The sequence below is a fragment of the Daucus carota genome, chromosome 8 (assembly GCF_001625215.2).
Source record: "Daucus carota subsp. sativus chromosome 8, DH1 v3.0, whole genome shotgun sequence".
Classification (NCBI taxonomy): Eukaryota; Viridiplantae; Streptophyta; class Magnoliopsida; order Apiales; family Apiaceae; genus Daucus; species Daucus carota.
Window position 1 is genome coordinate 11140079 of NC_030388.2, and position 144179 is coordinate 11284257.

General features: G+C 34.7%; 11 protein-coding genes across 19 annotated transcripts in view; 3 read left to right on the forward strand and 8 right to left on the reverse strand.

Annotated features, from left to right (window-relative positions):
- Positions 1 to 2853, reverse strand: part of LOC108197608 (lysine-specific demethylase JMJ32) — a 4904-nt gene extending 2051 nt beyond the window's left edge. Inside the window, exons 1-2 of the mRNA XM_017365270.2 lie at positions 2090 to 2853; positions 1509 to 1684 (exon numbers count right to left, since the gene is read on the reverse strand). Coding sequence (XP_017220759.1) covers positions 1509 to 1684; positions 2090 to 2764 — 851 coding nt within the window. The 5' untranslated portion in view covers positions 2765 to 2853. The remainder of the gene's footprint in view (positions 1 to 1508; positions 1685 to 2089) is intronic.
- Positions 2854 to 29993: 27140 nt separating this feature from the next.
- Positions 29994 to 32746, forward strand: LOC108197630 (pentatricopeptide repeat-containing protein At1g31790). Of its 2 annotated transcripts, none has more exons than XM_017365300.2 (2): positions 29994 to 31345; positions 32042 to 32746. In XM_017365300.2, the coding sequence occupies exons 1-2, from the start codon at positions 30174 to 30176 to the stop codon at positions 32112 to 32114; spliced, it is 1245 nt and encodes a 414-aa protein (XP_017220789.1). In that variant the 5' UTR covers positions 29994 to 30173; the 3' UTR covers positions 32115 to 32746. The 2 variants fall into 2 exon arrangements, 1 of the variants encoding a protein (XP_017220789.1); XR_010286406.1 differs by having other exon boundaries at positions 29995 to 31847.
- Positions 32747 to 33218: 472 nt separating this feature from the next.
- LOC108197195 (ubiquinol oxidase 2, mitochondrial) lies at positions 33219 to 36120 on the reverse strand. 3 transcript variants are annotated; one of them, XR_001801963.2, is made up of 4 exons: positions 35562 to 36107; positions 34366 to 34854; positions 34067 to 34193; positions 33219 to 33774 (listed from the first exon to the last, which is right to left on the reverse strand). XR_001801963.2 is itself a non-coding variant. In XM_017364741.2 (3 exons), the coding sequence occupies exons 1-3, from the start codon at positions 35952 to 35954 to the stop codon at positions 34134 to 34136; spliced, it is 942 nt and encodes a 313-aa protein (XP_017220230.1). In that variant the 5' UTR covers positions 35955 to 36120; the 3' UTR covers positions 33956 to 34133. The 3 variants fall into 3 exon arrangements, 1 of the variants encoding a protein (XP_017220230.1); XR_001801962.2 differs by having other exon boundaries at positions 33219 to 33780; XM_017364741.2 differs by lacking the exon at positions 33219 to 33774 and having other exon boundaries at positions 33956 to 34193; positions 35562 to 36120.
- A 13282-nt stretch (positions 36121 to 49402) lies between these two features.
- Positions 49403 to 50328, forward strand: LOC108198165 (uncharacterized). The gene is made up of 3 exons (XM_017365934.2): positions 49403 to 49652; positions 49732 to 49755; positions 49839 to 50328. Exons 1-3 carry the CDS (start codon positions 49445 to 49447, stop codon positions 50207 to 50209), a joined length of 603 nt encoding a protein of 200 aa, XP_017221423.1. The 5' UTR covers positions 49403 to 49444; the 3' UTR covers positions 50210 to 50328.
- A 197-nt stretch (positions 50329 to 50525) lies between these two features.
- LOC108197303 (glycosyltransferase BC10) lies at positions 50526 to 57265 on the reverse strand. The gene is made up of 10 exons (XM_017364885.2): positions 56874 to 57265; positions 55656 to 55772; positions 55067 to 55167; positions 54747 to 54818; positions 54524 to 54605; positions 53263 to 53343; positions 52808 to 52849; positions 52102 to 52161; positions 51532 to 51678; positions 50526 to 51050 (listed from the first exon to the last, which is right to left on the reverse strand). The coding sequence occupies exons 1-10, from the start codon at positions 57126 to 57128 to the stop codon at positions 50868 to 50870; spliced, it is 1140 nt and encodes a 379-aa protein (XP_017220374.1). The 5' UTR covers positions 57129 to 57265; the 3' UTR covers positions 50526 to 50867.
- Positions 57266 to 57853: 588 nt separating this feature from the next.
- LOC108197325 (serine/threonine-protein phosphatase 7 long form homolog) lies at positions 57854 to 62221 on the forward strand. Its single transcript, XM_017364907.2, has 6 exons — positions 57854 to 57994; positions 59588 to 59683; positions 59772 to 60449; positions 60549 to 60628; positions 60716 to 61232; positions 61348 to 62221. The coding sequence occupies exons 2-6, from the start codon at positions 59588 to 59590 to the stop codon at positions 62104 to 62106; spliced, it is 2130 nt and encodes a 709-aa protein (XP_017220396.2). The 5' UTR covers positions 57854 to 57994; the 3' UTR covers positions 62107 to 62221.
- Positions 62222 to 64420: 2199 nt separating this feature from the next.
- On the reverse strand, positions 64421 to 68177 carry LOC108198166 (uncharacterized). The gene is made up of 2 exons (XM_064083698.1): positions 66914 to 68177; positions 64421 to 64506 (listed from the first exon to the last, which is right to left on the reverse strand). The coding sequence occupies exons 1-2, from the start codon at positions 68175 to 68177 to the stop codon at positions 64421 to 64423; spliced, it is 1350 nt and encodes a 449-aa protein (XP_063939768.1).
- A 190-nt stretch (positions 68178 to 68367) lies between these two features.
- LOC108198167 (glutathione S-transferase T3-like) lies at positions 68368 to 69282 on the reverse strand. Its single transcript, XM_017365936.2, has one exon. The coding sequence runs from the start codon at positions 69280 to 69282 to the stop codon at positions 68368 to 68370; it is 915 nt and encodes a 304-aa protein (XP_017221425.1).
- A 12484-nt stretch (positions 69283 to 81766) lies between these two features.
- Positions 81767 to 97083, reverse strand: LOC108199641 (leucine--tRNA ligase, chloroplastic/mitochondrial). Of its 2 annotated transcripts, none has more exons than XM_064082852.1 (21): positions 96684 to 97083; positions 95605 to 95749; positions 95462 to 95518; positions 95178 to 95297; positions 94947 to 95051; positions 94626 to 94849; positions 94475 to 94541; positions 94237 to 94391; positions 93771 to 94035; positions 93416 to 93610; positions 93021 to 93100; positions 88613 to 88675; positions 88353 to 88434; positions 86847 to 86924; positions 86668 to 86769; positions 86381 to 86553; positions 86071 to 86248; positions 85688 to 85765; positions 85156 to 85287; positions 82244 to 82602; positions 81767 to 82143 (listed from the first exon to the last, which is right to left on the reverse strand). In XM_064082852.1, exons 1-20 carry the CDS (start codon positions 97007 to 97009, stop codon positions 82360 to 82362), a joined length of 2868 nt encoding a protein of 955 aa, XP_063938922.1. In that variant the 5' UTR covers positions 97010 to 97083; the 3' UTR covers positions 81767 to 82143; positions 82244 to 82359. The 2 variants fall into 2 exon arrangements, with proteins under 2 accessions (XP_063938922.1, XP_063938923.1); XM_064082853.1 differs by having other exon boundaries at positions 82022 to 82161.
- A 13067-nt stretch (positions 97084 to 110150) lies between these two features.
- On the reverse strand, positions 110151 to 131270 carry LOC108198168 (lysine-specific demethylase JMJ29). 5 transcript variants are annotated; one of them, XM_064082525.1, is made up of 13 exons: positions 131103 to 131270; positions 129187 to 129963; positions 129003 to 129100; positions 128733 to 128832; positions 128511 to 128643; positions 128374 to 128437; positions 127585 to 128287; positions 126164 to 126493; positions 124400 to 124861; positions 124234 to 124306; positions 124054 to 124139; positions 110699 to 110818; positions 110151 to 110257 (listed from the first exon to the last, which is right to left on the reverse strand). In XM_064082525.1, exons 2-13 carry the CDS (start codon positions 129961 to 129963, stop codon positions 110183 to 110185), a joined length of 3021 nt encoding a protein of 1006 aa, XP_063938595.1. In that variant the 5' UTR covers positions 131103 to 131270; the 3' UTR covers positions 110151 to 110182. The 5 variants fall into 5 exon arrangements, with proteins under 5 accessions (XP_063938595.1, XP_063938597.1, XP_063938596.1 ...); XM_064082527.1 differs by having other exon boundaries at positions 129187 to 129990; XM_064082526.1 differs by lacking the exon at positions 110151 to 110257 and adding an exon at positions 110443 to 110544.
- Positions 131271 to 134853: 3583 nt separating this feature from the next.
- The window catches only part of LOC108199638 (calcium permeable stress-gated cation channel 1), a 9731-nt gene continuing 405 nt past the window's right edge, over positions 134854 to 144179 (reverse strand). Inside the window, exons 2-12 of the mRNA XM_017367551.2 lie at positions 143539 to 143884; positions 142882 to 143031; positions 141152 to 141287; positions 140098 to 140199; positions 139368 to 139487; positions 139107 to 139187; positions 138008 to 138348; positions 137222 to 137467; positions 136658 to 136982; positions 136312 to 136545; positions 134854 to 135545 (exon numbers count right to left, since the gene is read on the reverse strand). Of these exons, the coding sequence (XP_017223040.1) occupies positions 135276 to 135545; positions 136312 to 136545; positions 136658 to 136982; positions 137222 to 137467; positions 138008 to 138348; positions 139107 to 139187; positions 139368 to 139487; positions 140098 to 140199; positions 141152 to 141287; positions 142882 to 143031; positions 143539 to 143852 (2319 nt within the window). The 5' untranslated portion in view covers positions 143853 to 143884 and the 3' untranslated portion in view covers positions 134854 to 135275. The remainder of the gene's footprint in view (positions 135546 to 136311; positions 136546 to 136657; positions 136983 to 137221; positions 137468 to 138007; positions 138349 to 139106; positions 139188 to 139367; positions 139488 to 140097; positions 140200 to 141151; positions 141288 to 142881; positions 143032 to 143538; positions 143885 to 144179) is intronic.

The window sequence follows — 144179 nt, forward strand, 5'->3', positions numbered from 1 at the left end:
TGATTTAGTTTTAACCAATCATCGTCTGTAACTAAAATTTAGACCAATCATATTTATTATTTGAGTTTCCTTTTTAAAAGAGTTTAACCAAGTTCTGTTAACCAATTACAGAATTTTAATATATTTTTAACCAATCAAAGGTAACACCTAAATTTTAAACCAATTATATTAATTCTTTCACAACTAAATTATTTCAAAATTTAATTTTAAACCAAACATATTTACTATTTGAATTAATTTTTTTAAAGGAGTTCAACCAAACCCCGGTTAATCAATAAATGACTTTTAATTTATTTTTAACCCATCAAATATAACACCTAAATTTTAAACCAATCATACTAATTCTTTTATAATTAAATTTGAGACCAATAGTCTATAAAAAAAAAATTTAGACCAATAGTATTAATTCTTTTACAACTAAATCTTGTATCAATCATATTTAAACCACTCAACTTTATTCTTTCAAAATTTAATTTTAAACCAATCATATTTATTCTTTCACTATCTTTTATAAAATATCTAACCAACTCCAAATCTTAACTATATGCAAATTAAATATTATAACAATATTAAATTAACTAATCAATGAAATTTTGATTTATTTATAGCCAATCAGAAATTGCAACTAAAGTTTAAATCAATCATATTTAAAAAGAATTGATTTAAAAGGGTAAATAATTTCACTATTTGAGATTACTTAAAATTTATACTTTTACGGTAACCCTATATTAAAATTTGATAATTTATATTGTTTCATAAATAAGTAAACTGCATAAAAATTTCCTAAACTATGCCTACAAAGACTAATCATAGAAATACACACAAAATTATGCGTACAAATAGTTTCCTCTGCGACTATATCACTTGGTTTCAACACAAATACACTGTTAATATGGGTTGGCCAAACCATTTAAGAAAGCTTCCAATGATAAGAGCAAAATATAGTGACAACATATTTTGTCCAACAGTTTTGCTGTACACTCCTTAGGGCAAATAACTATAACACGTTAAAAAGACCAGCTTCATGTCATAAATAATCACACATGGAAACATTCTCATTATCAGTCTCTCGTACTATATCATACCTAAGAACCTAAGTTGACTCTTTGCTAGTTTCTTTCCTTTTTTTAGAATTCTTCATTCAATACCCTAACGATATAGAAAATTTGTTGCGTCCTTCTGCTATTCATTCCTCATTAACAATGTTTAGAATGTTGACCCATAATATGCTTCATCACTCATTACAATTTCCTATATCACTTGGTTTCAACACTTAATACTTGTAATATAGGTAGGCCATACTATCCTGAACAAAGCCTCCAATGATAAAAGAAAAATGAAGCGACAACATATTTTGTCCTACAATTCTCCTGCACACTCCCCAAGTTCAATCAGAGCAAATAACTGTAACACGTTGAAAGACCAACTTTGTGTTGGACACAATCACACAAGTGAACACATAAAACAGCAATAAAATAGGGGGGCGGTGCTTAGTGACAGAAGCTTACAGATAAAGAATCTCGCCAGCCTTAACGGTACACTCGAATGGCTTTGGTCCCTCAAAATACAAAGGGAATCTAGCCATATCTCCTTTTTCAGTGTCCGGTGAAGGGTATGGGTTTACACTACACCATGGAACATATCTGATTGGATCCTCCAGTTCCAACTCAAACTTCCCTGTATCCTATATATCACACCAAAATACAAATTCAGACGCACAAAAACACACAACATCTATTAAGCCTTTTTAAAAAAAACAAATCTGGGAAAGCACAATCATTGCATAAAATAAAGACTATAATATATCTTTCAGTAGCCCATTTTCACCTTCAGAAATCATACTACCCCTCTGTGGTACCTGTTTCAGTCTACAACTACATATTGCAAATTTTCACTTTGCGGAAATGCAAATTATCTTATTCTCTATAAAAAGTACAAATATTTGTGAACAAGTCAGTGTTTATTGAAGCAGTGTATCTAGTCCTAAGAAATTAAAAGGGTACTTACTAAATAGACATTTTGGTTATGTTAGGTTCCCGAAACCGAATACAATGCACCCAACAAATGAAAAGGGATGAATGAAATTGACCTTAGAGTAGTGATACTGAGCAGCAGGATAGTCCCGAATATACATTCGATGAACATCAGTAGGAGGAAGAAGCAAGAAATGCTTCTCCCCAGTAACAACAGCATAGAGATTCTCATAATGATCCTTATGAAACCAAGTCTCTGAAAGCTCATTCCCAATCCACAAATTAACCGCCTCAGGCCTACACCCCAGCGCCTCAGAAGCCCATCCAATATGCTCCTCACAGTCCCCAGCAACAGCAGAATACTCAGCCCTCAAACAATCATTCTGCTGCTGAGCATAAGCCACCACACATTGATCATCTCCGACACGCGAAGCCTTTATCGCGTCAAGGGCGTCCTTAAAAGGGACTTTCTCGACATGGGGTGAGGCGAAACAGGGGGAATGAGGGGAATGGGGTAAAGGGGTGAGGGAATCGGCGTTTCCGGAGGGAGTGAGGTGGAGGGATACGGAGGAGGCTGAGAGGGTATTGAGGAGGTAATCAGGGGAAGACCAGAGAGTGGTGGCTGGCCAGTGAAGAGTGGCGGAGGAGATGATTAAGGGCTTGTTTGGGGAGACGTAATCACGGAGGAACTGGAGAGGGGTTGGTGGGGTTTCAAGACGGGGGATTTGGGTGGTAGTTCCCAAGCTTAGCTCTCGTGTTTCTTCCCATAGCTTTCTCATTTTCTCTTCCATTAGGATTACTCAAGCTCTCTCTGTGATTTTTAGGTTCGGTGGGGAAAGAGTCATGTGCAAAACTCCGACCAACAAGTCTCGTTTATTCAAAGGTTTTTATTTCAAATTGCCGACCGAACCCGGTAAAACATATCAAGTAACTACCCAATTTTCACGGCGGCTCATTTAAACCACTAAAATACTATTATATATCATTTCATTAATTTTTAGAAACAAAACTAACAATAAACGTTAAGTTCAACCGTTTATCGTTAATAATATCTACCCTTGCTGACAAGTCAAACATGCGGCAATGACTTGTAAATCTAATATGACAAAACAATAATAAAAACGTCTGCATATGTTTACTTACTCCCTCCGTTTCTTTTTTCTTTTCTTGTTTGTGATGTCGGTACTGTTCATAACATGAGACAAATTACTAATTTGCATATAATCTATAAAACTAAATATAGTCATGAGTGATCTTGTTAGATTCGTGTTAACAAGTACTCTAATACAGTGAAGTTTTTATATTTAATGATAGTACGAAATGAAAGATATTAACAATCAAAAGTGTGTATTGGCAAACGTGAAAAGTACAAACAGGAAAAGTATTTAGAGACGGAGGGAGTATCATATATCAGCTTCTTCATTCTTAATACTGACGCATGCGTGTGTTAATTGTATCCACTCTCTGCCCTGTCCCTTATTTACACTAAAATTTTAGATGTCAAGTTAATGTTTTGAAGTGATGAGGTCATTTCATGTTCATGATCACATTTTCTGTTCTTCAATAATCTGTTCTTTTTGTTTAATCCTTTAAGGACTTCGAACCCTGGTCTGGGCTGTTTGTTTAATGCTACGAGGAAATGGAAAAGCTTACCGTATTCCAAAACTCATGGAGCTTGGAACTGCTGATTATCTTATATTTGCAGAATTAATGCATGTTCCTTCTACTGTATTCCTTGGATAATGTTCTGCTCTTGGTTCTAATGCCCGATTTGTGAAAGTAGAGATCACTATTGGCACTTGATAAAATCTATTTGCACTTATATTAAGCCACTTCCTTAACAGTTGATTCTAAGATGAGTGACACTGATAGTCTTTTGTTAAGCCGATGTTATATATATTGGTGTGTATCTTTGATTATAAAGAGAATAATCAGTGTCTAATACTCACTAATCTGCCACATCATCAATCTGTTAACATATCAGCATTTCTGTTAGTTTTGTTTTTAAAAGTTAACGGAATGATATATAATAGTATTACAGTGGTTTAAATGAGTCGCCGTGGAGATCGGGTAGCTATTTGATATATTTTACCGAGTTCGGTCGGCAATTTGATATAAAACCCTTTATTCAAAGGCCTTTGGATACAAATTATATTTATGTTTCTATTCCAATCTTTTAAATAAAATTCCAAAACTCATGTTTATTTTTATGGATATACTAGCATTAGTGTCCGTCAGCTCGTGCAAGGCAAGGGCATGGCACGAATAACTTATTTTTATAAATAGACACAAACATGCTCGATAGAATAAGTGTTTTATGAAATGGGAGAATAGGAATAATAAAAAAGAAACTTTTGATATTGTTAGGCCATATAGTCCAATTCTTTTCAGACCACTTGAGCCTTCTGGCGTACCGAAGGATAGGATTCTTGACTTATCATTAAAAAAATGGAAAATTAATTTTATACAAAACAGTCGTTTAAGACTACTTTTGTTCCAGAAATCAGGTTGATCAACATACTGTAACAAAAAAACTAAGATTTGATTTTATTGTTACGTTCCCATGTTGCGCCGAAAGATTTTATCCTGAGGCCTAAGAGTAGATACATATAATTATCTGAGGGGATATACATGCATAAATTTGAAATCAGAAAATAATATTTTTTGTGTGTGTATACATAGAGTATTAATAATGTGACATTGGATCTCTTTAATGGCTGATGATAATTAACTAAACATAAAAACACAATCATGGATGGAAGCTTATAACACTTGGTTTTCTGGACTGCTTACTTTGAGATGATGACTTGTTACACATGATTGCATCATAGTCACTGCAATTGTCACAGTTTCCATACATTTTTACTCAGACGAGGAACTATACAGGACTACCAGGAATTGAGATTCCTGACAAGATATATGAAAAAACCACCAATGGATCTGCGATCATGTGGGCAACCAGTCCAGTCTTCATCAGTGCCTGCAGAAACAACTCAGCTACAGATTTAGTGAAGTGTATGCCATAATTAAATAACCAAGAGTTGTTTTAACTTTAAGATAGTGAAGATTGGTGATTGAATAAGAAATGTCAGGCAAGTGCACCAACATTTTGGTGATACATGGTAGCATCAAGAAAAACATTGCCAACAAAACAAGACAACTTGGACTGATTGATTTACTTTTCATCATTGGCACTTTTGTCAATATTCTTGAATATAACGTCTCTGAGACAATATAACGTCTCTGAGTAGGGATGGCAATGGGTCGGATCGGGCCGGGTTTGTTGAGATCAAGACCCGATCTGATCCGACGCTTTTGTGTTGATACGCATAAATCTTGATAAAGTGAGTGATGAGTTGTGCTCAATGAAAGTAACCACCGATAAGTGAATGCAATCTTTTCTCAAGCGGTCCATTTGTCTGAAGGATTGATGATTTTCCAAAAAAAATGATCTGCTGGCCAGTGAAGCTTTTTCACTGAAAAAAGGAAGCCCAACATTACACTTTGAAAATTACGCCAGTGCTCCCGCAGAGTAGCGTACATGTCGAACTATGAAAGTTAAGAAAAAGTGTATTTATTTAAATAAAATAAGAAAAATGCTAAGATCAACTAATATTTAGTGCATAAAATGAGAATAATACTATGAGTAAAATGATGAAATCGACTAATATTTAATATATAAATTGGGTGTACTAGAAGAAATTAATGAATGTAGTTAAATTTTTGTACTATAAAGTTTTACTAATTTTAAAATGTATACAAGTAAATAGAATATCCAAAAAAAACTGCATAGAATTGAATGAGACCAAAGAATTTTGCGTTATGCTAAATCAAGATGATGTTATGCTATTTTCTTAATGCGTTATGCTTTATTTTTTCCCGCTATTTACGACTGTTAATGATCGAAAGTATTCCCGGTCAGAATTATGTGTTGAAATTTATTAAAACCGATTATATATAAACGATCAAAAATAGTGCCAGTCACAAAAAAAGGTCAAATTTATTCCCCCGATTTTTCCCGCCAACTGATTTAGTCGAAAGTAATTAGTTAAGTATTTTATTAAAATAATTTGATTATTTAATAAAATAAAATATTATTGTAAAAGAATACGAGAAAAAAGTAAAAGTTGTACAAGAAACTTATCATCTTCGTTCGGAATTTGACCGCAAGTCCTTTAAAATATTTTTATTTTTTTTTCCAAAAGAAAACACAATTAAGTCCACATCTAATTTCTTTTAATTAATTCCTCTCCTGGGTATGCTATACATCTAGAGCTTACATTAAATTCTGTTGCCATGTTTGGCTGAACTGGACAACCCTAGACCTCCACTCTAAATTGAAGTGCTAAAGCCTGGCGTATAACGTATACGGAAACATGTCAATTTATTCTTTTAATCACAGCTTTACTTCGTTTTCTTGGACAGCTCGATGTATAATCGATTCACACTAGCTAGTTTCCCTTTGGTGTAAGCAACTTTGTGTATATATATTGTCATGCTCAGATGTTGGATGCATTGCTAGTTGTGTTTGCTCAAGAAGTACTTGAACAACTCCACTCTTCTTTCTCTCTCCATCTCTTTGTTCTCCAACTCTTTGTTCATCAGGTTTGAATGAATATGCATGCATATTTTAGTGTTCATCCCCTCCTGCCTTGAGATTATAATTTCAAGCTATTCTGTGTTCATGTCATTATAGCTCTTCCTACCTAGCTCCCTAGATCTCTCTCTATATATGGAGATACAGCTACAAACAATATTTATGTGTGTGTGTGGATGATCGATCGTGGATGATTTTTGATGTCATGCTGGATATATAAGCTGTGTGTGTAAACTCATAACATACATGTTTTTTTTGTTATGGAAAGTTTAAGCTTATATATATATATATATATATATATATATATATATATATATATATATATATATATATAGAGAGAGAGAGAGAGAGAGAGAGAGAGAGAGAGAGAGAGAGAGAGTTAAGTTCTATAGAGTACATAAAAACATTAGAGTATTGGAGTACAAATCATAATTTTTTAGTTTGATCCCATATAATATCTTTGATTATCCAAACTTTGATATAATTTATCATTTATAAGTTGTCTTGCACATAATTGTCAATTAATCATTAATATCTTTCAACTTTAACAAGTATTAAGATTATTCAGAACATTGAGTCCTATGATTTATAAAAGTAATTATTCTACCATTTGATCACGATGTTTATGTTGCAGAAGTGCAGGTTGTCAAATATTTACAAATATTATTGGACAAAAAAAATTGAAATTTAGATGACTAGATTACATTTTATCAAACTTTGTACTCCAATACTCCAATTTTTTTTGTACTCCATAGAACTTAACACTCTCTCTCTCTCTTTCTCTCTCTCTCTCTCTCTCTCTCTCTCTCTCTCTCTCTCTCTCTATATATATATGTATGTATGTATGTATGTATGTATGTATGTATGAGCCTTGAGTCCATAACCCTAATTTCTTTACTACTAGCTGATAGTTTTACTGGGTGTTTATTTCTTTACCTTTCTTTCTTTTGATGTTGTTATATATTAATCAAATTTTCACTTTTAACATTTTGTAGATGGCATTAAGCGATCTTTATCAATTTGTACAAGACGTATTTCTATATATTTTTCGGTAATAATATTATATTTGTACGTTTTTTGAATATATCATATCATTTGTCATTATTTTATATTTATATTTTTATTTGTGTGCTAGGTTTTTCGGTCCTCTTCCAATCGATATTGACAGAAATCCTCAGCCCGCACCAATTAACGAAATTGTTGAAATTGTTGATCCGGTCGAACCCATATTTGTCGATATTCATGTTGACGAGCAGCAACATCAACTCCCTCGGGATGTCAATATTCATGTTGACGAGCAACAACATCAACTCCCTCGGGATGTCAATATTCATGTTGACGAGCAACAACATCAACTCCCTCGGGATATCGATAATCATGTTGACGAGCAACAACATCAACTCCCTCGGGATATTAATAATAATACGACCGTCAACAATATTTTTGGTAACACACTAAACTGTTTTATAACCCCGATCTATACTTTATACAGTTTATTGGTGGGTCTTTACGTTTTTATTGCCAATAACCATAATTTATCGAGCTTAAGTTTTCTTATGTTCCTTGTTATTATTCCTGCGGGTTTCACTGTATATATAATAAATAATTCCAGCCATCAATCTCAAGTTGATGTCCCTAAATTTGAAGTAATTAATAAACTACTTATAAATTCGACATTCAACGGGACCAACTTTCTTACCATATTTTTTTTATCTCTCTGTCTCGAATCGAGATAATACGAGAGAAATGGAAATCCGTAATAATATAACCCTATTCGTTTCAGACATATCGTTAAGGTTTCTAAACAACACTCCTCTTTTTCTTAATACCAGTCTATTTGTGCCTTTCAACTTTCATATGTCCGACAAAAATATTAATTTTAAATCCAAAATTCGTGCTTTCACATATTATTATATGATCAATTCCGATGTCACCGTCCGTTCAATCGACTATCCGCAAAATATCAATAAATATCAACGGGTGACACATTGTACAATTATAGCCACCCAACCTCCCCAAGGAGGTATAATAGTCTCTTCTTGCGATATCATAAAATAAAATTCCACTAAAGTTTGAGCTTATTAATAACTTCTTTATATTAGTTTTACTTAATATTTGGCTAATTTAGTTTTTCTCTCTTTGATTTTACTGATAAATTACAGAGAAATTAAAGCTGACAAATGGAGATGACACGCATAGAACAAATTGAAGATTTTGTAAAATATTATTGATATATTATAAAGTAGTTAATCCGCGAAAATGTACTACTTTGAATATATTTATTGTATCAACATTCCCTTCCATAAAAATAAAATAAGAATTACATCAGCATTCTCTAGAAAAGAGTCAGAATGATGTGTAAATTATATTTGCTACACATCTTGAAGATCTTGATGATATTGTAATTTTAAGTAAAAATATATTATGAAGTACTACTTTATAATATTGGAACCGATAAATTAATAGTAATATTATCTAAAAACTGTAAAAAAAAACAATATCTTATAACAAAAAACCGATCTAAACCTTTAAATTAAGTTATCAATTATTTTGTATAAAATATATCATCTTTATGCTATAACAAAGATGAATAATCATTTTTTTTTTCGTTTCTACTTTTGAGGAAAAAAGATAGAAAAAGATGAATAAGTTTTCCAGTTGTTTATGGGTAATTATTTGTCAGGAATGGTCAGTGGACGCTAGTGTTGCACATCAATTGATAATTTCTACTTTAAGTAAGTTATCTTTCAATATAGGAAGAATCGTAAACTTAATTTTGATTAATATTTCTACAGAGTATATATCCAATTGTTAAAGTGAAAATAATTATCTAACCACTTGTAAATCTCTTAGTTAAGAAATTTTTTGTGAGGTAATCTATTGTTCTAGCTAATTTATGTGAAATTTGAGATATATAATCATCCAATGAAAATTTGTTGTCGTACTGGCTTAGTAATTTCAAGAAATCGAAAATAGAATGCCCAAATTAATTAATTTTATTTTCTTTCTTATAATATGTATTTCATTTTTAGTTTAAAAATTTAATTGCCAAGTATATATGATGGTGAGTGTGACTTGAATACGACGTACATGTTTCACTGGTAAGAAAGCAAATAAAAAAGACGGTATATTTCAATTCCGCACTGTGAGAGAAAGAACGACGAATAGGTAATGACATGTATAAAAAATTTGATGTGATTACTAAAGATATATTATGCAAGTTGAACTAGGTATGCAGTGCATGTTAAACATATCTAAAAAAGGACTTCTGATAAATTTGAACCCCGCACTAGAAGAGAACGGACCACGAATGGGCAATGACATGTATAAAAAAGTTTTAATGTGATTATTAAAAATATATTCTGCAAATTTTAACTGGGTATATAGATATGCATATTATATAAAATAAATAAATAAGATTTGATATAAAACAGAAGATTTGAAATTTTATAATGTTTTGTGATTGAATATTCACACAAAATAATATAGAAGCAAGTTTATTTAAAGAGAAGCTTTATCCTTCCATATAAAAAAGGAAAAAAAATAGCTTTCTGTACATATAAGGACTTAGGGCCTCTCAAAAAATGTTCTTGAAAACTGTTATGTTGTTTGAAAAAGTGTTAATAGTCAATGAAATGGTAGAAAATCAAAGAGTTAATCTTCCAAAAATGGCAAAATACAGTTCCACAAAAGGGTCGTATCTTATGACGAAATACTTGTTACACTTTCCGAAAAGCATTGAATCAAGCCACTTATGGCGTAGTGATGATATCACGTAATTTGGTTAAATTCGGGGCAATGAAGATTATGTGAAAAAAGACATGGTACAACAATTAGAAAAGTTATTTTTAAGACTGAAAATAGTACATTAGAACATTACATATTATTCTTCATGAAGTGTAATAGAAAGGGTGATAAAAAACATTATAAATAATAAATAATCCAGCAACAAGTGCACAAATCGACAGAAAGAAAATTCCAGTTGATCATACGGAAACATAAAGTTGCATAAGCCATGTCTGCTCAAATAATGAGGTGATCAGGCTGCAGCGGCCGCGGCACCCAAGCAAAGAGCAAAACAGCACTGGAAAGGACACAAGAGGCAGCTGAGCACAGCGGTGATGATTTCACAGGGCAAACACACAACACATAGCGCACATCCACCACAACATGCCAAACAAGCCTGGCTATCTGTTAGCTCGCCATCCGGCGTTTCCAGCAGCTGCTGCTGCGCGGCATTTGACTCCTCCGTCGACATTGTGTTAATTGGAAGCGCAAAATTGAACTTATATTAATTTCCTGTTGTTTGCCTTTTCTAGTTTTGCCTACTCTGTAAGCTCTCATTTTATAGAGATTCAGAAGAGGCTGAGCATGGAAGTGGACTATGTACAGGGGAAGTACTAAATATCGTTTTAAAAATTAATATAGATTTATTTCAAAAAAAAAAAAAAATTAATATAGATCATCCCCAATATTGTGTTGAATTTTCTTCCAACAAACTCTTCTGCCTACTCAAATTCATGTTACTTGATTCACATGCATGTGTAGTAATTCCGAGTATTGTGGTGGTCATGCCAATGAGTATTTCTTAGTTCCCTACTTGTGCTTAATTAACTTTTTTTGGATGGTTCCTTTGCATGCGAGTTTTTAAGGTTTCATACTCAACAACTTAATTTTACTTAATTCTAATTGCCTCCCTAATCTTTGGCATCGTCTCATTGTGCTCCTTATATTTACTATGTTTTATTAAAAAGATAAGTCAACGTCCATTATACTATATTAGAATTAATTGTAATATATATGTGTGTGAATCACTTTTCTAAAAATCGGTTATTGCCGGTTAATAACTCAATCAAGTACTCGAACTCGAACCTCTCCAAGCTAATTTTTATATTATTTTTATGATAATACGATTTTAAGTCTAGCTCGAGAAACTCACGATAACTCGGGTCAAACTCGATAAACTCATATCAGAATTGGGTTAAATATCAAAGTGCTCACTGAAGTGTAGGTCATATATCACTTCGCTCACTGATCTTAACGAAGTCTCATTTCAATCATTAAAGTCACTATATATATCAATCAAGTACTTGCAAATTTTAGTTAAAGGAGTAAAAGTATTATTTATAGAGTTTGACACGTTATTTTAAAATACGACCACAACCCAGTAAAAAGTTATGACTTCTAGTATTTATGACAATATATTTAGATTTTATAAAATTTATTTACTATTTATTTTGTATTATATAATTATTATTTTTGTTTTAAATAAAAATAAATAGTAAACAAAATTGATAATATAAAATAACATTACACCAACTACTTTCTTCCACTCTCTCCTCTATAATAATATAAACACTATCACACCCACTACTTTCTTCCACTATCTCAAATTTATTATTAAGTATAAATAGATCCCAGCACTATACTCACTTTTCACTTAACTTTACTCATTTTTTACACTTTTTCTTGGTTTTCGTGTCCCAGCCATTTGTATAAATATGACTGGGACGGAGGGAGTAATATTTTATCAATTGAAAAAATTAAAAAAATATATCACCAGAATTTTTTTATTCTACTTTAAGATGTGATTTTCGGTTTTTTAAAATAATGAAAGAGTAACTTATAATCTTTGGTCAAAAATTAGTCAATTTGACCAACAAAAATAGAAATGTGACAACTAAAATGGGACGGAAGGAGTAATAAAAACACTATTATCTCACATCTATTATTAAATATAAATGAGTCCCATCACTATACCCATTTTTCATCTAAGAGCAAGTCCAAGAGTGTCCTAGTTCATGCCCTAAATACAATATAAAATATCATGTCCTAGTGATTTAGGACATATCTTACTAACTTGAACTCCAACAATGTGCCTTATTTTTACAAAAGGTTTAATATTTTATTGCTAAACACTTTTTTTCATCATTAAAGCATAATATAAAAGTAGTGAGAGAAAGAGAATGTTCATGAGAATTTATAATAAAATATATGATAGGGCAAGGAGAGATGTGCCTCAAAAATAAGGCTTGAGGAGGTTGTCCTAGTGATATAAGGCATCATCAGGACATTGTTGGATCAACAATTTTCATGAAATGCCCTAAATTATAACTTAAGACATGGTACAGGGCATCTCTTGGACTTGCTCTAACTTTACTATTTTTTACATTTTTCCTTGATCGACGTGTCCCAACCACATCCCGGATAACAACCCTGCTTTTGTCGTTTACGTCACATTTTAAAAACATTTGTCGGTTGCGTCTTGAGTCTAAAGAACATGCGCTTATACTAACGCTCTTGTAAAGTATAACTTGATAAGTTATAGAATTATGTTTTATATGCGTCTTAAAATACGTGTCGAGTAATGTAAAAAAATTGTAAACAAATGAGGGGACAAGGGGAGTAGTTTTTACAAAAAAACCTTGTCCCTTTTTAATGTTAGATTATTTGGACAAACTGCACGACGCAGCAACGATACGTACAGAATGGAAATATGTGATGATAGGAAATTCTAATAGAAGACTCATACTCCCTCTGTTTTATTTTATAGTTCGTTTAAGGTTTTTTCACACGGATTAAAAAAATTCATTATTACATCAAAAAAGCATTTATTAGCTCTTTCTTTTCCATGTTTGTTCTTATCCTATCAATATACTTATATAAAGGAGAAGCGTGGGGCGTGTAGGTGGCGCCTCTCAGATCGCTCCGTTCTATTTTTCTAATTTTTTGGAATTTTCGGATGAAAAATATCAAAAATTAGAACTACCTTTTTTAGTTTCAGAATCTGATTTTGTTTTAGATTATTTATGGAATATAATAGCTTGAAAGTTTTAATCTGATTTTGTTTCAGATTATTTAATTATGGGAAAGACAAATTATTTATGGAATATAGTAGCTTGAAAATTTTAATCTGATTAATCTGATTTTGTTTTAGATTATTTATGGAATATAATAGCTTGAAAGTTTTAATCTGATTTTGTTTCAGATTATTTAATTATGGGAAAGACAAATTATTTATGGAATATAGTAGCTTGAAAATTTTAATCTGATTTTGTTCAGATTATTTAATTATGGAAAAGAGTAGCAAACAAATCTCTCCGCACCTATAAATACCCGTATAGAACGTAGGATTTTGGATCATCTAAACACAACCTCCTCTCACAATACCACAAGTTCTCTTACTCGAATTTTAAAAGAGAAGCGATAGGCGTGCAGGTGCAGGTGGCGCCTCTCACAACGCTCCGTTCTATTTTTCTAATTTTCTGAAATTTTTGGATGAAAAATATCAAAAATTAGAACTTTCCTTCTCTTGCTCGATTTCTAACTCGGAGGTACAGTTATTCTGCAACGATAAGTGAAGGTTGTTTATACAATATTAAAAAAACAAAGGTTGTTGCAAGCAAAGATAGTTATAGATCGTTATATTGGAGTCGACAAATCCAAACATAGGAAAAAAATATAGTCTTGACATGATATTGATGGTTGATATCAACAAGATAAACTATTAGTGATGTATGTTTGTTGGTTATTCTTTTATAATATTTGTTTTGTTAATTAGACATGTTTGTTGTTGTTAATTTTTATATGATTTACTTTGTATACAGGAAAAAATTATTCGTGCATTATCTGTTTGCTCCGTTCAAATAACTTTTAAGAGGGTAGTCATAGACGGCTATCTCAAAGATTTAAGTTAGATGTTTTTGTGCACAATCAATCCAAAAAAAATTGGAGGAAGGTGACAATGCAAGTACATGATTACTTTTTTAAAAAAATAAATAAATTAAGATTCGTCATGCTTTAAATTGTTAATTAATTGTATAAATTTATTTTCATTTTTTCACCTTGAATTATAATCCAATTTTGCAATTTTATATATTAGTATTGGTATTACAACTAGATTTTTATAATATAAATTTATTTCATCCTACAAATATTAACTTTGAAATATTAATATACTTTTTATAGACAACCACACAATTATTTTATTCTACAAATAATAATATTAAATTATTAATATAATTTTTATATACCGCCGCAACGCGCGGTTTCTCAACTAGTATTATAATACCTGAGTCTACCACACTATCCAGTTAACCAATCAGAAAAGAGGAATTATTTTAGGACCAATAAGAAGATCTTCCTAAATTTTAGACCAATAACATTCCATCTTCAACTTTCCTTCTACTAAATTTTAACCAATGTGCAGTTAACCAATCACAAAAGAGGAGCTATTTTAGGATCCAATCAGAAAATTATTCCTAAATTTTAGACCAATGATAATCCTTATTCAACTTTCCTTCTACTAAATTTTAACCAATATGTAGTTAACCAATCACAAAAGAGGAGCTATTTTAGGAACCAATCAGAAAAAAGAGTTATTTTAGAACCAATCAGAATTCTTTCTTAAATTTTAGACCAATAATATCTCTTATTCTACTTTCTTTCTACTATATTTTACACTTTCCTTCTCCTAAAATTTAACCAATATGTAGTTAACCAATCACAAAAGAGTAGCTATATTAGGAACCAATATGACGTTAGCCAATCACAAAAAAGGAACTATTTTACGACTTATAATAAGTCATTACTAAATTTTAGACTAATAATACTTATATTTTAACTTTTCTTTTATTAAATTTTAACTAAAATATTAACTACATACGAATTAATCAATACAAATTTTTAATATATAATATAATTAATTAATTTATCTAATTTAAATAAAAAAAACACTGACATCATTGACTTAATCGGAAGTAAAATACTCACCACAATGTGTATAGAATGGAGTGAAGGACATTATGCAGGAATCTGAGATCATGCACCATGGATTGCCCTGTTGAGTCACCCCGAATCAAGCAATAAAAAAAAAGAATTTATTTTTGAAATATTACTATATAACATGGTGTCAAATAATTATATTTGTGTATGTTTTTATTATATTATTATAAAAATTCAAATCAACACCGTAAATCTTAACTATATGCAAAACAAATATTTTAACAATACTTATTAAACTAATTAGTGGATATTGATATATTTTTAATCAATTTTTATTTAGATTTCGTCAACTAAAATATAAAATTAAATTTTAAATCAATCATATATAAAGTGCTTAAAAAGTTGGAAATTTCCAAGTCCATTAAGTTGAGGTTAATGCCACGTATAAAGATGCAATATAAAAACGCCAGGATTAAATATTTCAATGAGCAAAATTTATGATATTATAATACACGAAAAACACATCATCATCGATCCATATTATTGTCAAATGAGAATTATCCGATAATTATAAATAAAAAAAGGATTTTAACTATATTGTAGTAGCGACACTGTGAATTTTAAGGAATTCTTAAATTCGGACAATAAGATGTTCAAAAGAACAGTCAAAAATGTGATTTTATATGAGTAGACCACTAAATTTTTAAATGACTAATCAATATTTATAATTTTAGATCAATTTGAAATTCTAAGGAATTCTTAAATTGAGACAATATTAAGATGTTCAAAAGAACAGTCAAAAATATGATTTTATATGAGTCGATCACTAAATTTTTAAATGACTAATCAATATTTATAATTTTAGATCGATTTGATAAATCTTCTTTTAAATTGTGCGAGTCTTCTTCACACCCTACGGATTAGAACGAATTTTTTATTTACTTGATTGAAAAAATACAATCTCCTGATTAACATGTATTACGTGTCGTACATGATTTATCGAGAACGAGATAAAATTAAATATGTCTTATTTTATAAAATTAAATTTATACTAATCTAAATAAATATCGTAATTATAAGTATAATATATAATTACTGATATGGGTCAGAAATAATATTTAATTAATATTAGATATTAAAAGCCCAAGAACACTAAAGCCCAGTTAAATAGGGCCTGAGGCTCTCAAATATTAATTAATTACGAAATTAATTAATAGAGGCCCAGTCTGAGGACCAGTTACGAGTCCAAATTCTATAATACATCTGATTCTAGCAGATAAATATTCAAGAAGTTAGGATAAACGTCAACAACAAGAGGATAAGAGTTCTATCTTATCTCTTGCTTCGAAACCTACTTCGATAGAAAGTCTGATACATGGAATCGTACTTCCATCCGACTTCTGACTCCGAAGCACCTATATAAAGGGCTCTACCCCTCATAACTGAGTTTGGTACTTCAAGCAATTCAAGAAAGGCTTATGCAAGGGAAGTAATGAATATAGTTGGAGAACCCCCGAAGCGGGCAAAAATTGATTACGCGATGGCATTCGATAACATTGACCTCGAGAAAGTAAAGTTCCCCCACGATGACCCCTTAGTAATTACGCCAGTGATTGGAAATTCGTCTGTAAAGAGAGTGCTTGTTGATAATGGAGCCTCGGTGGATATCCTATTCTATGATGCCTATGAAAAGATGGGATACTCCGATACTCAACTAACGCCCTCGGATATGCCTATATATGGCTTCAATAATGTGGAAACCAAGATTGAAGGCATGATCCAACTTCCCGTAACAATGGGTACCGAACCTAGGCAAGCCACATGTATGGTAAACTTCTTGGTCGTTAAAGCCTCATCAACCTATAATGCCATCCTTGGGAGGACCGGAATACACGCTTTTAAAGCAATCCCATCCACTTACCACATGAAAATTAAATTCCCAACTAGGAACGGAATCGGAGAAGAGCTGGGAGACCAGAAAATGGCCCGAAGCTGTTATATCGGAGCATTAAGGTCTGGAGGAACTGGGGGGCAGGTGTTACCCATAGAAGACCTTGATGTCCGAGAAGAAGAGGAAAGGAGAGGCAAGCCCGCCGAAGATTTGGTTCCAGTCCAATTATATACGGAAGAACCTGAAAAGGTTACTTATGTGGGAGCATTACTCCAGGAAGATTTGAAACAAGAGCTTGTCAAGTTCTTAAGGAACAACCGTGATGTTTTCGCTTGGACGGCGGCTGATATGCCAGGTATCGATCCCTCATTCATGACCCATAAGTTGAATGTGAATCCTGATAGGAAACCGGTTAAGCAAAAGAAGAGGAATTTCGCCCCTGAAAGGCAAGAAGCCATTAAGCAGGAGGTTGATAAGTTGTTGGAGGCAGGTTTTATCGAAGAGATTCAATTTCCGGAATGGCTAGCTAACCCTGTCATGGTCAAGAAGGCCAATGGAAAGTGGAGAATGTGCGTAGACTTCACTGATCTGAATGATGCTTGTCCCAAGGATTGTTTCCCTCTTCCAAGGATAGATACATTGATAGATGCCACTGCTGGCCACGAGATGTTGAGTTTCATGGATGGCTTCAGTGGGTATAATCAGATCCGGATGGACAAGGGCGATGTACCCAAGGTATCGTTCATCACTGACTTTGGTGTATTTTGTTATTTAGTTATGGCCTTTGGACTTAAGAATGCAGGAGCAACATACCAACGCCTTGCAAACAAGATGTTTAAACATCTGATTGGTAGGACTATGGAGGTATATGTAGACGATATGTTGGTGAAGAGCTTGAACAAAGCGGATCACCTTGAACACCTTAGTGAGGCCTTTGAAGTCCTGAGGACGCATAAGATGATGTTAAACCCAGCTAAGTGTGCCTTTGGGGTCGGTTTTGGGAAGTTCCTGGGTCTAATGGTCTCAAAGCGCGGTATTGAAGCTAACCCCGACAAGATAAAAGCTATCCTAGATATGGAACCCCCAAAGAGTGTAAGGGATGTTCAGAAACTAACAGGAAGAATTGCGGCCTTGGGAAGGTTCGTATCCAAGTCAGGAGACAAGTGCTTGCCTTTCTTCAAAGCATTAAAGAAGGTTAAGAACTTCGAATGGACGGATGAGAGCCAAGTGGCCTTCGAACATCTAAAGAAATATATGGCAGAGCCGCCACTCTTATCAAAACCCGTAGAGGGCGAAATCCTGTATGTATACTTAGCTGTCTCGGAACAAGCACTAAGCGCCGTCTTGGTTCGGGAGGAATCCAAAGTCCAGAAACCAGTATACTATGTGAGCAAGGTTCTGCATGGAGCGGAGCTCAATTACTTAGTGATCGAAAAGTTTGCTTTGGCCATGGTTACAGCCTCGAGGAAGTTGAGACCTTACTTTCAGTCTCATAAGATAGAAGTCTTGACAGACCAACCTCTCCGAAATGTTATACACAGCCCTAAGGCTAGTGGAAGATTGATCAAGTGGGCAATTGAGCTGGGAGAATTTGATATCCGATATAAGCCTCGAACGGCGATTAAAGCTCAAGCCTTAGCTGACTTCCTAGTTGAATGTACCATTAGCAACCAGGAAGTCGGGGGGCAAGGAGATAAGGTAGAAGAACCTACTAAGGAAGAAAAACCTAAAGAGTATTGGCTACTATTTTTTGACGGAGCTTCAAAAACAAAAGGTAGTGGTGCAGGACTTGTGCTCCAAAGCCCTGATGGCTTTACAGTGGAATATGCTATTAAGCTAGACTTTCCGACCACTAATAACGAAGCAGAGTATGAAGCATTAATAGCTGGACTTGGTCTAGCTAGAACCTTGAGGGCAAAGAATTTGAAAGTCTGTGGTGACTCAAAGCTTGTAGTCTTCCAAGTGAATGGTGAGTTTGAAGCCCGTGAGGAGACTATGCTGAAATATCTAAGGATTGTAAAGACCCAGATGGCACTATTCGAAGAATGCTTGGTAGAATATGTGCCAAGGGAGGAGAACACCAAGGCTGATGCCTTATCACAATTTGCATCTTCCGATGACGAGGTATGTTCAGGAAGCGTTTATTATCAGGTTTTGAGAACCCCAAGCATCGAAGCAAAGTTAGTTGCCCCCATTGACACAGGGGCCACTTGGATGGATGAGATTAAGTTGTACTTACAAAGCGGTCATCTACCGCCTAATGCCAATGAAGCACGAAAGTTACAGGTAAGGGCCCTTAAGTATGTACTCATCGAGGGGGTCTTATATAGAAAATCGTTTGTGATCCCTTACTTGAGATGTTTGAGGCCGGATGAGGCTCGAGAAGCCCTTAGAGAAGTTCATGAAGGGGTATGTGGCCAACACCTCGGTGGAAGAGCATTAGCTCATAAAATAACTCGCCTTGGATTCTATTGGCCAGATATGCTAAAGCACGCTCAAGACTATGTGAAAAGGTGTGATCGTTGTCAAAGGTTTGCCCCCGTTGTGCGACAGCCACCTGAGATGCTGACATCTATCAATACTCCTATCCCCTTTGCAATGTGGGGGATGGATATTCTTGGACCGTTTCCACTTGCTAGTGCGCAGAGAAAATTTCTATTGGTTGCGATTCATTATTTCACTAAGTGGATTGAAGCCAAGCCGTTGGCCAAGATAACCACTAAGCAAGTAGCTCAATTTGTGTGGGAGAACATTATCTGCAGGTACGGAATACCTCGAGTTATGGTTACAGACAATGGAACTCAGTTCAATAATGCTGAGTTTAGAAGTTATTGTGAGGATTACTCGATCGAGTTACGCTTCACTTCAGTTGCCCATCCTCAAGCTAATGGACAAGCTGAGGTGGCCAATAGGATAATCCTCGATGGACTGAAGAAAAGAGTTGAGAAAGCCCAGGGATCATGGGCCGATGAGATACTCCCTATACTATGGGCGTATCGAACAACTTGTAAGGTTTCAACTGGGGCAACCCCCTTTCAGCTGGCTTATGGGGCCGAGGCAGTGGTGCCACTTGAAATCACTCATACATCCTCCAGGGTCCAACAGTATGAGCCAGAAGCCAATGAAGAAGGTATGAAACTTGCACTTGATATGATTGATGAGATTCGTGACGAAGCTCATGCTAAGATTGGGGAAAACCAGAAACGAGCTTCCTATTACTATAACCTACGGGTTAAGGAGCGATACTTCCGGGAAGGAGATCTGGTACTTAGAAAAATTGAAGCTTCTGGGGCAGGTCCCAAAGGCAAGATGGCTCCGAATTGGGAAGGCCCCTACCAAGTTAAGACTGTCACAGGCCATGGCTCATACAAACTCCAAACCTTGGAAGGGGTTGAAGTTCCCAGAAGTTGGCATGCAACCAACTTAAAGATATATTATATTTGATGTCTATTCTGTGATAACAGAAGTTAGTAATTACCACAAAAATAAGGTCATGTTGACCACTGCCATGTAGTTGATTTCCAAAGATAGTTATTTCATTTACTATAATAATAAAGTCCTGAGGATTATCTAACTTGTTTGTCCAAGTTATTTTTACTTGTACTTGTGCTGTCTTTGATGAAAGGTTCACAAGTTCTAAATTGAACTTACATGTTTAAAGAAAGAAATCCTAGATATGAAACAATATGGATAGAAAACTCGAAGTTGAAAAGTGCTAAATGAGGCTCGAAGCTAAAAGCATGATATGCAAAAGAAGTTAACTTGATAAATATGGTTAACGAATAAACAAAAGAGTTAAACCCCGAAGGGTTGATATAAATATCCGGATAAATAAATAAACCAAAGCCACGCAGGGCTATCTAATCTAGGGTAACCCATCATCAAACTGGTCATCCCCTTCCTTGGCTTTCCCCTCCTCCTCAGGGACCTCCTCTTCCTTCTCCACATCCTCGGCCATGGGGGAATCAACCCCATCTTGCGCTTCCTCCTCCTGAGTCTCGAGTGGATGGGAGTCCCCGAACTCCGTTTCTTCGAGGTCCTCTGAGGATTCTGAGGTTTTCCCCGGGATCGAGGGAACGGGGAACTTCTCCAAAGTGACCCCCTCAATCTTAGAGCCGAGTTCCTCGATGATGGCCTCCCAGCAACTCTTAAAGGTCTCAGGGAACGCCGCGTCGTACTCGGCCGCCATCAAGTCCTCGTACTCTTTGGACTTCTTGAAGTCCTCAATTGCCTCCGTCCGGACCCGATCCAGCTCAGCTTCCAGGGTCCGAACCCTCTCCTTCTCGATCGCCAACTCCTTTTCCACCTCACGGAAGCGTTCGAAGTTGGCCGTGGAGGACTCGAGGTATCTATCGCGATCGCGCTCGGCGATCGTCTTCTCGGTCCTCACCTCCCTCAAGTTGTGGAGGGCCGCTTGGAGGTAAGTATTAACCTGCAAAAAGAGAGAAGTTAACACAAGAAAAAGTACTCTAAGTACTAAACATAAGAAAGAAAAAGGGAGCCAAAAACACTAAGTAAAGTTGAGATTTTTTACCGAAGCAACGGCCTGTGCTCCGAGAAGCTCGATCTGTAGATCGTCCGAGGACTCGACCACGTGGGCCCTGTCCCTCGGGGTCACCACATTCTTGGACCACTCAGCGGCGGCCCGAGAATCGCCCACTATAGTGTCCTTGTTTAAGAGGCCCCACTGAACCACGTAAGGATTTGGGTCCTCATCGATAGCAGTGGGCCTCTCGGCTATAAAAGCCGGAACTTTCTCCACAATGGGAGAACCACCCTCCTTCCTGGGCCGCTTGGTACGGGCCTTCTCTGCTGGGACGACCTTGGAGGCATGGGCCTCCCTTTTCTTGAATATGTTGCCCAAAGTCGCCAAAGCTGCACAATATATGGAAAAACGGGTTAAGGCCCATAACCAAAGACAAATAACTATAAAAAAATACTAAGATTAAGGGAGTACCCTTTGGGCCTAAATCGCTAAGCCCATGTGCTTGAAGCGAGGCCTCCGAAATCAGGAGAGAGCAATGGTGAAGGTTGTCTCCTGTAAGAATGCGAATAGCGGCCTCTTCCTCTAAGCCCAATTTAAGAGATCTAACGGGCCCGTCTTCGGCCCGACTAAAGTTGGAGTTAAAACAGTCTTCCCAACTGGCTCCCTCCATAAAAACATAAAACCATTGTTTTTTCCATAAAGGGAGGGAGTCAGGGGCCGAGTCTGAAACGAATATACTTCGGGCCAAATTCCTGTACTGGATTTTGACCCAACCCTCGTCGTGGGGGGCATTCACAAACTTGAACAAGTATCTAAATACGGCCACACTGGGCTCTAGATTGTGTTTTCTACATTGGACTAAGAAACAGTAAATAAACTTCCACCCGTTGGGCTGAAGTTGGGTAGGACAGACACGGGCCTCGGCCAAAAGCCTGCAAACAAACATGGGTGGGGGAAACCTAAACCCAGCGTAAAGTGTTTCTTTATAAATTTTAAGGGCTCCGGGTTTTGGATAGCAGGACCTATCATTTGGGCCCGGAGCCACAGCCCTATATGGCCCATTTATCCCAAAAGCTACTACTAAAGTATCTACAGCTTCTTGATCATACTTAGATGGGTATTTGTAAGCTTCTAAATGCAACAAGTTGGGGAAAGCTTCCCCAAACTCGGAAAGTAAATCTCTAAGAGAAAACACGCTAGCATGAACGAGGGATTTTTTACCTCGGTTCGCGCGTGGATGAGAGGCAGAAGGCTGGGAAAGCTGAGATTGTTGAGAAGAGCTGGAGTCCGCCATTGATATTCTTCGGATGAATGCTCTAAACCCAGAAAATGATGGAGGAAAGATGAAGATTGATCGGAAACTGGAAAATCGCTTGAATATCGACCGGAAACTGGGGTCTTCTTGAAGATTGCCGGAAATTCGCCTAAAAACTCGTCGAAAGCTGTAGAAAATTGAGAGAATTTGGGAGAGTGTTTAGGCTATGAGACTTGGAAAATTTAGTGAATGAGGGAAATGAACCCCAAGTCACTCAAATATATAAGGGATGATAACCGGTTCAACTGCCAATAAACCCTAGGGTTACTGCCTGTATTCGGTAAAATGGGCTTTCTAGCCGGTGGATGGGCCGAGTTTGGGCGGCAAGCCCATGTAATTCAAAATTTTTTGAAGGTTCTAGAAGAACATGAGAAATATCTATATATATATGTATGAAAACAAAAAAGAAAAAATATCCTAGGCCTGACAGATATAGATCTTGGCCCACAGGATCTGATTAGTTCAAGTTAGCACCAAAACAACGCTCAGGAAGCACATCTTCCTTGGCGTGCTTATGTGAATGCCCCCTTGGCGTGGTTGACCAACGCCAAGGAAGCATTTCACTGTTGAATCCTGGTGGACCAACAACGCCCAGGAAGCACACCTTCCTTGGCGTGCTTACGTGAATGCCTCCTTGGCGTGGTTGACCAACGCCAAGGAAGCATATCACTGTTGAATCCTGGTGGACCAACAACGCCCAGGAAGCACACCTTCCTTGGCGTGCTTACGTGAATGCCTCCTTGGTGTGGTTGACCAACGCCAAGGAAGCATATCATTGTTGAATCCTGGCGGACCAACAACGCCCAGGAAGCACATCTTCCTTGGCGTGCTTATATAAATGCCTCCTTGGCGTGGTTAACCAACGCCAAGGAAGCATTTTGCTGTTGAACCTTTAGGCACCAACGACGCCCAGGAAGCATGTCTTCCTTGGCGTGCCTAGACAAACGTCTCCTTGGCGTTGGACACCCACGCCAAGGAAGCATACACATAAAGAAGGGATATTTATGGAAAGTAAATTATGATTTATTCATAAAGTGCTGAATATTCCTCAAAAAATATGGGGAAAATCCTGAAAATTCATGGAAAATCATTAAATTGAAATTCTAATTTCAAATATATTTTGAAAATTATTTAAAGGCTCGAAAAATTCTAGAAAATTGGAATTTAATCATAAAAATTCCAGTTAATTTGAATTTAGCCCTGAAAAAATACGAAAGTACCATTACGAACGTAATTTTGAAGGATACTTATTGTACCAATAAAAAAAAAAAAAGACTCGTAGTGTCATGAAAACGACTCGAAAAGTCAAAGGAAAGACTCATGTCTTCCGATACTCCAATCAAAAATGAAGTACGATCCCGAAGGATACGAAACAGAGCTATCTTTACTATACAGTCAATTCAAATCATCTCTCGAATTGTTTCAAAGTAGTCAAGATCGGTGAGATCCTTGCGCTATTTATGGAACTTCGGACCTTGGACGATGGGAATTTGCAGAAGTTAGCTTTCTCGCATGATATATGAATCAGGAGCTCAGAAAGCCGATAAGGACTCAGCAACTTTTAAAAAGTTTTTATAAAACTTGTCGAAAGTTGGGGGGCAAATGATATGGGTCAGAAGTAATATTTAATTAATATTAGATATTAAAAGCCCAAGAACACTAAAGCCCAGTTAAATAGGGCCTGAGGCTCTCAAATATTAATTAATTACGAAATTAATTAATAGAGGCCCAGTCTGAGGACCAGTTACGAGTCCAAATTCTATAATACATCTGATTCTAGCAGATAAATATTCAAGAAGTTAGGATAAACGTCAACAACAAGAGGATAAGAGTTCTATCTTATCTCTTGCTTCGAAACCTACTTCGATAGAAAGTCTGATACATGGAATCGTACTTCCATTCGACTTCTGACTCCGAAGCACCTATATAAAGGGCTCTACCCCTCATAACTAGAACTACGTTTTGGACTTGATTCTTCTTCACGCAGAAGATACGTAGGCATCTCGCACCGAGACCAGTCCAAAGCACGAATCGCTCACCCCCTTCGTTTTCCATTCTATAACAATTACGATGAGAGAAATAATATAAAATTAACACAAATTATGACCAATTTTAGAAATTTCACAGTGACTTCATAATTTACTAGGACAAAATATTCATTATATCAGTGGTTGAAAATAGATATAAAAATCCAATATATTTGTCTTTATATATACATAACATTTTGTTTAAATGAGTGACTATTTACAGATATATATTTTTACGGCATGCTCTATTGAAGTTAATAATTTATATTATTTCATAAATAAGTTAAGTGCATACATATTTTCTAAAATATGACTACAAAGACTAATCATGCAAATAAAAATAACTTAATGCATAAAAGTTAATTTAATTATATAATTATAATATAATAATAATGACTGATATTAGAAGACGCATTCACCGATCTGATCGAACTTAATCAGACATTACTTTATTCAATACAAGAAATCGGAAAAATTTATGATCCTGAAATTACTTGCCCCACTCCCGTCCCCATTCTCTAAGTTGAAGTTAATGCCACATATAAAGATGTAACATAAAAACGTGAGTATTAAATATTTGAGTGAGCAAAATTTACGATATTATAATACACAAAAAACACATCATCATCAATCCATATTATTGTCACATGAGAATTATCCGATAATTATAAATAAATAAAAGAATTTTAACTATTTAGTAGTAGCGAGACTGAAAATTTTAAGGAATTCTTAAATTCAGACAATAAGATGTTCAAAAGGACAGTAAAAAATGTGATTATATATGCGTCTAACAATAAATTTTTACATGACTAATCAATATTTATAATTTTAGATCAATTTGATAAATCTTCTTTTAAATTATGCGAGCCTTCTTCACACCCTACCGATTAGAACGAGTTTTTTATTTACTTGATTGAAAAAATACAATCTCCTGATTAACATGTATTACGTGTCGTACATGATTTTTCGATTATTATACGAGATAAATATTTCTTATTTTATAAAATTAAATTTATACTCATCTAAATAAATATCGTAATTATAAGTATAAATATATAATTACAGTGAGAGAAATAATATAATTTTAACCCAAGTTAGCATTCAGAATGACCAATTTTTAGAAATTTCACGGTGACTTTATAATTTACTAGGACAAAATTTTCATTATATCAGTGTTTGAAAATAGATATAAAAATCAAATATATTTATCTTTTTAAATACAAAATATTTCTTTTAGATGAGTGAATATTTACAAATGTATATTTTTACGGCATGCTCTATCGAATTTAATAATTTATATTATTTCATAAATAAGTTAAGTGCATACAAATTTCCTAAAATATGGCTACAAAGACTAATCATGCAAATAAAAATAAATTAATACATAAAAATTAATTAAATTATATAATTATAATTATAATATAATAACAATGACTGATGTTAGAGGACACATTCACCGATCTGATCAAACTTAATCCGACATTACATTATTCAATACGAGAAATCGAAAAAATTTATGATCCTAAGGAGTCATTTGTTAAATCTAGATAGCGGATTCTGGATGACCGGAAATCTGGATGATCAGTTAATATGAATTTCTGAATGAATCACGTTATTTGTTAACAATGATTTAAATTTATCTAGATGATGATAATTTTCAAATATGTTTTCGTAAATGATTAATGTCATATTTCTAGAAGCCTTCCTTCGCTCTTAATTTATATTTATTAATATAGAAATTTATTTTCTCATGTTCATCCAACACTTTTTTTTCTATTTTATTTCATATATTAAGAAAATAAAAAATAAAAAGGAGAGTTTAAAGAATATTGGTAGAATTGACATCTTAAAAATATAACAATTTTTTAATAACTATATATATTATATTATATTTGATGGCTAATTAGAAGATGCAATTACCAAAAAAAAGAAATTAATAAAAATCAATGATTTGCTATCAAAATGATCCGTATGGAAAAACGTGACATTGCAAACTGAATCCAGAATAATTCAGATTTTGGGTCCGAAACCAGGAGTGGGATCGCATTCACTGATCTCTGAATAATGGTCGATCCTTATATAATATTTGATTAAAAAGAAAATATAATTTATTATATATTTAATATAATATAATATGTGGTACATAATTGATCAAATTCAGAGTATTTAAGAAATAATATTACTTTTTTAAAAAAATTATACATATATTATGTAATAAAATTGTATAAATGATATGAAATAATATATACTTGAATTCATATATACTTTTTATTTTATTTTATATAATTAACCGTTCGATGCGTAGCACGGGTAAAACGCTAGTTTAATATCTCTCCTCCCACTTTCTTCTCTTGACTCATGATATTAAATAAAGGTAACAAAAGTCATTAGACAACCTAACTACTCTTGAAAAGTGAGAACGACTTATATTTATGAACAAACAATGTTTTCTAAAATGACCTATAAAACAAAACAGAGGGAGTATATTTTGGTAAAGTATCTTATACACAGAATACAATCAGAAAATTCATGTATTTTATAACATATTCGGTATATAATATATATATTTCTCTATATTTTTTGTCTGTAAAATATCATAAAATACTCTCTTCATCCGACTCATTTTTATATAATATTTTTCACTGCTCGACACGCACTTTAATGCTCTTATAAGATATATATCTACAACTTATTTTTAATATATTATTTTTTTGAAGAAAATTTTAAATATCAACATTTATTTCATTTAAAAAACTCTTCAATAGTAGCAATATAACACAAAATATGTGAATAAAAGGATCATATGTTATAAAATACAAAACAGACTCTAATTATTTTCAACATTTTACAATTAACTTGTATTTTATGTTATATATATAATATTTATCATCAACGTGCTTTGTTCATAGTTCACAGTTATACTAAAATTTACCACCATCTTTTGACAAACAAAGGCAATTTGTACATGCTGAAAAAAGAACAGACAATTTGTGCATAGAACAAAGGAGAACAACCTGACCCTGTTATAGTCGTTCAAAGTTATATTTTAAAAACATTTACCGGTTCTTCTATATTTAAACTGAATTTTGTTCTTCTTTGACGTTGATTATTCGAACAAATTACATGATTAGACGACGATACGCACAGAAGGTACGTCACATATAAATGCACACATGCGAGAAATTTATGTTCGACCCAAATGGATTACAAGTCCCAACTCATAAGTTACAACAGAAAGAAGTCGATTGAATGAATTAATATAGTTCTAAATTTGCATTAACCTCGTTCTGAGACTCAACGATTAATACAATATCATCGACAAAAAACATACACCAAGACACAGGAGTTTAAATGTCATCGATAATCACATCCAAAACAATTATAAAAAATTAAAAGCTTAATAGTGACCTTTGATGAAGTCTTTCCTCAACTTAAAAATACGGAATATCTCAAATTGGTGTCTTAAGGGCAAACCCAGCAGTGATCCAAAAATCCAAATTTGGGGCACATTATTCCAAATTCTTCTCCAGCAGTGATCCAAAAAGTGATCCAAATTTGAATCAGTGAAAAGTGCTGATCCAAATTTGGATCACCACTGTTCACTGATCCATATTTGGATCACCTACTTTATTATAAAACAATGATTTTGTTATTTTGTTTATCGGACTAAAAATTATTTTGTGATTATTAATAATTAATAAAATTAATGTTTTAGTAAAACTTAGAATAATAGGAAAGTAAATTTCTTTGAAATTAAAAAAAAAAGAGAGTACATTACATACATAAAATAAAAGGTACATAAAATGCATAAAATACTATTACAATACCGGGAAATGACTAGAAAACAGTACAATAAATATAAATTTTGATTTAGTCGAACAGATTATTTTCGTTTCCTCCGAGATAATCAAAACATTATACGTCGCTATCATGTCATTTTGAGATCCTTGAGTTTCATTTAAATGTTCTTAATTTTGAGATACTTTGATCGATGTTAAAAAATAATTAAATTATTTAATTAAGTATAATATAAGTAGTTAATAATGATTAAAAATTAAATTTGAGATTATATAGTTTAAATTTTAATATAAAATTTATGTAATATAATATAAAAAAGTAATTTGGATCAGAATTTGGATCACGCTGCCGGAGTTGATCAGAAATTTGGATCAGAATTTGGATCAGTTGATGATCCAAATTTGGATTTTTGGATCACAACTGCTAGAGATGGCCTAACACATGTCCCCATCGCTGAAAACATAAATTATATGATCTGAATATACACCGCCGGAAGCGAAAACGGGTAAAAATTAATATAGCCGCAACTTGCTTAATAGGATCGAACAAAATGGGGTAACTTGTGCTATTTTGGATGAAAGAGGTAAGTTCCTTCGGGCCAGAAGTAATGTCATGCAAGAAAGTTTTCAACCAACAAAAGCAAAGACCATAGGTCTAAAGGAGGCAGTTAAGATGGACAAGGAACCGGAGGTAAAACAGATGTATTCTCGAGTGCGATGCAAAGCTGGTGGTAGATGCAGTGAATAGGGATGGAGAAAATTCATATTTTCACATTATTGTTGAAGATTGTATTGATATTATTAAAAATTTTTATGAAGTGTTAGTATTATTTGTGTATAGATCGAATATTACGATCATAACTTGACAAGGATGATGTATTCTATGTTATGCCTCGCAGAGTGGTTAAGTATTACTTGGAATTTTATTTTATGCAACCTTATTTCTGATGAAGTTTAATGCAAGCGTGAATTTTCAAATCCGAACCAATCCGAACCGAATTAATACAAATTAGTTTGGGTTATGAATTTATTTTTTATGGTTTGGGTTGAGAATTTGATAACCCAATTTAATTGGGTTGGATCGTTAAATTTCTTTAACCCGCCCAACCCGAACCGTGTACACCCCTAGTGAACAGGCAGGGCAGGGATTCAACCTTATTTCTGATGAAGTTCAATGCAAGCGCGAATTTTCAAAAATAAAAAATAAAAAATTGCGGGATCAATAGACTCGAGGTGGAGCAGTTATAAAAATAGATCCACGTAGATCTTCTAAAACCCTGGAAAAGTGCTATTACCCTGCACAAGACCTCAAGCTCTTTTACATAAAATCAACTAACATGAAGCAGCTTGAAATTTGAAGAAAATGAGTATTGTTACACCTTTACATCTAAACCCAACCTTCTATCGCTCTCATGTTTTTCTTTCTAATCCAATTCCATGTACAAAAACCAAACTTAAATTATCTAAGAAATTTCAATCACCAATTCATAAACCCAAATCCACACAACTCCGACAACCCAACCATACCATCTCAGATGTTCTCCGTATAATGGACTCGCTTTCTATACCTGTACCCATTGATATTTACGCTTCTCTTCTCAAAGAATGCACTTTTTCTCGAGACATTGATCAAGCCATGTTTTTGCATCAACATATGGCCAATAGTGGCATCAGTCTTGGGTTGTCGTGGCGTAATCGATTCCTTTTGTTGTTTTCTTATTGTGGGTGTATGAGTATTGCCCGGCAACTGTTTGATGAAATGCATGATAAAGATTCTAATTCATGGGCTGCTATGATGGCTGGTTATATGAGCAGGGGTGATCATAGTGATGTTATAGAGTTGTTTGTTGAAATGCAGAGGTACAAGGACGCTCACGAAAATGTGGTTTGGTTTCAGTATTCGTGGATTTTGGTGTGTGTTATTCAAGCTTGTGTGGAGACTGACAATTTTGAACTGGGGACACAAGTTCATGGGTTGTTATGGAAAGTGGATTTTGGAAAGAATTTGTTTGTTTGCAGCTCGCTCATAGACTTTTATGGGCGGAATGGATGTTTTGTAGGTGCGGATTTTGTGTTTGATCAAGTTCCTTGTAGCAATACTGTTGTTTGGACTGCTAGACTTGTGAACAAATGCAGGGAGGGACTTTTCGATGAAGCACTTAATGTTTTTAGGGAGATGACGAGGGAGGGAGTGAAGAGAAATAGTTTTACGTTCTCTAGTGTTCTTAAAGCATGTGGTAGATTAGGAGATGGAGGATTATGTGGTGAACAAGTTCATGCGCATGCGATAAAGTTTGGCGTAGTTTCTAAAAGCTATGTGCAATGCGGATTAGTTGACATGTATAGTAAAGTCGGGTTGGTTAAATATGCGAAGAGAGTTTTTGATATGAACGAAGACGGGAAAAATGGTGCTTGTTGGAATGCCATGCTTAGAGGATATATGAAAGATGGGGAGTACATTGAAGCCATTAAAATTCTTTATGAAATGAAGGCAGCTGATCTGCAGCCACAAGAATCACTGCTAAATGAATTGAGGTGTGCGTGTGGAAGTAGTAACATATAGGGGGTGTTTGGTTGTGATCTTATATCTTTCCCACTCCCGTACCCTTCATTCCGTTCCCATTCCCATGACGGTCCAAACGCCCCCATAGTGTATAACAAGACTTAAAAGTTGAAATATATGTACATATAACATATATACCATATTCTCTTGGATATTTAAGCTCCTCTTGAAGAGTTATTCTGTCTCGGGTGGTTATCTTTCGAGTAGTCTAACTGAAAATTTTCCTTTCAAATATATGTAGTTGCCTTGTTCTGTTTGTTGTTCGTATGGTATGATGTCATATTGTCTTGCTAGGGTACGGTCTATGTCACATGCTTGGCAATTGACATAGCAATATATAAACTGCATAGTAGTATGTTCTATTACTCTCACTCTTACAAACAGTACAAAAAAAGGGTCCCGAGATGGCTACCAACAGCTCGGCCTAAGAACACTTTCGCGTCCATGTGGTACAAGATGTACTGCATTAACCAGGTAGAGATGTAGATAGCTATGGCCTATTGGTTCTAGCTGCTTTATATAACTGCTGCCAATTGCTAAGTTCTCATACATCTTAGCAAACCCGCACTCCAAGATGGCTATCAATACAGCAATATTAGAGCTTGTGCTTCTCCCTCTGTTCGTAATAATATTTCTCTATCTTAATAATGTGTTTTCCTTGCTTTTAGGCATGACCTTGGAAGCCTCTATCTTAATCTACCTAGCTTTCCACTCCACGACGCTAGCTATTTCAGTCGTTGAAGAGGTGCTGCCTGGAAGCTGCAGAGGTGGAGTGGATTTGGTAAAGAAAAAGTCTAAGCAAAGCTTAGGAAGCTATTGATGAAATTATATATACATGTATATCCATGAAGCACCAACAAGTGAAAGTTCACAACTCTGAGCACATATCTGCGGAAAATAGGGATAAAAGATTAGATTTCTCGACGACATTCATGGAATTAGGACACAAGGAAAATCCGGGAAACCCTGATAAATTTTTCAGGGACACCGGGTAATCTACTGGTTGGTGGGACTTGGGAGAGATTCAACTACTGGAATCCAAAATTCTAGAAGAGATGAAATAGAATTTGGCTGTCAAAGAAGTTACAAGCTGGATGTTTTTGACAAAAGGGAAGAGTTGAATGCAGAAACTGGTTTATCTGTATGGAGCTTTGTTTGAAGCTTTAAAACGTTTCCCTCAAGTTCCTTTCAATCAAAAGGCTCCAGACCAACCAGACATTCTTCCAAGTGGCCATCGCGTGGATGAAGACCGTAAAATTGTGTTGTCTTTCTATGCCATGGGAAGAATTGAGGGCACATGACGAAAAGATTGTTTATGTTGTATTTAGTTGGAAAAATGTTTCGGGAAGGAATGACATGAAAATTAAATTGTATATTATGTGCAATTGTTAAGAAATTTCATTGTTTCCTCCAAAATAACATATGATACTATATTTTAATAATTTTAACAAGAAAATATATATTATTAAGGTGATGTAAGCAATGCAACAAAATCTTAGAACACCAACAAACTCTTCAAATTTTTCTCTAAAAATATAAATAATCAACTTTTTAAGAGGCAGTATTTACAACAATCGACCCCAAATACACTCTTATCTATTATCTGTTACTAAAATAGGAGTATACAATGAAAAAATAAAATAATATAAAAAAGAGTAAAGACTAATATTTAACAGAGTTAAGAGGAAGAGTGTTGTCCTCATTGTTAAGAAAGTTAATAGAGCTTCTAAGTTTTCGAAGAGGGTTCATTACATATCCTTCAAATTTTGGCTTAACTCTAAGAGCGTTAGGAACAAGCATATAAGGCCAGGGTGTTTCATACATGACCTAACTATCAACTAGAGATTATATTCAACACATCTTTTATATTTAAAAAATGGGAAAAATAACCTGATTAACCAAACTCAAGCATCGCAAGGGTTAGAAAACTTAAATTTCATAACAATACGAATCTAGGTAATGTATTAACACCTGCGGTTGTCTTGATAGTTTCCACGCCATCCAACCATGCTCTCTCCCAGCCTTATGAGGCCTACTGTACTTACAAATATTACATACCAAGGTTACACTTGATTTTCTCTTTGCAATTTCAGTTTCTCTCCAAATGTTCCAGGAAACCTTCCGGTTAGGGTTTAGGAAAACCTCTTAGCCGGTAGCATTGCCCATAAATTGCAGATTGGAACATCCCTGAATCTGTTTGTATCAAGACATATTGGTCCTTGAGGCAGGGTAACTGCTAGCAAAAGGAGTCTGAAGTTGATGTCTTTGGATAATTCTCAAGGCATCCTTCAAAACAACTCCGTGCTAGCCCAACTCTTAGTTTAACTCTTCCCCGTTACAAATTCCTCCAAGAACCAATACAGTCTTCTAATTATCTAATGGGATCAGGCAGGAAACTACCCTGCCACTTAAACATATAAAATCAACTGTTAATATTGAAGTTCTTTGGAAAAAAATGGTGTTACATTGCAGATAATATAATAGAAGTTAATTCATGGTTTGACGAGGGATTTCAACTTGCAAGCGAACTATTAGCAGTGCATTATAAATTTTTTAATGCAAGTTTCTAAGCCCGTAAGAAATCTGATCAAACATTGGCTTGACGCCGAATGAAGTCTTACACCACATAAAATGACTTAATGTTTTTACATTAAAATGTAACAGTAAACCATATATTTGTTTTCTCATCATACCCAATCTCGTGATAGAATTCAATCAAAAGAAACTTCATATAAGCAGAGCACCAGAGATTCCTTCACTTCAGTGATATCCAAGAGGGGCCGGGGAGTCCTTCAGCTCATGTCCTTGATAATGTATGTCCTGCAATCATCATAATATAGATGTATCAATTATTAGAAATAAAGATTCTAAAATTTCAACTAATGCTACTCTTTCCGCAGATTCATTTCCCAATTTCAGCCTTCCACAAATGAATGTAAAGGTAATTAATATCTGCTTTATATGCAGAGAGAAATTATAGTCAAGTCATTACCGAAGCAAAGTGGTTAACATCTCGGTGGTGAGCCTCATCTGCCCTAACAACCATGACTACATCTCGCAATGTAGAGTCAGCCGGGAGGCGCCAGTAATCAATGGCAATAGCCGGAGCAGGAACATTCTCAATAGTACCTTTGTCCAACTCCTTGAGGAACTCGGTATAGGAGTAAATTGCTTCCTCTTCCAAGTATCCAACAACTCGGTGAGCCAGTTTGGGAGATGCTAGATATGCAAGGAAGTAGGCGTTGAAGAAGACACCCTGTACAGTGAACACAAGGGCACGCTCGTACCATCTTGGCTGGGACACCTCCATGAATGTCATGAGGTGCATTCTTTCATTTTCAGCTTCATCTAACAAGGTCTTGATCCAACCTCCGCTGTGCTCAAAGCGCCTGAGTGACTTGCAATGAAGCAACATTCCCCCGACCATGCCAGGGACAGCAGCTACCGTTTCTAACATCATTGCACGGCATCCATATCGTCTCTATGATTTCAATTTTCACATACACATATAAGAAATTTATACCAAACAAAATTACAAAGTTAAGACTTCAGACTGGCTAATATCCTATGGTCACTTTGTACCACCTAATAGTAATATTCGCACGAGTTAAAATTCAAACGTAAGAACAAATGTCCTCTTTGTTCTTGCATATTCCACAACTCAAATGCGAGTAAAATATGGGTCAACATAGAAATCAATCCAAAACAAACATGCCATGCTTATCCAAATTCCACTATATATGCCCTGACTATCATAGATGCAATACTCTGTCTGATGCAAGCAAAAAGAAAGAAACAAAAACAAAAGAACAATCAAACACAAACGCATTTAGTATCCCGGCAAGGTACATGATTGTTAAATCAGCCTGTAATCATAAAAATTACAAAATCTTGTCCCTCAAATTAAGTTAACAAACCAAAACACTGAAACAATAAAAAAAGAAGGCTAAATGTCTTTTAACCATCAATGTTCAGATGTGTGTCCTGATATACCATCAAAATTTTAACCAATATTTTAACTCGGCTGATTCAACGCTCTGAATATCCGATATATCTTATAAGCCTTGGTATCAAAAAACAGAATATATATGATGGATAAACATGACATCATACATCGAGGGTTCAAAGGATTAAAATACACGTTTCATGTAAAGTACTTTACGGGTTAAAAGGAACGAGAAGAAGTACCTGAAAGAAGACATCGGTAGGGAACCTGAGAGACTTAACAGTCCAGTAAGCCAGTTTGTCTAAGAAAGTAGTGGGGACATGGTGCTTCTTCAGATCGATCGTCAAGTCCGCCTGGTACGTCTCCCATGGCCTGAAGCAGTTCCATTTCCAGGGGGTCCCATCTTCCTTCTTCACCTCTTGACCCTTTATTCCCCAGTAACTAGCCACCACTTGTTTATCTTCACCATTCTTATTATTCACCTGTTCTTTCTCACCCAGCGTCAGACTGCTCCTCCAACGCACACCCATCACCGGAAACTTCTCGCTCTCCGCCGCCGCACCCTTCACGGCGGAGAACAGACGGCCGGCCGTCGTGAACCGGGCGACCCGACTAGTGCCACGTGTCATCATCATTGTGATTCTCAACAACTAGCAGAAATTTGGAGGGTTTTGTATGGAGTAGATACAAAGTTGTGATGGAGTGGGGGGTTTTGGGTTTCTATTTATTCATGGAAAGGCGGTGAGATTTTTGGTGTATGCTTTTATTTTATGTGGAAACGGATTAAATCATTATGGAATTAAATTGAGGATATTGTATGGATGGTGGGTTTTTCTTGGGCGCCAAGAAACTACCGGATTTGGTTTTCTTTGAAAGCAGAATCGTGTCATAATTTTCTTCCGCATCGTTCGCACGCATACATGCAACCTTCCAGACCTTTTTGACCTCGGCTTCATTTGATTTTCGCATCCGAATAAGATATTCTCGTTCTGGTTTTCTATTATTCACTTTTTATTATATTCTTTGACCCAAAAATCTTGTATTAATTTGATATAGTAATTCTATATTGAATATATCAATATTTTAAATTATTAAGTCAAATTTTTTGTAACATCTTATTTATTATAATTAATAATTAAGTCATGTAAACTGCACAAAAAAATAGAGATCAACGACTAATCAAGACATCAATGAATGAGGAAAAAAGTCTATATCAACTATTATTCAACTCATCAACGAGTGAGCACAAAATGAATTATCAAATGATAATTCAAAAAACCATCAACGGTACATTAGTATATCAACTGCTAATTTTTTTTGTTAATCTTAATTACATCAGGATGGTTAAAGATGCTTACCCCAACTGAGCTACTGGACTCGGACTGGGTTCGCGAGTGATTCCGAATGGTGCCCCCAGCATCCATAATAGCAAAATCTTGTCGAAGTCGAGTGAGAGTCCCAGGAGGAGCATTCACATACATATCATCAGTGTTGACACTATCCCCATCAGAAAAATCCTCAAACACAGCTGGGAATTCAACCATGGCACCAGGACCAGGCGCAACAGGGGCATTCTCGAGAACAACGCCCACATCGGGCACTGCCAGAGCATTCTCGAGCACAGCGCCCACAACGGGCACATCCTGAGCATTCTCGGGCACAGCGCCCACAACGGGCACAGCACCCACAACGGGCACATCTAGAGCATTTCCAGGCGCAGCGGCGGCTACAAACCCAAGAGGCTGAAGAGGTGGAAAATCATCCATGAAAAGTAACAGATCTGAGAAAAGAGAAAGATGGAAATGTAGAGGAGGTCGAGAGGAGCTGTTTGGTTAGGGAGGTGGCACGCGTCCGGAGGGGCGCCGGAGGGGCGGTCAAAGGGCAGTCTAGGGTTTAAAGTGTTTAGGCGGGAAAAGAAAAGTCTAGAGAGAAGGGAGAGCGTCTCTCTCTAGAAACGAAGGCATGGTGCAACTAACTAACTAACTACGAGCTTTTTAACTGCTAATTTAGTAATTATCAATTGACAACAACAAGTCAAAAAAAAGGACATCAGTCACTTGGGTTGAACAGAAAATTGTTGGAACAGTTTTGGAAGATAAGTTATAAAAGGGTTTAATTTAATATTGAAGATCTCGAAACCTATCATTTCTAGCAACGCAATAAGGTAATATGCAATTATGCATTTTGTCACAGAGTACAAGTATTTCCCCAATATATGAATGCAAAGAATGGAGTGGGAGAATGTTGTTATTGACCAGTATATGAAATAGCTAGTCTGCTATAATATAAATTAACATTATAATTTTCATTGTAATGTATTAATTACATTAAAACTGAAAAGCAACTCATAATAGTTTTCAACAAGAAATTTGTAAGGTTAGCTTTTCAATTTTTGTAATCAGCCACATGTGTTTTTAAATGGGAGGTTATTCAATATAAAAATCCTTAGAATGATAAAACAACCCACCTGAAATTTTTAAAGCCTCTAGTTTCATTATTTCTCTTTTAGATAATCTTTATTGCTCTTGTTTTTAAATATTGTCTATGTTTAAAAAGAAGATAAAATTGCATAGATTGTATGCAACCCCCCTTCGATAATTTAACCTCATTATTTGAATTGTTGTAATAATAATTGGTATCAGAGCAGACTTCTAATATATAAGAAGTAAAGATCTCAAACAAATCAACAATGGGAATAAATGATGAATGAGTCAAAACTCCAATGATTGAGAAAGAACACTATTTCACTGAAGGTGAAGATGGGGATGCATCTTCTGTCTCTTGATAAGTTCTTAACATTATCAAACATGCTTGTTCAGGACCATTAAATAGAATGTTTATGGTCTTCTTATCTTTATGCACCTTTGATGTGTATTCTAGTGAATATTCATTCACAAGTTTAGGAATCATTTTTCTGACATTTAGATGATCTCCAAATTTGTGCAAGCTTTCATTGGGACATGAGGTCTTTTTTCAATGCAATTCACATATCCTTCATCCAGAGACAGCAAGTGCAGATGCATCTTTACCTTCTAGTGATATGAATATCTTTATCAAGAACTGGAATCTTTACTCTGGTATCCTTTCTTCCCATATTTGCTAACAGTTATAGACCTTTTTTCTAGTATGTTAGGAACCTGGCTCTTATGCCAGTTGTTATTTTTAACTGAATAGCAAAGTAAGATTGCAGAAGGGGGTTGAATACAATCTTTGAAATTCTTGAAGTTTTTATCTCTTGAAATAAAAAATGAACAAATAGTAATTAAAGTTTTACAATCAAGAAAATGCACAATAACTTTAAAATTTTGAGTGGATTGTTTTTCCAACTAAGATAATATATAAGAAGAATCTGTGAAATCTTGACAAATACACAGTTACAGATTTTCAGCACTTTGTGTTTACAAAAAATCTAAAAATGCTAGGGTTTTCTCACGCATTCAAAGTACTACTAGAACTTGGTTACATACTCCAAGTTTTACAAAGTCTAATTAGAAAATAAAATAATCCTATTTTCTAGATCTAGTGCTTTGTCTCTTCATTCTTTGTCTTATGCAAATCTTCAAGATTGTCTTTATCTTTGACTGAGTTCTTTGCTTTGGTCCAATCTGTTTGCATAAAACTGGAATGTATTTTCTTCTTCTTTAAGTTTCAAAATTGGTGTCCATGTCCACGAATGTGCAATCAACCCATGTGGTTTGTCGATTTTGTGTTAACTCACTTTTAGTGGATAATATGTTCATCCAATCAAAGCACATTTATCCGTTGATTGATTTTGAGGCTCATCCATCCGAAGTTCATTTGTCATCCATTGATTATTGTAATCTTCTTCATTCGATGAACATCCTTCATTTATGCAGAACTACAGACACATCATATTTATAATTAATTAACCAACCTATTCTGCATATCCGTTGATTAATAACAAGACTTATACACTAACGCAATCAACTTTATCCGTTGGTTGATTAACTATACTAGACATGTTACAAAAACACTTATCCGTTGATAAGCTTACTATCAACGGATACTGAATAACTTATGTTATCCGTTGATAGTTACAAAGACTTAGATATATTACAAAATACACTAAGTGTTATGTTATCATCAAAATCAAGTATTTCCTAACACAATTTTATCTATTTTTAATAATTTTTGTAGAATTTAATGAAATCGAGGATCAAATGAGCATTATGTAAAATATTGGAGGTGAGGCTTCATCATGAACACCTTGAGTTGTTCAACGTATAGAATCTATTTCATATCTTTTCAAAATATTTGAGGTAATTGTTATGGACAAAATCAGTTGCAGCCCTGATGAGAAGACCTCACATCTAGTAGGTGCAAAATAGGAGGAAAACAATTTATGGATATGTTTAGTTACCAGGGGCCTCACCGTGATATAGGAAGGGTCCCTTGAAACCTAATATGAATTTGCCCCTAATAAGGTTGGAAGAATAGGAGTGCTCCTGATCAAAGAACTGGAGTTGTGTATTCACTTGGATTGCCTCATCTTTATAAGCCCTCGCTCTCACCAATTGAGAGAATTTGTTACTCGAATGTTGGCATCGCTCTTGTTTATTATTGACCTTGTCCTTAATATAGCGTCTCTCCCTCTAAAGATCAAGGGTTTGGGCCCCAAATAACCAAATTTGGGGTTGAAATGCCCCAAATAACAAAATACCCGAAAAATGGCCCTCACTGACCATTAGAGACGCGGCTCGTGTAGCGTTTTGAATTAAAAACTAAAACGCTACATCGTGTAGCGTCTTACCTTATTTATTTTTTTAAAAGACCTTGAAACGCTACACCTAATAGCGTTTCAATTCTAAAATTTTAATAAATATTCAAACGCTACTGTTAGTAGCGTCTTCCATAAAGAAAATGTTTATTTACTCATTTTTGGCACTCTGGCGTTTCAATTAAAACTCTACTTCAAATTTAGTTAAAAAGCTAATGTATATAACGTTTTTGTCTTTTGAATTCATTTTAAAATCTAAAACGCTACTGCAAGAAGTGTTTTTGTTTATAATAGTAAAGTAAAACGCCTGTTCATGTGGCGTTTTAATTAAAACGCTACTTTAAGTAGCGTTTTCACCTTTGCCATGTGCCAAAGGCAGTAGCTTCTGCCTTCGCCACTTTAAAAACCAATTCACACATCCACACCAATTCCCACCACAAACAATTTATAAACCAAAACTTTTAAAGTACCAATTCAATATAAATTGCATAGACAATATAAACTAATTCATAACAAGATAAAATTTAATTTATATCATAAATCATTCATACAATTTTCGCCATATTCAAACAACCATATCAAATTGTACTTGAACAATAGTACCACAACAATAAAAACAAATACAGAATCAACTGTCTCTCGATGAAGTCCCTTCATGCTTTCCCCGGCTCTGGAAATCCATCTCGTTCCTGTATCTCATTGCTTTTCTTCGCCCCTTCTTCTTCTCCATATCGGGGTCATGCACAACTCTCGGGAAAGCAAGCTCTGAATGATATCGAGGATCACCCTTGTTTGGAATTGGCTCAAAGGTACCATTATAAATCTTCGACTAGTTCTCTAACTTATACCAATCTCCAACAAACGCATGGAAGTTCATCTTCACATGTGAACAACAAGCAATTACATGGGAGCAAGGGATTCTATAAGTTTGCAATTTTCCACACGTACAAGTAGACTCCATAAGACGAACCGTGTGTGTGTTTCCTCCTTTCAACCCATCCCTCCTTGTAACTACTTGGAATAACCAAGTCCCCCGATCAAATATCTTCACACTATGTCCCGTGGAATGTCTTACAACACGGTTCATGAAATGGGATGCATATTTGGTGAAAATCTGACCTTTCGATACTTGTGATGCAATCTCAAGACGACGTTGATCAAAGTACTCAACCGTCTTATAGAATAGTACTCGCACCAATGAAGTAAGCGGGAGCCTCCCAACATCGACAATTGCTTTGTTCCAACTCTCAGCGTGGTTGGTAGTCATGATACCAAAATGATGATGCTCGTGGTCATATGCCAGTGACCAGTTCCTTACTGGTTTGTCCTCAAACCATGTAATTGCTCGGGGCTCTAGTGCCAACAACTCCCCCCATAGTAGTTCAAATTTCTTAGGCTGGACCTAATATGCCAACTCAACCAATCTATCCTTCAATCCAGCTTTCTTGAATTTGGTGGCAAAGTTTGTGGCAAAATGTCTCACACAGTACCGATGATGATCAAGTGGCTCACACCATCCTGACTTCTGCATAGCTGCCATGATCCCTAAATGTTTATCAGAAATGACACATATCCCGTGCCTCCGACCAACCACCAAACTCCTCAACCTATCTATGAACCAATCCCAGCTAGAGTTGTTCTCCGACTCCACTATAGCAAACGCCAATGGTAGAATGTGACTAAACCCATCTACAGCTGTTGCACTCAGAAGAAAGCCCAGATACGGTGCCATCAATGCAGGGCTTAAAAGCCCAGAACAATCTCCTAAATGTCACTTCCTGTTCCAATGAATAACAAACATTACATTAGAAAATGAATAACGGCGTCCTGATCCTTACAGAAAATGATTTAAATTACACAGTGATAGAACATACCTCTAGTTGCTCTACATCATCCTCCTTAAAACACCAATCCACCTTCGTGCCCACATTGAAGGATTGAAGAGCTTCCATCAAATGTGGCAAGTCTTCGTATGATCCTTCCCACAAGCCATGAATATCCTCCATTGCAATCTTCTTTGCATTCCTAATCTTCTTTCGTCCCGGCTCATATCCAAACTTATCTTTAGCAGTGGCTAGCAGCACCTTCTCCTTGATTGTCGAATCAGCAACAACTTGAGATTTAATCACCCCAGCAATCTCCGAGGATGTCAAGTTGGGATGGTCTCGTGTGATGGTAGTGCTCAAGCAACTATGTGGTCCTACACTCTCCATGATCTGAAATTTCCCATGTGAACTCCTCTTCTTAGCTTTCAACTTCTAAATGCAACCATCATTTCTATAATTGCACGCAACATACCAACTACTCGGATCTGATCGTATCACTGCAATCTCTAAATGATTCTGAATGTGGTATTGCTTCACCACATGCATCAAATCCTCTTTCGTGCCAAATAATCTCCCCTCCTTCAACTCCAACGGGACCTCACAAGATGCAACCTCGACATCGTCGAATGAGGTCATCCTCTCTAAATGGGATGTATCGACCGACATGAAGCTATCAACTACCTCATGGACTTGTCTAAAACGACTACCACCCGAATCACGCCCACTACTCTTCTCCTCCACACTAGAACTACTCCTTAACAAATTCCCATCAACCAACAATTTTTCTACATAAATTTCAACAAAGAAGGGCATCTCTTTAGACACCACAACACCAAACATTAATTCAACCCATTTATCATCTTCAATTGGTACAATCCGGAATTTCAAATCATCGGGATTTTTACACCTATACAATAATCTCAACCCAAACCTACTACTATCAATCTTCAACTTCGAATACAATAAAGCACATAAATTATCGTAATTCATAGACAAATCTAGCCTAACAAGCTTCGAAACAGGTTTATCATAAACGAAACCTTCTAATTGAGATTGTATTATATTACCGTCAATGTATATCCATCCAAGAACCGTATTTCCAGCTTTCGAACCCGAACCCGAACCCGAAGCCATGATTGTATCAATTTGTTTAGAGCTAGGGCAGGAAAATGGTTAGGGCATTGTTTTAAGACAGAGTATTTGGGATGTGTGTATATCTAGTGTGTTTGGGAATTCTGCTGGGCAGTGTGTATGTATTCTGCTGGGAAGAAAACGCTAGACGCACTAGCGTTTTAACATAAAAACACAATTTTAACACAAAACGCCATTGCCAGAAGCGTTTTTCTACAAAACACTAATTTTGTTTTTTTAATTGGTTTGAATTAAAAATAAAAACACAAAACGTTATTTCCAGAAGCGTTTTTCTTTAAAACACTAATTTTGTTTTTGTTTTAATTTGTTTGAATGAAAAATGAAATTGTTTAAAATGCATTAAAACCTCACATTAATTTAATTTAAACTAAAGTATAAAATTAAAACACTAATTTTAAATGAATTAAAACACTAATGTATTTTGTTTTAATTTGTTTGAATGAAAAATGAAATGGTTTAAAATGAATTAAAACCTCACATTAATTTAATTTAAACTAAAGTATAAAATTAAAACACTAATTTTAAATGAATTAAAACACTAATGAATTTTGTTTTAATTTTGTTTTAATTTGTTTAAATGAAATGGTTGTACATTAATTTATTCCGCCGACGTCTCGGCTTCAGGGCCATCGGCCCTTCAGCCTCGCTTAATTAGGGTTTAGGCTCGAGGGAGTAGGGCCTACCGGCCCTACACCCTCAATTCTAAACCCTAACCGTCGTCCAATTTAATATACAGTACGAATTAATCATTCTGCAAGTCAAACCTAAATCCTAAATGTTAACGGTTGTAAATTAATTTATTCCGCCGACGTCTCGGCTTCAGGGCCTTCGGCCCTTCAGCCTCGCTTAATTAGGGTTTAGGCTCGAGGGAGTAGGGCCTACCGGCCCTACACCCTCAATCCTAAACCCTAACCGTAAGCCAATTTAATCATTAAAACAGTAACGCTGTACTAAAACAGAAACATAAGACATGAAATTAAAATATATACAAGATCCGTCCAATCATATATCACAAGTTCAACATCCTATCACTAGAAATGTCATCAAAACCCTACAAATATCATCATCCTCAATGTGAACCAGTACCACAATCAGGAGCCTTCCTATCCCTCTTTGATCGGCGAACATAAACAGCCTCAGGATCAGCCCTATCTACTCTAACTGAACTCCTCTGCATACCAGGCTGACTAGGCTGCGTAGACTGTGTAGACTGTGAAGAGCTGCCCAAGTCAAAAGGGGGTACCTCTGGTGTACCATGCCAAGGCCGAATCTTGTGCTGACGTTGTACAACAGGAGGATGCTGCTCTGTACTGGCATCTGGCATGTGAGAAGTCTGCTGCTCAGGTATTGGCTGTGAAGGCAAGCTTAGGCCTAGAGAAAAACTAGGCCACCAGTCACCAGCACCAGTAGCAGTAGTTGTGGCAGCAGCAGCAGAAGAAGACTCGCCAACAGTAGCAGCAGCAGCAACAGCAGCAGTCGAAGACTCAGGTCCACCATCCTCGCCTGTATCTACATGATCCTGCTCATCAGCATGATCAGCATCATCAACCGGCTCATCAACTAATCATCCACCGCCTCGGCCTCCTCTGCCACGAGCACGGCCTCCCCTGCCATCATCACGGCCTCTCCTGCCACCAGCTCGGCCATCACATGCATCCTCCACCTCCTCGCCATCTATATCATCTTGCTCCTCAACTGGAAGTGGCTCAAACACGTGTGCATGCCGATCTCGGAGAGCCTGCAGACTCTGAGTGGCTATCTGGAACATATTTGGGAGATGTCGAGTACCGTCTGCCAGAGCCTGAAGCGAGACTCCCTGAAATACAACGAATACAAAAACAATATCACCTACTAGAACTCATCAAATAATGCATGACAACTAATACAACTAATACTCCAACTACTTATAACGAAAAGACAGGTATGAGATCACAGAAAGTGCAGATATAATAGTGAAAAGATACTTACCAGGTGGACGTGCAATGCACCAATGTGACTAAGAAACCTCACAGTCCTAGGAAGGTACCAATCCATGTACTCTGGGATTGTAGCATCACCATCGATCAGGTCATCAATCCAAATATGCTCCATACGATGTTGCCAGTGTGTCACACTCGGCTGATGTGTCTGTCTATAATCCAAGACCTTCTGCCCCCTCAACGTCATAGCATGATGCTCCTGGGAGTAGTGCGGCTGATCCGGAATACGCTGGATCATGCCAAACTGTCTGGCGACTCTATCCGGCTGATGTGGCTCGACAATGTAAACACATATCAGGGGGCCGCGATAGCGCCATAGTGGACGGCCAGCCAGACAGTAGTCTGGCAATCTGTCAAGAATCCCGGCATAAGGCTCCCAAATGAACTGAGCTGGAGAAAGCTCATCCAATGTCATCCGAGCCGAAGATACAGTGCGTGCATCACTCTGCACGTAGGAATGTCCAACAAGCCACCTATAGACATCATAAGATTTCAAAAAAGAAACATTACTCAATTTGAAAAGACGGTTCACAACTTGAAATAACTAGTAAAACACAACTACTACGTACCTGACTCCATGTGGTCCCGGAATCTGATCCTCCCAGAAACCAACATCCACTAACGGAACAGTGGTCCGAACAGGGGCAAGAGAAGGCAACCTCTCCCATGCCCAGAGCTGCAACAAGAGAAGGCATCCAGCGACCTCCAATTTACCCCCTTTGCAACCACTGCAAAGCTCCCTGTAAAGTAGGGCTGGCAATTTCGGGTTTCGGGTCGGGTTCGGTTCGGGTTGACAGTCGCGGGTCAAAGTTTTTACCCAATCCGAACCCGACCCGAAATTTTAATGGGTCAGAATACCCAACCCGAACCCGACCCGCACTACCCGCGGGTAACCCGAACCCGACCCGAAATATAATATTATTAATAAATATATTTTTTAAATAATAAATAAATATTATTTTAATTCAAATTAATTAATTTATATTATTAAATTAAATACTTTTTTATAAAATTTAAGTAATAAATTTAAAAAAAATAATATAAATATATTTATTTTATATAAATATATATAATATTTATATTATATATTAATTTTCGGGTAATTTCAGGTCAATTTCGGGTAACCCGAATTCGACCCGAAATTGACCCGTTTTTTTTCGGGTTGATTTTGGGTCAACCCGAATTCGATCCGAACCCGAAAAACTCCAACCCGAATTCGTATTTTACGGGTCGAATTCGTGTCGGGTTGTTGGGTCGGGTCCAATATTGCCACCTCTCCTGTAAAGACGGGCCAAAACAGCTAGACCCCATGCATAACCTCCGAACTCAGCCAGCTCACGAATAAAATGAACCCAAAATGAGTGTATGAGTCCACCTAAATGGTCGGTGAACATCGACCCCCCAAGCAACTGGATAAAGTAACACTTGGCATGAAGCATGAGCTCATCATCCCCTGCATCAGCACGTAATACTGGTGGAGATAGCCTCTCGCACCATGTGAGCTGTATCCTCCCCTTGTTGAAAACGTTCTCTGGAGGAATCTGTCCAAATATCTGACCAATGGTGGTCCGCCAGGTATGTCCAGGTGGAGGGGCGACGGGACACATCACGGGCTCTCCATCAATGGGTAACACAATCAAGACAGCAACATCCTGGAGTGTAATAGTACACTCTCCCATCAGCAAGTGGAATGAATGTGTCTCTGGTCTCCATCTCTCTACCAGAGCAGCAATTAAACTCCAATCAAGCTGCAGACTGGATACCCGAGCTAGCCCATAAACGCCAGCTGCCTGCAGAAAGGGGATCAATCGAACATCCATGTTCATATCAGATTGGTTGGCGTCACGACGTCTGAACCTCTCCAAGGGCGCACCACCAGCTCTCTAGACAGATCGAGACCTATGAGTGGCCTGTAAGTGAAGAAGGCTAGGATCACGAGGTCCCTGGTCTCTAATAATAGCCTGTGAACAAGAAGAATGAATATACAAAGTCAGCATATCATACTAACTTTAGAGAGAAACTAATTAAAACAAAGCAACTAGTTAATCTTGAAATGGGAACTATAATTTGGTTGAGTGTGTGTGTGTGTGTGTGTGTGTGTGTGTGTGAATATTAGTGAAACAACTTGTTAATTAGCTATTTAATTAGACAAATGCACAAGTAAAGCAACTAAGCTGAAAGCTCATCTGCACACCACCAATAAATCAATAAAAACAAATAAAGTCTAGCCTAATCAACTCATCAGTAATTACACCATAAAAGGCAACAAGAATCAATTCAAAATCATTTGCATAGATGCATAAAAGCATCAGACCTATAATTGTGACAATTCTCTGCCAATCACAACCAGGGCTCAATCTATAATTTCAGATTATAAGTCATCGAAGAGCTAGCTCAGTGAACTAATATCTAAATTCAACAGGGCAGGTGGGTGTAGTGTCTAAATTCATCGAACTAATATCTAGACCAAAAATGGTATTTCTGGTCACACTGCTAGGCTCTCATGACTAGTCGCAAATACCATATCGCAAATTGTCTGTATATCTCTTTTGACATCAAATACTGCAGTATGAGTTCGAGACTGTCACTCTAAAATACACACAAGCTTCTCTTTACAATGTGTACTTAACTGACATTATCAGTTACTAGTATATTACTGTGTGAATGTGTGGACTTTATGCCTCTCTGAAGGTGTTAGCAACAAGACTATATGATTTGGTTGTTTGAGAAGCAGTCGTATTGCTTTGCTGCTGTTGTGCACTCTATTGTAGCAATTGATCATCTGTTTGTTCAATTAATGTCTCCTTTTTCTTTAAAACAGAAAAAAAACGATACTATATAGCTCAACTCAAAATAAACAGGTGACTGTGATGGTAACAATCATTACATAAACTTAATAAGGTAATTGAAGACTACACAAAGAAAGCATATCATATGCTGGTGAAGTCAAAGTAAAAAACACTGCAGTTTAACAAAGTCATTTCATCAAACATGTAGCAAGCATATCCAAACAGTGAAGATAAACACATGTATGACATTAAAATCGCCCAAATATAAGAGAACATACATTGAAATCCATGGGTATTTTCTTCAACTCGTTGAATAAGCTCGCTTCACTCGATCGTGTATATATCAGCTGCTCTCCTCTGTTTAGTCGATTGTATATAGTCCACTGGTTAGCCGTTGAGTTTAAAGTGAAGTTTATATATTAAAATGAGACGCTACTGCGTGTGGCGTTTTGCCCTGTATTAAAAAAACGTAAAACGCTACACGATGTAGCGTCTTATGTTTATATCGAAACGCTAATTCAGCTGCGTCTCTAATGGTTATTAGGGGCCATTTTATCAAATATTGTTATTATGGGCATTAATACTTTAAATGTGGTTATTCAAGGCCTTCTTTCAAAGATCAAGGATCGGCCTACTTTGTTTCATCAGTCATGCTCCTTAAAAAAGAAAAGAACGAGCCTTAATAGTCATATTTGTCTTATTGAAAAGATGATAACCCATTCTGTTGGAGTCTTGAAACAATGAACCAATTCTGAATAGGTTTACTTGTATCCTAAAAACATTGTTTGTTGATGAGTTGAAATAATTGCAAAAGATAGTATTTTTTCGAACTTGTAAATAGACCTTCATTTCCAAACAATCTCAGTCGAACCCAAAATCACGAAACCTTACTCAGGAGGAGGGCTTATCAGGATCATATTCTAACATTCTCCCTCACTCGAAAGCCCATTTATGGGTCGAGAGTGGATCACGGGCGCCCATCTTTTGGGTCATAACATTGCTTTCGTGTCCTTAACAAATTCTGAGAATATTGGGGGTCACTGGGGTCACATGTTTCAATAACCCTTCTCAAATATCATTATCATTAAGTTTTTTTATTAATATTAATGAGGGTCAGGAACGGAAAATCAATATGTCCCACCTGATCATATTTAATTTTTCGTTATATAGATTATAGAGTAAGATATATTATAAAATTTTAAATGACAGAAAAAGATGTATTATAAAATTTCGGGTGGTCGACAGAAAATCCAAGTGAATATCCAAATTTTTTCTATATCCAACATTTCACCAAAAATGATTAAATCGACATCATGTTCTGATAAATTATTTTTTTTATCTAGACTCTAATGAATTATTTAACCGGGTACAAATTACCACATTTTATTCATTGTTATTTTCAATTTCCTCAATTTGCTAATTTACATTACCACATTTATTATATGTTGGCAGAAATTTGTACGATATTTTAAGATCGAAAGCGACTTGCATGGGTCAAGATGTAAGAATGAAGATAACACCAAAATAAAAAAGGCTTTAATAAAAACAGATATGACACTAATGCATGATATATTCTAGTCCCGGGTAGGCAGAGGAAGGGAAGGTTTCTGAGTCAAGATCCTGAAAAGGGGAAACAGAGAGATGAGTGGATATCAGGTGAAACACGGAAGAAGTTTCAGGGCAAGAATTGTCAAGGTGATCATATGGATTCTGGCTTTCTGCTTAACAGCTTACATTCTTGGCCCTCCATTGTATTGGCATACTTCTGAAGCCTTGGTTTCTCGTTTCTCCTGCCCTCCTTGCCTCTGTGATGACTGCTCTTCTCATTCCCTTCCCTCCATTTCTCAAGGCATCATCACTCTTGCTTCATACATTGCCATTTCCATGCACTTGATTTTTCGTTGTCTGACATTGCTCGTGTTTTGCAGGACTAAACATCACTTCCTTCATAGGTTGGTTTCAAACATTTTATAATTTGGATTACTCCATCAACTTCTTGGCCTAAAACATGTTTGTCTTGTGTTTTCGTCAAAAGCATGTATGAAGAATGATCCTGACATGACCGAAGAAATGGAGAAGACGATCATAAATCAGTTATCAGAGGAATTGAAGCTAATGGAAAGTGAAGCCACAGAGACTCAGCACATTGCTGATAAAACATTGCTAGAGACTAAAAAGTTGGTGTCACAGTATCAGAAAGAGGCTGACAAGTGTACTTCTGGGATGGAAACTTGCGAGGAAGCCAGGGAGAAGGCGGAGATAGCGTTGAGAAAACAGCAGGAGAATACTGCGAGGTGGGAGCTGAGAGCCCGCCAGAAAGGATGGAAAGACGACGGCCCCTTAAAATCTACCCTCAGGATTTTGGATCATGGCAAATTAAAGGTAGGTGATATTGACCACATGTAGGGAAAGAGCTCCTAATATATTGCTTGATATTCACATTAACACTTTTGGTTTTAGCTTATTTTTTTTCACAAGTCTTTTCTCAACAGGGTACCTTATCCAATAAAAAGTCTTTTTTTCAACTGCATTGCAAAATATATTAGAAGTAACTTCTATCCAACTTGCAACGTAAAACAAATATCTCCCCAATCAAGCAAACATCCTGCTCTAGCATAACTACTGATAAGACAACAGATGAAATTCAATTCGCCAGCCATGGCTTGTTTCTTAAATTGCATCAGCAAACACCGAGTTATGATAAATAGGAAAATGCCTCACATTCTAAGCACACAATAAAATTATAAAACCTTGCATTAGAACTACACAACACAACATTAAAACTAGTAGATTATGGAATTTCATAATCTCAAGTCAACTCAGCAATGACTGAACATGTACATTTCGCAGGCTACAACACTTGTACAGAAAACCTAATCACTAAGGTAAGCTATAATTATATTTCTGTATGCCAGTATGAAATCTTTGACAATTGTCATATTCTACAAGTATAAATTGCCTTGGGCATGCACTAGCTGTCGCTTCCCTTGCATGCATATACAGGTTGGCAAGACACCTGGTCAGTAATGCTGTCAAAATATAGGTCACAAGAATTTTCTTAAGATTATGGTTCAGAATTTGACAATAGTACAGAGACATCAAAACGCCCAACAACCCCGTCACTCAAAAGTCGCATGGCAGCTCCTCTAGAAAACTTTCTTGCAAATAAGAAACAGGTAACCAAGGTAGAATTGTTACTGCACCATTCTGTCCGGTATTCAGTCTCATAATATACATGATTAATATCCTGTGATATTGAAGAGAGTTGTAATGAGAAGCAGGTATACAAAGTGAGTTAAGTAAAAGCATAAAAAAACATGTGCTGCTTTCCATCCCGGACTCGTTTCAAATTCAAACCAATTTATTTTGCTTCGATAATTTAAGGTAATAAATGTGAGTAGATCAGTAGATGCTAGTAAAATGAGGATAGTATACAGTTCCAATTTTGTATTCAAACTAGTGCCGGTTTTTACTTTAAAATTGAGGAAGTTGACCTGAAAGTATAATTAGATACATAGTACGACAAGGAGGAATAGGTTAATGTCTCCAAACAGTAAATAGTGAAATAGAAACACGGAAATACTGACTGACACCTCCTTGGATCATAATGACTGATCTGATGCAACAATTAGGTATTGTTATTTAAAAAGACAATTATGTCAATAAAAAAAATAAATAGATTCCAATAAACCATCAAGGACAATACTAGATCTGGCAAGTAATCACACCTTTATTTTTTGCATTTCATGTGGCCCTGCATTTGCATAGCTAAATGTAAATGGATGCCAGCCCTTCGTTTCCATCTTTGTCGCAGATTGGTTCCACGAAGTGTAGGTGACCGTTCTCCGCTCAAGTTCACCTTCAAGATCACTCATCTAGCCAAAAATTAAGAGAGACAGGCTAAAAAGGGGAACCAAAGATACTACCAGGACAAAAAAACAAAATAAGGAAGCCCTATTGATAGTGAACATACTTAAAAATAGAACATAGTAAAAATGACTTCCTTTTTAAAACACAAAGTAAAACATGCACTGCTTTTATTATTAAATAGTTTAGTTATCCAGAATCTAAAATGGGTTCCGAAGAGGTCATAAGCAGCAAAGTTTTTTGTTAATATAGACTAATTAATCAAAGCTGGTGTAGTTTCCCAAATTTAGAATCTTGCTCATGCTAGACATTATAGAAGCATTAAGTTGATGATCAGCCAAGAGGTAAACTAAATTTCCAAAAACCAACATGTCCGCGCCAAATTACAGAAATCTAAGGTACGGCAAGTAATCCAGTGATTTATTGCTTACCGCAAGTAATGTCTGTACATAGTGTTCATCCGGAATGCAATTATGTTGCTTTTGTATTTTCTGCAAATTTAATCAGATTATATATTTAAAAAATACTTAAACAAAATGGACTGTAGCAAAGCATATTCATAAGCAATAAAGAAGGCAGTTAAAATCTATACCAGGTCAAACTTTGTTTTTATCCATATATAATATCATACTGCCAACGAATTCTACCTTCGGTGGTTTGTCTTATTCATGATAGATTGACAGAAAAACGAGAAGTTTAAATCGATTTCTAATTCAAGAAACAATCGATGGATTCCTGGAGCAATTTCAGTTAAATGCTACTTTAGTTGTCCAATTTAATTAAATCTGTCTACAACTTTTTATAAACTTGGCGGGCCTCCAAATTTCACAGAGCACAATCCACCATTCACTTAAAATTCACATCAAGCGAATCTGAAAACCATAAAACAGAAGGATTAACTTTGTCAACATTTTCTTTCCTCTGATATTTGAAGCAGAAAGACCTTTCTCTGTCTTATATAGTCTCATCTCATTCAGCCAACTTTTAGTGAAAGGTGACAAGATAGTAATATGATGACAATAGCTGTCCATTGACGGCACATGCCATGGACACACACAAACACACATATAATATAGGCCTGCACTCACTGATGAATCATCTATTATTATTCTGAGCTATAAAACATAAAACACTCACAGAATTTAGTTTTCCTTTGCTAACGTCAACTGGTGGGCGTCTCTGAAAAACAGTGATAGCAAAAATATAGTTAGAACATGAATGAAACAGCACAACTACTGTTTTATGTTAAGCATAGAGAATCTTGACATCCACATGTAGAATTCTTGTTGACTCAAGAAAATTGCACTCTATTATGCCTTGGCTCCCGTAGCCTGTAAGGATGACAGAAGTAGTACAAAATAGATAGCTCTTTATGTAGCTGCAATAATATTCAGTTTCTCAACAGTCTAGAGATTTCTTAATATAGAGAGGTCTGAGGGGTTCAAACAAAACAACAAACATATAACTTCTCTAAGATTCAGAATGCAGAGATACAGAGATTCTAACCCACACAATTTTCATGTTTTCATCATGATCTTACATATTCAGATTGTCATTTAGGCTATGGACTTCACAAGTAAGGCAGGCTGTACCTTACAAAATCTCCTGAAGACTGGTAAGATTGTCTCATCATCTGCAACCACTTCAGCATGTTCCCGAACCAAAGCTATCCACTAAAAGTTCAAAATCAAAATTATTAGCACAAAGAGTGTGTGTGTGTGAATATTACTAAAATGGATTTTGTTTGCCTTACCTTGGTTTTAACTTAACCACATAAATTTAACAAACTAAATTCAAAAAAAATTTTGATTTTTAAAAATATATTACACATTACTTTAATTTTATAATAATTTCACACATGAATTATAAATTGAAATGAAAAAGAAAACAAATACCTAGAGGGGGGGGGGGGGGGGGGGGGGAATGGATTATATAGTAAACCTAAAACTAAAAAGGGTGTAAGGGAATGACAGTTTTAATGAAACAAACACCAACAACGGGACAGAGTCTAATTGTTTTTCATTCCTTTTCCTAGTTACCCTCAACCAAATGGTCCCTTAGTTATTATTAGTTTCAATAAATCCTTAATTTGTGCAACTCATGAGCTATTAAAAATAAAGCTTAAAAACTGTACATGTCAATAATGACATTAGTTTCTTCTTAAATAAATATTATACATGGATAAGTTATTGAGAAAAGGACCTCCTACTAAATTTGGACTTTAAGCTATTTTAATTAATACATGTAGCTATTTACTTGTTACACAAACACTCATTTTTTGACATAAAGTTAAAAGGCAAATGGGGTTTGCTTATAGCAATCCCAAACACCCTCATAGGACCTTGTAGTAGAAACACTAGCTGTGTGAAATCATGCCAAATTGGCACGCGATTTTTACTATTATTCAATCAGAAACAACATATTTTTTACAAGCCATTAATTAGCCTTCAGAAAAATAGTTCAGCAACAAGATATTCAGGTTGACATGAATTCGAGGCAAGGCTATAACACATACTTAATTCGAAATTTGACTGTAGGTGGACTCTGACAGGAATTTGTGAATACAAAAAAAGGGAAAGCTTTAACATAGCCAAGGGCAAACTAACTTTTAACTATATTTTGCTGCATTTAAGGAAAGCTCGCAGTATTGATACCTACTATTCAATAAGGTGGTAGTGCCTACGTGTTAGAATAGACAAGGTAGGGAATGAAAGATAAAAATATCAGATTATTTAAATGTCTGTGAGCAACCATTTTTCCACAGAGAGTATTTGAAAGAGATAGTAAACAAATGCATCAGAAGCCAGCATAAAACGGTGACAAATATATAAATCAAAGTCCGGGATGCATAACCTGTGACCCTTTCCTCCATTTGCCTTTCGGTATAACAGGTGACATCTTCGGATTGTAACGCCCTTCGTTTTTATCAAGAAAGCTTGAACATAGATATTGAACATCTATAATCATTATAAACTCGATATGCACTACACAAGACTTAAGAACCACAGATTGCTAACTAATGCATAGACATATGAGATATTCAATAGTGACATCAAAGCTAAATTCAATTTCTTACCTGTCAACAAAACTTTTTGGTGAAGCCATTAAATACTCATATATGTGGCTAAAGTTGTACAAAGGAACACAGCTGCATAATAAGAAAGAAAACAAATTTACAAACCTTAACCAGATATGGTATGGAAGGACATTGGGATTCTGAGGTAAAGCATGAAACAAGTAGTCAAGCACCAAAAATTATCGACAACATTTATGAGATATAAGTGAAGTGTGATATTAAAAGGCAAATGATAAATGTATTTATTTAATTGATTATTTTATTTTTTAAAAGTAACTAATATTAAATTCATGCTTCTAACAAGAACCAAAATAGAAAACCTGTCAGATAACAGGATAAATCTTCGATTAGCCGGATCTTCGAGTGCTGCTCCAAGTAACAACCGCTCAGCTTGAATCATACTAGATTCTCCCCAACCTACCTGCACCACCGTCACTTAATTATATCCTATAATAAAAACAAACTCATTTAGAGTTCAAAACATCTTTGATAGTCAATACATTGTGTGTTTACTGTCTATAAGTTGATAAATATAACGACCTGTGATGGATGAAACTAGCTAATATTGGATTCTTCTAATTGCTATAGTTGGTATAAAGGGAAAAAAGCACATCACTTGATTTTGGTAAAAAAACGCAGATCATTAAAGGAACATATCTTTGCTTTGTCAATCAAAGGAAACAGCATTTCCACAATTTGAGTATCCTTATCTATCCAGTTCTCCATCATATCAACAATTACAAACTGATTAAGTTGGGGCTAAAATCTAAATACAATTAAATATTAAAATATATAAATCCCCCCTAAATAATATGAATTTTGAGTATATACAAATAGAATATACACACACCTCTGCATGTGTGTGTGTGTGTGGAGAGAGAGAGAGAGAGAGAGAGAGAGAGAGAGCACCTTTATGCTATTACTCAATTGTCGATTATAAAAGAATGCAGATCTTGTAGTCGATTCATCAAACACAAAACCAGGTTCTGAATGAATATAGATCGAGAAATTGGCCGGCACAGCATTCTGCAATAGTCCCCAGTCCGTTCCGTAAGGAAAGAAAAAGATCAAAGAATATCCACTATAAGAATGCAGACATATGTATTTGTGCATCATGGAAAGTGGTCTTATAGGTATAGATAATCCAGAAGACAATTCATAGATGCAAACAAAAATTAAACAAAAGTTTATGAAACTAGAGTATAGAATTTAAAAAATTTCTGTAAATGATCATTTTACATAGATAGACAGGGGTTGCTTTCTATAAAAACATTACTACTAGCTTACGAACATTAACACCAGTAAAATTTTGTTAGTATTTCATTCGCCCCATGGTGGGGATTGTGTACAAAGATTCTGAACTCCCGCGATCAGTAGCAGGAACTGGATAATGTGCAACTTTGAGTTATATACGTTATGGAAATGGGAAACCAATTCGGGAATTTTGTACCAAAAATATTCGATTAGTCCTGAACTTTGGTCGTGGTGGAAACTCTGTAAATAAGTGAAAAACTCATCCTATGTGTAAAGTGTTGTACCTTGTGTCCCAACGGTAAATCCTTTGAGGGAAATTATAATTCAATAGAAACTGTAAATAATTCATTAGATATCTTTATACCCTGGGAGGAATCAATAACGCAGGGCATAAAGGGGAAGGTCAGAAGTGACTATACCGTAAAACCAGTTATTGACAGATGAGTAAGACGCAGAGACTGGAATTGTAGTTACAGAATACGAGCATAACTGAAATATTTTATATTATACATCTACAAGGGCTATAACTAGATATTCATTGTTTCTGGTACATAAGTTCAACTAAAATTAGGAATTCCATAGTTTTGAGTGTTGTTGGCCATAGAAATCAAAATATTAGTTAGATTGGGCAAGTAAACATGAAATTCATATAAAATGACATTTGTTATTCCAAATTATTAAATTTTTACTTATATCTGAATAGCATCAATTTAAACAAAATTTTAAATTGTTCTAATCATCCAGAATCCAGATAAAGTAGCAGCTAAGTCAACCGAGATTCCTAATTTTCTTCAATAGGCATCGACAACACCTAATAATACTCCACAATAAACGAAACAATTAACAAAAAAGTAGGCATAAACCAAAGAATACCTCGAAAAAGGCTTGCCAGAGGAAATCGAGGGGGAGATCGCGGCGAACGAGAAAGAGGAAAGCGAGTTTAGGGTTTCCAGTGTAGAATCGAGCGGAGATTCTAGTCGGAGATCTTGGAGGAGTGAGCTGAGAAGTTAAGTTGAGGATTCTGTGTAAACCGAATATACATAGAGCGAGTGTGAGTAAAATTAGTAGCTTCCATCCAAAGCGCAAGGCCCTGCGTGGGCTTCGAGATGATGGAGGCTTCTTTGTCATCGGTCTTGTGATTCCAGTGAATTTCTACCATAAATTCATGTGACATATGAGTGTAGTGTGGTGGAGTGAATGTGGGAGATGAGTTGGTTTTACGTTTTGAATAGGTGGAAATGGGAAATGAGTTGGTTTTGGTGTTTTGTACTCCCTCCGTCCCCTCACTTATATACATGGGCAACGGGGTGCGGCACGGAATTCAATGCTGCAGTAAAATATAGTTATATAATTTATTTTTAAAACTTGTTTTTAATAAAAGTTTGAATATTATATTTTTATTCAGAAAAATAAAATTTTAAAAATAAATCATAGAACTATATTTTATAAAAGTATTGAATTGCGGGTCGTATTCAGCCAAGCTGCAGGGCAAATGGTTTATGTTGCTTGTAGTCGGCTCCGTATCATTTCTAACCAACATGTTCGACCACTTTTCAAAAGTAACCAGTTTTTTTTCGAGCTTTCAAAACTAACCAGTCTAAATGAGGGGAGAAAGAGCGACCCGCATGGAAATATTTATCACAGCTTGGGGCGCGCTTTGAAAGAGCGACCCAAGCTTGAAAAAGCCAAGCTAGGGGCGCGCTTTGAAACCGCGACCCAAGCTTGAAAAAGCTACATACGGGGCGCGTTTTCAAACCGCGACCCAAGCTGTTAAACCAATCACCGAAGCCACCCATAAAAACCCTACCCACAGCCTAATCAAGCATAAAAACGGAGGAAAAAAACTGAGAAGCGGCGGAAGAAAGAAACAGGGCAGCTGAAGAAAGAGGAGAGGGGAGTCTGAGAGGGTCACCGGAGAACTGAAAAGGGAGGAAAGGGTCGCCCAAAGTCTGATTTTAAGCTTCAAATCAACCCCGATTAGCATTAATTTGAAGGTATTATCCTAATCTTCTCTAAAGATTTGTGTATATATGTATGTATAGTGCCTTGATTTTAATTAATTTGTTGTATGATATACTAGAATTTCCATGCTTCAGATTTTATATGAGATTTGATATGAAATAGTTTAACAATTTAGAGATTTTAGGATTTTAAGATTTTAGGATTTGTACTTGTTAAGCATTTCTAAATTGGATCTTTAGTCTAAGTTCATGATTTTAGGATTTTAAGATTTTTAAATTCGAATTAAAATATACGAATATAATATACGAATATAATATATTTGGAATAAATATATTAAATATAATAATCGAATTAAATATATATAAATGTTAATATTCGAAAAACATAATATTAATATTATAATATTTGAAAAACATAATATTAAGATAAAAATATTAATATTCGAAATTAAAATATAAAATGAAAAAGAAAAAATTCGAAATATTAATATTGTAACTAAAATATTAATATTTGAATTTAGATTTTAAATTAAAATATTAATATCTGAATTAAAATATAAATATTAATATGCTTTAATATACGAATATAATATATTCGGAATTAAAATATTAATATAATATTCATAAGAAAATATTAACATATATAAATATATTATTTGAATTAAAATTTCAAAAAATAAAAACATATAGAACTAAATCACTTTTAACACATTCGAATAAATATATAAATATAATTCGAAATTAAGGGTACTTGTTAAGAATTTTTAAATTGAATTTAGAAATTTGAGTTTAATATATGGGTACTTGTTAGAAACATAATATTCAAATTAAAATATTAATATTAAAATATTGATATTATAATATTAAAATATTAATATTATAATATTCAAAAAACATAATATTCAAATTAAAATATTAATATTAAAATATTAAAATTCGAATTAAAATATGAAATGAAAAACATGATATTCGAAATATTAATATTGTAACTAAAATATTAATATCTGAATTTAGATTTTAAATTATGCTTATTTTAGGCATTTTTAGGAGTTTTTAGGATTTTTTAGGGTAATTATGAGATTTTAACTAATTTTTAGGGTAATTTAACATAATTCGAATTAATATTAAAATTCAAATTAAAATATTAATATTATAATATTCGAAAACATAATATTCATATTTTAATTCAAAAAAGATAAAATTCGAAAAACATAATATTAAAATATCAATATTATAATATTAAAATATTAATATTATAATAATCGAAAAACATAATATTCAAATTAAAATATTAATATTAAAATTCGAAATTAAAATATCAAATGAAAAACATAATATTCGAAATATTAATATTGTAACTAAAATATTAATATTTGAATTTAGATTTTAAATTATGCTTATTTTGACTTAAAATATAAATATTTAGATTTTAAATTAAAATATTAATATCTGAATTAAAATATAAATATTAATATGCTATAATATACGAATATAATATATTCGGAATTAAAATATTAATATATATATGGGATTTGATATGAAATTTAGAAATTTGAGTTTAATATATGGGTACTTGTTAGGAATTTTTAAATTCGAATTAAAATTGAAATTTATTTGTTGGCGCAGATGGATCCCGTAGTTCACCATCCCGGCCCAATCGATGACAGCTTGTTGACATTGCAGACGGATCACAGGTCTGAGGCGGTGTGGAACATGAGAGAGGTAATGACCTGACTTATTGCTATTTATTAGAATAAAACGTCTGCTTTATGATAAACTACTGACACATTTTGCATTTTAATTGTGCCAGCCACCGGAGGATTTGGTAGTGAGGGTCAACTTCGGTGATTATTGGAACACAGTTAAAAATCACCGGCCGCATGTCTCGATAGTGGCTGCCATCACGGCCGCGGGTTTTGGATGGATTTTCAGGCTGGGGAAGGTCAGGCATGACAGGGGGGTGATCACAGCCTTCATTGAGAGGTGGCGTCCAGAGACGCACACTTTCCACTTTTCATTTGGCGAGGCCACCATCACACTGGAGGATGTTCATCACATTCTCGGCTTACAGACCACTGGCCGACCACTTATCCTGCACGGGCACACCTCCACTGCAGCTCAGAAGGTGGCTTTGGTACGAGATTTACTTGGACTGGCTCCTGACACCGCTGATTTGAAGAAGGACAATTTGAAGATCCGGTGGTTGATTACACACTTTGGCAGATGTCACCGGTTGGACGAGTCGGCTGAGGATTTTGGTGCGCAGTCTATCTTTCACATTAGGGCACACCTACTTTGTGTGATCGGATCGTTGTTTCCACATGCCAGCGGGAACTCTGTGCCGCTAAGCCTTCTTCGGTTACTAGATGACCTGGAGAGCCTGGGTGGTTATAGTTGGGGTAGTGCTGTTCTTTCCTACACATACAGGAAGATGTGTGATGCGAGCAGAGGAGTCAAAGACTTCACTGGGTATGCCACATTACTTCAGGTACGCATTACTTCCACTAAATCCCATTACTGTCATTTAGTTTTAACAAATTGTCTTCCCATACAACTTGATGTGCAAATATATGTACTTTGATACCAGGTGTGGATATACGAGCGGTTCCCTACGATAGCTCCACATCTCAGGTCTCAACCCCAGTACACTTACCCACTTGCGCTTAGGTATGTAATATGCTACTCTTCTCATAAACGTATTCAATTATTGCACATGCACTACTTCTCGTCCTTAATTTAAACATTTTGTTGTAGGTGGGTGGCTTCAGTGACCCGTACTCAGGTGCCGGACGCTCAGAGTCGTATGACTTGGTACGAGTTGGATAACATGGGTGTGGAACAGTTTTTGTGGTGGCCGTATGCATATTTAGATGATGAGTTTCATCCCGAGCAGACATTGTACTTGCAGTGGACAGCTCCCACCCCTTTGATGTACATGGCATATGTGGAGTGGTGTTATACTGACAGGGTCACGAGGCAGTTTGGGTTCGTACAGGACATACCTACATCCTCCCCACGTAGGAATCATCATGAGTTGCACGACGTCGTCAATGAGTCCATTGACTGGCAGGGCGCCAGGGAGATATACATTCATTACTGGGATACGTCTCTTGCCCGAGCTATGACATCTCCGCCATTCATTTTGGGCAATGGTTGCTCTCCCGCATACATGCCTTGGTACCTCCAGGTTACACGTAGATACATGGTTAACCCATTGTTCTGGCGTAAAGCGGATGCTTTTCAGGGGACACAGGGCGCCACACAGTCATTGGTAAACAACTACTTTTACTGTCTTCCACAATTACTTTTGTTCTACTGCATATGTTATGTCATCTAAAATGTATTCTCGGCCTGACTTCTCTTTGCATGTTTATGTTTGGTAACAGGAGGAGCAGATCCTAGAGGTGGACTCTGCCATTGACCCTGCTGCTCCCGATCTCAATCGGGCACAGAGTCTGCTACAAGGGATGATTGCTCGTGTCAGGGGTCACGGAGGCCCTCCGACACGCAGAGGTCGGCGTCCTGTCACACCAGTTGAGCCGGAACCTGGCACTTACTACACTCATGTGGGCAGTAGTAGCTGGTCGCACCATGTTGGCACCTCTACTGCGCCAGATAGGGATGCACGGGCTCCTTCAGGGGCGGGGGAATGGCCCCGTTGGACCGAGGTGGCAACTGAGACTGCAGGGGATGACTACGTAGGTGGTGATGGTGGTTTTGCGGTGAATTTAGGGGCTGACGAGGACACCTCTCCTAGTGGTGGGCACACACATGTTTCTCCTCCACTTCAAGAGTCATACCAGTTTGCTGATCGAGATGTTTATCGTCCTGACATGTCATTCCTGACCGATCAGTACACCACACCTCCGCTACAGGCCCCGGTCCCGTCATTTGGTAGCCCATCCTACGTGTTCGGGGCACCTGCGTTTCCAGTTACACCGGCAGGGGTGAGGTCCACTCCTACTCCTGTACATATGCATAGTTTTGGTGCGTACGCTGGTGAGAGTAGCCCGTGGGCAGTACAAGATCAGTCGGAACCCGAGGGGCCGTCCCAGCCTGAGCAGAGACAGCAACCACCTAGAGATGCAAAGGGGAAGGGCATGAGATGTCACACGGGCAGCCATATCTTCGGGCATAAGAAGTAGTTTATGTCTTTTGAGTTTATGTATTTTCAGTTTGTAGTTGCGTTGTTTGCTTATGTATGTTTATTTGATACTTGTTGCTTATGTATGAACACTTGGTAGTTGTTGCTGCTTTTCAGTTTAGGTGTCATTATGTATGTAAACATTATTGCATAACATCAGTTTTTTTCCGACAAACAATGACAAAGCCACATAAACATAGTAAGTATCAACGTAACACTTAAAATGCCACTCAAACATAGCATATTTAAAATGACCTTATATATCTCATATTTTAATTACGCCTAATTTTCTGGAAGTAAAATTACGCAAGAGAAGAAGGCATGAAACACTCAAAATATATTTTTTCGTATGAAAATCAAATATTTAATTGCTAAGTACTCCAGAGAGATACATAACCAAAAAGAAGAACCTAACGCTCCCTTAAAAGTTAAAACCGTTTCTGTACTCTACATAAATGTTCATTACACTCATAACTAAATGCTAATGCCATATTGTGACAAAAAAAAAATTACGCCTTGCCATAACATATGGAGAAATCTGATAAGAAGAATCTAGTGTTTACACAATTCCAACCAAAACAAAAATGAAGCTCACTTCAAGATCTGTTCATCCGGTAAAGAAGCGAGGTTTTTTCAAGATTATTGTCTTTGTGCACGTATTTTGTGGATGCAAGATGTTTCCGAAAGAATTTGTGAAAGAACAAGGTCATCTCTCCGATACATATTTGCTAATTAATCTGCTTGGTCAACATAAACATTCTTGCATAACATCAGTTTTATTCCAACAAACAATGACAAAGAAAAACACATAACATGAAAAACACGAGATAACAACATTTGGAACACTTATAAAATAGATAGAGATGTGCATAAGTTAAAAAACATTGAAAGACAAACACATAACATGAAAAACATCAAACATCCTCAGCATCCCATCGAGATCCATCACCCTTCATGGTCTTCTTCAATTTTTTTACTCTTTCAGCATGCTTCGTCTCCATTTCTGCAATTTCCACTGCCTGAGACCATTTGAGGTCACTTATTTCCTCAGAAAGTTTGTTGATGACCACAGTTGACCGGGTGTCTAGCCGCTCATCTAGCCATACTAAGTAACCACAACCACTAGCGCCGTTAGGACATTGCAACATCCGTCTACCAACGTCGGGACCGTTGTCATGACAAACTCTCTTAACAAGGACTTTGTCACAGTAGCACTTATCGACAGCAACGGAATCCATAAATGTTATAATGTGTTTGAGATAGTGATGAAGGTGAGATGATGAGGGAGGGACTTATTTATAGGTGAAAATGATAAGTCCATCAGTTTAAAATATAAAAAAATAAACAACTTAATACATAAGACTGGGTTCGTAAAGTGGGGAAGGACAATGTATTATTGTAAGTACATAATAAGAAACACAACAACACATGCATGTTACTAGGACATGAACTTAAATCAACGTTCGTTTTTATTTTTTTAACAACCCTCCCCTTTCTTTTTTCCCTTCACAGATTTAACTTCTTCATCATGCCTCTCCCTAATCCTCTCCTTTGCAAAGTGATGATCCCATATGAGGTCGCTCATCTCCTTAGTCATCTCAGTAAGCACTGTAGTAGCACGCGCCTCAAGTGGGTCATCGATCCAAAACATGTATCCGCACCCCTCTGGCCATAGTGCACACCAGGACATCATTCTTCCAGCATTAGGCCCAGTCCCTCGATAAGTACTATGAACGGCAAGCCTTTCACAGTAGCACGTATCCCCTTGAACAACCTCACCTACTGGATCCATGTAATTAAGATTTGTTTAAAAAGTGTGAACAAGTTTTCCACTATTTATAAGGCCAATTTCCCAAGTACGCTCCCTTCATACAAATGTTTACTCACCATATTACCATTATTGCGGAAGAAAATAATGGAATCTCTGTCATGGGTGCATTATAGGCTTCACATGGCTACAGTCTCCGAATTTCTGCAAAAAATAATTCACATGGGTGCACATGAGTACAGTCTCCGAATCTCTGCCAAAAAGACCATGTCATTTACTTTTATCATGGTTACAGTAAACGAATCTATGCAGTTTCACATGGGTGCATTATAGGGGTTCACATGGGTACACTTTCACATGGCTACAGTCTCCGAATTTCTGCAAAAAATAATTCACATGGGTGCATTATAGGGTTCACATGAGTACAGTCTCCGAATCTCTGCCAAAAAGACCATGTCATTTACTTTTATCATGGTTACAGTAAACGAATCTATGCAGTTTCACATGGGTGCATTATAGGGGTTCACATGGGTACACTTTCACATGGCTACAGTCTCCGAATTTCTGCAAAAAATAATTCACATGGGTGCATTATAGGGTTCACATGAGTACTGTCTCCGAATCTCTGCCAAAAAGACCATGTCATTTACTTTTATCATGGTTACAGTAAACGAATCTATGCAGTTTCACATGGACCGATTCAGACACCTTCACCACTATACTCAAGTAGCTTCACATGGCTACACTCCATGAAAGTTGTGCAACCCTAGCCTTCCAACTCAACTACTTCACATGCCTACAGTGGATTATTAGTCTATATGTACTCATGTTTATTGAAGGTGTCTACACTTACAACTTCAAACTTAAATCTTCTCATCACGATATGTTCTCATCCTCTAGAATTTGGTTGCTACCACAAATGGATGACGACTACTATAGTTTGAGATACACCGATCCCAAAGAGTATTTCGCTGGAGTGCGGCGCGAGTGGGCATTCCGTCTTGAAGAATCGAATCAGTTGCGAAATGATCTGATTGGTCTCGGTGCAAAGCTCCCCGTCCGCGATTCTTTAGGCGTGTATCCGGCTCGTAACTTCAACGGTAGTTGGGGTGATTATCGCCATTTGGTCATTGAAGCTGTGGGACTAATAAGGGAAGAGAACAACAGAATGTTGTTGCGTCGTTGTCGTTTCTACATGCTTAAGTTGGTAAAAGATTCGGCAGCTGCTAGCGGCAGGGAAATGACTTTTGAAGAAGAATGTCAACTTCTACAAAATCCAAATTACTTGTCCGATGAGCCGATGTCGGATGAAGAGGCAACTGATGATGATGATTCCGAATAATATATTTTGTTCTTGCTTTTATTTTCAATAAATCTAGTTGTTTGTACTTGCATTATATTTATTTCAATGAAATTGCACTTAGTAAGAGCATAAACACAACATTACAACTACTTCAAAATCACTCACGTCTAACATATGACAAAATTCATCACGGATGCTTTGCATACTCGTCAAAATTTGATTTCACAATATCTATCACTTTTGCATCGTATTCTGCCCAGCTCTCTTCCAACAATGCTACCCTTTGCTCCTCCGTGATCTGTCCTTTCAAAAAAGAAGTATTTGTATCTCTATCTTTTTTGAAGTGATATTCTCGCAACGCCCTGCCTACTCCATACATAACCTCAGTGTCGGTCTCATCCTTGGTCGGCACCCAATGTCTGCCCTTTCTTTCTTCTCGATATTGCAACAACCGCATCTCCGCAACAAACTTCATCTTCCTCGATGCCCTTTCCGCAGCAATTGAAAGCTCGCCTTTCGTTTGTTCATAAGCCCATTCTTCCATCCCCTCGTCTTCCTTTCTCGATCTTTTATGGTTCTCCATTCAGAGCTTTGTTTGTACGAGTCGATCTAGAATATGTGTGTATGTGTGAGAATGGCTAAAAACCAATGGTATTTTATAGAAACATATAGGTTACAAAAATTCACAATTTTATTATTAGCTATGTAATTACAACATTATTAATTAGATACTTACTAAAACTTGAATTAAATATATAAATATATATATATATATATATATATATATATATATATATATATATATATATAATTACCTTTTAAATTATACTTCAATATGAGCTTAAATATTTAAATATTACAATCTATAATATTATATTATATCATTACATCATATAATAATATAAAATATAATATCACAAATAATGTATCACTATATAATATAAAATATTTTTATATTATATCATTATATAAATAATATTATAAAATATTATAATATAAATAATATGGGTCGCCCTTTGAAATAATATTTTCCGATTTTTGAATTTTTTTTTTTAAAATAACCCATATGGGTCGCTCTTTGAAAGGGCGACCCATATGGCAATAACTTCAGCATGGGTCGCTCTTTCAAAGTGCGACCCTTACTGGAGTGATTTTTGGTGGGGGTCGCGCTTTCTCGTTGAATTAGACTGGTTAGTTTTGAAAGCTCGAAAAAAAACTGGTTACTTTTGAAAAGTGGTTGAATAGAGTGGTTAGAAATGAGAGGGAGCCGCTTGTAGTCTAAACTCTAAACCAAACCAACGTCACTTCTCTGCAGGTCAGCGGAGGCTTAGAGCAGCTCCAGTGCATATGGTTAACTTTTTTATTTACTGACCCCACAGAAGTGCCACCTAATAGAAGTTGGCCAGGAGTATTTAGTTGGGCAATATCACTCATTCACCTCCAACCGTATCATGGCCAGCTTTTATTTTTTTAATGTTATCTGTTGAAAGTTAAGAGTTTCACAAAAGTTTTTTAACGTCTTCCTTGTACGTTAATATTTGTTATAATTAAATCAAGTTAAACGCAATAAAATGTAATTGTTTTAATTTACATAAATTTGAAACTAAAATAAAATAAAATATTTTTCATAAATTCAAGTACATGACATATAATTAAAAAACACGCTACAAGAACAACATATTTATTATTCAAAACATAAAATTCAAATCATTTAACGGGAATTGTGGAATTGTGCGATGTGCTCCACCAAGTCGGTCTGTAATTGACGATATTTTTGTCGGTCACGAATCTGTATAGTTCTTTCGATATAGTTTTCATATGGAATAAAAGGCTCCTCGCCTAAATTCGGTTGTGGTATTCCATTTGTTGTATCATCATAAGATGGTAGAGGACCAAATGGTGTAGCATATGTGTCTCTTTCATCCTCAACAATCATATTGTGCAGTATGATGCATGCTCTCATTATTCTAGCGAGATCTCCTTTATCCCAGAACCGCGCAGGGCCACGTACAATTGCAAAACGAGACTGCAATACACCAAATGCTCGTTCAACATCTTTTCGCTGACCTTCCTGATATTTGGAAAATAACTTTCTCTTCTCACCTTGTGGACGTGGAATTGTTTTGACAAATGTAGCCCATTCTGGATATATTCCATCAGCTAAATAATATCCCAAATTATAGTTGTTACCATTCAGAATATAACTTATTTCCGGGGCACGACCTTCTAGCACTTCATCAAATAATGGTGAGCGGTCTAAAACATTTATGTCATTGTTAGAACCAGCAACCCCAAAAAATGCGTGCCATATCCATAGATCAGATGAGGCGACCGCTTCAAGTAAGAGTGTTGGAACCCCTTTGTGACCACTCATAAACATCCCTTTCCATACTTTAGGACAATTCTTCCATTGCCAGTGCATACAATCAATACTGCCCATCATATCGGGAAAGCCACGAGCCTCTCCTATCTCCAATAAACGTCGAACATCATTTGAATTTGGTTTTCTCAAGTATTCATTTTCGAACACCAAAATAACATCAGTGACAAACTTTTTCAAGCATTCAATGGCAGTTGACTCGCCTATTCGAACATAGTCATCAACAGCATCAGCGGATACTCCATATGCCAACATTCGCATGGCTGCAGTGCATTTTTGTAGAGGTGATAAGCCTTTTCTTCCCAATGCATCAACCCTTTGTTGGAAATATGGATCGAAATTTGAGAGCGCATCTACAATGCAAAGAAATACATGTCTCCCCATTCGGAACCTTCGACGAAATGTCTCCGGTGTATAGACTGGATTTTCTGCAAAATAATCTTTCACTAGACGTTCATGACCTACTTCACGATCTCTGTATATTGTTCTCCGAGGCGTTGATGAAGATCCTTCTCCTTGAAGCTTGTTAAAGAGGTGAAGCCGATATCTCTCATATTCATCGTCATCATCAGTGAACATTTCTTTAGCAAACTCTTTGTATATATCAAAACTATTATTCATATTGGATGTTTTATTGATAAGAAGTCTAGCTTCGCTGATGGTTTAATATAGAGCTTTCAAACGAATTTATTCCAGTGACTAACTCATAACAAAGACATTACAAAGACTAGCTTCCAAAGACTAGTTGACAACGACTAAAATCCAAATAGTACAATCCAAACACTAGGAAACAAACACTAAAGTAAAAGCATTACTTCCTATTTTTCCTTCTTATTTCTTCAACCAGCGATGCATGCACTTCACGTTGAGCTTCAGTCATTATACTTGTGTCTGCCATAATGATCTTTAAGTCCATTTCTTTTTCATGATTTTTGTTAAATTCTTCCAATAAAGATAGCTTCCTACATTGAACCGCTGTCATTTCTTCATAGCGTTCAGCATCCACATCCACGATTTTCTTCTTTCCCTTTGCTTTTCTCTTTGCAGCTTTTGTGCCTTTAGGATGAACCGGGGATTCCACAATATTATTGTCATCTGGTGTCTCATTGTTAGCTGATGACGAATAAGCTCCAGAATCACTTAATTTAGTTCTCTTTGTACTCCCGCTATTTGTTGTAGGAGTTCTCCATTTTGGTTGCCTCCGAAGCTCACTCCAATGCTTATCAAAGTTACATTTCTTACCATATGTATCTTTGTGGAGAATATGGGCTTTCTCTATTATATCATCCATATTTGAGCCACTTCCAATTAATTTCTGTGCTTTCTCAAAGCATGCTCCATATTTTTGAGCCCCTTCATTGATTCGTTGCCATCTTTTTCTTATAGCTACAACCCCTCTTTTGATAAGACCATGATCGCTTTCTTCACAATATTGACGAATCCTTTCCCAAAATGTTTCACCCTTCTGATCTGTACCGGTTAGTGGATCAATTGAGACATTTAACCAAGCACTGATTAAAAGCTTATCTTCCTCCCATTTCCATTGAACACTATTTTCTCGTATATCTTCAACTTCAATGCTATTATCATTCAAATCTATGACTTCTCTACTATTAAAAGTAGAAAATTGTGACAGTGGAGATTCTTGAACATTTATTGGTGTCGGGTCATTTCCAAATTGTGGAAGTGATGTTGAAAAATTTTGGCCAGAAAGAAAAGGATACATTTGTGAATTTTGAGTAAATGGGAATGAATTATTTAAAAATGGAAATGAAGGATTAGGAACATAGGAATTAAAATTCCGATTTTGCATGTTTGAAAATTGAGAATTTTCTATACTAGCATTTTGAACAAATGGAAAATATGAATTTGGATATTGAAATGGAAAATTTAAATTTGGGGCTTGAGAATTAGGGTTTGGATTTTGTGAATTTGGAGGTTGAGAGTTATTGGGATTCATATTTCTTAGACAAATAAATTGTAGAAAGAAAAATATCAGAAGAAATATAAAGGGAGATTGCAATATGTGAATCTAAAACCAAACTATTTATAACAAAAATTATAACAGATATATTTATATCCGTTACCAAAAGAGAGCGGAGTAGTATATGAAAAGGTGTGCACAACGGTAATAGCAGAAGTTTTAAAGCAATAAAATATGTTTTCAAAAATCGTGCCGTAGCAGGTGGGCAAGGCCACCAAAGGGGACACTGACCACATTTTATGTCACACTCCAGTGGTGCTGTCCTCTTTTTTTCTGCCCAGGTCCACTTCACTCTGATCGAGGTGGAAGTTGGCCAACAAAACTATTTGCGCTGCAGTTGCTCTTATGTGCCTCGGATTACGGCAAAAAAATTGGTGACTATTTACTTTTTAGAATCCGAGACTCTGAGTGGATATAAGCGGGTCATCAAGTCGAACAATCGGGCTGAAATTTCCGATAAAAATGAATATGAGAATCGCCGGTCATCAATTTGAAAAATGAAAAGTTTAGAAAGAAATCAAGTCTATTGATTTTGTTACTTATCATACATTAAGAGCATCTCCAACCATACAAACCTTTTAGCTAAAAAATGAGTTGACATTCCAAATATAAAAAATTTAGCCAACCTGTTGAAAAAATCATACTCCAACCACGTGAACCTATTGTCTATAATTTTAGCCAACCTCTTATGGATGACTATATTTGTCGAACCTCTACAGGTCTGTAAGAAATCTGTAGGATGATTGCACATCATTTATTACCATATTAAACTGATATATTCTATTTTAACAAACTAAAATATTAATAACATTCCATTTTTAAATTATAGCCAACCAATATAGCCAATACTACTGAAGTACAATCTCTTACAGGTTCAGCAAATTTTACATAATGTCTTACAGGTTCAATTTAGCCAACGCCGTTGGAGATGCTCTAAGAGCATCTCCAACGGCGTTGGCTATAATCGTTGGCTAAATTGAACCTCTAAGACATTATGTAAAATTTGCTGAACCTAGAAGACATTTTGCTTCAATGGTATTGGCTATATTGGTTGGCTATAATTTAAAAATAGTATGTTATTAATATTTTAGATTGTTAAAATAGAATATATCAGTTCAATATGGTAATAAATGATGTGCAATCTTCCTACAGATTTTCTTACAGACCTGTAGAGGTTCGACAAATTTAGCCATCCATAGGAGGTTGGCTAAATTTATAGACAACAGCTGAACGTGGTTGGATTTGAGTTTTTCGAGCTGTTGGCTAAATTTTTCTATTTTAAGTATGCCAACTCATCTTTTAGCCAAGGGTTTTCGATGGTTGGAGATGCTCTAAGAGGTCATCAATTTGGAAAATGAAAAGTTTAGAAAGAAATCAAGTCTATTGATTTTGTTACTTATCATACATTAAGAGTTTTAATGATTTAGATGTAAGTAGTTTTTTAGTTAGAATGAAGCGAAGGTTTATAAGAGAAAATTTTAAATTATTTTATGTCATTAGTTGGCAAGTCTGGTACTTGAGAAATAATTTTGTTCATGATGGATTTTATCCTGAACCTAGTGTTCTGGTTATGTCAAAGTGGTTGATAGCAAATGGAAAGTGCCTTTTCCAGGCCGAAGATCAGTGTAGATGGAAGTATAGATATGAAAAATCCAGGATGTGGTTTAGGTATGAAAAATTTCGGATGTGGACTGATTTAGGTATTGTTATGCACAATAATAAAGGCGAATATATCGAAAAACAAGAAGTGTTTATTTCAACAAATTTAGTTCTCCTTTAGATGCTGAACTGTTAGCTATTAAGGGAGTTTGAAGACTACTAGAGATATGAGGTGCTTTAATTTTATTTCATAATCAAATTGTTTTCAAGTTTTGGCACTAATAGAAAATTTTGATCGAGGCTGCAATGATTATGATTGTTATCTATTGGATATTAAATCTTTTACGTTATAATCTTAGGAGTCATTTGTTAAATCTGGATAGTGATTCTGGATGACTGGAAATCTGGATAATCAGAATTTCTGAATGAATAATGTTAATTGTTAACAATTGTTTAAATTTATTTGGACGATAATAATTTCCAATATTTTTGTAAATGATTAATGTCATATTTCTACAAGCCTCCCTTCGGCTATTTATTAATTAAAAATTCATTCCCTCGTGTTCATCCATCACTTTTTCTCTATTTTAGTTCATATATTAATGAAATTAAAAATAAAAAGAAGGGGATAAAGAATATTGGTAGAATTGACATCTTAAAAATATAATAATTTTTTAAGAACTATATATTATATTATATTTGATGACTAATTAGGAGATGCAATTCACAAAATAAATAAAATAATAAAAACCAATAATTTCTATCCAAATGATTTTCGTAAGGAAAAAAATATGGCATTGCCGGTTACACTGTTAAAGGGAGATGCGGCGGAGACTAGAGAATGTAGCTGGACGATTGAGTGACGTAAGGTGAGACCGTGTCGTCCAGCTCTTTTTCCGACTCATCCAATTCAAATAATCAATAAACAAATGATCTGAACGACAAAAAATTCTGAACGAGCCAACAATCCGCTCATTCACCTGTTAACAAATGACCCCTTAGTGATAATGAATTATCTTTCACTGTTAGAGAATCAACATGGTGGCACATATTTTAGCTAGATTAGTCATGGGTTATAAAATAAATGCTAGGTGGTGTAAAATTAAGCATATTGATCTTTTGATATTGTTGTATCATAAAAAAATCTTTTTATAAATACAAAATATTAAATCAAAATATACTTGATTTTGTTTTTAACGAAATATGATTGATTTTAATGAAAAAGCGTTTCAGGGATGTAAAATAAAGCGAAATATAAAATTAGGGGTGCAAACTACTGTAAATTCTTTTCAACGTCAGAGTTAACAGAAATTTTAACGGCAGGGGTGCAAACTGCTAACGGATTTTAAGTTAGGAGAGCAAACTGACACGACATGAAGTCTATGTACCTAACCGTTTTTCGCGCAAAGATATGGGTTATAAATTGTAATAAGCTCTTTATAAATTGATACATTTTATTATTTAAAATTTTCATTAATTTTTTAAATATCTTGACTCATAAATCATATCAAAATTATTTTTAATATTTATATAAAAATTAAATTAATATTTATTTTTTATTTTCAAAAATATTTTTACATATCACTTTTAATTTTAATGATTTCTGAAATAAATTACAAATGAAAATAATATAAGAATCAGGAAAAGAAAAAAGAAATACCTGGTGGGGGGTAGAGAATAGATTGTGAGGGATTTTGGGTAAACCTAAAACTAAAAGAAGGGAAAAGAGATGATAATTTTCATAAAACAAACAACAACAAAGGGAATGAAACTGATTATTTCCCTTTCCCTTTGTTAGTTTCCCTAACCAAACGGCCTCTTAGTATAATAGGTCATGTTAGGAATATGTTAACCTTGACGATAATTCACAACACTTTATATAATTTTATTTATGTATATATTAACCTAAATGAAAAGTCAAAACACTTAGTATAATTTTGCTTAAGTAAATATAGCTAATCAACGAATAACATATTATTTGTAGTATCCGTTGATCATGTATTCAATCCACGGACGATGAACAGTAACAAAATAGGCATATTACAATTTAACAGTTGATATGATTAGTTGATCAACGAATAGAGTTTTTTTTGTCTATCAACGAATGTCTAGTTAGGATGTCAAGTTGTAAATATTCGTAATGTATACTACTACTCAAGTAAAGTGAAAATTAATAGCTAAATCCAAGCTATCAACGGATTAGGATTAAACTTCATCAACTGTTATTCAACCCATCAACGACTAATGTTGAAAAGTTACTGACTGGTAATAAGAAGCTATCAACGGCTAAGTCATGAAGCTAGCTATCAACGGTTATCACATTGACTTCTCAATTGCTAATTTGGAAGTTATCGGTTGATAGCACAGCAGATAAAAAGGACAACAATCACATGGGTTGATCAGATAACATATAATTTGTTTTGGAAGCTAAGCCAAATAAGAGCCTAGTACTATATTGAAGAACTCGAAGCCTGTTATTTTGAACTACACAACATGGGAGTATTCAACAAAATTTTCTGGCAACCAAAACAAATATTTCCAAGTTTGTACAAGTAAGAAAATTAGTGGGAGTGCAGCTTTTTCTAGTAATCAGAAAGTTCGATTATTTTCTGTTTAAGAAGAATTATAAACTTGGGATATATAACAAAGTGTTGTGTATCATTTTTCAAGTATCCAAAATATTGGGAAAGAAGAGCTACTTAAAACTGTTAGGCACAATCTTGTAAAGTAAGCTCTTCACTCTATTTGTATGCATTTATGTTGAAAAACACACACAATTTTTCATTATATAAAATCTCTCATGTGGAAAATAAAATTATAAAACTCACCTGAAATTTGGAAAGACTAAAATTTTCATTTAATTTCAGCTACAATCTATTATTACTCTTGTTTGAGTTTTAATACAATCCAGAAAATATTGAAAAAGTAAAAGAATATTGAAAATATTGAGTTTTAAGTGTGTATCTTATTTATTGAATTAATTCATTCTTGAATTGATTTAATTTATAAGTGTATATAATTAAATAGTTTAAGTGGATGATATTCTATTTAATATTTATTATTAAAAATTCCATTAAAACTCCTTTCTTAGCTCAGCAAGACAATCCATTTGGTTGTCTTGCCAAGATTTGCTAGTCTCATGAAGGACACGGCAAGACAACTGGATAATTTGTCTTACCGTGTGTCAAAGTGAAGTGGCAAGACAACTATGATTTGAAGGCTTGCCAAGACATTCGTGATGGGTGTCTTACCGAATGGCTTCAAGCGGCTTACAAGACAAACAATCCTGTTGAACATCAAATGGGTGATAAAGCTTCCAAGACAATCTTCTCTATTGTCCTACCGATTGGCTTCCAAGACAAATGATATATTTGTCATGTCGAGTGCCTTGCTAGACAATGTGTTAGATTGTCCTACATTGTCCTCTTTTGGCTTGCCCTTCTTGTTTTTGTCTTACCCTTCTATGATTTGTCTTTGCAAGCTTTGTAATTGTCCTACCTAGCTTGTAATTGTCTTATCTTTCATTGTCTTTCAAGTTCATTGATTTGCCTATAAATATGGCTTTCATTCTTCATTTCTAAGTGTTCATCATTTTGTTATCTTTGATCAAGTTGCTAAACTTGCTTTGTTATATTCACAGAAGTTCTATGTTTTGATCACTCGTTTGCTTTAATCACTAATCGAGAATACATACTGTCAAATTTATTCTACGGACATTAGTGGACATTAAAACTGTACCCTATTAATTATATAACGACTTAAAATATTGTTATATTAATTATTTATAATCTGATTAACAAGTCTAATCCAAATCCTATATATCCCGCGATTATTTAGTATCGATTGTATTCAACCCCCTTTCTATAATCGCTTTTGGACCTAACAATTATGTATAGTAGTTGGAGATATTTGCTTGTGTATTGGTTATGTAGTGATTTTATTGATCATCTGACATCATGTTTTAAAAAAAGATGTTATGTTGTAAATTTTGTTATTATTTAATGTTATTTTTCTTTTTAGTTACGGGAACTCAAAGACGACAAAGCACGCGTATTATTCTCTAAAAGCTAAATAGAAATATAAGCAACGATCTCATACATATTGATTTGGAAAGTAGTGATAAGGAGACTAATGAGATTGTCATTAAGAGAAATAATAGAGATAATAAGAAGATGATCATTGAATCAAGAACAAAAGAAAGGCTCAACATGAAGTATTTAAATTTTGGATTTATGATGCATTGAGTATTTTCTTTACTTTTGAGCACTTTTTTATAATTAATTTATGATGTAGTGAAAAATGTTGCTGAAACTAACTCTCACGATGATTTTGAAACTCCACCTCCAAAATCATTGAAACTAGTTGTAGAAAAGAGATTGGCTAACAAAATTGATGAACGGCCAAAAAAAAAAAGGAGCAAAAACATATCAATAAAAAACCTAAAAAACAAGGGAATTCAAGACTTGTTGATGAGGTATATAAATTTCCTTTATAATAATACTTTATGTTACATAATCTACCACTATTCAAGGGCCGATTATTTTCACTTATAATAATTATTTATGTTTGTTTATTCAAGAAACTGATGAAAAAGAAGTGCGTGATAAAAAAAATCAAACAAACGCAAAACAAAAATTATAAGAAGGCATTTTTTCTATAGTTAATTACTTGACTACACGCATATATTACACAATTACATTTGATTTATTATATAAAGGGAAAATAGATATTTTTACCACCCAACTTATTATTTATTTATAAACCTACCACTGAACTATAATTTTTTCATTTTTTGTCACTAATGTTAGGTTCAAATTTTTTTTATCACTAACGTTAGGTTCAGATTTGATTATTAACACTATGTTATTCTTTTCAGCATTATCAAAATATAGGACCTGATACACGTTTTTCCATGCTCATTTAAAGTATAGTTCCATAATATATTTTTTTAAATAAAAGTTTGATGTTTAAACTTTTACTCAAAAAAAGAAAATTTTTAAAAAAAGTTACGAAACTATACTTTATAGAAGCCTCAAAATGCGTGCAAACAGTGTACGTAAACTATTGAGAGTGACGAAGGGAGTATGTATTACGACATATGTGTCCTAGGTAGTTTACTATGGAGGACGAGAGTTAGACACGCATTTTGAGACTCCTAAAAAATTTGGTTTCAAAAATTATTTTATTTTATTCTGAACAAAATTTAACGTTTGAATTCAAACTCTCGTCCTCCAAGATAAAGTACCTAGGACACAAATGGAGTACTACATATAAAGATATCGACACATATCAGAGCACCATTATATTGCAGACTAGCACTATATTTTCATAATGCTAAAATGAATAATATAGTGTTAATAATTAAATCCGAACCTAAAGTCAGTGACAAAAAAAATCTGAACCTAACATTAGTGACAAAAAAGAAAAAGATTATAGTTCAATGGTAGTTTTCTAAATAAATAATAAGTTGGATGGTAAAAAAATCTATTTCCCTTATATAAATTATTTGTTTCAGCAAAATTTAAATGATAAAGATAAAAAAAAAGAGGCCATAAATTGAAAATAGAACAGCGGGCAAGATCATAAATAAGGTACAATTATTGTACACTTACAAGCATTTTTAAAGGACTACATTCAAAATCACTAGTATAATGTTTAACATTGACATTAATTATTTTTGTAACTTCTACAGGAAGATGAAATAGCAAAGCTCAGAAACTCCTATGGAGTTTTAAGTGATATGATTTCTGTATTATCAGACGAACAACAGGAGTGGGTTAAGACTGCATGGTTCAGGAGTTTACAAGATTTTGAATTGTGAGAGATACCTCAGGGATTGGCATATAAAGTCTTAGAGACTTTCATTGAAGAAGAATGCATGTTAGTATTCCAAAGAGGCAACAGAAAGATAATTGATCATCTTGTGCATGATATACTTGGACTCCTTTGTCGTGGACATAAAATTGAGTTGCCGCAAGGTGATTCAAAATATGATAGACTGCTGCAATCGAGAGAACAATTTCCAATTACTAAAGGACAAAGCTTAATTAAAGCAAGTGAAGTGGTGGAAAAGTTGAAACAGAGTGGGGCAATTGATGACCGGTTTAAAATGAACTTTCTAGCGGTGATGAAACATGTGCTAATTACATCAAACAAAAACAATTTTGTGACCCAAATAATAATTTTGTGACACAAAAATTTTGTGACCCAGTCAATAGATTGGGTCACAAAATTGTTTATGTTTGATCTAATTAGCACATTTTCCATCACCACTAGAAAGTTAATCTTAAACCAGTCATCAACAACCGCACCTTTTTTCAACTTTTCCACCACTTCACTTGCTTTAATCAAGCTTTGTCCTTCAGTAATTGAAATTTTTTCTCTTCATTGCAGCAGTCTATCATATTTTGAATCACCTTGTGCCATCTCAACTTCATGTCATGACAAGGGAGTCCAAGTATATCATGCAAAAGCTGATCAGTTATCTTTATGTTGCCTCTTTGGAGTATTAACATGCATTCCTTTTCATTGAAAGCCTCTAGGACTTTATATGCCAATCTCTTTGGTATCTCCCATAATTAAAAATCTAGTAAACTCCCCAACCCTGTAGTCTTCACCCACTCATGTTGTTCGTATGATAATGCAGAAATCATATCACTTAAAACACTATGGGAGTTATTGATCTTTGCTATTTCATCTTCCTGTAGAAGTTACAAAAATAATGAATGTCAATTTTCAACATATACTAGTGATTTTGAATTTAGTCCTTTAAATGCTTATAAGTTTACAATAATTGTACCTTGTTTATTATCTTGTCCCTCGGCTCTATCTTCTGTTTCTAGCCTCCTTACTTTTTACCTTTATATCATAAATGGAATGTAATTATGTAATATGTGCATGTAGTGAAGTAATTAATTATAAATAAATTACCTTCTTATAGTTTTTTTGTTTTGTGCTTGTTTGATTTTTTTTTTTTTTATCATGCACTTCCTCTTCATCAGTTTCCTGGTATGAATAAACAAACATAAATTATTACGAGTATTATTATAAGGGAAAATAATCTATCCTTGAATGGTGGTAGATTATGGAACATAAAGTATTATTATAAAGGGAATTTATATACCTCATCAACAAGCCTTGAATTCTCTTATTTTTTAGGTTTGTTATTGATCAGTTTTGGGTTCTTCTTTTTTCGGACGTTCGTCAATTTTGTTAGCTAGTCACTTTTCAACAACTATTTTCAATCATTTCAGAGGTGAGTCTGAAAATCATCATGAGAGTTAGTTTCGGAAAAAAAAAATCACTGCATCACAAATTTATTATTAAAAAAATGCTTAGAACTAACGACAATTATCAATGCATCATAAATCTAGAAATTAAATACCTCCTGTTGAGCCTTCCATCTATTGTTCAATTACCTCCTTATTATCTCTAGTATTTCTCTTAATGACAATATCATTAGTCTCCTCATCATTGCCTTCCAAATCAATATGTATGGGAAATTGCTTATATTTCTTTTCAGCTTTTGGAGAATAATACGTGTGCTTCGTCGTCTCTGAGTGCCTGTGATTAAAAAGCAAAATAACATTAAATAACAACAAAAATTACAACATAACATCTCTACTTAAACCATGATGTCAGATGATCAATAAGATCACTACATAATCAATACACAAGCAAATATCTCCAACTACAGTATATAATAAATATAGGAGCAATCAAATTACGAGGAAAACACATGAATGCAAATAAAAGTGTTGTCAGTGCACACAATCAACTTAATCACCACTCATCAACTTGGAGATCACAATTTTATTTATAAAAGTCACTAAAAAGTATAAAACAAAGTATAGTAATTGTGAGTTATTTAGTACTGGTATATCGTATTAATTAAAAAAAAATGTGAGAGTTCCGTTTACTGAGGAATAATGTTCAATTGATTACTACTTCATGTATACTTAGATATTACAATCAACCTTATTTGATTACTGGTATCCTCAACACTCTACAATCTTTATGCCTGCAATTAGCTCTTTAGATCTCTAAGCTTGGACTTCCTAGTTCATGTAGACCGTGCAGCTCATAGTCCCAACCAAGTAAAATCCTAGTCCCACAGCTACTCGCATTCAAACCTAGTACAAGCACCCTAAGTTTAAGTTTGTAAAATTTTAGGCCTATCAGTTTCTATAAGTTTAAGTTTAAGTTGTTTGAGGTATTCCAAGCTCACACAGGCCAATCATTGACAAAACAGGGGAAGTCAATGCAAGGATATTTTTCTTTTTGTTGAACATATATAATATAATCAATATTTTGAATGATTTTATCGGTCAAACGTATAAATCACCATAATATCACACGACACATGTAAGAGGAAATAGAAAATCACACACAATATTACACACATGACATAAAATCTCCAAATAAAGACTAAAATCACTTTGAAATACAGGTAAATAAAGCAGAGGTATAAAATTACCACAATATCACACCTGTTAACGGAGGAATCTGGTGATAACAAGATTCGGGAAGGGTTGCTGGAACTTGTGGTGGATGATGACGGTGGACGACGAAGTGTGGGTGGTGATTTTAGGTTTGGCTGAGATCGTTCGGGGAATCAGGGTTTCTTACAAGATCGAAGGAGTATTCGCTCTTGCAAGGGTTGTGACTTATCCACAAACAATGTACCTACGTACCCTATTTATAGGGATCAAGCCAGATGTTGTTCTTGGTGAACAAGTAACCTAATCAGAATAGGTTTCTCATTCCCTGGTTCCAGCGATGGGCCACCGCCTTAGATCAGACAGATATGGGCTTCTAGAGCCCAGCCTCCTCCAAGGAGCATGGTACTAGGTGGGCTGACCAGCTCTAGCCCACATGGACCTCCTCAGACTCACCTGTATGGGCTAGCCCTCTGTCCTCTCTTAGGGAGGACACTGATGGTGGGTCTGAGCCCAAGATAATAATATTAATAATAAGACCAAAGGACCAGGTCTAATTGGCCATTTCTGCTTTGGGCGAGGAAGAAGCATATTGGGCGAGGTTCCAATCACTGAGGGCGAGGAACCCCATGAAGACCTGGGTTGCTTGATACTGGGCCGTGGGTCCTGCCTAAACCAAAAGGCGAGGATGATGTATCGGGCGAGGACTCAGTTGAAGACCAGATCTTCCTGACACTGGGCCTTCTGTCCTAGGCCAGATTGAGGGCGAGGACTCAGCTGGAGGCGAGGTCGATCCTGAAAATGGGCCTTCCTGTTTATAAGGCGAGATTTGCGCAGTCATATTCCGAGTTGATATTTGGCCATAACAACATCCATTGGAGAAATCTCCAAATAAAGAATAATATCACTTGAAATTACTAAATAACAAGAGGTATAAACAAACATAAATAAACGAGAGGTATAAAATCACCACAATATCACACATACCGGAAAATCTCTAAATAAAGAATAAAATCACTTCAAAACACCAAACAAATAATAAAATCAATTCGGAATTGACCGAATCCTAGTAGGATTGACTAACACATCATTGAACAAACTTATTCACCAAATTAGTAAATTACAACAGATAAATTGCATACCTCTGTGTGTATTCTCCATTAAAACTTTAGGTAAAGGCTAAAATCACCTGAAACCTAGCAATTATAAAATATAACACTCAGTTTTAATCCAAAATTGATGTAAAATCACAAATCAAAACAATAACACTCTTATAGCTCGTTCATCCTCAAAATGATATAAGCGTCGGTGATTATTACCTCACTGCGACTCGTCGAAAAGTATAAGCGTCGGTGATTAATCGTGGAAGCACACAAATTGTTCGGGGGGTTTGTCTTGGGATGTGCGGTGCAATAATGGCGAAGCTTTGTCTGTGTTTTGGTGTGTGTAAAACAGTTATGTGTAATTAGTGTGTATATAACATATGTTTATTAAAGAGTGCAAATTTACTTAAACACCCCTATTATTCCAAATAATTATAAAAAAAACCTTCGATATCTTGTCTTTTTTGATTTAAATTGGATAGTGACTAGGGAGTCGTATTCTTTTTGAGGTCGAGTTATTGGTGAGAGTAAGGTTCCTATCGATTTTATGAATGGTTTGATGGATGGTTTATCATAAGTAATAGAAACCTTCTTTCGTCAAAAACGAAAAAAATGGATTGGGGTGCTTGAATCTCTAATCTCACACTAAATAAAATATTTCATGACTCTCTCTATATATATAAAATGATCGAGATCATCTGAATCAACCTAAATTTATATTCAATAATAAAATATTCCCTAAAACTTAATTCTCCATATAAAATGATCGAGATATCCAAATCTAACCTAAATTTATATTCAATATGTTAAGGAACCACATCACTCTCATTTTCAATGAATACACGTCCATTTAAATAGGTTTAGGTTTAGATCGAATTGATATCTGATCTCTCAAGCCAAGAATTTTCAAATTTACATAATTAATATTATATATTATTTTAACCAACAACATTAAAAATGCCGTAAACTTTTTTTTAGAAGGTGCTCTGAACTTTTTGTTCAAAAGCTGTTGGACGGATATATACGGCTCAAATTAAAAGATTTGAATATTAACAAAAATATATAGAATCCAGGGTAAAGAAAATATGAAAAGAAAAAACACTAGCAAACCAATAGGATCATATTACATAGTAGTTTAATATATTACAAGATTACATTATAATGAAATGAATTTTATTCTGAGATCAATTGAGGTGTGCTGGTGAATGAGTCAGAAATCCTGAAATGCTTCCTAAGACTTTACTGGACATATATAACAATATTAGTAATAAAATAAAAATGTTAACTACTTGTTTAGTATGTGATTCTGGAAATTGATTCATAAACTGATATAAATTGCCACAAAGTACCAGTATCACTGCATTAATGTTAAAAATGAAGTGTAGACATGAACACTCTGCAGGTCCACCGAATCTATAAACAAGCCTTCCATTCCTATTTCCCAGCCACGGTTAGCTTTTGCACTGTCAGAAACCAGAACACTTGAGTAATCAGTTTAACAAAAGAGACCAATAGCACAAAGACGAGATACACAAAGAAAGAGAAATTGGTAAAAGCTCTTACCCAAGACATCACAAAATTGTGTGATGGATCTTCTCCGGTATAATACAATTGATCTCTGATCTTACCTCGCTTGGTATTATATAACATGTGCACAGCTCATAATCAATGAAAGGAAACTACCGAACTCCCACTTTGACATTTTCTCGGTTTAAAATAACATTCAGAATTCTACTAGGGACGTATATGATCTTTTTGATTATCTTTCCATCTAAATACTTTGATAGTTTTGGATTAAGTGCAGCAAGTTTTAAAGCATCCTCCTCTGTACATGCTTCTTCAACCTCTATAGTACCTCTTGTCTTCCCATTGATCTGTACTGGGAGCGTAATTGTAGCTTCCTTCAGGTATGCAGGATTCGCCTGTTATTAGACCACAAATACGTAGACACCATACTCAGAAAAAAAAAATTATATTTCTCGGTGCAGAATAGACTATAGAGGGGAGCTTATAATAGCTCTTTTAATAATAATTAATATAAACTCAAATCCACATTGTACATATAATAGCTCTCCTCTACAAACCCCACACAAATGAAATTCAATAACAATAATACTCCACAACTGTGCAGACATTATACAGGTACACTGGGGTAACATAACAAAGATCAACTATTTAAGCAGGGGCAGACGCAGAATTTATACACAAAAGGGGGGACCAAAAGGTCACATGTAGATAAATATTATAATATTTTATGCAATATTTAAATTGAAACTATATGTTTTTCTAAAAGAAATAACAATTATACTTCTTTCTCAGGAATATTATTAGTATTGTCGTGAAAATTTCTAAAACATAAGAACCTACAAATCTGAACTATTAACTTATATAAAGAAAATGAATGCTTGTCAAGTTTAAGGATGAATTAGATGGTTCAAATTTCAAAATACTATTACTTGGTATAATATAACAAGTAGGCACTTGGTATAATATAACAAGTAGGCCATTATGGGGAAATCCTTTACGAAGGAGATACAACTACCTAGGTTTAAGCCTTATTCTCTCTAATTGACTAATATGTTCTGTCATTACTTAGGAATTATTAACTTTAACCTATATGATACCTGATATTTTCATACTTATCACCTTATTCGGGGTTGGCCAGTTGCTAATAATATCTACCAATGTTCAACTTTCAACATAAGTAATACACAAATTTGTGCCTGTCCTGAAATGTTGGGGGGGCCTGGACCACCCCTGTATTTAAGATTTCATATTTAGGCTTTACATTCATATGCATAGAGAATCAAACTTCGATATCATAATTAAGATATCATATTTAGGTTTTGCAATAGGATTCCAACACACAAAGAGATTCAAACTTCGACTGATAAAATGTAATAAGAACAAGATATAAGGTAGTGCCACAATTCGAGAAGCGACGATCTCCCACAACCCCTAGTCTTTGATTACAAGATATTTTCTTAAAAAATCCTCTCCCTTCTCTCAATTCTTTTATCTATCTGCTGTTATACTTTTCTTCAATTAGTGAATTACTATACTACCCTCATTTCCACCTCCCCTGATTGGGCTTTATTCATCCTTCCTCTTGGATCTGGGCCTCCTGATATACGTTATGGGCTGGTCTCTTGCACCCAACCAAACACTTAAGTTATATCCTTCTATATAATAGGTGTAAGGAGGATAATTTAGTTGTTTGGTATAGTACTATCTAATAAATACTAATCGTTAGATCTTGATAAACCGTTAAGATTACATGGTTATTAAAGATATTCATATATAATATTTAAATATAAAGTACAATTTATACTTTCGATATTCTAAATAAAGAAAACAAGATTTTGTAAGTTGAATATGTCCCCTACCCTTTCTATATTCTAATTAAAATAAGGGAGGTTTTGTAAAAATCAAATATAAGTGGGTTTTGCCATTGGAATACGACTTGTATTCTTTTTATGTTCTGAATCAAATGAAAGGAGGTTTAGTAAATAGAATACGATTCTTATTATAAAATTTATAACTAATTTTTCAACTTCATATTTTCTGTTCTAATTGAAATATAATTGCTAAATTAATAATTTGGTTGTTTGATATAGTATTGCAGAATAAATACGAAGTGTTAATGTAGATCTTATTATCAAACGGTTAAATCACATAATAATAAAAAATATTTACATGTAATATTTGAGCATAAATATAATTTATACTTTTGATGTTCTAATTGAATAGAAGTAGTTTTTGTAAGTAGAACACGTACGCTACTTTTTTATGTTCTAAACAAAGTAGTAGCAGGTTTTGTAAAAATAAAAAAAAATTGGGTTTTGTAATTAATTCGACTTCTATTCTTTTCATGTTCTAAACCAAATAAAAGGAGGTTTTGTAAATAGAATACAATTCTTATTATATAATTCATAAATATCTTTTCTGCTTCTTAATTTTATGTTCTAATTGAAATATAATTGTTAAATTATCGTTAAAATTTTTTAAATTTCACTGAAGTGAAAATCTTGACTTTAATCATGTATAAATCAGTGTATAAAGTATTAGTAAGATAATTCATAAACTAAATTAAGTAATAATATATTATATTATACTATATCATATTATATTATTTATATTATACACACACACACCCCCACAAATATATCAATATAAAAAATCCGAACATCATACGAATAATTAAAATAAACATATATTTTTAAAACATATCCATGCCATGGCACGGGTTATAAGCTAGCAAGTCTAAATAAATTTATACGTCCACTTGATCCCTTGTACTTAAAGCCAAGCACCCTAGAGGAGCACATTAAACATTGATTATTGAACGACATCACACGGGAACATATTACTTAACATGTACGTTCATAAAACTGGCGAAGGGATTTATGTTGTTCGGGGACATTTGAAAGTCTGATGAGTTACAAAAGATTATCACTGGAGTACAAGATCTATACCTTAGGGAAAGGCTCATAGCCCAATGAATCTGGGTGCCCGAGACGACACCAGAGCTCCTCGGATATGTGTGGTGCATATGGTGCAAGTAATAAAACGAAATCTTCCGCAATTGATCGTGGAAGTTTATCCCACTATTAAAAAGAAAATTGTACAGTTAATGGAATAATAAACATACTGTATACTGCAACTGAAACTTGTTACTCGATTAACATCTGAACACATCAAAAATTATACAATCCATCGGATCAGCTAATTGAGCAAAATTATGATGCAGTGCATGCATGCGTATTTGTGTATTTAGCCTTTACATGCCTTCTCTTTTCTGTTATAGTGACAGTAAGCGTGAATGTGGCAAATGCATAATATTACGACACCACTAACTTGTAAGTTGTGACAGTTATTAGATAAATGGAACAGAATTGTTGTATGTAATAAATGAATAAAATAAACTAGAGAAACTTCAGCAGAAGGCCATCAAGAAAGGGATATGCATGCACATGTGATTGTGTGTGTATACAAATAAATAGAGACCTTATTCGCAACATTAAGGAACTCCATCATCGCAGATATTCCCGTGTTGAATCGCGTTCCTTCAATTTCTTCAGTCACCTAAACATATATGTCGAAATACTTTAAATTATAATAAATTCGAAATGTCTAGCAGCGGATGCATTATACATGTAATGAAGCTTTAAATCTGTTAGTGCTGAAAAGCCACACAAATGTCTTCTTGATATTCATAAGAAACAAGTCAACTTGCTAAATAAGTCATAGACATCACATTGCATCTCATAACAACAATAAACATAATAATAAAAGGCTGCATTTTATTATTTACGATGCTAAATCAAACTCTTACACAGACAATAATGTAATATACGACAAGAGCTTATAAATCTATCAATTGCCATTACCTTATTAATACATTTATGGAGCGGTCGCAGTTGTTCCAGAGAAGGTTGATCATCAGTTACTATTGTCCCATCTTCAAACATACCATTAGGTAACGCTGAACCAACTATTAACCTCCAGGATCTCCCTAAAAATCGATAAACTCCATCAATGCCACTAGTATTCCATGTCTTGGAGTCTCTACAGGTGAAAATAATGAGAACAGACATTATAGCCAAGAGGTAGTAAGAAAGGTGAATATAACCAAAAGAAGAAGATAAAGCTAATTTGCATGAGAGAGAAATTTTGTACTGTTCATCAAGATTAATCTACCTCAATGGTCCCATGAACATTTCATATAACCTGAGAGAATCAGCACCATATTCAGCAACAACATCGTCAGGGTTTACAACATTTCCTCTACTTTTACTCATTTTGTGTGCCCGGGCAATCAAGCGAATATTTCTATTGTCTTTTAGTACAAAATGAACCCCTGACTTGGTGACCTACATTGTTATATACTATTTGTTAGAGAAGACCAAAGGACAGAAAAGTGTAGGACATTAGTTAAATATGAAGATAGCATGTGATTACGTAAAGCATGCAACTAGAAAGCATACATTATCCTCAGGTACTTTCTCTTGGCTATAGTCTTTCAACACGTCAACAGAGTCTGCAGAAACTAAATTCCCATCTGAGTCTCTGCATGCCATATATTGAACCTGCCACTCACAACATTAAACACTTGAACGGATAAACCTAATATGGAGTAATGGAGATTACTGAGAAGTAAACTTACTTCCCCCAGGATTATCCCCTGATTTATTACACATTTAAAAGGTTCTTTAGTTGATACAGCACCAATGTCATAAAGAACCTGATTCAAAAAGACGTATAAATAGACAAAGTCACAAAAGAAAAAAAAAGAGAGAGAGAAGGTTATTATTAATTTATCATAGGGCATAAGGATACAACTTTATGTTATAATTATTAACTCCCAATTTTTTTAGATACGTGTGTTTATAATTTAGATAGGGGGACCGATGGCTTGAGTTCATCAATTTTACTACAATGAGTTTATGAAGAATCCAAAACAAATAAAAATCACCAGTTAGACAGCACTTAAGTATAAAATCATTTAATTGCACATTTTACGTGTTTTTAACAACAATTTATGTCTACTAGTCCTCATTCCATAATCTACAGCATCTCTTTCCATGCCTTCCCATTAGCTATGTTGGATTAGGACAGTGGATCCCCAGAGCCCATGAGCATAACCTTGGTTAGGATAGAATTTATTCCAATTAAATAATGAAATTCTAGAAATACTGGGCTCAAACTCGCAACCACACAATATACTAGTATTGATGGCCAACTTAGTTAATCTAACAAGAGAAAAATCGTGCAAGCCATTTGCATATGCAGCCATGATGCCTTCAACTATCCACAGGAACTAAACAGGAGCAATATGGATGAACTCGTCTACATGAGTATCAACTTTTAACTTCGCCTTCCACAAAAAACGGCAGCAATGCAGCCCTCATATCTTGGGTCAAAATCTCAAAATCGCGGTATATTGATATATACCCTAATGGGAACTGTAAGCTGATTTCATTGCCACGGGCTCAAAAAATCAACTCTAATTGAATTAAAGGGCGAAGCCATGGATGGAATTGGCGGTAAGAGACAACCGCAAGTGCTTGAAGGAACTTGGCCTGAAAACAGTGGAAGGATACTAGGATAGGTTACACACCAGGATAGGCTTCTGTCATCCCAATTTTTTCCGCTTAATGGATTTTAGATGTCCTACACCTGTGTAATTTGAACTGATTGGATTTCCTTTGAGAGGCCTAATGGATGAAAATAAGGACATAAGCAGATGTTCCCTTGAGAACTTTGTCTCATATACTGGAACTAACTCTCTCATACCTTATTCATGCTGCCTCATAACTCATTTATAGACTATATGAGGTAGTATCAGCAAAAAATGAGATCAAGAGAGGGTGGGTAAACATGTCTATATGTATACCACTTGCGTCCAACTAATACAAGGAGGCACCGTCTCTTATGTAGAAACTAAAACTTGGTCCCTTTCCAGCTACAGTAATAGCGACAAGTTGACAACCCCATGATTTCAGGGTGCTTGACATAAGTGATGATGTCATGCTTTGCTACTATCCTAATACATCTCAGTAGGATGATGTACCAAACAGTTCTACAGACTTTCAAGTGATCAAGATTGACAATGCTCATAATTATAGCTACTGTAATCCACAAAATTTCATGTCAATTTTGAAGTACAAACCTTGTGCCAGAACCGAGAATAGAGTAAGTGAAGAACGGCATGTTCAGCGCCACCAACATACACATCAACTGGACTCCAATACCTGTGTTAAATGGTGCAAATGGCAAAAATCTGTTGGTCCAAACACTTTTACAAAATTACAGCTGTTTTATACTTTTATACCATTTTCATGGAGAACTGGCTGCAAATATTACTACAGTACCGCTACCAAAAAGGGATCAACAACAATGTAGAAGATTGTGTAGCAAAGAAAATCTCACATTTCCTTTGTCTTGTCAACCAATGCTTTAGTATTATTAGGGTCCATAAATCTCAAATAGTACCTGTACAAAACAGCTGAATTATTACCATATATTAAGTTCGATAAATTTCAAATACTACCTGTACGAAATAGTTTGCATTATTTCCATATACGGACTTGGCATATACAATCAGTTTGATCTGTCATGTGCCTTTAAACAAGTGAATATATACTCCCTCCGTCCCCCTGGATAGTATACATTGGGGCACGGGGACGCGGCACGCATTTAATGCCCTCTAAAGTGTAGTTGTGTAATTTATTTTTAAGATTTTCTTTTTCTGAATTAAAGTTTGGATGTTAAATTTTTATTCAAAAAAAATAATCTTAAAAATAAGCTACAGAACTATATTTTATAAGAGCATTGAAATGCGTGTCTAGCAGTTGAAAAGAAATGTATAAAATTAAATGGGACAAAGGGAGTAACAATTTACATTTTGTATAGCCATCAAACTTCATTAGTTAAGCAACATTTTATATTGTACACACTAGCTTTTAGGGTTATATGTGTGCCCTCCTAGCTGCGAGGCTGTTTAAAACAATTTCCACTACACTTGGAAGGAGCTGCAATAGACAGTGACCAAGCTTTCCAAGCAACATAATAAAGTAAACGCATGCTAAAAATTATGTATATAGATCCATGGAATAATCTTCGTTCAACACTCTCCCTCTTGTCCTTGCTACACCTGAGCATTTCCCACTTCTAATCTACAAAAGATAAACAAGGCTGCCTCTTATTAAGTAACCTCTCCTAAAACCTTAAAATGTTACTCCCTCTGTCCCAGCAGGTTCTTTATGTTACTTTTTGGCATGCATTTGGAGGCTCCTATAAAGTCTAGTTCCATAATATTTTTTTAAAATTTTTTCCCTTGAATAAAAGTTTGACGTTTTAACTTCTATTCATTTTTTTTTTAAATGTTAAGGAACTATACTTTATAGGAGCCTCAAAATGCGTGCAAACAGTGAACCTTAGAATGAGGGAGTATAAACGAATTATTAATTAATCAATCAAGTGTGACCTAATTAATTAAAAAAAAGAAGCTCAAAATTACAAAATAGAAAACCAGAAATTCAGTTGTTGGATGATCAAGTGAGACTTAATTAGATAACAATTAGGAATTTCAGGAATTTCTTGTGAACAAGAAATTAGAGCATAGATCGCATGCTGCGGGATATGTGGTGATCGAGCATAGCCAGACCTCTTTACTCTCCCTTATTCTCGACTGTTAAAGTTTCGTAAAAGGTAAAACACTATGCCACGAATTAAATATCATGTCTCGGATGGATCCTGCAGATGGTTTCTGTGGTTTTTCGATATATTTTCACATTCTCCGCTGTGTTTTTCTGTACAAAACCCTTCAGGATCAACTATACTAATGTCCAGTTTCATAAAGTATGCATTATTGCATCAATTATTCCACTCATCTACTGAAATTAGTAAATAAACTTATTAATCTACTCAAACTACTACACTTTGCAAAATCATTGAAGCTGTATATTCTTATTTAAATTCCATTAGAACCTTTAAAGTGATTGGGCTTCCATACAGCAAACTCTTCTTCATCATGTACGTACCGGGCTTATTAACAAAGTTCACATATTAATAACTCACCTAAAAGTTGATAAATTCATGGATCTTGTCAATCTTCCATCCACCTTCTTCCTAGAAGAGACTTTACCTTTTCCGGCAAAAGACCTAGTCACATTTTCTTGTACATCAGATCCTATGAACTCAAAACTTTCTACTCTATTAGCCAAAAGTCAATCTACAAAATTCAACTTCATATAATGTTCAATATCAGTTTCCTAGCTCCTCTTTTAGATCCTCGGTCCTCAATATCAAAACCAAATCTTAAAAAATCATCATCATCCAGCAGCACAACACCTCTAAGATCACCCACCTTTTGTATCATCATGCCAACTTCGTACAGTGACTTTTTAAAACATTTACTGTTCATTTTAAATATCACACAAGCATCATTGCATTCGATTCATGCTGCACTGGATTGAGGTTTGCCTTGGGGATTCCATAGTACGATAAACCAGCACCGATGTTCTTCATCCTCATCATATGAACAAAATTATTATATCCATCATAAAGAAGCCCCAATCCCCCTATTTTATTCCTTGTATTTTGGGGCAAAAGTAGTGGTAGATATACTGTTCTATTTCAAAACAGTGCATTGCCTCCATAAAGCTCCACTCTCATACTCATCACAAGCATCCAGAACATCGGCAAAAATTGAGTGTAAATTAGATGCATTATGTGCAACCTCATTAAAACTTAATGAGTCAGAATTCTCATCGATATTCCATAAGAACTGTGACAACTGTCAACAGGTGATCCTTCATTGTGATTGGGTCAGAGGGTGTCAAGAGCTATCAGTAGGTCAGTTGTTGACTTTCTGTACATTAAACTTCTTTCAGTAAAGATCAAACAACAACAAAATCAATAAAAAATGCTTAGCCTTAACATATCTATAGATAGCCCCTGCCATGCTTCCAGCACTTACCCCATATAGATGATACATTAAGGTTCTACTTAGTCTCACGAACATGGTTTTTTTTATTAGCCTAAAAAACACAACATTTTTCCCGTGTTGAAGCCCGCGAACTGCCCTCCTATAATACTCTCCTCCATTGTAGGTAATTGATCGAAGATCGTCAACATTTCTCTCAATCTATAACAATTTCCTCCAGCTATCTGAAAGTTGTAGACTCCATTCAATAGAATGTATCCAGGAAGCGAAGATATCAAGAGTCGTCGAATCTGTTGTGAGCCAAACAATTTAAAAGTCTGAGTATCCTTCCTTCTTTTAGTACCCATCCAAGAGTGCGGCGATGAGCATGGGTTGGTTTTGGAGGGTCAAACCGAACTGAACCAAATTATTTGTTTTCACAGTTTGGAAACCACACTCATATCGAAAGCTATAAAAACCCTGGTTCCCGACTTGAATCTGACGTTAAAAAACTACTTGTCATGAGCTGGTTAATTTCTTTAGGGCTGTTTGTGCTCCCAACAATTACCAATATATGAGGTATGATAAACAACCTTTCAAATGCAACATAATTTAAGAATTATAAAAAGGACAAGTTTTTATTATTATTACAAAAAATTTATTAACATGCAACATTAGGCTAAACTATATATGTATAAACCAGTGGTTCATTTTAAATTCAGAAACTGGATTGTTTTACTGGCACAACTTAAAAGTATAAGTATTCAGTACCACTTTTGTAGGGATCAATTTATAAGGAAATAAAGGTATAAACTTTAAAAGTCTTTGAGATGCATGACACATGTTCATTGTTCTGTTTATATATATATAGATCGTATAGTTATAATTTCTTTTTGTAGGCTTGATGGATATTTTAGATTTTACCCAAAGAGTGGGAGTTAAAGTTTTGTATGAAAGTGCAAGTTTCCGGAGGGGAGCTTAATTGGATTATACAGTACGTTACGTACAACTGTTCTTGTATCTAGAATTAACAACCAACTGATTGCTGCACTATCGATATACGGTATCTTAGATTCATTCTTCACTTATTGCTCTTAAAGATAATTAAATAATTGATACGGATATGCTTAAGTGAATGATTAGATATACATCAGCCACAAATATATAAAACGGGTTAATAGGCAAAAAAATCACCGAACTCATGATCAAGTTGCAATTGGGTCACTGAACTCAAAACGTTTGCAAACGGATCACAGAACTGGATTTAACTTGCAGTCAACTCACTGAACTAATAAAAATTTGCATTTAGGTCACTGTGCCGTTAAGTATCAGTTGATTTTAACGGAATCCGTTAATAAAAATTGAAAAAATATAAAAATTCGCTTTTTTAAAAACTCGATTTTGAAAATTTAAAACTTCGAAAAAATCTGGAAATTTGGAAAAAGTCTGAATTTTTTTTAACTTCAGAAATTTAGGTATATTTTTTGAATTTTTGAATTTTTTTCAAAATTTTTAGATTTTTTTCGAAGTTTTTACATTTTTCATATTTTTTAAAAACATTCCATATTTTTTAAAGTTTCTTCAAAATTTTCAGATTTTTTTTAAGTTTTCAGAATTTTTTGAGAAAATTGAATTTTTATATTTTTTTCAAATTTTTTATATTTTTTATTATTATCTTTAACGGATTCCGTTAAAGTCAACTCATTCTTAACGGCACAGTGACCTAAATGCAAGTTTTTATTAGTTCAGTGAGTTGACTGCAACTTAAATTTAGTTCTGTGATTCGTTTGCAAACTTTTTGAGTTCAATGACCCAACTGCAAGTTGGCCATGAGTTCAGTGATCTTTTTGCCTATTAACCCCTTAAAACTATATATATAATAAATGAAATAAATCCATGAAAGAAATTTACCAGCAAGAGCCAGCCCACTGTGGCATGGTATTAGTTTCACGTTTTGCAGGCTTCCCGGACAAGGGATCTTTGGTTTTAACCTACATATCCATCAAAAAGCATACATAAGAATGAGTTAATAAATTATAATCCTATCACTAATGAGTTTACTTCCACATGGAAATGGTTATGAACTAGAGCTATGAGGAAATATATAAGTCAATCAAAGAATGCATTCTTCCATAATCTAAATCCTCCTGGAGTAATGTGAGTTTGATAAAATCAACAAAATAGAAATAATAATCAGTATATATATATATATATATAGCTTATAGTGATGTCCTGGCATGGAAACAATTTACACATGAAACTGAAGAACTTGAAAGAATAGAAAATATGAACAGAGAGAAACATACCCATGCAAGCGCTTTGGCTAGTGGGGGCTCCCCAGTCCCAGTAGGAGTGAAATCATCCAATTCAGGAAGGGTAAGGGGAAGCTCAGTTTCTGGGATGGGAACAGTCTCCCCAGTGTCATCCAGTAAAACAACTGGGATAGGCTCTCCCCAATAACGTTGTCGGGCAAAAAGCCAATCTCTCAACTTGTAATTTACCTATCCAAACATCTTTTTTTTCATTAAATGGTAGGAGTCAAGAAACAATTCTTCTTGATGATCAAATAATAAACCAATTATTATAAAGAACATGAACAAATAAATAAAAGGGAAAAAACATAAATACTAGCCTGATATAATATTAATTTACCAAGCTTACCTTTCGGTTCCCATTTCCAGTTTTCTCTATCCAATCAATGACTTTGCTAGCAGCATTTCTGCTATTCAAGCCATTTATGTCTAGCCCTGAATCTGAGCTTGATGAATTCACACAAGTACCATGACCTGAATATGGTTTTCCAGAATCTGTGCTAGTTTCTTCATTTGGCTTTACTACCCAACATAATGGAATATCATACTTTAAGGCAAACTCATGATCACGAGTATCATGTGCAGGAACTGCCATTATTGCTCCTGTACCATAGCTACATGACACAATCGTCAATTAATAATCATGTTCATGGAAGTAGTCTAATCTCCAAACAATCTTGAATAGGATATTAATTTAAAATGTAATAATTTGATTCTTAGCCTATACTGTCATGTCATGTACATAATTGCCACAAAATTATTATTATTTTATATCCAAGTCATAGAGTTTGAAAGAGAAATAGTTCTCAACACACCTAGCCAAAACATAGTCAGCAACCCATATCGGGATAGCTTCCTTGTTAGATGGATTTACTGCATAACAACCAGTAAATACTCCTTCTTTTTCTTTCTGAAGCTCGGTTCTCTCCAGGTCACTTTTTCGAGAGGCAAGGTCTCTGTATTCTTTTACCTGGGTTATTGATCATAACACTTTTAATAGGCCGTTTGGTATAAATCCTGAGACTATGCTACAAATAAAAGAATATACCATACATTTTTGCTATGGGACTCTGGAACAATCGATGACAACAGGTCGTGTTCAGGTGCCAGAACAAGATATCTGCACAGAGTATAGCACCTATTACAACATAAACAATTGCTATAAAAGTTAAGGCATGAGAGAAACAATGAAATGAATGAATACGTTACTCCAAAAATCGTATCAGGCCGAGTGGTATAGACAGTAACTTTATTGCCACTTTCTAGACCATTAGGATCAAGAACATGGAACTCCACCTCTGCGCCTTCTGATTTCCCTATCCAATTTCTTTGCATCTCCTTTATACTTTCAGGCCATTCAAGATCATCTAAATCTTCAAGAAGACGTTCAGCATATGCTGTAATTCTGAGCATCCATTGTCTCATTGGCTGTTTGGCAAAAAATAATAAGCTGTCAAATTACACAATCATTCATCACTAAAATGCCGTGACCCTAGCACAGACAATAATGCAATAGTCTGCATACCTTCCTTATTACTGGATGACCCCCACGCTCACTCAAACCATCCACTACTTCTTCATTAGCCAAGACAGTGCCAAGTGCAGGGCACCAATTGACTGGTACCTCAGCCTAAATTTATATTTATAACCATATATAAGTATTAATATATAAGGGTACATATTGGACATTGGGTAAATATGTGTGTGTGTGTGTGTGAGGGGGAGAGAGAGAGAGAGAGAGAAGTATATTTTGGACCTGATATGCCAGTCCTTTCTTTAGAAGCTGGAGGAAAATCCACTGAGTCCATTTATAATACGCTGGTTCAGTAGTGGATATTTCACGATCCCAGTCATATGAGAAGCCTAATGATTTAAGCTGTAAACCAAAAGAAATTCCTACAATCAGAACATAAAAGGCCAAATAGTTATGTAAAATGTTTCTCGAAATATAATATGACCAGTGAAGTTTTAAGCACTAGATTATATGTAAAAGCACAAGATCATTGGAGTCTGGAGAGGAAGGAAAGGACAGGGTATTACCTGTAATCGAAAGCGGTCAATGTTCTTTAATGTGGTAAGTTTTGGGTGGGTTCCTGTCTAAGAAGGAAAAAAATATTGCATCACCGACCAGTATATGTTCAGTCGGAATTTTAACCATAGTTTGTCAGAGCTGAGAAAAAAACCTCGATTGCATATTGTTCTGCAGGCAACCCAAATGCATCCCATCCCATAGGGTGTAAGACATTGAAACCCTGCATTCTTTTATATCTAGCAAGAATATCTGTAGCAGTGTATCCAAGAGGATGACCAACATGTAGTCCAGACCCACTGCACCAATGATCAATCGGACTCACCATCAGATTATGTCACATTAGTCATATAAATTAAAAAGAGAAGTATGTGTAGCCGGATGACACTAGTGATCCATGAAGCCTAACACAGTTATTCTCCATTCTTATGTTGAAATAAATTATCAAAAAACATAATCAAAAAAAAATACTTATTTACACTTTTACTGAGATTAAAAAAATTGACAATGTGACTCGTGAATGCTAAGAAACACCAACTTCTAGAGAGTGTGAGCCAATCCAAGCCCAAGGAATGAAAAAGAGTAAGAGCTCGTCGGGTGAACAAATTTTATCCTGTTAACAACTGCATATTGATTATAAGAATATTATGATCTATGACTAACCACTTGGGCCAGTTGAAAGAGCCAAAAAAAATAAGAAAATGAAAGAAGAACAAAATATAGAGTAAACTCTCCTGTCTATAAGGGCTATTTAGAAAACTTACAAGTTCATTTTAAAAGACTGGTGTCTAGCAATACCATCCTCTCCCAATGTATCATTAATTCAACAATATATAAATAAATATGAGTAATTAGATTAGGAACTATTCATGGCCATGAAACAAGCATAACCAAGTCCCAGTTTTGAGATACTTATAGACTTCCAAGTTATAACAGCAACACTTCATTTTCAAAAAAAAAAAAGTTATAACAGCAACACTGGAAAGCCATTCTAGAGGGGGGGGGGGGGGGGGGAGAGACAGAGAGAGAGAGAGGGAGGGAGAGAGGGAGAGAGGGAGGAGGGAGGGAGCGAGGGAGGGAGGGAGAGAGGGAGGGAGGGAGGGAGGGAGGGAGGGGGAGAGAGAGAGATTGGGAGGGAGGGAGGGAGAGAGATTCTAACAGATAATATAGCATATAAAAGGCGGTTATGATAGTACAATAGTGTTGAAAATTGATAAAAATGAAAGAATTGACCTGGGATAAGGAAACATATCAAGAACATAGAACTTGGGCTTAGAAGTATCCAAGTCATCCCCATCAGGGGTTCTGAAAGTACGATTCTCCTCCCAGAAAAGCTGCCACTTGGCTTCTATTTCATCAAACGGATAGGCCCTTTTCACCTCACTACTACTACTACTAGTAGCAGCATCATCAGTGGTTGTACATTTGAACACTCGGAAATTCTGAAAAGTTCTAAACACTACAAATGAACGGGATGGATGGACGGTGGGGATTGAACGCCGGCGAGGATGATGATGAAATTGAGTTGGGTGGTGGATATGGAGGGGTGCTAGCAGCATTTTGGGACACTAGCGGGAGAGCTGGACTGAGGATAACTCAGCATACACAGATATAGTGCGTGTTTGGCAACGGTGATTATAAGTGCTTCTGGCATTTTTTAGCATTTTAAGCTGCTTCTGCTTGGTAGTGTTTGGGAAAAAAAAAACAGGAGTGATTATTTTGGATCTTTTAAGCCAGAAGCTGGAAGTTAGAAATGCTAGTTTTTTTGGACTTTTTTTAATAATTTGCATTTTTTATGAAAATTTTAAATTTTAAATATGTAATAGACTTTATTTATTATAGAAGTTTCTTTTATTATAATAATTTGAAGGGAAAATAGATTTTTTTGCCACTCAACTTATAGTGTTTTTAGAAACTTACCACCCAACTAATTTTTTTATTCTTTTAGTCACTAATGTTAGGTTTGGTTTTATTTTTAGCCACCAAATTAGGTTTGGATTTGATTACCAGCATTATTATAATTTTTTTGTCACTAAACTTATTGCGTTTTTAGAAACTAACCACTGAACTATAATTTTTTTATTTTACTCACTAGTGTTAGATTTAGCTCTTTTTTTTTTTGTCACTGAAGTTAGATTCAGATTTGATTATTAGCATTACATTTTATGTGTATCATTATTAAAATATAGTGGTAGTCGGTAATATTTTGATGATTTGATATATGTTTGTATTTTTATATGTAGTACTTTTTATGTAGTATTTTTATATGTAGTACTTTTATGTCTTCAAGGTCGCTTACCTTGGATGAAAAGAATTTTACACGCATTATATGGCCTTTAAAAGATGTAGTTTCATATATAACTTTATTTTTTTCTTCCGAATGAAAATTCAGCGTTTGAATTTTTACACACAAAAATAAGTTATGAAACTATGTTTTATAAGAATCTTAAATACATGCTAAGCACTAGAGAAAATTTGTAAACTAATGAGAGGGACAGAAGGAGTAATAATAATATAAAATGATGTATTATATATAGAGGACAATCATCGAAAATTAAGTTTTCCTCTCTATTTATTTATCTCGAAAATTATAATAAGATAAAGTTATTAAAATTTTTGAAGATAAATTTAAGAGAGATCTTAGACTGAGCTAGTCCATTGAAAGTTTAATAGCGAAAGATGATGCGTCATATCACTCAATTACATTTTATCTTATGAGAGAGGGTGAATTGTTTGAAATCATTGATTTTATATTCATGATTTATTGAATTTTTAGAATCTAATTATTATTTTTCCTGATTTTAATTTTTCATCGGCTCATTTTATATTATTATTGCTATATATAAGGATATAAACATACGACACATCATCAAAGATTAGATACTATCCCTATGTATAAATGATGTTACAAAAAATTATCATAATGCTAGTAATCAAATCCAAACCTAAGTTGGTGGCTAAAAACAAAACCAAACCTAACATTAATGACTAAAAGAATAAAAAAATTAGTTGAGTGGTAAATTTCTAAAAACACTATAAGTTGAGTGGCAAAAAAATCTATTTTCCCTAATTTGAAACTTTTTTAATTTATAAATTTAAATTACCAAACACACAATTGACTTATAAATAAAAGTTATCCAAACACTTTTAATAACTTATAAGTCAAGTTCACTTATCACTTATAATCTATTTTTTATTTTAAGCAATAAGTCACTTTTTTTAAGTTGCGCCAAACGGCCCCATAATCCAACTCTGTTTTTTAATTACGATCCGCAGTGAAAATATTATATTTATTTAATAACTCGGTATCCATATATTTTAAAAAAATAATTACATTAACATATATTATGATAGGTTATTATTTTATTTATTATAATTTATTTTACTTTAAAAACATTTATAAATTATTTGATGTAGGATTAAAAATAAGATTTTAATTTCAGTAATAATAAGAGATACTAATTTTAATAATTATATCTCAATTAGAAAAAAGTAGGATGTATAAAATTAATCAATAATTTTATAATATAGATCATATTTTAATTAAAAAATATTCTCTCATTTGATATAAAAATAAAAAAAATCATACTTATAATTACAAAACTTACTTCTATTTTATTTTTACGGAACCTCTTTCTATTTTGCTTAAAAATAAAAAGAACACAAAGTGTATTCTATTTCCAAAATATACTTTTATCTGATTTTGAATATCAAAAGTGTAAAATTTTATTTTTTATTTAAATATTATATATAAATATCTTTTATTGTTCTGTAGTAATAGCCAAAAATCATATTCTGATTAAAAAAATCTAGCTTTATTTGATTTAGAACATTGAAATTATAAAATTATTTTTATATTTAAGTATTATTTTCATCACTGAAATTTGAAACTGCGTGAATGAGAGAAACTATGATAAATGATTCGAATAATCACAAAATCACTTTGATAATCTATGACCATGTGTCATGTGTGCGCGTGTCTCTTTGATTCGATTGTAATGATCAAAGAGACAAACAAGTTCAAGGTCATCGAAAGATTCGGACTTCTGTTAAGGAAAGTGAAAAAACCCAATTGCTTGAACGAAGAAGTAGTAGAAGAAGAAGGCTGAAATTTGCAATTTCTGCAATCTCATTATACAACAGTTGCAAATGAAAATTTTCATTTGCAACTTATTTAACCTCATTTGCAACAATTGCAAAATGAGGTTGCAAATGAGTTGCAGAAGTTGCAAGTCATCTTTTTTGTAAATAATTTATAAAAAAAAAAAAAATTGGAAAAGTAACTTAACATGTAGTTTTAGCACATATATATTCATGTCGAATCATTACTGTGTGGAGCCTGAAAATTTTGTAGTGTTTAATATTATATTTTTGCCTAATATATGAATAAAACAATTTAGTGCATTACACTTAGTAGTGGAAGCATGCTGTCTTATTACATGGTAACAGATACACACACCTTAAGTAGTCTAAATATTTAAATCCATCTTATGCTTCATTCTTATAATTCGACATATTCTAGATGTTGGTTGCTCGGTTTTACCACATGATGGGACATCGAAAAATGTGGGCTATTTTATAGAGTGAAGAATTTGTATGAGAATTCAATGGTGCAGCTGATGATGGTGTTGATATTACATCAAACGAAAAATGTAAGCTATCTTTAAATATTATAGAACATTGGTAGGTCCATGTAAGTTATATCCATTTATTAGCTTTATATTTTTTGTGCTCTCTTACAAACAATTTTAGACGATGGAGAAGAACATAAAATGGATACTTAGGATGGTTACATATAGATCCTTACACTGAAACTTATACTCAATATGAAACATTTACGTGAATTATAGAACCGAATTACAAATTCAATATAAATAGTCAATGGCATATTCTCTTTTTTACAAGAATGGACAAGTAAAACTACTACATGAAGAGTTTCTTTCGGAACCACTTGCTTCCCTTGTAATCTGATAGTGATAGAACAACTCACTTTAGAAAGTATATCCAATTTATGATGCTATGTTTTTCATGTGTCTAGTGATAGAAAATTATATCATAAGGTAAATTATGGGAGAGGACCATATTTCCTTTAAATTAGAGGACAAAACTTGCATCTCATAGATAGTATTATGCCGCCACATGGAAAAGTTTTTAAGTTCTGTCAATTATACATATATGACAATGGTAATGAGGTCCCTAACATGATAAATGCAATTCATTCTATTAGAAATGAAATAGATCCAAATATTGTGCAAAAATTAGTGAATACTTGATGAACACAATCACATATACACTTCATTTCGTGATGCAATACATAAAGGTAATAATGATCCCTCCCTAGTTGGAAAGTGTGTTATTATTCTTCATGCATTATTTACAAGATGCAAACATTACATGTCTTGATATTTCAAAGATTGTTTGGCTCTATATCGAGCCATTAGATATCCAACTCCTTTCTTGGCAATGATGTTTAACAACAATTTTTCTGAAATAAGCGAGATGAAATAACACCTATCTGGTATAGATGCAGGTGATGCTCCAGATGTAGTTGCACATGTTTTTAAACTAAAACGTGACTAGTTAATTGATCTATTAAAAAAACAAAGCTATTTTGGAAGATGATTTGTATGTAAGAATAAAAATTCATGCATACTTATGTTAAACATTCATTTAAATATTAAAATTGTAGTTGGCTTCATCCGATGAATAACTTCCAAGGTCAATGGATGATTCTATTGTTAGAAAATGGAGTTATTAAGTTCATAATTTTATTATGTTCTTGTTGTTAATTCCATAATCTAATGATTGGAAGTTGTTTCTAGATATCGGGACTTAAACTTTCATGTATGGGTTTAAGAATTTTCTTAATGAAATCCATAAGAGAAATGAAGTTGAAGTTAGTAGCTTGAAAGAGCTTGTTTTGAGAATGTATTATTTGTCCCACATAGAAAGAAACAAAGGGGGTGTTGGCTTTATATAGTATAACACATATGGGTAGTGCATAACTACTAAGGTGTGCTATGGTGCATGGTGTTCTCACGAGCCCATGCACGCGCCGCCGCCGCCCCGCCCCGCCACGCCTCGGCTCGGCTCGGCACGTCACGTCACGACACGACTCGGGTCGGGTCAAAGGGCGATTTGGGCGTATGCGAGGCGACCTGGGCGGGGAATTTTATTTCGGTTTTGATTTAATTTAATTAAATTATTTAATCAGTTGGGCTGGGTTAGTGCCTCTGTTGGGCTCTCTTGGACTGGGTTCGATTCATATGGGTCGAGTCAAAGCCAAGTCAGATATACTGAATCTGGACATGTAACTGATATAAATTAATTATATATATATCAAAACGGCTGGTTCAATGTGGGTTTTAATGTATAAAAACCGTTATTATTTTATTTAAATACAAATCATACGTTTTTGATTTATTTAATTAATTGGACGGTTTTTATTCGATATTAAATGGAGGTGTATCAGTTACACTTAGCCTCTCCTATAAATAGAGGCCTAAGCAGCTGATTGTATACACACTACACCTTACATTCTCTTCTTCACTTACCTCTCTGCTCTTTCTCCCTCTCTCATACACAAGTCAGTTCGTGGTTTCCCGGCGAGTGAGGAGTCAGTCGTTGTTGAGCTTTGGAGGTGCTGCTTAACCAAAGTTCTGAGCTGTTTTATCCTGGAGGAGGTGTTGCAAGCATCCCCAGTGCAGCAGGTGGGGGCAATAATCTCTTCAAGAGCAGTCAGGTCTTCGTATAAGGCCTGACGACTCAGCTGTTCTTGTGATTTTCTTGTTATACATGTTGTTGGCTCAAGCTATGGCTACTGGTACAACTTCTTTCCTTTCTCTATTCTTACAGTCACTGATATGCATGTGTTTTACCTTCACGTTTTGTTTCAACTTGCTTGGCCTTGGCTTGTTTAATATGTTGTTATAATAATCAGTATTTCCAACATTCTTGAAGAGATTATTTGTTATATAATATTTAGCATAATGTCGAGTGAAACTGAGGTTCCCGTTGTTGGTGCTGGTAGTAGTTCTGGTGCATCTGTTGTGGCCATTGATTGGACCACTTACAGTTTTCCACAAGCCATTGAATTAACTGGCTTGCCAGAGAAGTTCAATGGTGGTGTAGGCTTTTCTCGTTGGCAGAAAAGAATGAAATTGTGGTTGACTATAAAGGGTCTATGGCCTGTTGTGGAGTATGAGAAACCAGTGGTGGATCAAGAGAAGGCTGAAACTGTTAAGGGCTTTGCGAAGTGGGCTGAGAAGGATGGTGTGGCCAGGGCGCCCATTCTGGTTGCTCTCACTAACACATTGTTTGATGTGTATTCCTCTGATGCCTACTCTGCAAAACTCTTATGGGAGAAGCTGGACCAGACACATAATACTGACTCTCAGGGTCTTGAGAAGTATTCTGTGGCTAAGTTCCTTGAATTCAAGCTGGTGGACAACAAGTCCATGACTGAGCAAGTGCATGAATTCGAGATGATAGTGCATGCTTTGAAGGAGTCCGGAATGGACCTCCCTGAAAAGTTCAAGGTTATGAGTGTGATTGAAAAACTTCCGAAGTCTTGGGAGGAGTTCTCTCTCTCCCTAAAAAGACAGAAAGGAGAGATCACCTGGACCAACCTTATGCTGGACATCTCGGTTCAAGAACAACACAAGTCCAAACAAGGACATGTGATGCCAACTGAGGCCGGGAGCTCGAAGGTAAATGTAGCAACTGTAGGACAGAAAAGGAAGGGTGTTGCTAAAAAAGTTAGCACTAATAAACCTAAGAGTGACAAGGACAAGGCCAAGAAACCAAAGGCAAACAAACCGTGTTGGTCTTGTGGGCAGGTTGGGCACTGGAGTAAGGACTGCCCTACAAAGAAAGCAAAGAAGGCTGAGGTGGTAGCACAAGCGAATGCTGTGCTTGCAACTACAAGTGGGCCCGTAGTGAACATGGTTGTTGGTGAGGCTATGGCTTCTGAAACCAACGCAGACCGGTATGTTTCCTACAACCCTGTATTATTTTCTACCTGTCTGTCAAATGAATGGTTGATAGATACTAGAGCTAATGTGCATATTTGTGCTGATATTAGTTTATTTGTATCTTATCAACAGAGTCATAGCTTGACGGTGACGATGGGGAATGCTAGTGCTGCTCAAGTACATGGAATAGGAAACGTAGACCTGAAGTTCCCTTCTGGACGTATTTTATCCCTAACTAGAGTGCATTATGTTCCCGACATGCGTAGAAATATAATAAGTGGAAGTTGTTTAGTTTCCAATGGCTTTGAAATTTCTTTCAAGTGTAATAAAGTAGTTCTTATTCACACTGGTACATTTTTTGGCAAGGGTTACTTGTCAAATGGTTTGTTTGTAATTAATGTTGAACCCATTTTGGGTACATTAAATAATGTTATTCTTCCTTCTGTGAATTGTGTTGAATCCTCAAGTTTATGGCATGCTAGACTAGGTCACTTAAACTTTGGTGCTCTTAAAAAAATATGATGAACCTAGAGTTGATTCCAAAACATACCATAGAAAAGAATTCTAAATGTCAAGTATGTGTGTCAGCTAAACAAATAAGGAAACATTTTCATAACATTATTAGGGATTCAGACTTGTTAGATTTAGTACACACTGATATTTGTGAATTTGGTGGTGTGTTGACTAAGGACCAGTTTAGATACTTCATTACCTTTATTGATGATAGTAGTAGATATTGTTATGTTTATTTACTTAAACATAAGGATGAAGCACTTAGTAAATTCATTATATATAAAACTGAAGTAGAAAAACAAACTAGTAAGGTACTTAAACGTTTGAGATCTGACAGAGGTGGTGAGTATACAAGTAACTCTTTCAATGAATATTGTGAAAACAATGGTATAGTTCATGAAGTTACTCCACCATACACACCTGAGTCTAATGGGGTCGCTGAGCGAAAGAATAGAACATTTAAAGATATGATTAATAGTATGCTAATTAACTCTGGGTTGCCTAAATACATGTGGGGAGAGGCTCTAAATACTGCTTGCCATATTTTGAATAGAGTTCCTCTGAAACACATGGATAAGACACCTTTAGAGTTATGGAAAGGCAGGATGACTAGTCTTAAGTATCTTCGTGTGTGGGGGTGCCTTGCTAAGGTACTTGTCCCTAAACACAAGAGAAAGAAACTAGGTCCAAAGACTGTTGATTGTATCTTTCTGGGCTATCTTGAGACCACTACAGCTATGAGATTTTTAGTAATAAAATCTGACATAGATGGTATAGTGGCTAACACGATAGTTGAATTTCGTGATGCTACATTCTTTGAGGATGTCTACCCTATGAAGACTGGTATACCTCAAGAGACCTATGATAAGGATCCCACTCACACATCAAGTTCTATTCCCGATCATGTGGAAAAGATGACAAATGTGGGGGCGGAACCTGGTAGTAGCTCTACTCCTAATGAAGTAGAGGAACCAATGAGAAGTAAGCGTGCAAAGGTAGTTAAGGATTTTGGAAGTGATTTTATCACTTACAATGTCGAGGACGAACCTTTAACTTTCCGACAGGCTATGGACTCTTCGGAGTCTAGGCATTGGAAGGGTGCTGTAAAGAGTGAAATTGACTCTATTGTTTCTAATGGAACATGGGAGTTGGTTGATCTCCCTCCTGGGTGCTCTACTATTGGGTGCAAGTGGGTCTTCAAGAGGAAGTTAAACCCTGACGGGTCAATAGATAAGTACAAAGCTAGACTGGTGGCAAAGGGTTTTAAGCAAAAAGAAGGAATTGATTACTTTGACACATACTCTCCAGGGTTCGGTCCATGGTCTTATCATCCATCAGATGGATGTAAAGACGACTTTTCTTCATGGTGAACTTGAAGAAGAGATTTATATGGATCAGCCTGAGGGATTTGTTGCATCTGGCAATGAAAGGAAAGTATGTAAGTTAATCAAGTCCATCTATGGCTTGAAACAAGCTCTCAGGGATTGGCATAAAAAGTTTGATGATACTGTATTGCCATTCAGTTATGTAGTTAATGAAAATGATAATTGTGTCTACACCAAAGTTAAAGGTAGTGAGTATGTCATTTTATGCCTATATGTGGATGACATCTTATTGTTTGGAACCAATATTGAGATGATTAACGAGACAAAAGCATTCTTAAAAAGGCACTTTGAAATGAAGGATATGGGGGAGGCTAGTGTGATTCTTGGAATCAAACTGATTCAGTCAACTGAAGGAATAACCTTGACTCTATCTCATTATATAGAGAAATCTATACTAGAGAAATATGGTTATTCACAGTGTAGAATCGCTAGTACACCCTATGATCCTAAAGTTGCCCTTGTCAAGAATACTTCTGGAGTTCCTGTGTCTCAGTTAAGGTATTCTCAGATTATTGGGAGCTTGCAGTATCTTGCTAACTGTACTAGACCAGATATCTCATATTCTGTGTCTAAGTTGGCTAGATATACAAGCTGTCCAAACAGAACTCATTGGGATGCTCTTGATAGAGTACTTAGATATCTGAAAGGCACAATGTACCTTAGTTTACACTATAGGAGATTTCCTGGTGTACTTGAAGGGTACAGTGATGCAAGTTGGATAGCTAAGAAGTCTGGTTCCAATGGAGTGACTGGATATGTGTTCACCCTTGCGGGTGGAGCAGTATCCTGGAAGTCGACCAGACAGACTATTGTGACTCGGTCGACATTTGAGGCTGAGTTGTGTGCACTTGATGCCACTGGGACGGAGGCTGAATGGCTACATGGGCTTATGTCCACGTTACCTGTAGTAAGCAGACCGCTTCCTGCGATTGCTATTCATTGTGATAGTCGAACAACTATTGACAAGATTAGCAATAAAAAGCATAATGCTAAAACAAAGAGACACATCCAAGTTAGACTTAAGTCTATAAGGGGGTTAGTGTCTGACAGGATTATAGCTATAGAGTTCATAGGAACTCAGAATAATATAGCTGATCCTTTGACTAAAGGACTGGAACCTGCAGTAGTCCTTAAGTCAAGGTTGGGGACGAGACTGTCAACCCATCATAATTCATCAACAGTGGGAACCCAATACACATGAGAGGAGATCCCTCGAAGTGTATTCAATGTGGTAATAACAAGCTGTAAGGGTGAATTGGTAGTACCTTTGCTACATAGCTGATACTCATGTATCTGAGTCTATCCCCTGTAAACCTAGAAGGTACTGTGACTGCTAAGATAGTAAGAGTGTTACAACTCTGAATGGGATCAAGTCGTTAGACGAGATATTAGCAGTATATCTCTGGAGATGCCCAGCTAAGCGAATGTAATTGTGTGGTCGCAATTAGAGGAAAGGGTTATTCCTTGAAGCATTCGACGAACAGGATCGAGACATGACCATTAATGTCTCAAAGCCGTAGATTGGCTCCATAGCCGTTGATTTGTCGTTGTCTATGGAAAGTGGTTACACCCAACGGATTAAGATTCAAGGTGCAATATTCCATCTGAATCCGGTAGCCATTGAAGTAGAGAACTTAGGAGGGTTCAAACCCGGAAGGGTACCGACTCTGAAAAACAAGTCATGATGAGAAACCTGAAACGCATTTCTGTATGGATTTGTGGGGGATTGTTAGAAAATGGAGTTATTAAGTTCATAATTTTATTATGTTCTTGTTGTTAATTCCATAATCTAATGATTGGAAGTTGTTTCTAGATATCGGGACTTAAACTTTCATGTATGGGTTTAAGAATTTTCTTAATGAAATCCATAAGAGAAATGAAGTTGAAGTTAGTAGCTTGAAAGAGCTTGTTTTGAGAATGTATTGTTTGTCCCACATAGAAAGAAATAAAGGAGGTGTTGGCTTTATATAGTATAACACACATGGGTAGTGCATAACTACTAAGGTGTGCTATGGTGCATGGTGTTCTCACGAGCCCGCGCGCCGCCGCCGCCGCCCCGCCCCGCCACGCCTCGCCTCGCCTCGGCTCGGCTCGACACAAGTCGGGTCGGGTCGGGTCGAAGGGCGATTTGGGCGAATGTCTCGGCGTCTCGCGTACGCGAGGCGACCTGGGCGGGGAATTTTATTTCGGTTTTGATTTAATTTAATTAAATTATTTAATCAGTTGGGCTGGGTTAGTGCCTCTGTTGGGCTCTCTTGGACTGGGTTCGATTCATATGGGTCGAGTCAAAGCCAAGTCAGATATACTGAATCTGGACATGTAACTGATATAAATTAATTATATATATATCAAAACGGCTGGTTCAATGTGGGTTTTAATGTATAAAAACCGTTATTATTTTATTTAAATACAAATCATACGTTTTTGATTTATTTAATTAATTGGACGGTTTTTATTCGATATTAAATGGAGGTGTATCAGTTACACTTAGCCTCTCCTATAAATAGAGGCCTAAGCAGCTGATTGTATACACACTACACCTTACATTCTCTTCTTCACTTACCTCTCTGCTCTTTCTCCCTCTCTCATACACAAGTCAGTTCGTGGTTTCCCGGCGAGTGAGGAGTCAGTCGTTGTTGAGCTTTGGAGGTGCTGCTTAACCAAAGTTCTGAGCTGTTTTATCCTGGAGGAGGTGTTGCAAGCATCCCCAGTGCAGCAGGTGGGGGCAATAATCTCTTCAAGAGCAGTCAGGTCTTCGTATAAGGCCTGACGACTCAGCTGTTCTTGTGATTTTCTTGTTATACATGTTGTTGGCTCAAGCTATGGCTACTGGTACAACTTCTTTCCTTTCTCCATTCTTACAGTCACTGATATGCATGTGTTTTACCTTCACGTTTTGTTTCAACTTGCTTGGCCTTGGCTTGTTTAATATGATATATAACTGCCTCTATGTTGCTATAATAATCAGTATTTCCAACATCTATAGCTTATCAATGAATATGAAGAATAGAGTGGCAAATATGAGTACTCAAGGTAATAGAATTCGCACAATAAAATGATGGCCAACAAATGAAAAATAAAGAAGTATCCAAGTTCTCTATTAATCGATGAAGAGAATGCAAATCAGAGGGTGCTAGAATGACTAATAAATAGATAAGTTTAACAACATGTATCTGTTAATAACAACTAACTATTGAACAAACAAGACTACGTAATTTTGTGAGGTCACAAGACAACTTAGAAGTCGATACAAAGTAATTCGAATTGAGTCTTTCATTAAAAATTGAAATATGCCGATTTGGAAGAATTGTTTTTTGGAAGATTCACTCAATAGAATGTCAAAGGAATATCCTTCCTTAGATGAAATAACATAAGAAATTGGCATGTTAGCAGTCCTTACTAGTTTTAGAAAAGTGAATATTTGTTTTCTACTATATGTTGTAATTAAACACCTGTATATATAACCAAGTGTGGAGCAGTTTAGTTTTCTTTTAAGAGAAACAAATAAGTTCGGTTAGAATTGTTAGGCATTATTAAACAAACTACACTGAAATTAAAATAGTAGTTCGAAGCTTTTCATCGTAGATTATTTTCTAGTAATATATAGATCCCTCAGGTGGCACAACAAATCATATGAAAATTTAAAAATCTTGCTTCTTGAATATCAGTTTAGTTTTAGTTTAGTTTGTTAACTTGTTTATTGTTTTTCAATTTTAAATTTTTTTTTACGAAATTCTAAAAAAATAAAATGAAAGTGTATAAGTATTCAACCACCCATCTTTATTACATGTTACTTATTTCATTATCTTTTTACCTTGAAAATCAATTATGATTCAAATAAGAGAAAAAGCTCATTATATCGTATTTTAATAACTCCGTTGTCCAAATTATCTTTTGTCGGGTTGGGGAGCCTATTTACCCACTCCCACACGCACAATACAAATGTGTATACGGGTAATACACGTAACCCCAAACTATGAAACACTTGAACAAGTCCTTTTGCTTTAATGGTGGAATCATTTCTATGCATATTCATAAATCTGTGAACTGCACCATTACACTTCCTCTTACTACACTTCTCATGACCATACTCTTTCTCAATTCAAAACATCAACGCATTGTTCATATTTCGAAATATCAATGCATACACATACAGATCCAACCCAATGACTTTTTCATTCCCAACACCGGTGGCAAAATCACCTTCACCAATCATGAAGTCTTAATCACCTCTTTCTTTATTCAATAACACTAAATCAATTAGAACCTCAAATCAATAATTTCTTTTCAAGAGGAATTTTGGGTAATCTTCCCATCTATACATGAGTGGAGAATTTTCAGTTAATATTTGTTATGTGCATCTTTATTGGGACTCGCGCTGAGGATGCCTATGCAGGGGTTTCGCATTCTCTGAATGTGTATTCAAGAGTTTCCCATTGTCTGAATGTGTATTCTATATGAATGATCACCAATTGTTCACAACTAAATTCCTTCACATAAAGTTTTATAGAATTCCTTAGATAGTTTTAACAAATACAAAAACATGAAGGTATAATAATTTATCATAAATCACATCATCAATTTTGCAGTGATTTCAAGTCCTCAAAATCTGTTATAGTTTTGTTAAGGGCATGCACGATCATTTTTTTAATCTGTTGAAAGGAAACATATTGAGAAAAATCAGTGATAATAAAACAACAACAACAACAATAATAATAGCAACAATAAAAACATGACAAATTCAAATCATTTTTTTAATGTACAAAAAAATAGTCTTAACATAAAGTTTTATAGAATTTCTCAAATAATTTTAACAAATACAAAAACATGAAGGTACAATTATTTATCGTAAATCACATCATCAATTTTGCAGTGATGCCAAGTCCTCAAAATCTGTTATAACTTTGTTAAGGGCATGGACGATCATTTTTTTAATCTGTTAAAGAGAAACATATTGAGAAAAATCAGTGATAATAAAACAACAACAACAACAACAATAATAATAGCAATAATAAAAATATGACAAATTCAAATCATTTTTTTAATGTACAAAAAAATAGTTTTCACAAAAAGTTTTATAGAATTTCTCAAATAATTTTAACAAATACAAAAACATGAAGGTACAATTATTTATCATAAATCACATCATCAATTTTGCAGTGATGCCAAGTCCTCAAAATCTGTTATAACTTTGTTAAAGGCATGGACAATCATTTTTTTAATCTGTTAAAGAGAAACATATTGAGAAAAATCAGTGATAATAAAACAACAACAACAACAACAATAATAGTAGCAATAATAACCATATTATAAATTCAAATCATTTTTTTAATGTACACGAAAATTGAAAAGAGGTTGTCAGGAAACAGAATGTCACCTCGAGTTTGTCTTCCTTAGCCTTATGGCCCCTTGGTAATTTGCGGAACTCATTGGTTATCCTTAAACATTCATAGACATTTTCCGGAGAAACAAAATCCATAGCAACTTTTGTACATGACTGCACCAGAAAAGACATAATTAGCATAAATAGTAAAAATTGTGTATTATTATAATCGGTAAAAGAAGAGATTGGAAAGCAAGAGAAATCAGAAAAGACCAACCTATTCAAATTATATCCATATAACACACATTTTGACTCAATTAAAATTATGTTACTCTAATATATGATTTTTATTTTTAACGGTATCAAAATGACACTCATTTTGAGCCATCTATGTAGACACTTGATATACAATAGAGATTTAATTGCTTATTAAGCTATTAGATACACCTGAACCATATAACTTCTTACATAATAATGAAAGACATGTCAACATAAAATTTTAAAATTTGGTTTGATTTATATTAAAAATAAAAAACTTATATATTTTTGTTTCATTAATTTAATTAGTTCTTCATTTTTAATAAGTATCTTTTCGTGTAGATTGATCACATTAAATCTTACTGAGATTATACATGCATTATAATAAAAGGTAAAGGCATTCGCCATACTGTCTAGTCATACTAGCTTACGGGACAATGCCTAATTATAAATGTCTTAGTAACTTTTGATATACTCACTTATTTTTTGATGATATATATATATTATTTATAAATATTTAATAAAGATGAAAAATATCAAATTTTGGTGAAAGATATTTGAAATTTATTTATTTAAATAATACAAAAAAATGAAATGACAAGGAAAATTAAATAATAGAGGGCATGAGTAAAAGAGATGGTTAGTGGGAGTTTATAATTTACTCACTAATTTTGATCAAGAGTACAATAACTTTAAAGAGAAAATATATAAAAAGAAAAGGTGTCAAGGAAAGAGAAAGCGCAAATCCAACAGCATAGAAAGAAAAGATAGTCGCATGTCTTGACTTGGAGAGGCTAGTTGTGACTTGGACCTACTCAAATATACTTAAAATATAAGAATAAGATAAACATTTCAGTCTTAACTAAGCACTCAAGTAGGAGATGTTAGTTGTGATTTTGACTATGCTAAACATATTTGAAGTATAATTATAAAATAGTTTTACACTAGAACAAAAAGATAGTAGATATGTTTATCTTAAAACAAAAAGATAATACTATCTATATGTATGGATAAGTGGTCACATAAAAGTTTATAAGAAAAGTACTTAAAGGATAAAAAAATGTATGAATAGCATCGATAAATTGTCAGTGTGTAAGCATAAAGAATGGGTTAATTATCAAACTCATCACTGAAATCAAAAAAAGATATCGACTTCATCACTGATCTCCACGGGGTCTCAAGTGGCTCATTAAACTCGCTTACAGGTATCAAACTCATCACTGTCGTTAACTTTTAAACTAAGGATAACGAAAATATTGACGGAATGATAGATGGGCTGTTGACGTGGCACACTAATAAAAAAGACAGTAGAAAAACAAATGAAAGAAAATAAAAAAAAGGAAAAGTAGAAAATAGAAAGAAAGAAAGTAAACAATTTGAGTAAAAACATATGTCAATACACAGTAGCTACATACACACTACTGCTTCATACCGGAGAAGAGATGAAGCGTCAAGACCATTCCGAGCGAATAACATATAAATCCTAATCCAAATCAAGCCTAATCAACACGAAATCATAACCAGCTATGAAAATAATTATAATCTAATAAAAAACATAAAAGTTAATCTTGGATTTTTAGTAAATTATATCATAAAATTTAGTTCCATATATTTATTTTGATAATTGTATCCTAAAATTAATCTAATAAAAAGATTGCATAATGTGGGAGAAAGGGATAACGCTGTTTATTTATTTCCATATAAACTTCAAACTATGTGGCATGCTACATGTCAAACCCTTCCTATATATATATATAGGCAAGTGCTCAAATGAGAACCCCAACTAATGTGAGATATGAGATCTAATCTCAGCCATTAAAAGTTTAAATATTATTAAATCTTAACCACTCACTTTTTTTCCTCTCACATCACACCCACCTTTCCCGTCTCTCTCACTTTCCATAAACTCCATCTCCAACCTCTCCACCTTGTTCTTCCCCAACCTTCCGGCCACCACTTCCGATCAACCCACCACACCTCGCCGCCGCCTATCTCTCCCCGCAACCCAACTCTCTCCGTTCTCCCTTATGGTGGTTGCCGGAGGTGGTGGTGCTGGTCAGCGATGGTTGAAGGTGATAGGTAGTTGAATTTGAAGATGATGAAATATTAGAATATTAAATGAATCGTGAGAGATGAATACAATGTATTTAAATGAGTGGCTGAGATTAGATCTCATATCTCACCATAAGATTGGTTCTCACCGGAGCATGACTCTCTCTCTCTCTCTCTCTCTCTCTCTCTCTATATATATATATATATATATATATATATATATATATATATAGAGAGAGAGAGAGAGAGAGAGAGAGAGTTGGGCTCAATGGAGACCAAAAATTTTGGAGTCATTAGAGACTACAGGATCTACCGTTAAATAATATGGCAATTAATGGACATGATTAAATATTCTTTGTCCTGCATTTCTTGTCCTGCATTTCTAATTTTGTAATATTAATAATTTACACTATTCTTGTCCTGCATTTCTAGTAATGTATTATTAATATTCTTGTCCTGCATTTCTTGTTTTTAATTTTAATTCAAAACTATGTTTGTAATTTACACTATTCTTGTCCTGCATTTCTATAATGTAATATTAATAATTTGTCCCGCATATTTGTGATACATCTAAGTGTTATTTTGTCTCGCAACAAATTCAATTCGTTGCAGGACAATGACAATGAGTTCAGTGCCAATCATAGCAGTGTCCAACCATATCTTTGTTTTGTATGCAATTATTATTTTTATTTGTTAGGATTTCGGTGATTGAACAACAATATTATGGAATTATTATTTTATGTTATGCAAGATTTAGAAGTACTGCTTGTTGTTCATCGATTTAGAAGTGCAGGACATGATAGGGAGAGAAAACAAACGTGCAGGACAAAATATATGCAGCCGTTGGATGTTTAATGATTGGATGGCCAGGATTAGGTCTCTACAGTCTCCAAATAATCCAGTCTCCATAGAACTTTCTTCTATATGAGTAATATATATATATATATATATATATATATATATATATATATATATATATATAATATTTCTAGTAGTAAATTTAAATTCTTAATAAATTAAAAAAAATACTAATCATACATGAATATTTGACCCCGCCAAATTGGATATAGAGCTAACTAGGGGAGAGCATGGGCCGGTTTGGCTCGGTTTTTGGATAAAACCGGAACTGCAACCATATATATATATATATATATATATATATATATATATATATATATATATCTTTGGTTTTAAAAATTGAAAACCGCAACAGCCGGTTCGGATTCGGTTTCAGTTTATCTCAGTTCGATTATAATCGGTTCGGCTCGGTTAAAAAACCGACAAATATAAAGATAAAAAATTATATAAAAACAAGATAAACTAATACACGCAAATCAGACATAATAATTAGTAAAATGACTCTACAAACGATTATGTTAACAGACATTTAGAAAAAAAATTGCAATTCCATCATACATGTAAAGGCAGCCAGAAGTAATAACATGAAAGTTTTTTGACTGAGTCACTGAGTTACAACTCAATTATATCACCTCCAAACCCACTTCAATAGCATAAAATATGCAGGCTAATCAGTTTCAAGAAATGCCGAGCAAAAACAAAAAGCAGGCTAACCATAGTCTAAATTAATATCTACCTTGTTTTTATATATTATATATATAATATTTATTATTTATTTATTATTTTAAAGACCGGTTCGGTTCGGTTTTTATCAGTTCGGTTGAAAGGTATAACCGGAACCCAACCATTCAGATCGGATCGGTTTTTAATTTTTTTGTTTCGATTTCTAATCAATTTACTCCGGTTTTCTCGGTTTCGGTTCAAGTCAATAATCTCATCCCGACTAAGAAATTGGAAAGCGCATACTTTTATATTTCGACTATTAAGGCCTATAAAATAATATATACTAAAACACATTAAATTGGTTTAATAATGAAATTTAAATTTTAATGTTAAAAAAGTAACATATGATCAAGGAATGTGAGTAATAATATTTAACATTTTTTTAGACAAAATTGATAATTTAATATATTTAAATCAAAGAAAAATATGATTTATTACAAAATAATGTTTTAAAAAGAGTAGATTAATTTTGATGATGAAGAATAACTTTGAAATGTATAATATAGTTATATAATAAACACATTTAAAGTTATCATAATTTTAAAATTTTCAAATTTAAATTATAGTAATATATAGACACGTTTTTAAGTCATCTAAACTAAATATTTTGATTTCAATGTAAAATGATGATTTCAATCATATAATAAACCAACATAAACCTTCAATATATTGATAGGCATAATTTCTCTTTTTTCAGAGGTAACATAATTTTATCTTGATATAATATAAATACAAAAAAAATAATTTAAAGTTGGTCAAAATATAGCACACATGCATATTTCTTCAAGCTATTATTAGAAGCACATTTCATAAATACTTGAAAAAACATGGTTAAGAATTTATAGTTACACTTTATTTATTAATATTTTAAATTTTTCCAGGAGATCAATACTCCTCCGTCCCCTCCAATTCTTTACACTTTCATTTTTAACCGTCTCATTTATTTCTTCACATTACCCATAATGGCAAAGTTGTATTATTAAAAAATTCATTTGACTAGTTTATTATATCTTAATCTCTTTTTTTTTGTTAATTAATCATGCATGTTAATTAAACACATACATTAATTGAAAAAAAAACAATTTACACACTGATCGCCAATATCTCGTCTTTCTCCCTCATCCATTTTTCATGAACCCTAAAATACATATGTTTCGTTTTTTGGTCCATCTGTATCTTTTACCTCCTCAATTAAACTTGTTTAATAGAATCACAACTCCTACAAGACTCGGCCCTTTCCGATATTGTTTCTTCTCCATCTTTGCAAGCCCCAACTGTAGATCTGCGTACATACATAATCGAAGATTATCTGGATAGATATGAAGTGGTTGAACAAACGCTGGAAAAGGTTAGAAAAAACATATTACAACAAAAAACAAGCGAACTAAGAGCGAAGTGATTAAGGTTTGATGACCCAACCGGTTTATTGCAGATTTTTCTTCCCAGATTTTTCAATTGAGATGCCGTATGTCGTCTTTTGCATCATACAAAGAAACATTGAATGTTATGGTGGAATTATAAGAAATGCTAATAGATTTTTCAATTGAGATTCAGTATGACGTAGATGTCTTCGATGCCCGAAAGGATCAATTGCTGACAAGAAATCTTGCTTTTCATGTTAATTTTGGGGATATGGAGACTACACTTTATCTGTTTGAGAAAATGCCTAAATCAGACACTTTTGTTTGGAATGTTTTGATAGGGGGGTTAACTGATAATGGGTTTTTTCGAGAAGCGATTGATTTGTACTATCATATGTGTGTTTTAGTGGGGTTCGAGCTGATAACTTTGCATTTCTGTTTGTTATAAAGGCGTGCGGAGAATTGTGTGATTTAAAGGAAGGGGAAAAGGTGAATTGTGTGGTATTTATTTTTGTAATGCAATTATTTGTATGTATGCAAAGTTTGGTTATATTGATTGTGCTAAAAGGGTGTTTTTAGGAATGGAAAGTAAAAAAGTCGTGGTATATTTACTCAAAAAAAAGTCGTGGTGATGGATGGAGCTCGCTTTTGTGTATCAAGAAAATGCAATCAATTGGAATTCAACATGACAAGTTTACACTAATCAACAGTCTTAAATCTTGTTGATCACTTCTGTGTTCATTGTTAATTAGGAAGGAAATTCTCGGCCAGGTTATCACGGGTACGTTCAGATTGCTGCCTGTAGTATCTGGCTTAGCTGAAGAAGGATGGAAGTAACATGATCAACACCGGCATTACCCTTTCTGAAGAGCAACTTAAATATGCAGAAATGAAAGTAAAGGAAGCAGACTTCAGGTACATGTTATATGGCAAAAGTAGAGCATGTTCATTACATAGCATAATTGTACAAAATATTTTAGGACGCATCAAAAGATTTTTACATCACATTAAAATCATGTTTCATTCATCTATTGGTTCTTGTATAGCTGCATTCGGTGTTGCTGGTTCTTGTATAACTGCATTTTGTGTTCCACTTAGAATGTTCTGCACCAAGACTTTAGAGATAGTAATTTGATTCGTAAGTGGTCCCAAATTCTCAAGCTTTTCCTTCCCAATATGATGGAGTTTGTAAATATTATTCCCACCATTTTTCCGTATCTATGTCATACAATTCATCAAAGATAGCCCATACATATTTTAGTGTTGTATGTGTGACTTGTGCATAAGCCCTTACGAGTGCATCAACTAATTTAAATCCGGACTATTGGGGGGTTGTTTGCCAAAGAAATATGGAACCCATCTAATTCAGCAACTTTGATAAATTTTTGGTCATCATTCTTTATATGTGGCCTTGCATTATCTTGTTGAATGATTATATGTTTGTTGAATAACTTGGCCATTTAGCAGGAATGTTCTGCTTTTTCAAACACTGCTTAATAACCAACTTATTAATACTTTCGATGGGCTTAACTTCCATAACACTCTTAGCTATTTTCTTACTTGATCTCATTGATGGTTCATTAATAGTGAAAAGGGAATTTTCCTATTTTTCCATCAAATACACATAGCCCATCTTCATCTATATCGAGGCATGGCTACTGCACTTATAAACATAACCTTTGTTATGAATCGTTTTGACTTACACGTTCGATGTGGTTCTGGTTCATGTGGTAGGAGGTAATATTTCTGACTTTGCCTTGTCATATATAACCATTTTTCGTCTATGTGAACTATAAGAAACATATCTACGTATGTGGGATTTGTGTTTAGGGTAGACTTCTCAATATGGTTTAACACAAATTCCAACTCTTGCTTCAATATTTGATAGAGTTAAAAATGGTTTGAGTGCACTTGAATAATTTTTCCTCTTTGAACAAGTCTGTGCACAGTGGATTTACTTGAATTTAATTGACATGCCAACATCCTAATATTAGTTCTAAGGTGAAGAGGAATTCATCTTACCTTTTCTAAGTCAAAAGTGTATCTTGTCTTTCCACCCTTGTATTTTCTGTCCACATCGGGAAGGACACCATCTTTGATTGTTTTCAAGACACTTTTTCATATATGAGATATTGTTTTTCTACTAAAACCATAATCAGAGCCCAGTATCTTGATCAATCCACATTTGAGTTAGTTGTTATTATAGTTTAATGATAATATATGTGCAATCTGTTTCTTTTCTGAATTCTTCAATCTTTTATATGCCATCTTGGAAAGATGGATTAATATTTAAATTAGGAAGAGGAGAATCTTGGGAGGTTGGAGTGATATTTAAATCAAGAAAAGGATAATCAAATACCATATCTTATTATCTACAGACCTTTTTGAAGGATGTAAAGTTCACACCTTTCTTAGAGCTTTATATTTTTCTGTATGAAACTAAGTAGCACACGTTTAATATTCTGTTTGTATATATTGTAGCATGGATTTACTTTATACGTTAAAGTAGATTGAGTGGAGGCAAATTTGTAATATAATGTAAATATAGGTGGGTGTTTAGTTTCAGTTGCCCACCCACCTACTACACTAATTACTAAGTAGATTGAGCTTTTTGAAGGATGTAAAGTTCACACCTTTCTTAGAGCTTTATATTTTTCTGTATGAAACTAAGTAGCACACGTTTAATATTCTGTTTGTATATATTGTAGCATGGATTTACTTTATACGTTAAAGTAGATTGAGTGGAGGCAAATTTGTAATATAATGTAAATATAGGTGGGTGTTTAGTTTCAGTTGCCCACCCACCTACTACACTAATTACTGTAACCATTTTGTTTAGTGTAGTCACTTGTCTATTTAAGTGACTTTTTTACTCACTGCATTGTCCTCCTTGCCCATCCCGTTTGATGAGAAATGGGAGGGACGAAGGGAGCATAACTTTAGAGATATTATTAAAATATATATAACTAAGAAATAATTTAGAAACTTCGTTGAAAAAGCAATACATGACATTAGAAATTAGAAACATTCATAAGATAATACATAATACAAAATAATAAAATTTAGAAATTACATCATAACAAACTTAGTCAAACGGTCTCCCTTCCCCTCAACCAATTACCTTTACATTCTTATTCATATCTTAGGTATTGTCAAAAAAAAATTAAAAACCTTGGAACATTAATATCCAAAAATTTAAATACTTAAAGGTATCGAAGATTAATAAAATAAAATGTGTTGACCAGCTCTCACCATCATATTTATGTCTATTATCACTTTGCGACTACTTAGTTGTTGTCTTACCTTAGTTTAGTTTGTGAAAATCTTTGTCATATGAGTGTCGTTAGTGATTCCAGCTTTAATTTGACTACTCAAAATTTAAGTTTGAATATCACTAACACCTTCAAAATTGTTTGATCCGTATGAACATCAAGAATCCTAGTATTCTGATTATAATGTCGTTAGAATCTCAGAAGGACTTAGATCAAAAAACGGAAAAGTTAAGTGACCCAAAAAACAGTATCTTTAATTCAGGGACCTCTAATTTAATTTTCCCAATAATCAATCATCCTTTTACCCACATTCATCACCACGACAGAATGTCTTTATATGTTTCTGAAAGCAATTAATCTCATTCTACCATCGGTCTCTTTATTAGTTGTAAAATATTTTCAAGTCCAACAAAACAAAGAAACTTACCTTATAATCAAAAATTAACAACTGAAGTGAGGATTAACTAAAAAAAGCTATTTAGTCAAAGTAGACTTAGCAGCACGATGGGCATCAAAAAGATTTTAAGTATTAACGCATCTCACCCCCATGAAATTCTTTGTGAAAAGCCCTTGTGGTAACATTAGTATTAATCACTAAAAGTCCTTCATCACATAACGAACTATAAAATGTATGACTTGGGTGTTAGAGTAAAATTAATTTGAAGCAACATAATTTATGTTTTGTTGATATATTGACAATGTTATTCACGTGTATAAGCTCTTTTTGTATAAACTACCTTAAAAATTCTTTGCAAGGATTACATTAAAATGAACACCATGTATATAAATACAAAGGAAGTGGTTATAGTACTTATCGTATCACTGCTAAATAATGTGATTTGGTCTGCATGATAGTTGTCACATGCTCTTATCAACTAAGATAAAAGCTATCTTTCAAGTATTTGACTCACATCCATGGGTGAAACAGTTGGTTCAACTCCTAGTGACCTTTTTTTTCCAATAAATGTAAGACATACTATTTTTATAACAAAACAAATTTCTCTGACTAGGCCACTTTAATAACAAGAAAACAGTATCCTTTTCTCGAATCTTTGGTGTCAAATATATCTATTAAAAGATAGAAAGCTTAAATTCATGTCTTATTATCTCTAATTATACGAATTTTATCAGCATAAACAAGCAAAAGAAAAAACTTCTTCTTCCATATTTCTTTAAATAATGAAAGACACAAACATCATAGATGGTGATGTTTCATTTGTCTCGATGTTAAAGAAATCAATCATACCGAGTATAATTATTTCACACAAAAAATAATATTTTAATATACAAATCATAACAAGCTCCCCCGATCTAACAAACCCAAGTGGGTGTACCACATATATTATCTCACTAAGATTATCATTAGGAAATAATATTTTAATTAATGTACATGGCACTGAAGAAAAATGCATAAGAGCATTTTTAACGTGCCGTTATGATTGTGTAATAGTGTAAGTATCAATGTCTAACTCAATTCTACAATAATGTAAAAATCACTACTAGGTGAATATTGTGACACAAAAGTTGGTTTTAAATAATAATCTTGAGCAAGTTATACCTCAAATGACAATTTTTAACATTTCATATATTACCCTCATGTACCTTAATAAAACAAATTTTTTCCCTACATGTCAAATTTATATCCTATCATAACCCAACAAAATAATTACTTCTGAAAAAGTTAAGAAAATATTTTCTTTTAGACAAAAGAATGTTTTAGTGTAATTTAAGGTGATAAAATGGATTAGAGTTCATTTCGTAACTAGTTCAACTTTTACAGTATAATGTGATTTTGACAGTAATTTGATGTTATGGACTATATGTCTAATAAGTCAAATCCAAGTGACCAAAGACATTTTAATTGGAGAAAAATATATTTAAAATAGTCACCTTCGTATACCTGCGAATCGTTAGGGTCCTAAGATCAGGTTCGGCTGCAAATATACTGCAAATACGGATTTAAACCGCTAAGAAAGGAGAACTAACCCATTTTAAATAATCATGTTGTGAATGGACCGTGTGAATGAATTTGGAAAGAAATGTATTAAATTTGAACAATATATAATATAATTGTTCAAAAATTTCATTCTTGCTTTATTCACTTCCTTACTAGAAGTCACGTCTTCAAACGAATAAGAAATGCTCTATTTTCTCCTACAGCGATTTCTTCTGAAATTTCATCATAACAATTTTGCACTACTCATTTTTCTTTCTCAAAACATCCTTCCTACCTCTAATATTTTTATCTTATTTTTTTTAGAGTTAATTGCATTTCGCACCTCTACACTTGGTCTAAAACACTTTAATATGCAAACTTTTAGAAATTGCATATCAAAACCCTCTTAGACACTTTTAATCAAACACATTCGGTGCATTATTTTCTCTCTCTACCTTTAACATCGGCGAGGAAGGATTACATTCATGTGGGGTGCTTGGCGTAGACTTGATGGTATTTTGCCCAAAGACACTCCTATGGGGTGCTCGGCCTAGACCTAATGGTTCATGCTAAGACATTCTGCGGGGTGCTCGGAATAGACCTGATGAGAACTTGAAATATTCCCTCCCCCTGGCGGGGCTGCCAACTCTGGTGTCCTCGGATGACGCCGGTGCTTGGCGCTGTTAGGGTCGCTGAGGAGTCCTCGGGCTCTTTGGCGTTTGGGAAAAATGTTGGCGTGAATAGGGTCAGACACGTCGACGTTGACCGTGAAGGAGAAGTGATCCATTCGTATGGAGGGGACCCCGGCTCCCCCCTCCCGAAAACAACGTTGGTGTAAAATTGGCCATAGCACCAATGGAGACCGTCCCGGAGTGGCCAAATTCGCGCATAGCGGTTCACGTTGCTTACACTACTGTGGGTTGATTCCTTTTAGACCTTTAGGTTTTGAAGGGTTCAGCCTGATGTATGAGGGTTTCGTGTTGTACGTGGAGCGCATGAGTTGTGATTTGTATTTCCCAGTTGGTTGGATCCCTGTCTCGGCAGCGACAATCGCTTGGTCTTACATGTTCATTAAGTCAGAGAGTTGTGAAAGATGTCCTCAGATGACTACATTAACTCAACATGAAGGTCAACCGCCTTTGACTGGCCATTATAATCCCAAAGATTGTATGTTGTCTATGAAGAAATCCAGATTTGTGATTATCTTAGTGAAGGCTGGGGCTGCTATGAACCTGATTATTGAGGTTTTGGGAGCTCATTTGTGATTATCTTGGTGAAGGCGTTGACACGGCAGTGATATTCTTTGTTTCTCTGTTTATTTTTGGATTCCTGTCTAATGATCCGGAGCGTAATCCTGGCCGTGAAGAATAAAAAGGGAGTTCTCAATTTCCTTGCTTGATTTTTCAATTTTCTTAGTATATTTTATCTATTCCACATGTTTAACTAGGAAACATTCAATAGGATTGGCGAAATTTGTAAGAGAAATCAAATATAAAGTCATCAACAAAAACAGAAAGAGAGGGATTCGAACCCTCGGCGAAGAAGTTCTTCTCTAATTCCAAAAAGTAAAGGCTCTTTGGCAGCTCATATGGAGCCTGGTGACAATTATCGATGGGGAAATGTGTGATACGAAAATGAATAACCCATCTTTTCTGATTAAGAGGAAAAAAACAACTGATCGGGGCTAATACACATTGAATTAGGGCATATATGGGGAAGAAGACCGTTGAAATATGATTTTCCCGTTTTACCCCTAACTTAATTAACGAATGTGGATATTTAACGGAAATGGGTGAAAAGGGTGTATACTGCAGCGCACAAAATAGTAAGAGGATGCAAAATGCAATTTCAAAAAGTTTGTATACTAAAATGTTTTTGGGTCCAAGTAGAGGGGTGCAATATGCAGTTAACTCTATTTTTATTCCATTCCATTCTCACTGAACAAACACGAGATTATTTTTCGGAAGTGCCTCAATTCCTCAAACATAGACATCATTCACCCCAATTTGCCTGAACTGCTTTAACCATCTTATCCAACCACAATTTGTCTTCAACATCTCGAGGCACCAACTTGTCACGTTTTTTTTTTGACTCAAGATTCTTTTTGAGATATAAGACAAGCATCCACCTATTTAATTTATTGCCTCCAGAATATTTCATAAAATTATTTAAAATTATATAAAGTCTATTTTCATTGTTTCACAAAACATTATACTTGTAGAAATTGATCCCTAGATTAAGCTCTTGGTGATTCATATTAATTAAGCTGATTTGATGTGTGTTGAATAGTATCGAAGAGGTTCCCTGCAACACCCTGAAACTCTCATATGAGCTTTCATTCTGACTAACAAAACTTGGTAAAGTTCACCATAAAAAATGGGAAGATAAAAACATCACGCATGGTTGGAAGTCATAGCTACACTGTTTCTTAAAAACTCACAGATCATCTAAAAGCATTTAGAGTCTGATGGGTTCTGATGCCATTTTGTGGGAAAAACAAATCAGAAACTATTATAGTAATATAGGGATTTGAAAACTCGAGATTTGTAGCTGGAGTTTAATATAATTGCTCTTCTAAACTGATTAAACTATTAAACAAGAGAAAAAAGCCTATGTTTCTAGAACTTATTTTCTAAAATCGAGCAACTAAAATATATCAAAAAAATGACATGGTCTGTAACGGTGGCAACAATTAGATGGCAACAACTTTCAATCAAAATACTAAAAAATTCGTGTTTGCTATATATGCCCCAAAGTATTGCTACAACTAAAATAACAATAAATGCAGAACTTCAAAGAAGAGTGAAACACTTGCAGGCAGAGAGGTTAAAAGGATAGTGATTTGTGACCTCTAAAATAATAGAAAAACGGAAAGAAAATAAATGCAAGCATGACCTTAGTAAGACATCAACTAAAATTTAAACTGTAGCTTACATAATTGAATATTACCTTAAGGTTTCGAACTTGGTGTGGGCATCCTGCTGGAATAAACACTGCATCTCCAAGGTTTTGCACAAAAGTCCAGGGTTCTATTCCTGATTAGAATGATATATAACATGCTTAGATAATTGTTGGTATATATAGAAGTGTGTATGACTCTTGAAGAATAAGCTAATTAGGAATCTCTACCATATTCATCCTTTAACTTCCTTTTATGCTCTGAAGTCAAGTAGAAGGATTGGTCATGAATTGGATGATAGACCTGTATAATAAGAGATTTTCCATTGAGAAACATGAAAGTAATATGAAAGTAATATATGTGCTTATATAAATGTTTTACATACAATCATCTCACCTGATCAACAGGACAACAATAAGTATGTCTAAATTCTTTAGAATGCTTTACAAGATACTCTTCTAATATGGGTACATCTACTCTGCGGAAAATGTCCCAAAGGGCCCCTCCAGTTTCAACTGATTGAAGATGAGATGAATGTAGTTCAGAGTGATTCATTTCTTTCGAAAGTTCATTTACATTACCGTCAAATGGATTCTTGCTCTGATTACTCATATCATTTGACCAACATACTGCACTAATTGGAGAAATAACATCTGCATCATTCTTGTGCTGTTCAGTTTCTGGAATCATGCAGTCATGTGTGCTCGTGCTGAAACCACTACTATGGGTAAATATAAAGTTCTCTCGCTGAAGGCGTTCTCGTTCATCTTGAGCTTTGTGAATGTCTTTTAACCTTTCCATAGCATATCTTTTCTCATCACTTAACTCTATATCTGCAGTGTGTGTCAATATATTTACCTGCGCCAGATCAATTGGTAAATACTGTATACTTAATATAGTCTAGTAAAATATGAGGTTTCAGAGTGATATATGTGTTAGGTCACATAGCGAAATTAGTAGATAAGATAAATATACTAATGCTACACAGACAGAACAAGATACATACATAGGGCCCAGTTTGTCCATTTATGTGTGCCAGGTGTCACTTCTATCAAATCGAAGAGCTCGGAGTTGCGCATATTAGTCATGGTAAATTATATGATAATATAACTTCTATTGAGTTAATTAAATATTTTGGCCATTTAAATGGAATGCCAAACACCCCACACCCCACATTGATCTTAATCGCATAAATTTGGACTTATAGGTTGTGTCTGTTTCCAAAGCTTTGATCCTTCATCATGGTATTTATGGCATTGAGGCGCTAGTGGACCCCCGGGTTGCCCTAATAAGGCACTCATCATTGTGTCCATAAGGATCTCGTGGCATTCAGATAAAATTATATGAAATGCAAGTACAAGTTGCCAAAAAATATAACAAAAAGTTTAGTTTTGAATTCAAAATGAAATTTCATACAAGCAAGCTCCTCTAGGTATATCAGAGCTACTTAGAATTAATAAATCTAATAAATCCCTTAATACCAGCAATCAGCCTACAATATTAGTTCATATCAGCCTATGCAAGACATACACCTTAATATCAGAGTTACATGTTATATATATGAATCATATTTACTGCAATAATATACAGTAATCCTGTAGATCTTAGTGATAATAACTGAATTACAAAAGTATCTGTCATGAATACTTGTACAACAACTTGATATGTCAACAGAGTTCTAAAACATATATCAAGATGCATTGGTTTGCAAGATATTGTACATTCTATCTACTTACTACTCTTTGCTCTCAGATTTATATGGCTCCAAATAGGTGAGGTAGAAATCAATGATTGCAATACGTATATGCTATATCACTCGAATCTAATAAAAGAATATTGTGGAGCATGTACTGAAAGCAAACAGTACTAGAATCAGGAAGCATTGGAGGCCCACTCATTGAGTAATGTGTACATGATCTAAATTAAAACTTTAGTCTGAACTCAAATGATCGCAACTGTTTCCATTAAGATGAACTCATATTGCTCATCTAATTCGAATCCACAAACTCTAAATTCAAATAAAATGCAGATTAGACACATCCATGGGCAAAATATCAGTCCTAAGATAATTCTTACCATTGATTTGAAAAATAAGCAGCAAGATGAGATCACAAAAAGAACAAATATAACAATATTGAGCATAATAATTCGAGCTCATACCGCATCTGCCATATCACAATGAAGCTTAGTTACCGAATCCCCTCGCCCAAGCTCTTCGGCAATGCCATATGCAATATAAGTCTTTGGACCCAAATCAGGTTTAAGCAAAGTAGGAGGCAACTTAACAGCAAGATTGAGAAAACCATCTATAGGATTTGTGTATATCTGGAAGGGCAATGCACTAATAAATTCATCACAATGGCGAGGTAGTAGATTCTCAAACTTATCTGATGGCGGCCAGTCTTTTAATTTGAGCATCTCGGGCCAAAAATTTGCATATGTTCTTCCTCTAATATAACCTTCAAAAAACTCGCGAGTATTAATCTCAACCTGTTGAGAAAAACATGAGTTGAAATGTGCTCTATCCCATTGCAAAGAATAAGACGTTAATGGGGTAGATTGGTAGATATGTAAAGATGAAACTGGAAGCATATATTCCAAACTATGAAACTAAATATATTTCAAACACAATACAGAAAAACAATCTTTACGATATCAGCTATCGAGACAGATGCGACCTCAGCTATCGAGACAGATGCCATAAAAAAATGTGACTTCAAAATGCATCAACTATGGACTAAAATACGAGGAGGAGAAGATAACAGAGAAGAATAAAAGCATAATTCACTATAGAAGAGAACAAAAGAGAAGATAAGTGCAAGGTGCATGCATCACATTAATAATTCAGAAAGAACAAAGGAATTTAAATTTGTGATCTGGGTAGAATTTCACCCTGGAAACTCAACTTTTGTGCTATTTACAAGGAATATTCTCTTGTCAGAAATCATATGCAACCAAAATTTTTGCTTAGTGTGTTAGTTTTGACAAAAAAATGTAGCCTAGTTGTCAACATAGTTCTTTCCTTTATTCTGACACTATATTACTAAGTAGTTAAGACACTTATTAGTTGCTTTCCCAGTTTCCCAATTTATTCGTCACCTCAGCCCATACTCCGATTCTCTAAACATCTGTTCTTCTTCTGTATCTTTGTGTTCCAGCCAAAAAATTCTTGAAGGTTTGACATATAAGATATTAGTCTTTTTTACAAAGTGAGCTTACTTACATTACTCTCAAATTCTAGATGGATAGCTTTACAAAGAAGGTTTTTTTTTCTTTTACAAATACAAAGAAGATTGAATGTATTTCACATTTGCTTTCTCCTTTTCCTTTGAATGGAGAGGAAAAAAACTTAAGTCTTCCACTAATATCTTGTCTTTCCTTCAATTTCAAACTTGACTTTAAAAAAATATAATAAAATTCTCTCTAGGTTTAGTATAGATACCTTTTTCTTCTAAAAATTGTTTGCTCATCTGCCTCTTAAGAAAACACATCACTTTGCAAGGCCGGGATAATAAAGGAGGGTAAGTGTAATTATCCTTCAATGAAAATGCAAATATATAAAATAAAATCTAGAAACTGACCTCACAACCAGCAAGACAGTCAATAGCCTTCAATTTAGACATATCTGTATTCACTTCTGAATTCGAATTTTCGCATAATGCACGCCACATAACCATAGGCTCCCAACTCAAGCCAGATGTTTGTTCCAGAACATTACGTACTATGACTGGTTCACCTAAAGCCCAGTGGCTACGGAAGCGCATAATATGTTCTTTCATTTGGATATCTCTCATGGATGGACAGTACAGAAAGTTGTCATTGGTTCCTCGTCTCATAGCTGCTCTACATGAGGGCTCACTACCAGTTTTATCACAAACTGCCTTGCATATATCTGAAACAGTTCCATATTTACTTCGGATCATTTCTGCTCTTCTTTCCAAACTTGATATACAATCTTCTGGTAGGAGCCGCTTGAGCTCTAACAGACAACAACCACATCCTCCTATATCTTTTGGTGGACATCTGATGCTTCCATCTTGTTCAGCAACCCATTTAGTAAGCTTCTCAGTTTGATCCTTTGAAGTATTCACATAACAAGATTCTGATAGGGGGTCACCACCATGGATATAATCAGTGCCTTTATACACATACTGAAAACTCACTTTTCTCTGACCACCCAAAATCTCACCATTTCGTATCTCCCAGCAACAATGAAGGCAAAGCTCATAAGAGCACTTGGGGCAACTACGATGAAAATCAATGATTGAAGTTGCACAAAGGTTACTGTTTTATACACAGGACAGAGAAAATAATTAGCACATGTAATGAGTTAAAATATACATAATTATACAAAGACGATATTAACCTACCAATACACGCGCTCCTCATTGTGACAGTAGGCTTGCTCAGGTTTAACTAAAGAGGCTAGGACACCTACACAAATGAAACAAAATTTGGTGACCATACATATTAATCAGAATCCAACACCAAAGTTTATATATAATACCTCTAGAAACAGACTCCAACGTTATCTCGTTATCTTGATCCTCACAAATATCCTTTACAAATGGTAGAAGTGCATTGATCAAATACTGAAGATGTTGCAACTTCTCGCGATCAGTGTAACATAATTTTGACATCTGAAAATACAAATAGCAAGCCATTGGCTTAAGAGATGAGCATATAACTGGCATTTATTATATATCAGTGTTATTAAACAATAACAAACCTTTATCATGCCACTTGAGTGTAAGCATGTGTTGCAATTGCAGTTTCCACGGCAAAAGGGGCACGCCTCTGCAATCTCTTCTTCAGACAATTGAGGATACCTATTACCCGAAAAAAGAAAAACAAAATAGAAGATCCATGAATATCAGTAGTAAAAATGCATTAAAAACTATTTAAAAACCAAACATTACGAAAGCTTCTAACAAAAGATAACAATAACATTCATAATATACTTGGTAGTGTTGAAACAAATTAAAGTTGGGTAAGTTACCAGTTCTTTATACATTGAATACAATAATATTTCCTTCTGCATCTCTGGCAGGGTATAATAATCCTTCTCACTGGTCTCATGCATTGGTGACAGGATTTCTGCATACAGAAAATAAATCAGTCAAGTATTATTAATTAAAGTGTTATTGCCTTCTATAGAATAATTTTTTCTTTTGCAATTTTACCATTGTAATATTCATTATATTCTTTCCCATGGCATCCCTATCACCTTCAACAATAGATGTTGGAAAACAAGAATCGCGGGAAGAAGATGATAAGTTGCAGAGAGATGATTTTCCAAACTTTACACTTTGCCCTACTGTACTTTTCTCTGGAATTCCTTTTTTCTGGACCACATTTGCATCACCAAATTTTTTCATCTTAATCTCATCAGCATCACTACTTTTAGTCTTAATACTATTTAGACCATCGACTCCTTTTACCTTTATCTTTTTAGTATCGTTGTTAACTTTCTTCAGCTTAACTGACGTGATGATCTCATCATCATCACTTCCTTTCCAATAACCATAATCAAAGCCGCCTTCATATATCTTCTTATTATGTGTATCACGACACTTTTTTGTTATCTTTATATCACACAAACTATCTTGTTCATTCAAATCATGTATTTTAATATCCAAAGAACAACCACTTCCTTCTCTATCTTCTTCATCTTCACAACCACTTGATGATTCCTTTTCCACTATTCTTTTTCCATGAGCCGATAAATCTCTCCTTGCTCGGAAACGTTTGATTTTCCCAATTCTTGTTGCTCCCTTTTCTAGACAGTTGCTACTTTCAGGAAATGATTCCACATTATTTTTTCTCGTCACTTCATTAAATTCTGCAAACGCCAGATTTTTTCTTCCACAAGCAACTGTCGAAAGATTTGTTGGAGAGTTATGTTTTTCAATACTTGTGTATCTGCTCAAACGCTTTTGCTTATCAATTGGCAGTGCCATCTATCAACAACAAAGACAAAAGCTCAACTGAAAATTGTAAAAAAAACATAAGAATGTGCCTTGAATTAAAGAGAAGTTACGATACTTATGAAACGATACTAACGGATAGGTCAAGTAGTGGATGCTTCTAAACACATCAAAGTATATGACCCCAAACTGTAGGTAGACCAATTAGAGTACATGTTTTTCAAAAGGCTAGAAATGATGCAGTTTCGTAGTTCATAACAAAATTATGTAAAGCACAGGTTACATACATGAGGAGGCTTATTTGATTTGGAAAGATACTAAACTTGTTGCTTTTATAGAATACACTGTATAACTGTTAACTGGGGTAAAGCAGGCCAGAAATTTAATTACGCACACTCTTAATGCAATGTTATTAGAATTTGTTAATTAACATAGCAAATACTATTGCTGCTTTGGTATCTCATGTCTCAACCACAGAGAGCACAAGCTACTCGTTGAAATATATAAGAACGATAAGTTTTAAAATTTAATCTGATATAACAGTCTATTAGACAGTCGTAAATTGCATGAGCCTATTATTGCTGGTTATGTTTGATGCAGAGTAGCTGGTTACATAAGCTACACTATGTTGACTAATAGTACCCCAAATAAGCAGTTTGTAATTGACAGTGACTCGTGCTCATGCCAATTCCTCTCATTTAAACCGAAAAGTAAGTACTAAGTAGCTAATGGAGAAAATGAAACTCGAATAGTGTTACAATCTAAACTGCAGGTACAGTGAATTATGTTCTGCCCAACCTAGGCTGATAATTGCCGAATACTGAATATGATATCAACTACATCTTCTTATTCTTCATCGCTAAATTTATATTCATATCGACGACAAAGTATAAACAAAATTAGCATAAAAATTGAAAAACACAAAGTCGAAATCAAGCGAGTCAAGTCGGTTGTCAACCTTGAATTCTCCGAAGCTCCTCGAGATAAATACACACATTTCATGATATCGATAGACTCAGCGGCAAACACACACATTCATATCTATGTGAGTGTTTCATTAATACGAGTAAAAAGTATTTAACCTCATCTAACAGAATCATTCACAAAATTAATCACACACGCAACGGAAAAGGAAGAGAAATGAGATATGCATGATGAAATAATAGAGTTACCTGCACAGAAGAAAGCTGTTAAATCAGTGGTGATGGTGAATCATACAGAGAGAGGGAGAGTATCATGGAGTATGTGTGTGTGAGAGAATTCAACAGAATACTTCTCAGGAGAATTTCGTAGAAATATATATGAGAGAGAGAGAGAGTATGAAATGGGGTGGGGGTTAGGTGTGGAGCCTACCTTATGAGTATCTAAACAATATAAAAGGGAATAAACCGGAACTAAACGGTGGGCCAGAGGTGGTCCGTTTCTTATTCATTTTATATAATCCAGAAAAATCTGGATATTGTTCTTTTGTTTTTCTGTTTATGGTAATTGAATTGATCGGATATTCAATTTTTCCATTTATTTCTTTTCTTTAGGGTGGATGAAGGGCCTTTCATTTTGAATCTAATATCCCGGTATCTTATATACTCTATGAAACTTTGACATGTTCATGAGTTTTATGAAGGTCATTGTTTTATCGACGGAATTGAGATATATATGTTTCGCAGATAAATTTATTATTCCGTAAAGGATGTTTTGTAAATAGCACTATTTCATTGAAAATATTAGAAGTTATTCATGTTCAACAAGCATAATATACGTCTTGGGCAGTGATAACTCTTTTTCTCGTCGGTGGTCTCAATGCACTGTTTCGGAAACCTCAGGCCAAGACCTAACCTGCAAAACAACGCCGCACGAGGGTGTCCCGTGAAGTGCCTCCGACGTGATAATCAGTGATCAGAATGTGCTTGACAAGTTAGGGAAATCAGAGATTTTTCACTCTAAATATATGGTGCGATATGCTTATGTGGAGAGAGTTTGTGAGAGAATTTGCACTTACCTTCTACTTTGGCTGGGGAGCTCTTTATATAGGCCATTGCCCGCAACTGCACCTACAGTGGTGGGCGCGGGTCCATACCTGCTCCCACAGCATGGTTGTCTGTTTTGGTATAACTACTGTCCTTTCTTCTGTCCTTTTGGGATTTGTGCGTGCTTTTTATCTTGTTTGTCTTGTACTTTGTAATGATGAGATTTGTTTTGGGGTGTCTGCGTACTATAGTGGGGGCGGGCACTGTAGCCAGGAACTGTAGCGGTCGCTGTAGCATGGTACCATATCAGGTCGAATGAACTTATGTTGTGAAAACTGAACATGTATTATAGATACTTGTTGTATATGTAGATCTTTCAAAATTTGCGATAAAATGATAATATTTCTAGAGATTTGCCCAAAAATACGTTCTGTAATATTTTTATGCAATATTTTATTTGTAAAATTTATATTATCTTCGACTTTTAAACGGCATATAGGTTTCGATATGACTTAACTTTCTCTTTCACAAGTATAAATCTTCATTTGAAAAATCAACACTGGTTTAAGACTATTTCAGTTCTTTCTAGTTGTTAGACTAAAATACTCTTCCATTAAAATAAATAATGTATTCTACATACTTTTGGATATATTTATTATATAATTTTAATATTATTAGGTGAAAGAATTCTTAATTTAAACTAAGTATTTACAACTTAAAAAATTTATAGTAAAATGAATTTTGTGTACCAGTATCTTAAGTATTTTAAACATAACACCACTTTCAATATTAAACTTTTTAAGGAAATTTTCTATGATACACTCGTGTAATTGGCCTTTTCAATTGGCACAACTACATTTCTGACTTTCACGCATGATACCCTCCAGGTTTAAAAACTTTCCCAGCGATGCACTTCTGTTAGGCTAAACGTTAATCAACAGTTAATTTTCAGATCATGCCGTTATTTACGGTAAATATCTCGAGATCAGGCTGCTTTTTAGTGTGACAACCTCAAACTCAGCAAATATGTTGATCAACAACAATATCTTCCCCTCTCATCTTACAAAAGCTAACAACGCTTCTTTAAAATCTATCATTTTTACTATAACCATCGATCATTCTTCCTCAAAAACCATACAAGCTTCACCCATGAACCTACATTTCGAATACATATCAACTAAATTACTAGCACAAATAATTCATCACTAAACCCACTTTTCAGTGCAATACAATGTATTTGCTCCCCCATTCCTACCAACTCAACAACACAACAAGATTTGCTCCCCCATTCCTACCAACTGAACAACGCAACAAGCCTGTACGACACTCGAAAACGTAAACTCATTCCTACCATCACTTCTTAAAGAGTGATAACTGCATCCATAAAAGCCAAATTATGAGAAAGCCCAGATATCAAAGCTATCCGAGAAACCAAGTGTGGTTGAGGCATTTAGTCGAACACTTGACTACATAGACTAGATTGCCACATTTGCAGTAAATTGTGAGAATATGATTGCTAAGGATGTGCATAGTGACCTTGAGGCCATTGATTGGGCGTGAAGTCCGTTGCCATGCTGGGTTTTTTGGTTTTAGCGTTTCACCAGGATTTTTTGGTTTTAGCGTTTCAACAGGAAATCCGTTGCCATGCTGGGTTTTTTGGTTTTAACGTTTCACCATAAAGAAATTAAAAATGTGAAGTGAGGAAAGAAGAGAGTAAAGAGCGGATGGGAGAAGAAAATGGGAGTGGTGTATATTAGGCATGTAAATGGATCGGATATCCGATCCGATCCGATCCGTGTTTAAATAAATGGATATGGATCCTTATTAAAATAATCCGGTCTGTTAATAATCCGATCCGATAATAATACGGTCCGATAAAGAATGAATATGGATATGGTCAAATCCGATCTGTTAACGATCCGATCCGATTCATGCTTAACTATATTATATATTTTATATTTTATATTATATTTCTTATAATATATTATATTTTATTAATATATTACATACAAAATAAAAATTTCAAGACAGAACCCTAAATCATATTTTCTTATAACCAATTTGTCACTTCTAAGTCTTGACCCGACTCTTACTCTTATTATCAGGTTAATCTAATAATCACTCATTTCTTGTGTATAGTGAGTATAAACACATGAGAGCTAAACTCTTCCACTTAACACTTCCTCAATAACCTAGTTCTATATTTAGGACATATTTATTGATTTTAATCCTTATTGAATAGAGGAGCGGATCATAATTTGCTTCCTCCAAAAATATTAAGCAACTTATTTATTGTTTTTCTATTCACTTGATACATCATATGTTAAAGGTTTTATAGGAACAACCAACAAAGTTTTTCAGTTACATTTTTTTTAATAACATGAAGTTGCAGGCTTTACTTTACTGCTTTATTAGTTCTTTTTTGTACTTGTTATGTTAAAACTCATGAATTAATATAGCTATAAAAAATCATTTTCTTTCTTTGTGGAAGGTTAAAACATTGTCTACAGTGAAAAAATATATTTCGTAAATTTTAGTGGATCGGAGATCCGATCCGATTATCCATGATCCGAATGGACCGGATATGGATTGACTTGTAAAATATCCGACTCCTGATCCGATCCGAATCCGATAAAATTAAATGGATTAGAATATGGATTTAGCTAAATCCGATCCAAATCTGATCCGTTTACAGGCCTAGTGTATATAATAAAAGATAAGAGGCAAAGTAGTAGTTTAACGATTCCAAAAACTGAATTCTTTTAAAAACTTCATTATAATATTATAAAAATTATGAAGAATGTTATTAAACTTAACATTTTGTTAACGCTTTACTAACAAATGTATAGATTAGAATTAAACATTATTACGAGGATACTCTGCGTGAAAATCAGAAAGGTAGTTATACCAACAGGAAAAACCAATTATACGAGTGTACCGTAGAGAATTTCCCAACTTAAAAGAAACATCGCATGCAATACCCTACCGTAGTTCCACTTATTAAAATTTGTGACCGTCCGTCCATATTCTCTAACGCCGTTGAGATTTGGGCTGATACCCGTTTTAAACTAAACTACAAATTCACCAATTCTCTACCTTTCTTAAGCACTCCCTGCACACATGCAGTTAACCACTATCTGTTTTCACTATGCAAAATCCTGCTAAACATATACAGTATTATAATCCACTTAATGTACAGCAAGCTTCTACATTTACAATACAGATGCCTCAGAGAACATCCACCAACCTTGGGTCTTTCTATTTCTTGAGCTTTCATTTCTACTAGATGGTCCAAAGTCATTGGCATGGAGCTGAAAATCCGTAAAATCTGTATTTGCTCCTCTATGCAACAAAGCAAACTCAAGTTCCACATTCACTTTACAGTTTCGTGTATTCCGAAGTTACCTCTGGAATAGATGGAGAGGAACCAGCGCTGATTTTGCTTGGAACTGGTGTATTTTTCCGTGACTGTCGTTTGGTTGGGACAAGCTCCTGCTCGTATTTCTCGAGCGACTCCCCATTGTCATCATCGGAATCAGAATCATCCTCATCTTTAAAAACAGGATGGATATAAGCATTCTGAAGGTAGCCTTTCAGGTTTAGATGTGGTTCCCTTGCTCGTTCAAGAGTATCTTTCATCATGGCTTCCTGAAGTCCATGAATGACATAAATTATTGACCTATTTTAAGATAAAACTTGAAAGAAAAAGTTGAGAAAATCGTCTTCTTAGCAGTCATGAATTCACATGCAGACTAAATAAATGTGCGCAAGGTACCTTTCCGTACACCTGGTACGTTCAGAAAACTATCATGATTTAATCTTAATTGGAACTTAAATTCAGATTCAATCATACTATCGCTGATCTATACCCACTTAAACATCTGCAAATTCCAACCAGCATTTAACTTTGTATGTACATAAAAGCATAGGCCGGTTGGCGGGGAGAGAGAGAGAGACCACTATCTACTAGAAAAACGACAGTATCCACCCTCCATCAGAAGCTACAGAAAATCTGGTGTGAAGTCCAAGATTAACATAGTACTTTCAATCTCGCCATCTATCTTGTTTAATGAAAGAATAGCTAGATATTTGAACTTGCTCATCTAACTTCCACAGTGCACTTTAATGAATGGTTCAACTCAAGGAAAAGAAACGAAGAGAGAAACTACTATTCGCTATAAACTGCAGCTAAAGGAGATGGCACATATATCCACCAATAGATTGGGATTTGGGGACCAGTTTTAAGTGAATAAATGTAGAATGTTCCCAATTCTCATATTTGGTTGTGCTTAAAGGAATAGTAGCCCAAGACAAGCATATTGTGGTAACTTTATAACCTGAGACAAATATAAACAGAGGGCCCCCCCCTACAAACATGCTAATATACAAAATTCTTTGGTGAGATAATACAGACCTGTAATGGAAATTTGACAAAGGCAGGTTCATAGCGGCCTTTGCAGTATCTATGGAACCATATTGTCAGAACTGGAAGTGCAAGAAGAAACGGTGTCGTCAATGCAGCTTCTTTTGTACTCAGTAAGCCCATTAGGAGAAGCTGGGAGATAACTAATGCACTTATAACACGCCCATGAACATCAGGCCAAAATGCTGCAGCACTTTCATACTCCTGGTTATAGACATTTATAATCTGCGACAAGGTAATTAAAGAAATACCATGAATTCAATTGAGCTGTTAGGCAAATTCAGAACTCAGAAAATTTACAATTTGGAGGAAATAAAATTTACTTAGACCTTCTTACCTGATGGCGGAAAACAACATAAGCCAGCGCGAAAAATACCAATATGAAAGGAAGTAGTAGAGGAGTAACCACGGCATAGACCAGGCCCAGTAAAAAGTAAAACTGTATTTGAGGTTCTCCGGTGTTAAAACCGAGACTTCCTGCATCCATCGCCTTCTCTCTATCTTTTTCAGTCTTCACCAAGAAAGTGTTCTTCAAGTGATAAAAGATTAGTGGTTTCAATCGTAGAATCTCTCCAGCAATACCAGCCCATCCATCTACCATTATATATGTTATGAAGAAAGTTGCTTTCATAGGGATAGCTACACCAATGGTTTTAGGGATTCTGTAGAATTAAGCACGTCTGTTTAGTCTACAATTCAAAATCTGAAACATCATATAATCATATCATACATATACAAAATTAAAGATGGCAAGTGCAGCAATGCTTAATATTGTTACACCATGCGCCTGCATCTGGAGAATACTAAACCATGATTAACTATACCACACGGGTATAGAATGAACAGTTCTTGATCATAGATAAGTTGATAATACATTCAATGCTCCAGTTAAATAACATACTCATTTGCCGACTTTTTAAGGAATGTGTTTAGCTGTTCAAATGCAGTTCCTGCAATTATGCTTCCCAGGAAAACATTCACAAAGTTGAAAATATAATATCGAGATGCAGATCTCCTCTCCAAAGACGATATACTCAAAAAACCTTCAAACTTGGACATCATCATCAATATTGTCGGGAGAAGGATGAGAAAAATTTTCAAGGCGATTCCAGGTAGGAAACCTTGGATGAAGGACTTTATGACCTTTCTGCATAACCATATTAGAAGCACTATGAGTCCAGAATCAGAAACAATGACTCAACAAAACAAGATGATTATTCTTCTGGGGTCTATCAATATTGACATCTTTTCTATAACGACAGATGAGTCATGAGTTTGCGTAGCAAGCATTCATTTTCTTTAAGGGTTAAAAGAAGAGAGTAATAAAAAATAATATAATGACTTTATCAGCGCCGAGAAGGTTTAAAACTTAATACAGGGTCAGATAACAAGCAAAAATTAATATTCGGATGAGAATACAAAGTTGTTCATGTGAATTCTAGACATATTGCTAACTTGTTTTTGGTTTTGCCATCAATATTTAGGACATCATAAGTTTCATTTTCCAACTTTCTATCTCATTTATTTTGTGCAATATGACATTCTTAAAGACTACTAAACTGACAACAATTATTTCCCTTAAAGATAAAATGAGGATGATCACGTTGCGAACAGTTACAAATGTAAGCACGAGTATCGATCTTGGTATAATGACGCCAACATGAACAAATCATATTAGAGAACTTACGCTTCAATTACAGGCTTCAGAAAGGGTGCCCTTTTTTCAATACCCTCAATGTTTGCAAGTGACTGTACCATTGCAATAGGAATCATGAAAAAGAAAGTGAGGAAAAAGAAAGAGACAGCCATCATGAGTCTTTTAACTGTTAGTTGAACATAAGGAACTGCCAAGTTTGGCCAATAGACATCACGAGGTTCTGCAGCCCACCCTGTTATCCACTGAGTTGGATCTTTGGATTGTTGCGTCTGCGCACAGACAGCTGCACCCCAGCGAGTTTTAAATGATACAAATGCTGCAGGCATAATAGACTTGGGATCACTCATGACCCTTTTCCGCTCTGCAGCTATCTAAGGATAAATATTGTAGAGCATAGTTAGTAAATTGGAATCTAATACATCAATAAGACCAAAATGGGCACAAGAAAAAAATTCAAATGGTAAAAAATTGGTTCAAGAAAGGTCCTTTTTTTATGTAAGAATAGAGCATTCCACTACTGTATTATGGGCCACTTCTGATGTCTGATAGAATACATATGTTGCAGAGAGAAGAAAAATGAGGGAGTGGTGACCAGAAAGAAGCAACAGACATATTGGTCATTAGTAATCGACCAGTAAAATCTATATACAGTCATTAATTATGACAGATAATAAAAAATATTATAACTGATATTAAATAAAATGAAAAATGTGTTATCTATAACGACCAAGTAGCACTCACTCAAAGTGCACATTTCACTATCCATAGCTGAACTGACTTCTCAAAAAGGATATATTGGCTCAGCTAAGCATGTTACGATATGTATATTGTACAATCTAAGCAACTAATGCAACCGTACAATTCACAATTCTCAGTGTTAATAAGGACATTTGAATTCTACAACAATCCGGCAGACTTCAGTGTCATATTTGTTTTTTTATCTTCTGTGTATACTCTCACACAAGCTAAAATACGCATGCTTGTTATGCATAATATACCAGAGCAGGAACCAATTTCTCCGCTAATTTTCTGGGTGAGTTTCTACATCTCAAAAAATATAATAAAAATAAGAATCATACAAGAAAGTACATGAAATTATGATATGATGATTCAAGGTTGAACATGTTACCTTTTCTGATAGTTTTTCTATGTTTGATGTGTAATGATCAATTGCATCCACTTTATCTCCGCAAAGACCAAGAAACCCCGTCTGTTAGTTTTAACAAATGGTAAGGAAACTAAAACAGGTTAGCAACATATACATAAACAAATAGAATTGTAAACTAACTGAGATTAAAAATTACTAGGGATCTAAGAACACAAAACAACTTCCAATTAGAAGGAATAACAATGATGAGAACTTGCAAGGAATCTAAAGAGAAAGAGCTACCTTCGTCACAGGTCGTTTTGATTGATTACGAGAATACTTCAGCTGGTAGTAATCAAGCCAGTTGCGCTGCTTTTTCTTTTCTTCTACCAAATCCGCAAGTTTGTTAGCATTACGTACAACCTGCATACAGGGTTTTAGATTAAAACAAACACATCACACCAACAAAATTATTTATTGTTTGATTTAGAACTATGATATATGAATAATTAACCTACCAGATAACACAATCAAAAATCAACCAGGTAACACGATCATAAATCAACCAGATAACACAATCATCGACATATACATAAGAGAAATACTTTCTCGTGTTCATACATGCACAAACTCTTTAAGCATCTAGCAAGAATCATCATGTTATTTTGCTTTAGTTATTCAAGTGATTCTAGTTTCCAGAGCAAAACAGAGGAGGGTGTCGAGACGGCATGGCAAAACGCAAACTTTACATGAACAAAAAAAAAAAATCATTTATTCAACACCTCCATAGACCTTAGTCAAATGGCCAAAAGAAACTAAGGCATTTTGCATAACAAAGTAAGAGAAGCCTGGCTGGACTTTTAAACATCATAAGAAGACTTTAGGTTCATTCGATTTATGAATTTTAAAGTCTTTGTTGCTCGATAAGAGATCTCAGAATAATTTACAAAACAGATGAAACAATTTTCCTGAAGATTTATGATTAAAAAACAAATATTCCCTTCTGCATATTTATATGATATGTGAATGTTACCTGATGAGTAAGATAGTGGTTAGGGTGATTGACCAAGAAAAAGTGCTCAACAAGCTCACTAACTGATTCATCAGGGTCTGGTGGCACATTTTTTACAAGAACCTGTCAGTAACAATAAAATCACAAAACTGTTAATGAACAAACCTATAGCAGCGACAGTTCCCTTAGAATATACACTCAAACAGAACTTGTAATATGTTATTTAATTAAAATTTGTCTCTTTGCATGCATTGTTTTTGCAAGAAAGGCATGGATATCTATAGAAGTGCAAAACCTCCATCGATTATATCTTAATATTAAAATTCAGTTCCATGCAAAAGTTACATGTATATGACCTACAAGGCATGCATGCAAGATGTGTCTTTCTGTGAGTTGTTCTTGTTTTAAAGGTATGTGGTTCTTCTGATCAAATCAAAATATCAGAAAAAAATAAAAATTCATACATTTATTTTACCGCATAACATGTATATGAGAACAGAGAGGGTATGAAGATGGCGGACTATCACGGGCATATATGACACTACTATTACTACAAAAATCTTCTCCTTTCTTGCACAATGCTAATTGAGCATTGAGATTGAAGCAGCGTCATAGTTTAAGGTTCAGCCGTATAAAAGCATATTGTCCTTCTAAGTTTTTGTCCTCTAAATTAACTTCTTGTGTTCATATTTTTCAGACAGTGCAGTCTGAGTTTACTCAAAGTCATGTATAACAATATATTACTGTAGTCTACACGTGTATATCTAGAGATATAATAGATTATAACTGATAATATATAATATCACAATGAGAAAAAAAGGTGCGAATAAACTTCATAACTTCTACTGAGTAATAGAGTGAGGGATAAGAATGAGAAATCTATTGCATTAATCCCACTGCACATATGGTTAGCTGCAAGAGCAAATCCCTTGATTATCCTAAATAGTTGATTAGCAATTTAAACTTCCGAATTAAGTCTAAAGTTTAAAGATTAATTATAAACTTCAGGAAAAACATTGATAAATTATAGAGAATGGTCAAGATTTTCAATTTAGCTGGACAAAGTGCATCTTACTGTGAATTGATCAGGGCGGCGTTTTTCTGAATGAATAAAGTGCAATCGCAAATTCTGGATCGTCTCGTACTCCTTTTTTAGCACATAGCATGTCCAAAATGTGAAGGTATAGGCCATTACAATATGTACCCAAAACCTGAAATGTAGTTCATGTGAGCACTGATCATGCAAAACTGTGCTAAAAGGTAATTACTACATGAACTTAAATACTCGCAGTGTAAGAATACATTAATGGTAAATATCCATATTTTTTGTCAGAATTGTGTACTAGATATTTTGCACCACAAGCTGTAAGTTAATTTGCTATCCATTTTAACTTGCAGCTTGTTGTGCAAAATATCTAGTACAAAACTGTTATAAGGGGAGATACGAAGAAACGGTCAAAACTCAGATGGTATTGCCCAAATAGTAAGAAATTGTTTGTGTTAGGTTAATGGTTCTCCTAAAACTGAAATATCAGGATCGTATTGCATAATTTAACACTCCCCGTCACTTGAAGGCCCATTTTTGGGTTGAGATGTAGATCACATTTTTGGGTTGAGATGTAGATCATTGGCGCCCATCTTTGAGGGGTAAATTTGCATTCGTTTCCATAATATATTATGAAAATATTGGGGGCAATAGGGAGTTGAACTCGAGACATCTGACAACACTGATACCATGTTAAGTAACCATTATTACTTATATTAAGGAAAAACAATAATTAAACCTTTCTTGTCCTATAAGTCCGACAAGGTCACAAGGACCACCTCAAACTACCATCATCTCTAGGAAAAAATTGGAAACTAAAGCATGAGCTAATATGCCCGCACATTTAATTGAAGCATCCAACTCATAAAAAGTCAGTAAGGTAAAGAAGGTTGCACTTGGATAGACATTTGTAGCAACCATGCTCTTTCCCAGTTTTTTTTAAGGAATTGCAAACATAATATAGGGAAAATTGTGAATTCTTTTTTCCAGAGTCGAACTAATTGCCGATTCGATTTGATGTTATATATGTGGTTCCTCTGATTGGTTGGAAATTTTAAGTTAAGACAATAGTTTATGAATTAATAATATGATTGCTCAACTAGTACAATAATGCAATAATGTGCAACCAGTCAGCTACAAGTAGATGCAAACATTATAATAAATTCATGTAACACGAGTTCAGAACTCCAAATAGATAAAATAAGGACATGTTTTTAGTAAGGACCTTAATTTTGGAACAGCAACTAAGAAAATATTGAACCTCAAAATATCTAAATCCTCCCATCATTATTATTATTACCACACTATCATTATCATCATCAATATTTATACATGGAAGTATAAATGATGACAAAGTATAGAAGAGGAGAAGAAACAAGGAACTTAATTTTATTATCCCCCTAAGCTTAAGCTTGGAAAGAACATGACTCCACCTTTATGCTCGATTACAACTTCTGAGTTCATACACCGCACTTAAGTCATATTAAGAACCCAATTCAGGAGGCCTTCAATCGAAATTTATAAAACAAAGATGTAAACTAACTAGGCAATATGGTATGTTAATAAGGTGAATAGAAAAAATTCCATATGACCATGTTAATAGATCCCACAAAAAGGTAATAGGACTCGAATGCTGTAGACAATGGATTCAGAATGTAACTTGCAACTGGAACAATGTAACAGAATTACCGGCTGGATGGAGGTACAACATAAACAACAAGTCTGTTTTAATCAAGTAAATTTATAAGCTTCGGGCCTACCTCTGTGATCCAAGGGGAATATTTGAAATTGACAACTTATCAATGTTGCTGAAAGTGACATCTTTGGCCTTTTCCAGTGTGTCATTTGTCACGTTAACCGGCACCAGGACAGCCCATGCCAAGAACATTATGGGAAAAAATATCTTAAGTCTGCATGATTAAATGTACAGAAGTATCAAAGATGGATTAATTTTCACAATTTGATTATAGGAAGATGATAGCATCACAGCAGTATGAACTAAAGCTCTCAGAAAAATACAGCTAGGCATGAGATTGTCGGGAATAGTTCCCTCCCTGCACATATACAACCACATTTCCAATGCTTTCAAGAGTAAAATCCCCCTCCCCCCCCCATATACAACCACATTTCCAATGCTTTCAAGAGTAAAATCCCCCCCCCCCCCCCCCCCCCCCAGCAATTATCTTGATGTATGATTTTGTATGTGCAGACAAGTTTGACTGCAATGAGGATGTGCAAACAACACTTATGCACAAAATTCACCCCCAAAAGACTTACGTTTTTTATACAACTTCAATAAGCAGGTTACTAAACATTCCTAATAACGCCCTCAGCATCAAACATATGGTAACTGTTGATTATGCATAGACTGCCATAAGCAGATTCACACAAATGGGAAGAAAGAATGAAGTGCATACCCTAGCAAGTAGATTCGCAAGTATACAGCTGAATCCAATCCTGCGTGCTCAATAAGCTCAAGTTCCGGCATTCTGAGTGCATCAGGCACCCAATTTAGAAATCTCACATATGATTTCAGGTCCACATTGACAAACTTGCTGACAACTCCTCCAGAACGTGAGGGGCTGGTTCTTAAACGCCTAATGTACCATTTTGGGAAATAGACTCTATCATTAAAAGGTTGTAGCCGCAATACAGCAAACGCTAACAGAAAAATGAGTGCAGTTATGATATTGATAGCGGCCGCAAGGCCAATATCACCAATCGTAGCCATCTAGCTCTCCAATGTTCCAGGTTACTGATTTCCTGTTAACACAACAACAAATAACCATAATCCATATTCAGAGGTCCAAAGCAATTGACTCCACCTATCTAACCAAAAAGCCTAATGAATACCTAAAATTCAAAACTCCAAACTTAAATAATCATATTCGGAATCTTATCATGCCAATCTGGCACAAGATGGTTTACTAAATCAATCTGAGGCTAACCATCAATCAATTAATTAATCTAAAAAATACAAATAAAAACTTGCAAAATATTATGGCAGTAGGACCAAGTTAATGAAACCAACAAACTCAAAAAAAAAAAAATCACAATC

Excerpts from the sequence above, each read along its gene's own strand:
- LOC108198167 (XM_017365936.2), bottom strand. The coding sequence starts at position 69,282 with ATGTATCCTTTTCTTTCTGGCCAAAATTTTTCAACATCACTTCCACAA.
- LOC108198165 (XM_017365934.2), top strand. The coding sequence starts at position 49,445 with ATGAGTGGATATCAGGTGAAACACGGAAGAAGTTTCAGGGCAAGAATT. Across the intron at positions 49,653-49,731 it reads CCTTCCCTCCATTTCTCAAG|GACTAAACATCACTTCCTTC; the intron begins GCATCATCACTC and ends CGTGTTTTGCAG. Across the intron at positions 49,756-49,838 it reads AAACATCACTTCCTTCATAG|CATGTATGAAGAATGATCCT; the intron begins GTTGGTTTCAAA and ends TTTCGTCAAAAG.
- LOC108197303 (XM_017364885.2), bottom strand. The coding sequence starts at position 57,128 with ATGACAAAGAAGCCTCCATCATCTCGAAGCCCACGCAGGGCCTTGCGC. Across the intron at positions 55,773-56,873 it reads TCTGGCAAGCCTTTTTCGAG|AATGCTGTGCCGGCCAATTT; the intron begins GTATTCTTTGGT and ends GGACTATTGCAG. Across the intron at positions 51,679-52,101 it reads ATGTACAGACATTACTTGCG|ATGAGTGATCTTGAAGGTGA; the intron begins GTAAGCAATAAA and ends ATTTTTGGCTAG.
- LOC108197630 (XM_017365300.2), top strand. The coding sequence starts at position 30,174 with ATGAGTATTGTTACACCTTTACATCTAAACCCAACCTTCTATCGCTCT. Across the intron at positions 31,346-32,041 it reads TCACTGCTAAATGAATTGAG|GCATGACCTTGGAAGCCTCT; the intron begins GTGTGCGTGTGG and ends CCTTGCTTTTAG.
- LOC108197325 (XM_017364907.2), top strand. The coding sequence starts at position 59,588 with ATGGATCCCGTAGTTCACCATCCCGGCCCAATCGATGACAGCTTGTTG. Across the intron at positions 60,450-60,548 it reads GGTATGCCACATTACTTCAG|GTGTGGATATACGAGCGGTT; the intron begins GTACGCATTACT and ends CTTTGATACCAG. Across the intron at positions 60,629-60,715 it reads ACTTACCCACTTGCGCTTAG|GTGGGTGGCTTCAGTGACCC; the intron begins GTATGTAATATG and ends ATTTTGTTGTAG.
- LOC108198168 (XM_064082525.1), bottom strand. The coding sequence starts at position 129,963 with ATGGCACTGCCAATTGATAAGCAAAAGCGTTTGAGCAGATACACAAGT. Across the intron at positions 129,101-129,186 it reads ATATAATGAATATTACAATG|AAATCCTGTCACCAATGCAT; the intron begins GTAAAATTGCAA and ends TTCTGTATGCAG. Across the intron at positions 124,307-124,399 it reads ATTGTTGTCCTGTTGATCAG|GTCTATCATCCAATTCATGA; the intron begins GTGAGATGATTG and ends CTTATTATACAG.
- LOC108197195 (XM_017364741.2), bottom strand. The coding sequence starts at position 35,954 with ATGATGATGACACGTGGCACTAGTCGGGTCGCCCGGTTCACGACGGCC. Across the intron at positions 34,855-35,561 it reads CTACCGATGTCTTCTTTCAG|AGACGATATGGATGCCGTGC; the intron begins GTACTTCTTCTC and ends TTGAAATCATAG. Across the intron at positions 34,194-34,365 it reads ATGTTAACCACTTTGCTTCG|GACATACATTATCAAGGACA; the intron begins GTAATGACTTGA and ends TGATGATTGCAG.
- LOC108198166 (XM_064083698.1), bottom strand. The coding sequence starts at position 68,177 with ATGAATAATAGTTTTGATATATACAAAGAGTTTGCTAAAGAAATGTTC. Across the intron at positions 64,507-66,913 it reads GACCGACTTGGTGGAGCACA|TTTGGCAGAGATTCGGAGAC; the intron begins TCGCACAATTCC and ends TGACATGGTCTT.
- LOC108199641 (XM_064082852.1), bottom strand. The coding sequence starts at position 97,009 with ATGCTGCTAGCACCCCTCCATATCCACCACCCAACTCAATTTCATCAT. Across the intron at positions 95,519-95,604 it reads CAGAACAATATGCAATCGAG|ACAGGAACCCACCCAAAACT; the intron begins GTTTTTTTCTCA and ends TTTCCTTCTTAG. Across the intron at positions 85,766-86,070 it reads TCCATAAATGTATTAATAAG|GTGACTGAAGAAATTGAAGG; the intron begins GTAATGGCAATT and ends ATATATGTTTAG.